Genomic DNA, 133,481 nt, shown 5'->3' with positions numbered 1-133,481 from the left:
TACACAGAGAACATAAAACAATGGGTGTTACCATACAGACTGTAACAAGAGTGGTCAGATAAGGTGAGCTATTACCAGCAGGAGAGCGGAGGCGTGGGGGAACCTTATGTAGTGGTAATCAAGGTCGGCCATTTCCAGCAGTTAACAAGAACGTGTGAGTAACAGTGGGGGGGTGAAGGGTGGGAATAAACAAGGGGAAATAGTTTTACTTTGTGTAATGACACATCCACTCCCAGTCTCTATTCAAGCCTAAGTTAATTGTATCCAGTTTGCAAATTAATTCCAGTTCAGCAGTCTCTCGTTGGAGTCTGTTTTTGAAGTTTTTTTGTTGAAGAATTGCCACTTTTAGGTCTGTAATCGAGTGACCAGAGAGATTGAAGTGTTCACCGACTGGTTTTTAATGTTATAATTCTTGACGTCTGATTTGGGTCCATTTATTCTTTTACGTAGAGACTGTCCAGTTTGGCCAATGTACATGGCAGAGGGGCATTGCTGGCACATGATGGCATCTATCACATTGGTAGATGTGCAGGTGAACGAGCCTCTGATAGTGTGGCCGATGTGATTAGGCCCCATGATGGTGTCCCCTGAATAGATATGTGGACACAGTTGGCAACGGGCTTTGCTGCAAGGACAGGTTCCTGGGTTCGTGTTTTTGTTGCGTGGTTGCTGGTGACTATTTGCTTCAGGTTGGGGGGCTGTCTGTAAGCAAGGACTGGCCTATCTCCCAAGATCTGTGAGAGTGATGGGTCATCCTTCAGGATAGGTTGTAGATCCTTGATGATGCTTTGGAGAGGTTTTAGTTGAAGGTGATGGAGAGTGGCATTCTGTTATTTTCTTTGTTGGTCCTGTCCTGTAGTAGGTAACTTCTGGGTACTCTTCTGGCTCTCTCGATCTGTTTTTTCACTTCAGGAGGTGGGTATTGTAGTTGTAAGAATGCTTGATAGAGATCTTGTAGGTGTTTGTCTGTGTCTGAGGGGTTGGAGCAAATGCGGTTGTATTGTAGAGCTTGGCTGTAGACAGTGAATCGTGTGGTGTGGTCTGGATGAAAGCTGGAGGCATGCAGGTAAGCATAGCGGTCAGTAGGTTTCCGGTATAGGGTGGTGTTTATGTGACCATCGCTTATTAGCACCGTAGTGTCCAGGAATTGGATCTCTTGTATGGACTGGCCCAGGCTGAGGTTATCAATACAGCGCAAGTAGAGTTAGCGGTATTAGGGGACGAGAGCTGAGGAAGCGTTGTTCTAAGTCAGCCATAAAAATGTTGGCATACTGTGGGGCCATGCGGGTACCCATAGCAGTGCCGCTGATTTGAAGGTATACATTGTCCTCAAATGTGAAATAGTTATGGGTGAGGACAAAGTCCCAAAGTTCAGCCACCAGGTTTGCTGTGACGTTATTGGGGATACTGTTCCTGACGGCCTGTAGTCCATCTTTGTGTGGAATGTTGGTGTAGAGGGCTTCTACATCCATAGTGGCCAGGATGGTGTTTTCAGGAAGATCACCGATGGATTGTAGTTTCCTCAGGAAGTCAGTGGTGTCTCGAAGATAGCTGGGAGTGCTGGTAGCATAGGGCCTGAGGAGGGAGTCTACATAGCCAGACAATCCTGCTGTCAGGGTGCCAATGCCTAAGATGATGGGGCATCCAGGATTTCCAGGTTTATGGATCTTGGGTAGCAGATAGAATACCCCTGGTCGGAGTTCTCGGGGTGTGTCTGTGCGGATTTGTTTTTGTGCTTTTTCAGGGAGTTTCTTGAGTAGATGGTGTAGTTTGTGGCTATGCGCACTTCCGTCTGGGGCTAGTTACGTCTGAGCCGCGTAGGGAGCAGTTCGTACTCTTTCCCGGAGCGGGCACTGGTGCACATACACGCTAGCCGGTTCATTACAATGTGTTTGACAACCACACACTAGTGTGCATTGTGGAGTTGTGAATTTCAAGTATTCTACACGTTTTTCATTTTGGATAGGTAATTACAATGGTGATGCAAAGGATGACAACCTAAAGCCGAATGGCAGCATTGCAGGAGATTCCACGGAGCTTGGAGAGAGCTGGCTGGTGGCAGAGAATAACACCATGTACGTACAGAAGGACGCTAATCAGGGGGTCTGTGCTACAAAAGCTCTAGGAAAGCGTGCTGCCTACTCAGCCACAGGGCGCCCATCCAGGGCTCCACCACCTCGGCTCCTCCTGGGGCTGAGCACAACCATCCTCTCCCGTACACCCAAGAACCCCCTCCCCAGCTGAGCATAAGCAGGCGGTGAGTGGCTGGCCTGCTACCATCTGCCTTCGGAGGTCTGCTGTCCCCCAGTCCAGGAAGACCTGCTGGTGGGTGGGAGGTCACCTGCTGTCCCAGTCTGGAGCCGGACCGATCCACTGGTTCCCGCAGCAGCGTGTTCCACCCCTAATTCAACTCCGTCTGAGTGGTGGACCACCCCAAGGTGCCCAGTGCGGGAATGGGAGCCCCCTCCTGTGGTGGGGGAGGTGGGGGCAGAACGCAGCCTTTCAGGGAGCCTGGATTCCGCTCTGTGGCTGGAATCAAGTCATGCCTGCTGGGCAGACGTGGCATCGTCCTGTCCAGATCTGGCCCGGGGAGATAAAGAAACGTTCATCAGAAGCTTTTCTCTCTCTTGCCAGATGCTCCCCTGACCAAGTGCTGGTCTGTGACCCCCAGCTGGAGAGTGAAGCGAGGGAGGACACAGCCTGCGGCATGATCACCGACCCGACAGGTACGATGCCCGTGGCTGAGTCCTAGGCGAGCTGATTGAAATCACTCCCAATGACAGCCTGCCCTTGCCTCCGTCCCGACCTCGCTCCCTGGGGCCACGGCCCCGAGTCCCCAGTGATATGTGTATGGCCCCCAGTGCCAAAAGCTGAACTAGAAGCCCCAGGAGTTGCCCTGAGTTACCTGCTCAGACTGGATCGTGCACTGAGATGGCACCAGGATGTGAGGATTATTTGGGCATTGCACTTCGAGGGCCTCGTTCTGCCGCTCCTGCCCGCACAGAGCTCCCATTAACTTGCACTCTGCTGCAGCAGAGACATAGTGCGGTGGTCCCCACTGCCCGCTTTTTAACAGGGGTATCTGAAGTGCTTTAGGCCTTTCCTCCTCCAGAAACAGTAACTACCAGGGCGTTGCTAGCTCTCTATCAAGAACAAATGTGTCCGCTTTGAGTGACGTTGTACTTACCCTGCAAATGGTAGAGACAGGCCTAAGCCAAACTGAGCCAACTCTCATCAGTGTTTGGGTGTATTCATCTCCAGGTTTGGTCTGGCTGAGTCTAGCGAGCTGGTCAGCCTACACTGGCCAGGGAGCACTGACTCCTTGCCATGACAGGGGATGGTTAGTGGCACCGCTAGGCTTCTTCCATCTTCCCTTCGGTGATTCTGTTTCTTTCCTGACTTAACGTAGGTATCTTCAAGGACTGTCACACCAAAGTGGCTCCAGAGATTTTCTTGGAAAACTGTGTTTACGACATGTGTCACACTAAGGAGCCGACAGTGTCCTTATGCAATGGGCTGCAGGCTTATGCAGAGTCGTGCACAAATGCTGGGATCTGCAGAGAATGGAGAAATAATACTTTGTGCCGTGAGTGTTGTAATTGATCTCTATTAAGTTCTGGAATTCAACTTTCATCATGCAAGAAGCTCTTAAAATTAGAGCTTCCTGTATTCCCTGATGGCATGCACTTTCCTCTTCTCTCATGCTTTGAGGGTGGTCTCTCCGTTCTCTTGCCCTGAGTCTGGTCCAGTTCTACACTGGATCCTGCCAGGTTAGGTACAATATTCAGACTGAATCTGTCCTAGCCTCACAAAGCATCTAAGTATTAATTTGTCCGAATTTAGCGCTGGTAAAATAAGAGCGCCTGAGAGGTTGAAATGCTCTGTTTATCCAAAGAGCGTCTCCAGTCTGGGGAGCTGCCGTGCAAGCAACGGTAGCCGCGACTCGAGTGAAACTCCCCACAGTCCCTTCTATTTGTAATTGTTAGGAAGGAATGTTAGGTCCTTGTGAAAGGTACTAGTCTGGCAGTTTTAGAGGAAGAGGGTCTGTGTCTTTGCTCACGTCCACTGGTGCGAATCAGCAGTATCCACTGAAGTCCATGGAGGTACTCCAGTGTAAAGCTGGAGTCAGCCAGAGGAGAATCAGGGCCACCATTGCTCCATTAGCCCATAGAACAGCTGCTGCCCAGGAAGCAGCAGGGCGACCTTCCCCCACCTTGTGTGCACGGGGTGCATGAGCTCTGTTCTGGAGAGGTTCTATCGAAGCAATAAGCGGTCCCCATTGGAAGGGCCTTCTTGGAACCGAGCCACGTGCCAGCAAACTCAGGATCCTGTCTCTGACGGCCCCCATCACCAGCTGCTTCAGAGGAAGGTGCAAAAAACCCTGCAGTAGGAAGACTTGGGGCATTGTGCCCCCACTAAAGTCTCCTCCTTATCCCTAAATTGTTCGTATGATTTCTTCTGTATATTCGAGCAGCACCTACGGACCCCAGCTGAGATGGGGGCCCATTGCTCGGGGTACTGTCTAAACAACAGAGGACAGCCCCTGCTCCGAAGCCCCATTCCACTCTGTCTAGGCAAGACAGGCGCAGGCTGTGGGAGGGAGTAAGACACAAGCAGAGTGAGCAGGGGTCTGGATTGTAAATGACCTGGGCCTGCCGGGATTGGGTTGGTTGGTTTGGTTTGTCGGGAGGGATTAGCTGCAAAGGGAGGAGGACGGGAGAGGGGACAGTGAAGGGAGGAGGTAGGGGCAGAGGGGAAGGCCAGGTGTGCGGAGGGCTGGGGAAGTGAGGAGACTGGGAGGGAGTGAACGGCCAACCAGCAGAAGGACAGGACTCTCCAGAGTCAGAGCGTGGAAAGCCACTGGACACCGGTGACCCATCTCGGCTGCTTTCCACGGGCCACCAGCCAGCTGTGCGCTGCGAGAGACAAGCCACCGGAGGCGCGTTTCAGCCGACGTCCACGTCAATAGGTGAAAGGCTGGACTTGTATCCTGTTGCCTATTTCCGATCCCTGGATACAACCGGTCCCCGACCAGGCATCATTAGTCTGTCTGTCTGTCTGTCCTTCCCTGCACAAAGGGTTTCCACTCTGTGCCTGGAGAAAAACCTCAGCACAGAGCAGTCACCATATGCAGAGCATTCTAACCACCCTTTGCTGTCCTGGAACAAAGAGGGGAAGTTTCAAGAGAATTGCTTTGGGATCTTTTCCTTTCAGTGATGTGGGTTTTTCTTCTCACTTGCAGCAATCTCCTGTCCGGGAGGAAGCCAGTACAAGAGCTGCGGGAGCAGGTGTCCTTCCACCTGCGTGACTCCCTCTGCGTTTAGCCCTTGCAGCTCCTTACCAGTGGAAGGCTGTTTCTGTAACGAAGGCTACGTTCTGAGTGGAGACACCTGTGTGCTGGAGAGCCGCTGCGGTTGTGTGGATGGAAACAACCACTATCATCAGGCAAGTTACCCTGCGCACCTAGACACAGATACAGCAACCCCCAGATTCTTTCACTGTGACTGTAACTGATCATAATTAATGAAGAGAGACTAACTTCCTCTGGGCTCAGGTCAGTGGGTTGTGTGGATCTAATTGTTCATGTAAATAATAACCATTCCTAGCCTTGTCAAGAGCAGATCTCAAAGCACTTTACCAAGGAGGTCGGTATCATTCTCTCCAGTTTACGGAAGGGGAAACTGAGGCACCGAGCGGTCAAATGGCTTGCGTAAGCGCATCCAGCAGGCCAGTGCTGAGACTAGCACGCAGGTCTCAAGTGTCCCAGTCCCGGACACCTCCTCCTGGGCCACAGTGTCTCACTAGGGAGGGAGCTCGTAGCATGGAAAGTATCAAAGGCATTGAACTGTTCCCAACTCCTTTGATTATCCAGTAGGGCAGGAGTTTTGAAACTTTTGTTTTGGTGAGCCAGTTGAAGAAAATTGTTGATACCAGTGATGCAGCGGAGCTGGGCCTGAGGGGTTTGGGGTGTGGGAGGGTCTTAGGGCTTGAGCAGGGGATTCGGGTGTGGGGCTGAGGGCTGCGGAGTGGGGCCGGGAATGAGGGGTTCAGGGTGCGGGATGGGCCTCTGGCTGGGGCAGGGGGTTGGGGTGCGGAAGAGGTCACGTCTCTGAGCTGGGGGTGCAGGCTCTGGGCTGGGGCTGGGGGCTGTGGGGTGCAACAGAGGGCTCCGGATTTGGGGGTGGCTCAGGATTGGGGCAGGGGGTTGGGGTGTGGCAGGGACTCAGGGCTCTCGGCTGGGGGTGCAGGCTCTGAGTTGGGGCCGGGGATAGAGGGTTTGGGATGCAGGGTATGGGGGGGGGGGGCGCTCAGGGCTGGGGCAGGGGATTGGGGCACGGGGTTCGGACAGGGGCTTACCTCCGGAAGGTCCTGGTGAGCCGCGGAGCTGGGGTGCAGAGGAAGGCTTCCCGCCTGTCCTGGCACCGCAGACCACACTGGGCCCCAGAAACATCCAGAAGCATGTCTGGCTCCTCGGAGGAGGCGCGCCAGCGGCTCTGCGTGGCGCTCGCCCGCAGGCATCGCCCCCCACCCCCACACTCAGTTTGTGGGGGCGCTGCGCAGTGGGGGAATGGGTAGGGACTAGCCGGCCTGAGCCGAAAACACCGCCGACGGCACTTCAACAGCCCGGTGGGGGGCTGGCCAGAGGTGCCACGACCCAGCGCCTTCCATTCCGTGACCCAGGACTGGGTCACGACCCAGAGTTTGCAAAGCACCGCACGTGGGTGACGCTAGTCGATAGACTTGATACGATTATCTAGTCAAGTGCTTCTCCTTTCTCTCACAGCTGGGTGAGAGCTGGTTCACCCACCACGCCTGCACTGAGCGCTGCACCTGCAACAGCAATAACAACATCACCTGCACAGGCTGGGCGTGTGGACCGCTGGAGATCTGCGGTGTTCAGGACGGGGAGCTGGGTTGTTACCCCCTTGGTGAGTTCTCCCTGAAAAAGGTTCCACGTGTGAGTTCAGTAATCAGACGCTTCTGGTCCAGAAGGACTTTTTCCAGATACTTTATCCCTTATGCGATGGCACAGGAAGGAGCTGACGGCTGATTCTTGCCAGTGCAAAGAGACATTCAAAGACAAATCCCCTATCTTGCAATCACGGAGCTCCCTCCCCTGCAGTGGGAGTGGAGCTGGCATAGACCTTTGCAGGACCACTGGAGTTTGGCCTGAGTAGGGAATGCAGAATCAAGCCCCAAATCACCCAATGCCACAAATGCAAACATTGAACTCAAAGGGGTTGATTTAGGAAAATACCAATGGGCTGTGAGGGGGGGAGGCAAATTAAAAACTACCAGGAGTCTAAATTGCTCTCGCAAAGTACTCGCGTGCAGGGGTAGACACAGGTCATCTGCACGGTGCAGAGAGCCCCCAGGAGCAGGAACACGTCTCCGTTTTCTGGCACAGCTACCAGGTCGCAGGCGTTTTGCATAACAGGCGTCTCTGAGGATGACGTGTCTCTGGATGCTGGTTGCTGGTTGGGTACATGTCATGTGCTCTGTGTTTCTAGAATCACATTTCTCACACATGGTCATCTGCAGTCTAATAAAGAGCTTCCGAGGGTTATCCTATGGCACTTTTCATAGAACAGCATGACCAGCCTCTCAACGTCAATGTCTTTGTATCTTTTTCCAGTAGGCGCCTCGACGACTTCAAGTCCAACCACAGTAGGCCCCAGTCCATCAGGTAAGGTGGATCTCTCAGTGCGTCCTCAATCTCCTGGACATTTCTTGGTGGGCTGTGAACTCGGTGGCTGGGTGCAGATGAGGTTTCAAAGAACGTAACATCTGGAAGGCAGAACGGTTCATTTTGGAGAAGGGTCCCCAGTTCCCACCGTGTATGTTACTGAACCTCACGCTGGGTTCCTGGTTCTCACCAACCAATGCTGTGATCATCTCTTGTTAGAGTCTACAACAGTGCAAGGAACAAGCCCTGCTTCGGAGACCACTCCGCCCCGCCCAATTAGCACCACAGGTAAATCTGCTAGGAGACTGTGGCTGAGAATAAATCCTTCTCTCTACTCACAGAGGAGGGCTCGGGTTGAGGGGGTAAAGACACGTTCCATCTCTTTATCGTGAAGCGTTATTAGAGCTATTGCGTTTTGAGATATGCCATGCGCTCAGTGTTTCTCGAATCACATTTCTCCTCATCACATGATCATTTCCAGTCTAAGAGGAAACTGTACAAGAGTCGTCCTAGTCTACTCTTCACAGAACAGAGTGACCAACCCCTTCATGTTATTTCCTTTGTATATTTTGCCAGGAAAATCCCCGACCACAGCAACTCCAATGACAGCAGAGCCCTCTCAGACAGGTAACGTGGGTTCCTCCCTGTTGAACAAATCTCCTCCCCATTCACAAGTGGGGTGAGAAATTGGTGCCTGACTGCAGATTACATTTCCACCATAATAGCTGTTTGAAAACTCCACATTTATGTTTTTGGAAGGCAAGTCCAACGGTAATGCTGACCAGTCCCCCAGGTAGAGTTATTCCATCGGTGCGACCCAAAACCTTTTCACCTTACAAATGGTAAAGCAGCTGGTAGCTCTAGCCAAGTGTGGAACTAGTGCAGGTTTGTCTAAGCCTTTGAGTCTTGCTGGAGGACAACCTGGGGCTAGCCCTAGTGCTCGGGGTCAGACCGGACAGAGCAAACTCTTGCAAACTCTTCTCAGAGGCACTTAACCACATCTTATATGCTTCTGCTTACTACAACTTAGAACGAAAGCCTTAGTGTTATAGCTGAGATTCAATGTATACCAAGAGTGCTCTTGGGTCCCCAGTTCCCACCGTGTATGTTACTGAACCTCACGCTGGGTTCCTGGTTCTCACCAACCAATGCTGTGATCATCTCTTGTTAGAGTCTACAACAGTGCAAGGAACAAGCCCTGCTTCGGAGACCACTCCGCCCCGCCCAATAAGCACCACAGGTAAATCTGCTAGGAGACTGTGGCTGAGAATAAATCCTTCTCTCTACTCACAGAGGAGGACTGGGGGTGGAGGTGTGGGGGAGGTGGTAAAGACACGTTCCGTCTGTTTATCGTGAGGCGTTATTAGAGCTATTGCGTTTTGAGATATGCCATGCGCTCAGTGTTTCTCGAATCACATTTCTCCTCATCACATGATCATTTCCAGTCTAAGAGGAAACTGTACAAGAGTCGTCCTAGTCTACTCTTCACAGAACAGAGTGACCAACCCCTTCATGTTATTTCCTTTGTATATTTTGCCAGGAAAATCCCCGACCACAGCAACTCCAATGACAGCAGAGCCCTCTCAGACAGGTAACGTGGGTTCCTCCCTGTTGAACAAATCTCCTCCCCATTCATATGTGGGGTGAGAAATTGGTGCCTGACTGCAGATTACATTTCCACCATAATAGCTGTTTGAAAACTCCACATTTATGTTTTCGGAAGGCAAGTCCAACGGTAATGCTGACCAGTCCCCCAGGTAGAGTTATTCCATCGGTGCGACCCAAAACCTTTTCACCTTACAAATGGTAAAGCAGCTGGTAGCTCTAGCCAAGTGTGGAACTAGTGCAGGTTTGTCTAAGCCTTTGAGACTTGCTGGAGGACAACCTGGGGCTAGCCCTAGTGCTCGGGGTCAGACCGGACAGAGCAAACTCTTGCAAACTCTTCTCAGAGGCACTTAACCACATCTTATATGCTTCCGTTTACTACAACTTAGAACGAAAGCCTTAGTGTTATAGCTGAGATTCAATGTATACCAAGAGTGCTCTTGGGTCCCCAGTTCCCACCGTGTATGTTACTGAACCTCACGCTGGGTTCCTGGTTCTCACCAACCAATGCTGTGATCATCTCTTGTTAGAGTCTACAACAGTGCAAGGAACAAGCCCTGCTTCGGAGACCACTCCGCCCCGCCCAATAAGCACCACAGGTAAATCTGCTAGGAGACTGTGGCTGAGAATAAATCCTTCTCTCTACTCACAGAGGAGGACTGGGGGTGGAGGTGTGGGGGAGGTGGTAAAGACACGTTCCGTCTGTTTATCGTGAGGCGTTATTAGAGCTATTGCGTTTTGAGATATGCCATGCGCTCAGTGTTTCTCGAATCACATTTCTCCTCATCACATGATCATTTCCAGTCTAAGAGGAAACTGTACAAGAGTCGTCCTAGTCTACTCTTCACAGAACAGAGTGACCAACCTCTTCATGTTATTTCCTTTGTATATTTTGCCAGGAAAGTCCCCGACCACAGCAATTCCAACGACAGCAGAGCCCTGTCAGACAGGTAACGTGGGTTCCTCCCTGTTGGACAAATCTCCTCCCCATTCACATGTGGGGTGAGAAATTGGTGCCTGACTGCAGATTACGTTTCCACCATAATAGCTGTTTGAAAACTCCACATTTATGTTTTTGGAAGGCAAGTCCAACGGTAATGCTGACCAGTCCCCCAGTTAGAGTTATTCCATCGGTGAGACCCAAAACCTTTTCACCTTACAAATGGTAAAGCAGCTGGTAGCTCTAGCCAAGTGTGGAACTAGTGCAGGTTTGTCTAAGCCTTTGAGTCTTGCTGGAGGACAACCTGGGGCTAGCCCTAGTGCTCGGGGTCAGACCGGACAGAGCAAACTCTTGCAAACTCTTCTCAGAGGCACTTAACCACATCTTATATGCTTCCGTTTACTACGTCTCTTCTGGGTTTGGCTCCAACTTAGAACCAAAGCCTTAGTGTTAGAGCTGAGATTCAGTGTATACTAAAAGCGCTCTTTTTTAACAATGAATTTTTGGTTCTGTGTCCTCCATTTCTAGGTAATAGAGTTTGAAAAATCCATGAGATCTTTCCAGTGGGTTTCTTGCAACCACAATGCGATTGTCAGTTTCCTAGGTGTTCAGAAATCACATTGCTGGGTATAGCCGAGGAACATGAACACTGTATTGGTTGTAAAAGGAAGTGGTCACTTCTGGCGACAGCAGGATACAGGGAGTCACGTCATCTTGTTCTTATTCCGTGGGATGCCACTGACTTGTAGTGGAGCCTTGTGCTCGTCACTTAGCTTCTCAAGTGGCGAAATGGGTTGCTATACATGGGAGCTTCCTCTCTCGAGATCTGCACTTACAGAAATTAATATGACCTGACGGTGACCACTCCAGCTTCTTCCCGAGGCCCACTCCCCCTGTGAGAGCAGGGTTCAGATCTTGTCCCCGATCAGAAGGGAAAATGAGTTTGGAAGGTCTCAGCCTAGTTTCCGCATCACCAGATCAAGACCCACATCAGGGAGGACGACTTCCCTGAGTTTCCAGGGAACCTCGCAGATGTCTTCCAGTTACAGCACAATGGCATTTAGGGATGGGGCAGCTTGCCTGGCTCCTCCCCACTCTGTTCCCGGTCGATGCTGTTTCTGTGAGCCCTCAAGTGGCGTGCGCAGGAAGTGCGCACCAACATGAAGTGCTCGGTGGAGCGCAAGTGACAGGGGTGCAGTTACGTGGGAGGGATTTGCAGGGGATAAATCCACGTTTCTTCCTTTTCAGGCCGTGCCACCTGCAGTGCCTCAGGGGACCCGCATTACTACACGTTTGATGGCAGAGTTCACCATTTCATGGGAAACTGCACTTACACCCTCTCCAAAGTGTGCAACGGCTCCAGGGGGCTCCCACCCTTTGACGTGTCCACCACCAATGAGCACAGGGGCTCCAATACCAAAGTTTCCTATGTAAAGTCCGTGCACGTGGATGTCTATGGAACTCAGATTTCCTTGCTGAAGAACAGGAAAGTGACTGTAAGTGAAATGTTATTTAAAAGGAGTATTTTAATCATCTGACATGCTTAAACTGAGACCTGCAAAAATCGAGACATTTGATTGGACGTAAAGGTCCCATGGTGGGTTTCTGTTTTCTCATTGGTTGGGTGTGCTTCTTAGAATGAGGCTTCCACGGAGAATACTCAGGCTTGGCAGTTGAAAATGGCTTTCTGTGAACTTTCTGTCAGATTTCCTCCAAATTCCCAGTGTGAATGAGAACATTCCTGCCAGTGAACTCGTTGGCTAGACTATTCATGGGCGATTCACTGGGAATTATGGGGGTACCTAGTCGTGACCAGACTTTCCCAACGTGTTGTTCAGGTGAATGGCACCAGAAGGAACCTGCCCGTGGTGATTGAAAACAAGATCAAGGTCCAGATCAGCGGGCGCTACGTGCTTTTGGAAACTGATTTTGGACTCTGGGTCAGATTTGACGGCAATCACTATGTGGAGGTCTCAGTGTCCGGTTGTTACAAGGGCCAGCTCTGTGGCCTGTGTGGTGAGTATCCCTGTTCTTGAGTACCGTCAAGTCATACGATCAGGAGCTTTTCAATGAATCATGCAGTTTGGGGATTGGTTGGGTTTTTTTGTCCCGTCTTATGTTTATCCCAGAGTAATCTAGTCTGTCTTGTATGGACTGCGATGTCGGGCACTGGATTGAAGGAACCATCATTGTCCGGGTACCTGGCAAACGTAAATTACAAGAAATCTGGTTACCCAGGCGTTAACTGGGGTGTCAGAAATGACAACTGCAGATGTCATTTTTAACAGGAGAGGAATCTCACATTCAACACATTCATAAACTGCAGTCTAAATATTATCGCAGTCCTACCCTGGATGCCTCTGGTCCAGGTCCCCTCGTATCTTTTTTCTCTTATTTGCATCGCAGCGTGTCTGTCCCTCTTTGATTGGGACTATCCGGCCTAATCTATGCTTTTCATTTCTTTCAACTTGGAAACGAGAATAAAACTTTCAGGCCCTTCTTGTGGGTCAGGACAGATTTCCAAATCCCTGCTTAGGAGCCATCCTGAGCTTTTCTGCTCTGCTGTCTTGTTCCTTGCACTCGCAGATGCATACTGTCTCCGCACTGTCGTAGTCACAGTCCGAGCACAGGCAAAGGCTTCTCTGATCACTGAGCCTTCTTTTTAGAGCTGCTTTTTGTTGTCCAGCTGCAGTAGAAGGTGGGTCTGCTGCAAGACGAAGCATTAGAAAATGGTCCCCTGGGGACCAATGCTGAAGTAGCCGAGGAGATGGAGTAGATAACCCAGTGTATGTCCTTTTCATGTTTAATCTCCACAATTATTTGGTATTCTTTGTCAAGCGCAACCAAATGTTGGGTGCTGTGCAGGACACAAATCGCAGCGAGCCCTTGAGAGTCCATCAAGACGGAATAGAGCAGATGCCAGAGAGAGGTCAGAGACATGTATTTCATGCATGTAAGAGACCCAGTTCTGATGTAGTGACACAGCAAAGGAGACTCCAGGTTAACACACGTGGGTGATGAGTGAGAAACTCCGCTCTGAAGCAAGCAGAGACCAGTTAGATTGTCAGGAGACAAGCCGGGCAATACTTGAACCTCAGCAGGTTCAACAGGGATGTATCAGGGCTGCTTCCCTCCTGAGCACCCCATTGTGGCTTTGAGAAAAGGGGGACTTGTGGCACCTTAGAGACTAACAAATTTATTTGAGCACAAGCTTTCGTGAGCTGCAGCTCACTTCATCGGATGCATACAGTGGAAAATACAGTGGGGAGATTTTATATACACAGAGAACATAAAACAATGGGTGTTACCATACAGACTGTAACAAGAGTGGTCAGATAAGGTGAGCTATTACCAGCAGGAGAGCGGAGGCGTGGGGGAACCTTATGTAGTGGTAATCAAGGTCGGCCATTTCCAGCAGTTAACAAGAACGTGTGAGTAACAGTGGGGGGGTGAAGGGTGGGAATAAACAAGGGGAAATAGTTTTACTTTGTGTAATGACACATCCACTCCCAGTCTCTATTCAAGCCTAAGTTAATTGTATCCAGTTTGCAAATTAATTCCAGTTCAGCAGTCTCTCGTTGGAGTCTGTTTTTGAAGTTTTTTTGTTGAAGAATTGCCACTTTTAGGTCTGTAATCGAGTGACCAGAGAGATTGAAGTGTTCACCGACTGGTTTTTAATGTTATAATTCTTGACGTCTGATTTGGGTCCATTTATTCTTTTACGTAGAGACTGTCCAGTTTGGCCAATGTACATGGCAGAGGGGCATTGCTGGCACATGATGGCATCTATCACATTGGTAGATGTGCAGGTGAACGAGCCTCTGATAGTGTGGCCGATGTGATTAGGCCCCATGATGGTGTCCCCTGAATAGATATGTGGACACAGTTGGCAACGGGCTTTGCTGCAAGGACAGGTTCCTGGGTTCGTGTTTTTGTTGCGTGGTTGCTGGTGACTATTTGCTTCAGGTTGGGGGGCTGTCTGTAAGCAAGGACTGGCCTATCTCCCAAGATCTGTGAGAGTGATGGGTCATCCTTCAGGATAGGTTGTAGATCCTTGATGATGCTTTGGAGAGGTTTTAGTTGAAGGTGATGGAGAGTGGCATTCTGTTATTTTCTTTGTTGGTCCTGTCCTGTAGTAGGTAACTTCTGGGTACTCTTCTGGCTCTCTCGATCTGTTTTTTCACTTCAGGAGGTGGGTATTGTAGTTGTAAGAATGCTTGATAGAGATCTTGTAGGTGTTTGTCTGTGTCTGAGGGGTTGGAGCAAATGCGGTTGTATTGTAGAGCTTGGCTGTAGACAGTGAATCGTGTGGTGTGGTCTGGATGAAAGCTGGAGGCATGCAGGTAAGCATAGCGGTCAGTAGGTTTCCGGTATAGGGTGGTGTTTATGTGACCATCGCTTATTAGCACCGTAGTGTCCAGGAATTGGATCTCTTGTATGGACTGGCCCAGGCTGAGGTTATCAATACAGCGCAAGTAGAGTTAGCGGTATTAGGGGACGAGAGCTGAGGAAGCGTTGTTCTAAGTCAGCCATAAAAATGTTGGCATACTGTGGGGCCATGCGGGTACCCATAGCAGTGCCGCTGATTTGAAGGTATACATTGTCCTCAAATGTGAAATAGTTATGGGTGAGGACAAAGTCCCAAAGTTCAGCCACCAGGTTTGCTGTGACGTTATTGGGGATACTGTTCCTGACGGCCTGTAGTCCATCTTTGTGTGGAATGTTGGTGTAGAGGGCTTCTACATCCATAGTGGCCAGGATGGTGTTTTCAGGAAGATCACCGATGGATTGTAGTTTCCTCAGGAAGTCAGTGGTGTCTCGAAGATAGCTGGGAGTGCTGGTAGCATAGGGCCTGAGGAGGGAGTCTACATAGCCAGACAATCCTGCTGTCAGGGTGCCAATGCCTAAGATGATGGGGCATCCAGGATTTCCAGGTTTATGGATCTTGGGTAGCAGATAGAATACCCCTGGTCGGAGTTCTCGGGGTGTGTCTGTGCGGATTTGTTTTTGTGCTTTTTCAGGGAGTTTCTTGAGTAGATGGTGTAGTTTGTGGCTATGCGCACTTCCGTCTGGGGCTAGTTACGTCTGAGCCGCGTAGGGAGCAGTTCGTACTCTTTCCCGGAGCGGGCACTGGTGCACATACACGCTAGCCGGTTCATTACAATGTGTTTGACAACCACACACTAGTGTGCATTGTGGAGTTGTGAATTTCAAGTATTCTACACGTTTTTCATTTTGGATAGGTAATTACAATGGTGATGCAAAGGATGACAACCTAAAGCCGAATGGCAGCATTGCAGGAGATTCCACGGAGCTTGGAGAGAGCTGGCTGGTGGCAGAGAATAACACCATGTACGTACAGAAGGACGCTAATCAGGGGGTCTGTGCTACAAAAGCTCTAGGAAAGCGTGCTGCCTACTCAGCCACAGGGCGCCCATCCAGGGCTCCACCACCTCGGCTCCTCCTGGGGCTGAGCACAACCATCCTCTCCCGTACACCCAAGAACCCCCTCCCCAGCTGAGCATAAGCAGGCGGTGAGTGGCTGGCCTGCTACCATCTGCCTTCGGAGGTCTGCTGTCCCCCAGTCCAGGAAGACCTGCTGGTGGGTGGGAGGTCACCTGCTGTCCCAGTCTGGAGCCGGACCGATCCACTGGTTCCCGCAGCAGCGTGTTCCACCCCTAATTCAACTCCGTCTGAGTGGTGGACCACCCCAAGGTGCCCAGTGCGGGAATGGGAGCCCCCTCCTGTGGTGGGGGAGGTGGGGGCAGAACGCAGCCTTTCAGGGAGCCTGGATTCCGCTCTGTGGCTGGAATCAAGTCATGCCTGCTGGGCAGACGTGGCATCGTCCTGTCCAGATCTGGCCCGGGGAGATAAAGAAACGTTCATCAGAAGCTTTTCTCTCTCTTGCCAGATGCTCCCCTGACCAAGTGCTGGTCTGTGACCCCCAGCTGGAGAGTGAAGCGAGGGAGGACACAGCCTGCGGCATGATCACCGACCCGACAGGTACGATGCCCGTGGCTGAGTCCTAGGCGAGCTGATTGAAATCACTCCCAATGACAGCCTGCCCTTGCCTCCGTCCCGACCTCGCTCCCTGGGGCCACGGCCCCGAGTCCCCAGTGATATGTGTATGGCCCCCAGTGCCAAAAGCTGAACTAGAAGCCCCAGGAGTTGCCCTGAGTTACCTGCTCAGACTGGATCGTGCACTGAGATGGCACCAGGATGTGAGGATTATTTGGGCATTGCACTTCGAGGGCCTCGTTCTGCCGCTCCTGCCCGCACAGAGCTCCCATTAACTTGCACTCTGCTGCAGCAGAGACATAGTGCGGTGGTCCCCACTGCCCGCTTTTTAACAGGGGTATCTGAAGTGCTTTAGGCCTTTCCTCCTCCAGAAACAGTAACTACCAGGGCGTTGCTAGCTCTCTATCAAGAACAAATGTGTCCGCTTTGAGTGACGTTGTACTTACCCTGCAAATGGTAGAGACAGGCCTAAGCCAAACTGAGCCAACTCTCATCAGTGTTTGGGTGTATTCATCTCCAGGTTTGGTCTGGCTGAGTCTAGCGAGCTGGTCAGCCTACACTGGCCAGGGAGCACTGACTCCTTGCCATGACAGGGGATGGTTAGTGGCACCGCTAGGCTTCTTCCATCTTCCCTTCGGTGATTCTGTTTCTTTCCTGACTTAACGTAGGTATCTTCAAGGACTGTCACACCAAAGTGGCTCCAGAGATTTTCTTGGAAAACTGTGTTTACGACATGTGTCACACTAAGGAGCCGACAGTGTCCTTATGCAATGGGCTGCAGGCTTATGCAGAGTCGTGCACAAATGCTGGGATCTGCAGAGAATGGAGAAATAATACTTTGTGCCGTGAGTGTTGTAATTGATCTCTATTAAGTTCTGGAATTCAACTTTCATCATGCAAGAAGCTCTTAAAATTAGAGCTTCCTGTATTCCCTGATGGCATGCACTTTCCTCTTCTCTCATGCTTTGAGGGTGGTCTCTCCGTTCTCTTGCCCTGAGTCTGGTCCAGTTCTACACTGGATCCTGCCAGGTTAGGTACAATATTCAGACTGAATCTGTCCTAGCCTCACAAAGCATCTAAGTATTAATTTGTCCGAATTTAGCGCTGGTAAAATAAGAGCGCCTGAGAGGTTGAAATGCTCTGTTTATCCAAAGAGCGTCTCCAGTCTGGGGAGCTGCCGTGCAAGCAACGGTAGCCGCGACTCGAGTGAAACTCCCCACAGTCCCTTCTATTTGTAATTGTTAGGAAGGAATGTTAGGTCCTTGTGAAAGGTACTAGTCTGGCAGTTTTAGAGGAAGAGGGTCTGTGTCTTTGCTCACGTCCACTGGTGCGAATCAGCAGTATCCACTGAAGTCCATGGAGGTACTCCAGTGTAAAGCTGGAGTCAGCCAGAGGAGAATCAGGGCCACCATTGCTCCATTAGCCCATAGAACAGCTGCTGCCCAGGAAGCAGCAGGGCGACCTTCCCCCACCTTGTGTGCACGGGGTGCATGAGCTCTGTTCTGGAGAGGTTCTATCGAAGCAATAAGCGGTCCCCATTGGAAGGGCCTTCTTGGAACCGAGCCACGTGCCAGCAAACTCAGGATCCTGTCTCTGACGGCCCCCATCACCAGCTGCTTCAGAGGAAGGTGCAAAAAACCCTGCAGTAGGAAGACTTGGGGCATTGTGCCCCCACTAAAGTCTCCTCCTTATCCCTAAATTGTTCGTATGATTTCTTCTGTATATTCGAGCAGCACCTACGGACCCCAGCTGAGATGGGGGCCCATTGCTCGGGGTACTGTCTAAACAACAGAGGACAGCCCCTGCTCCGAAGCCCCATTCCACTCTGTCTAGGCAAGACAGGCGCAGGCTGTGGGAGGGAGTAAGACACAAGCAGAGTGAGCAGGGGTCTGGATTGTAAATGACCTGGGCCTGCCGGGATTGGGTTGGTTGGTTTGGTTTGTCGGGAGGGATTAGCTGCAAAGGGAGGAGGACGGGAGAGGGGACAGTGAAGGGAGGAGGTAGGGGCAGAGGGGAAGGCCAGGTGTGCGGAGGGCTGGGGAAGTGAGGAGACTGGGAGGGAGTGAACGGCCAACCAGCAGAAGGACAGGACTCTCCAGAGTCAGAGCGTGGAAAGCCACTGGACACCGGTGACCCATCTCGGCTGCTTTCCACGGGCCACCAGCCAGCTGTGCGCTGCGAGAGACAAGCCACCGGAGGCGCGTTTCAGCCGACGTCCACGTCAATAGGTGAAAGGCTGGACTTGTATCCTGTTGCCTATTTCCGATCCCTGGATACAACCGGTCCCCGACCAGGCATCATTAGTCTGTCTGTCTGTCTGTCCTTCCCTGCACAAAGGGTTTCCACTCTGTGCCTGGAGAAAAACCTCAGCACAGAGCAGTCACCATATGCAGAGCATTCTAACCACCCTTTGCTGTCCTGGAACAAAGAGGGGAAGTTTCAAGAGAATTGCTTTGGGATCTTTTCCTTTCAGTGATGTGGGTTTTTCTTCTCACTTGCAGCAATCTCCTGTCCGGGAGGAAGCCAGTACAAGAGCTGCGGGAGCAGGTGTCCTTCCACCTGCGTGACTCCCTCTGCGTTTAGCCCTTGCAGCTCCTTACCAGTGGAAGGCTGTTTCTGTAACGAAGGCTACGTTCTGAGTGGAGACACCTGTGTGCTGGAGAGCCGCTGCGGTTGTGTGGATGGAAACAACCACTATCATCAGGCAAGTTACCCTGCGCACCTAGACACAGATACAGCAACCCCCAGATTCTTTCACTGTGACTGTAACTGATCATAATTAATGAAGAGAGACTAACTTCCTCTGGGCTCAGGTCAGTGGGTTGTGTGGATCTAATTGTTCATGTAAATAATAACCATTCCTAGCCTTGTCAAGAGCAGATCTCAAAGCACTTTACCAAGGAGGTCGGTATCATTCTCTCCAGTTTACGGAAGGGGAAACTGAGGCACCGAGCGGTCAAATGGCTTGCGTAAGCGCATCCAGCAGGCCAGTGCTGAGACTAGCACGCAGGTCTCAAGTGTCCCAGTCCCGGACACCTCCTCCTGGGCCACAGTGTCTCACTAGGGAGGGAGCTCGTAGCATGGAAAGTATCAAAGGCATTGAACTGTTCCCAACTCCTTTGATTATCCAGTAGGGCAGGAGTTTTGAAACTTTTGTTTTGGTGAGCCAGTTGAAGAAAATTGTTGATACCAGTGATGCAGCGGAGCTGGGCCTGAGGGGTTTGGGGTGTGGGAGGGTCTTAGGGCTTGAGCAGGGGATTCGGGTGTGGGGCTGAGGGCTGCGGAGTGGGGCCGGGAATGAGGGGTTCAGGGTGCGGGATGGGCCTCTGGCTGGGGCAGGGGGTTGGGGTGCGGAAGAGGTCACGTCTCTGAGCTGGGGGTGCAGGCTCTGGGCTGGGGCTGGGGGCTGTGGGGTGCAACAGAGGGCTCCGGATTTGGGGGTGGCTCAGGATTGGGGCAGGGGGTTGGGGTGTGGCAGGGACTCAGGGCTCTCGGCTGGGGGTGCAGGCTCTGAGTTGGGGCCGGGGATAGAGGGTTTGGGATGCAGGGTATGGGGGGGGGGGCGCTCAGGGCTGGGGCAGGGGATTGGGGCACGGGGTTCGGACAGGGGCTTACCTCCGGAAGGTCCTGGTGAGCCGCGGAGCTGGGGTGCAGAGGAAGGCTTCCCGCCTGTCCTGGCACCGCAGACCACACTGGGCCCCAGAAACATCCAGAAGCATGTCTGGCTCCTCGGAGGAGGCGCGCCAGCGGCTCTGCGTGGCGCTCGCCCGCAGGCATCGCCCCCCACCCCCACACTCAGTTTGTGGGGGCGCTGCGCAGTGGGGGAATGGGTAGGGACTAGCCGGCCTGAGCCGAAAACACCGCCGACGGCACTTCAACAGCCCGGTGGGGGGCTGGCCAGAGGTGCCACGACCCAGCGCCTTCCATTCCGTGACCCAGGACTGGGTCACGACCCAGAGTTTGCAAAGCACCGCACGTGGGTGACGCTAGTCGATAGACTTGATACGATTATCTAGTCAAGTGCTTCTCCTTTCTCTCACAGCTGGGTGAGAGCTGGTTCACCCACCACGCCTGCACTGAGCGCTGCACCTGCAACAGCAATAACAACATCACCTGCACAGGCTGGGCGTGTGGACCGCTGGAGATCTGCGGTGTTCAGGACGGGGAGCTGGGTTGTTACCCCCTTGGTGAGTTCTCCCTGAAAAAGGTTCCACGTGTGAGTTCAGTAATCAGACGCTTCTGGTCCAGAAGGACTTTTTCCAGATACTTTATCCCTTATGCGATGGCACAGGAAGGAGCTGACGGCTGATTCTTGCCAGTGCAAAGAGACATTCAAAGACAAATCCCCTATCTTGCAATCACGGAGCTCCCTCCCCTGCAGTGGGAGTGGAGCTGGCATAGACCTTTGCAGGACCACTGGAGTTTGGCCTGAGTAGGGAATGCAGAATCAAGCCCCAAATCACCCAATGCCACAAATGCAAACATTGAACTCAAAGGGGTTGATTTAGGAAAATACCAATGGGCTGTGAGGGGGGGAGGCAAATTAAAAACTACCAGGAGTCTAAATTGCTCTCGCAAAGTACTCGCGTGCAGGGGTAGACACAGGTCATCTGCACGGTGCAGAGAGCCCCCAGGAGCAGGAACACGTCTCCGTTTTCTGGCACAGCTACCAGGTCGCAGGCGTTTTGCATAACAGGCGTCTCTGAGGATGACGTGTCTCTGGATGCTGGTTGCTGGTTGGGTACATGTCATGTGCTCTGTGTTTCTAGAATCACATTTCTCACACATGGTCATCTGCAGTCTAATAAAGAGCTTCCGAGGGTTATCCTATGGCACTTTTCATAGAACAGCATGACCAGCCTCTCAACGTCAATGTCTTTGTATCTTTTTCCAGTAGGCGCCTCGACGACTTCAAGTCCAACCACAGTAGGCCCCAGTCCATCAGGTAAGGTGGATCTCTCAGTGCGTCCTCAATCTCCTGGACATTTCTTGGTGGGCTGTGAACTCGGTGGCTGGGTGCAGATGAGGTTTCAAAGAACGTAACATCTGGAAGGCAGAACGGTTCATTTTGGAGAAGGGTCCCCAGTTCCCACCGTGTATGTTACTGAACCTCACGCTGGGTTCCTGGTTCTCACCAACCAATGCTGTGATCATCTCTTGTTAGAGTCTACAACAGTGCAAGGAACAAGCCCTGCTTCGGAGACCACTCCGCCCCGCCCAATTAGCACCACAGGTAAATCTGCTAGGAGACTGTGGCTGAGAATAAATCCTTCTCTCTACTCACAGAGGAGGGCTCGGGTTGAGGGGGTAAAGACACGTTCCATCTCTTTATCGTGAAGCGTTATTAGAGCTATTGCGTTTTGAGATATGCCATGCGCTCAGTGTTTCTCGAATCACATTTCTCCTCATCACATGATCATTTCCAGTCTAAGAGGAAACTGTACAAGAGTCGTCCTAGTCTACTCTTCACAGAACAGAGTGACCAACCCCTTCATGTTATTTCCTTTGTATATTTTGCCAGGAAAATCCCCGACCACAGCAACTCCAATGACAGCAGAGCCCTCTCAGACAGGTAACGTGGGTTCCTCCCTGTTGAACAAATCTCCTCCCCATTCACAAGTGGGGTGAGAAATTGGTGCCTGACTGCAGATTACATTTCCACCATAATAGCTGTTTGAAAACTCCACATTTATGTTTTTGGAAGGCAAGTCCAACGGTAATGCTGACCAGTCCCCCAGGTAGAGTTATTCCATCGGTGCGACCCAAAACCTTTTCACCTTACAAATGGTAAAGCAGCTGGTAGCTCTAGCCAAGTGTGGAACTAGTGCAGGTTTGTCTAAGCCTTTGAGTCTTGCTGGAGGACAACCTGGGGCTAGCCCTAGTGCTCGGGGTCAGACCGGACAGAGCAAACTCTTGCAAACTCTTCTCAGAGGCACTTAACCACATCTTATATGCTTCTGCTTACTACAACTTAGAACGAAAGCCTTAGTGTTATAGCTGAGATTCAATGTATACCAAGAGTGCTCTTGGGTCCCCAGTTCCCACCGTGTATGTTACTGAACCTCACGCTGGGTTCCTGGTTCTCACCAACCAATGCTGTGATCATCTCTTGTTAGAGTCTACAACAGTGCAAGGAACAAGCCCTGCTTCGGAGACCACTCCGCCCCGCCCAATAAGCACCACAGGTAAATCTGCTAGGAGACTGTGGCTGAGAATAAATCCTTCTCTCTACTCACAGAGGAGGACTGGGGGTGGAGGTGTGGGGGAGGTGGTAAAGACACGTTCCGTCTGTTTATCGTGAGGCGTTATTAGAGCTATTGCGTTTTGAGATATGCCATGCGCTCAGTGTTTCTCGAATCACATTTCTCCTCATCACATGATCATTTCCAGTCTAAGAGGAAACTGTACAAGAGTCGTCCTAGTCTACTCTTCACAGAACAGAGTGACCAACCCCTTCATGTTATTTCCTTTGTATATTTTGCCAGGAAAATCCCCGACCACAGCAACTCCAATGACAGCAGAGCCCTCTCAGACAGGTAACGTGGGTTCCTCCCTGTTGAACAAATCTCCTCCCCATTCATATGTGGGGTGAGAAATTGGTGCCTGACTGCAGATTACATTTCCACCATAATAGCTGTTTGAAAACTCCACATTTATGTTTTCGGAAGGCAAGTCCAACGGTAATGCTGACCAGTCCCCCAGGTAGAGTTATTCCATCGGTGCGACCCAAAACCTTTTCACCTTACAAATGGTAAAGCAGCTGGTAGCTCTAGCCAAGTGTGGAACTAGTGCAGGTTTGTCTAAGCCTTTGAGACTTGCTGGAGGACAACCTGGGGCTAGCCCTAGTGCTCGGGGTCAGACCGGACAGAGCAAACTCTTGCAAACTCTTCTCAGAGGCACTTAACCACATCTTATATGCTTCCGTTTACTACAACTTAGAACGAAAGCCTTAGTGTTATAGCTGAGATTCAATGTATACCAAGAGTGCTCTTGGGTCCCCAGTTCCCACCGTGTATGTTACTGAACCTCACGCTGGGTTCCTGGTTCTCACCAACCAATGCTGTGATCATCTCTTGTTAGAGTCTACAACAGTGCAAGGAACAAGCCCTGCTTCGGAGACCACTCCGCCCCGCCCAATAAGCACCACAGGTAAATCTGCTAGGAGACTGTGGCTGAGAATAAATCCTTCTCTCTACTCACAGAGGAGGACTGGGGGTGGAGGTGTGGGGGAGGTGGTAAAGACACGTTCCGTCTGTTTATCGTGAGGCGTTATTAGAGCTATTGCGTTTTGAGATATGCCATGCGCTCAGTGTTTCTCGAATCACATTTCTCCTCATCACATGATCATTTCCAGTCTAAGAGGAAACTGTACAAGAGTCGTCCTAGTCTACTCTTCACAGAACAGAGTGACCAACCTCTTCATGTTATTTCCTTTGTATATTTTGCCAGGAAAGTCCCCGACCACAGCAATTCCAACGACAGCAGAGCCCTGTCAGACAGGTAACGTGGGTTCCTCCCTGTTGGACAAATCTCCTCCCCATTCACATGTGGGGTGAGAAATTGGTGCCTGACTGCAGATTACGTTTCCACCATAATAGCTGTTTGAAAACTCCACATTTATGTTTTTGGAAGGCAAGTCCAACGGTAATGCTGACCAGTCCCCCAGTTAGAGTTATTCCATCGGTGAGACCCAAAACCTTTTCACCTTACAAATGGTAAAGCAGCTGGTAGCTCTAGCCAAGTGTGGAACTAGTGCAGGTTTGTCTAAGCCTTTGAGTCTTGCTGGAGGACAACCTGGGGCTAGCCCTAGTGCTCGGGGTCAGACCGGACAGAGCAAACTCTTGCAAACTCTTCTCAGAGGCACTTAACCACATCTTATATGCTTCCGTTTACTACGTCTCTTCTGGGTTTGGCTCCAACTTAGAACCAAAGCCTTAGTGTTAGAGCTGAGATTCAGTGTATACTAAAAGCGCTCTTTTTTAACAATGAATTTTTGGTTCTGTGTCCTCCATTTCTAGGTAATAGAGTTTGAAAAATCCATGAGATCTTTCCAGTGGGTTTCTTGCAACCACAATGCGATTGTCAGTTTCCTAGGTGTTCAGAAATCACATTGCTGGGTATAGCCGAGGAACATGAACACTGTATTGGTTGTAAAAGGAAGTGGTCACTTCTGGCGACAGCAGGATACAGGGAGTCACGTCATCTTGTTCTTATTCCGTGGGATGCCACTGACTTGTAGTGGAGCCTTGTGCTCGTCACTTAGCTTCTCAAGTGGCGAAATGGGTTGCTATACATGGGAGCTTCCTCTCTCGAGATCTGCACTTACAGAAATTAATATGACCTGACGGTGACCACTCCAGCTTCTTCCCGAGGCCCACTCCCCCTGTGAGAGCAGGGTTCAGATCTTGTCCCCGATCAGAAGGGAAAATGAGTTTGGAAGGTCTCAGCCTAGTTTCCGCATCACCAGATCAAGACCCACATCAGGGAGGACGACTTCCCTGAGTTTCCAGGGAACCTCGCAGATGTCTTCCAGTTACAGCACAATGGCATTTAGGGATGGGGCAGCTTGCCTGGCTCCTCCCCACTCTGTTCCCGGTCGATGCTGTTTCTGTGAGCCCTCAAGTGGCGTGCGCAGGAAGTGCGCACCAACATGAAGTGCTCGGTGGAGCGCAAGTGACAGGGGTGCAGTTACGTGGGAGGGATTTGCAGGGGATAAATCCACGTTTCTTCCTTTTCAGGCCGTGCCACCTGCAGTGCCTCAGGGGACCCGCATTACTACACGTTTGATGGCAGAGTTCACCATTTCATGGGAAACTGCACTTACACCCTCTCCAAAGTGTGCAACGGCTCCAGGGGGCTCCCACCCTTTGACGTGTCCACCACCAATGAGCACAGGGGCTCCAATACCAAAGTTTCCTATGTAAAGTCCGTGCACGTGGATGTCTATGGAACTCAGATTTCCTTGCTGAAGAACAGGAAAGTGACTGTAAGTGAAATGTTATTTAAAAGGAGTATTTTAATCATCTGACATGCTTAAACTGAGACCTGCAAAAATCGAGACATTTGATTGGACGTAAAGGTCCCATGGTGGGTTTCTGTTTTCTCATTGGTTGGGTGTGCTTCTTAGAATGAGGCTTCCACGGAGAATACTCAGGCTTGGCAGTTGAAAATGGCTTTCTGTGAACTTTCTGTCAGATTTCCTCCAAATTCCCAGTGTGAATGAGAACATTCCTGCCAGTGAACTCGTTGGCTAGACTATTCATGGGCGATTCACTGGGAATTATGGGGGTACCTAGTCGTGACCAGACTTTCCCAACGTGTTGTTCAGGTGAATGGCACCAGAAGGAACCTGCCCGTGGTGATTGAAAACAAGATCAAGGTCCAGATCAGCGGGCGCTACGTGCTTTTGGAAACTGATTTTGGACTCTGGGTCAGATTTGACGGCAATCACTATGTGGAGGTCTCAGTGTCCGGTTGTTACAAGGGCCAGCTCTGTGGCCTGTGTGGTGAGTATCCCTGTTCTTGAGTACCGTCAAGTCATACGATCAGGAGCTTTTCAATGAATCATGCAGTTTGGGGATTGGTTGGGTTTTTTTGTCCCGTCTTATGTTTATCCCAGAGTAATCTAGTCTGTCTTGTATGGACTGCGATGTCGGGCACTGGATTGAAGGAACCATCATTGTCCGGGTACCTGGCAAACGTAAATTACAAGAAATCTGGTTACCCAGGCGTTAACTGGGGTGTCAGAAATGACAACTGCAGATGTCATTTTTAACAGGAGAGGAATCTCACATTCAACACATTCATAAACTGCAGTCTAAATATTATCGCAGTCCTACCCTGGATGCCTCTGGTCCAGGTCCCCTCGTATCTTTTTTCTCTTATTTGCATCGCAGCGTGTCTGTCCCTCTTTGATTGGGACTATCCGGCCTAATCTATGCTTTTCATTTCTTTCAACTTGGAAACGAGAATAAAACTTTCAGGCCCTTCTTGTGGGTCAGGACAGATTTCCAAATCCCTGCTTAGGAGCCATCCTGAGCTTTTCTGCTCTGCTGTCTTGTTCCTTGCACTCGCAGATGCATACTGTCTCCGCACTGTCGTAGTCACAGTCCGAGCACAGGCAAAGGCTTCTCTGATCACTGAGCCTTCTTTTTAGAGCTGCTTTTTGTTGTCCAGCTGCAGTAGAAGGTGGGTCTGCTGCAAGACGAAGCATTAGAAAATGGTCCCCTGGGGACCAATGCTGAAGTAGCCGAGGAGATGGAGTAGATAACCCAGTGTATGTCCTTTTCATGTTTAATCTCCACAATTATTTGGTATTCTTTGTCAAGCGCAACCAAATGTTGGGTGCTGTGCAGGACACAAATCGCAGCGAGCCCTTGAGAGTCCATCAAGACGGAATAGAGCAGATGCCAGAGAGAGGTCAGAGACATGTATTTCATGCATGTAAGAGACCCAGTTCTGATGTAGTGACACAGCAAAGGAGACTCCAGGTTAACACACGTGGGTGATGAGTGAGAAACTCCGCTCTGAAGCAAGCAGAGACCAGTTAGATTGTCAGGAGACAAGCCGGGCAATACTTGAACCTCAGCAGGTTCAACAGGGATGTATCAGGGCTGCTTCCCTCCTGAGCACCCCATTGTGGCTTTGAGAAAAGGGGGACTTGTGGCACCTTAGAGACTAACAAATTTATTTGAGCACAAGCTTTCGTGAGCTGCAGCTCACTTCATCGGATGCATACAGTGGAAAATACAGTGGGGAGATTTTATATACACAGAGAACATAAAACAATGGGTGTTACCATACAGACTGTAACAAGAGTGGTCAGATAAGGTGAGCTATTACCAGCAGGAGAGCGGAGGCGTGGGGGAACCTTATGTAGTGGTAATCAAGGTCGGCCATTTCCAGCAGTTAACAAGAACGTGTGAGTAACAGTGGGGGGGTGAAGGGTGGGAATAAACAAGGGGAAATAGTTTTACTTTGTGTAATGACACATCCACTCCCAGTCTCTATTCAAGCCTAAGTTAATTGTATCCAGTTTGCAAATTAATTCCAGTTCAGCAGTCTCTCGTTGGAGTCTGTTTTTGAAGTTTTTTTGTTGAAGTATTGCCACTTTTAGGTCTGTAATCGAGTGACCAGAGAGATTGAAGTGTTCTCCCACTGGTTTTTGAATGTTATAATTCTTGACCTCTGATTTGTGTCCATTTATTCTTTTACGTAGAGACTGTCCAGTTTGGCCAATGTACATGGCAGAGGGGCATTGCTGGCACATGTTGGCATCTATCACATTGGTAGATGTGCAGGTGAACGAGCCTCTGATAGTGTGGCTGATGTGATTAGGTCCTATGATGGTGTCCCCTGATTAGATAAGTGGACACAGTTGGCAACGGGCTTTGTTGCAAGGATAGGTTCCTGGGTTGTTGTCAGTCAGCCATAAATATGTTGGCATACTGTGGGGCCATAGCAGTGCCGCTGATTTGAAAGTATACATTGTCCCCAAATGTGAAATAGTTATGGGTGAGGACAAAGTCCCAAAGTTCAGCCACCAGGTTTGCTGTGACGTTATCGGGGATACTGTTCCTGACGGCCTGTAGTCCATCTTTGTGTGGAAAGTTGGTGTAGAGGGCTTCTACATCCAAAGTGGCCAGGATGGTGTTTTCAGGAAGATCACCGATGGATTGTAGTTTCCTCAGGAAGTCAGTGGTGTCTCGAAGATAGCTGGGAGTGCTGGTAGCATAGGGCCTGAGGAGGGAGTCTACATAGCCAGACAATCCTGCTGTCAGGGTGCCAATGCCTGAGATGATGGGTGTCCAGGATTTCCAGGTTTATGGATCTTGGGTCTCAGATAGAATACCCCTGGTCGGAGTTCTCGGGGTGTGTCTGTGCGGATTTGTTCTTGTGCTTTTTGAGGGACTTTCTTGAGCAGATGGTGTAGTTTGTGGCTATGCGCACTCCCGTCTGGGGTAGTTTTTAAAAAGAAACAGTGCAAATCTGAGGTCCCTTCCAACCCTGATATTCTGTGATTCTATGATTCTTCTTCCACACTCCTTCTGTGCCCGTCTGCTCCTGGGGAAGCTACCGTTCCCAGCCCTTCTCAGCTGGAGCTCAGCCTTCTTGCTTTGGCTTCCTTCTCCTGTCAGCCTGTCCCTGTTCTGAGGGAGAAGGCAGCATACGTATTGCCCTCCTAGGGAGAGCTCCTCCCACTTGGCTGGAAGAGAGAGGAGCCCTGTCCCGCTCTGCACTACAGGAATTCCCAGGCCCGGTCCCTTACAGGCGCAGCGTCCTGGGTTTTCCCATCCAACTACTCATTCCCTAGGACCGCTTCCTCGCTTCTGGCTTAGGCCATTTCCTTTGCCTTTGTTCCTTCCTGTATTCCTGGAACGGAGTCTTCTGGCTGCCTCTACGCTTAAAGGGCCAATGGACCCCAATACGTGAATAACCGTCCAGCAGCCCAGATGCTTATCGGAAGCTCATCCACATTTCTCTGGGATGAAAATGGAGCTATGAAAATTGGAGTGCTCGAGTTTAAGGCCAGCAGGGACCACACATCATCTACCCTCACCTCCTGTAGGTCAGGGGCCACCAACGCCACCGAGCCAACCTGCACAGAAAACCCAACACCTGGAATTAAATCGCGAGAGTAGGATGTGTTGTGAGTTTTCTGGTTCTCCCTGGATCTGGATGGACTGGAAATTCCCCGTGGGATGACGTCTCCTTGAGTGTTACCCCCAGGGCTTCTAAGCCTCAGAAATGATAGAATTTGAGTGTAAGGGTGAGGGTTAGTTCTCATTGTATTGTCACCCATTTACCCGAGTCACCGTGTGATCTGACACAATCGGAACGCCAAACCATTTGCTCCAAACACACAGACCCCTACCATTTAATCTCCCATGGAATCTTCCTCAGCTGTGAGCAGTGCGGCGTCTGAGCCGCGTAGGGAGCAGTTCGTACTCCTTCCCGGAGCGGGCACTGGTGCACATACACGCTAGCCGGTTCATTACAATGTGTTTGACAACCACACGCTAGTGTGCATTGTGGAGTTGTGAATTTCAAGTATTCTACATGTTTTTCATTTTGGATAGGTAATTACAATGGCGATGCAAAGGATGACAACCTAAAGCCGAATGGCAGCATTGCAGGAGATTCCACGGAGCTTGGAGAGAGCTGGCTGGTGGCAGAGAATAACACCATGTACGTACAGAAGGACGCTAATCAGGGGATCTGTGCTACAAAAGCTCTAGGAAAGCGTGCTGCCCACTGAGCCGCAGGGCGCCCATCCAGGGCTCCACCACCTCGGCTCCTCCTGGGGCTGAGCACAACCATCCTCTCCCGTACACCCAAGAGCCCCCTCCCCAGCTGAGCATAAGCAGGCGGTGAGTGGCTGGCCTGCTACTATCTGCCTTCGGAGGTTTGCTGTCCCCCAGTCCAGGAAGACCTGCTGGTGGGTGGGAGGTCACCTGCTGTCCCAGTCAGGAGCCGGACCGATCCACTGGTTCCCGCAGCAGCGTGTTCCACCCCTAATGCAACTCCGTCTGAGTGGCACCCCAAGGTGCCCAGTGCGGGAATGGGAGCCCCTCCTGTGGTGGGGGAGGTGGGGGCAGAACGCAGCCTTTCAGGCTCTGTGGCTGGAATCAAGTCATCCCTGCTGGGCAGACGTGGCATTGTCCTGTCCAGACCTGGCCTGGGGGGAATAAAGAAACATTCATCAGAAGCTTTTCTCTCTCTTGCCAGATGCTCCCCTGACCAAGTGCTGGTCTGTGACCCCCAGCTGGAGAGCGAAGCAAGGGAGGACACAGCCTGCGGCATGATCACCGACCCGACAGGTACGATGCCCGTGGCTGAGTCCTAGGCGAGCTGATTGAAATCACTCCCAATGACAGCCTGCCCTTGCCTCCGTCCCGACCTCACTCCCTGGGGCCACGGCCTCGAGTCCCCAGTGACATGTGTATGGCCCCCAGTGTGAAAAGCTGAACTAGAAGCCCCAGGAGTTTCCCTGAGTTACCTGCTCAGACTGGATTGTGCACTGAGATGGCACCAGGATGTGAGGATTATTTGGGCATTGCACTTCGAGGGCCTCGTTCTGCCGCTCCTGCCCGCACAGAGCTCCCATTAACTTGCACTCTGCTGCAGCAGAGACATAGTGCGGTGGTCCCCATTGCCTGCTTTCTTACAGGGGTATCTGAAGTGCTTTAGGCCTTCCCTCCTCCGGAAACAGTAACTACCAGGACGTTGCTAGCTCTCTATCAAGAACAAGTGTGTCCGCTTTGAGTGACGTTGTACTTACCCTGCAAAAGTTAGAGACAAGCCGAAGCCAAACTGAGCCAAATCTCATCAGTGTTTGGGTGTATTCATCTCCAGGTTTGGTCTGGCTGAGTCTAGCGAGCTGGTCAGCCTACACTGGCCAGGGAGCACTGACTCCTTGCCATGACAGGGGATGGTAAGTGGCACCGCTTGGCTTCTTCCATCTTCCCTTCTGTGATTCTGTTTCTTTCCTGACTTAACGTAGGTATCTTCAAGGACTGTCACGCCAAAGTGGCTCCAGAGAATTTCTTGGAAAACTGTGTTTACGACATGTGTCACACTAAAGAGCAGACAGTGTCCTTATGCAATGGGCTGCAGGCTTATGCAGAGTCGTGCACAAATGCTGGGATCTGCAGAGAATGGAGAAATAATACTTTGTGCCGTGAGTGTTGTAATTGATCTCTATTAAGTTCTGGAATTCAACTTTCATCATGCAAGAAGCTCTTAAGAATAGAGCTTCCTGTATTCTCTGACGGCATAGACTTTCCTCTTCTGTAATGCTTTGAGGATGGTCTCTCCGTTCTCTTGCCCTGAGTCTGGTCCAGTTCTACACTGGATCCTGTCAGGTTAGGTACAATATTCAGACTGAATCTGTCCTAGCCTCACAAAGCATCTAAGTATTAATTTGTCCGAATTTAGCGCTGGTAAAATAAGAGGTTGAAATGCTCTGTTTATCCAAAGAGCGTCTCCAGTCTGGGGAGCTGCCGTGCAAGCAACAGTAGCCGCGACTCGAGTGAAACTCCCCACAGTCCCTTCTATTTGTAATTGTTAGGAAGGAATGTTAGGTCCTCGTGAAAGGTACTAGCCTGGTAGTTTTAGAGGAAGAGGGTCTGTGTCTTTGCTCACGTCCATTGGTGCGAATCAGCAGTATCCACTGAAGTCCATGGAGGTACTCCAGTGTGAAGCTGGAGTCAGCCAGAGGAGAATCAGGGCCACCATTGCTCCATTAGCCCATAGAACAGCTGCTGCCCAGGAAGCAGCAGGGCGACCTTCCCCCACCTTGTGTGCATGGGGTGCATGAGCTCTGTTCCGGAGAGGTCCTATCGAGGCAATAAGCGGTCCCCATTGGAAGGGGAACCGAGCCCTGTGCCAGCAAACTCAGGATCCTGTCTCTGACGGCCCCCATCACCAGCTGCTTCAGAGGAAGGTGCAAAAAACCCTGCAGTAGGAAGACTTGGGGCATTGTGCCCCCACTAAAGTCTCCTCCTTATCCCTAAATTGTTCGTATGATTTCTTCTGTATATTAGAGCAGCACCTACGGACCCCAGCTGAGATGGGGGCCCATTGCTCGGGGTACTGTCTAAGCAACAGAGGACAGCCCCTGCTCCGAAGCCCCATTCCACTCTGTCTAGGCAAGACAGGCGCAGGCTGTGGGAGGGAGTAAGACACAAGCAGAGTGAGCAGGGGTCTGGATTGTAAATGACCTGGGCCTGCCAGGATTGGGTTGGTTGGTTTGGTTTGTCGGGAGGGGATTAGCTGCAAAGGGAGGAGGAAGGGAGAGGGGACAGTGAAGGGAGGCAGTAGGGGCAGAGGGGAAGGCCAGGTGTGCGGAGGGCAGGGGAAGTGAGAAGACTGGGAGGGAGTGAACGGCCAACCAGCAGAAGGACAGGACTCTCCAGAGTCAGAGCGTGGAAAGCCACTGGACACCGGTGACCCATCTCGGCTGCTTTCCACGGGCCACCAGCCAGCTGTGCGCTGCGGGAGACAAGCCACCGGAGGCGCGTTTCAGCCGACGTCCACGTCAATAGGTGAAAGGCTGGACTTGTATCCTGTTGCCTATTTCCGATCCCTGGATACAACCGGTCCCTGACCAGGCATCATTAGTCTGTCTGTCTGTCTGTCTGTCCTTCCCTGCACAAAGGGTTTCCACTCTGTCCCTGGAGAAAAACCTCAGCACAGAGCAGTCACCATATGCAGAGCATTCTAACCACCCTTTGCTGTCCTGGAACAAAGAGGGGAAGTTTCAAGAGAATTGCTTTGGGATCTTTTCCTTTCAGTGATGTGGGTTTTTCTTCTCACTTGCAGCAATCTCCTGTCCGGGAGGAAGCCAGTACAAGAGCTGCGGGAGCAGGTGTCCTTCCACCTGCGTGACTCCCTCTGCGTTTAGCCCTTGCAGCTCCTTACCAGTGGAAGGCTGTTTCTGTAACGAAGGCTACGTTCTGAGTGGAGACACCTGTGTGCCGGAGAGCCGCTGCGGTTGTGTGGATGGAAACAACCACTATCATCAGGCAGGTTATCCTGAGCATCTTGAAACTGATTGAAAGAATTTGGGGTTTGTTCTCTGTCACTGTAACTAGTAACAATTAATACAGATTCACTTCATCTGGTTTTAGATCAGTGGGTTCTGTGGATGTGTTTGTTCATGTAAATAATAACAATTCCTAGCTTTTACTGTATAAAGCACTTTTCAAGATCAGGTCTCAAAGCACTTTTCAAAGGAGGTCAATTTTGTGTAACAGATGGGGAAACTGAGGCACAGAGTGATCAAGTGATTTGTTTAAGATCAACCAGCAACAGAGCCAAGACTGGAACCTATGTCTCAGGAGGCCTGGGCCTGGGTACCATCTCCTCGGCCACACTGTCTCTCTTTGGAGGCACTTAATGGCATGGAGAGTATCACAGGCATTTAACTAATCCAAACTCCTTTGATTATCCACTCGGGTGACACTAGTCGATAGACTTTATATGATTATCTAGTCAAGTGCTTCTCCTTTCTCTCACAGCTGGGTGAGAGCTGGTTCACCCACCACGCCTGCACTGAGCGCTGCACCTGCAACAGCAATAACAACATCACCTGCACAGCCTGGGCATGTGGAGAGCTGGAGAAATGCAGTGTTCAGGACGGGGAGCTGGGCTGTTACTCCCCTGGTGAGTTCTCCCTGAAAATGATTCCAGATGTGAGTTGAGTAATTAGACCTTTCTGGGCCAGAAGGGCTTTCTCCAGATACCTTGTTTGTTATATGATGGCACAGGAAGGAGCTGACGGCTGATTCTTGCCAGTGCAAAGAGACATTCAAAGACAAATCCCCTATCTTGCAATCACAGAGCTCCCTCCCCTGCCGTGGGAGTGGAGCTGGCATGGACCTTTGCAGGATCACTGGAGTTTGGCCTGAGTAGGGAATGCAGAATCAAGCCCCAAATCACCCAATGCCACAAATGCAAACGTTGAACTCAAAGGGGTTGATTTAGGAAAATACCAATGGGCTGTGAGGAGGGGAGACAAATTAAAAACTACCAGGAGCCTAAATTGCTCTTGTCAAGTACTTGCGCACAGGGGTAGACACAGGTCATCTGCACTGTGCAGAAAGCCCGCAGGAGCAGGAACACGTCTCCGTTTTCTGGCACAGCTACCAGTGTGTACGTTTTTGTGCAGATCAGCTGAGATGTCTCACTCAAAAAATTGGCCCTGAATGTGACTGGCATTAACCTGGAATGTCTTCAGTGTGAATTTGCCTTAGTAAGGAGGGGCAAGATCAGGCCCTTGGAGCCCACTTCAGGCCCTTTCATAGTGATGACACCCGACACTAACACAGAAGTTGTTAATTAGCCGAGGTCACTATAAAATCCTCGAAAGTCACTGGACATTTATTTAACCTTCAGGGAGAGCATCCTGTCAGGTGGCAGGAGATCCCCACTACTTCACCTTTGACCAAGTGATGCACACCTTCCTGGGCACCTGCACCTACACCCTGGTCCAAGTCTGCAACAGCAGCAGTGTCGTTCCTGTGACTATCAGTGGCAAAAACGAAGACCGAGGACAAAGAGGGGCCACGTACCTCAAAGAGGTTTACATTGACATCTATGGCAACCGAATCACCCTTCAGAAGAATAAGGCAATCCTGGTACGTAGTGGGACTGTTGTATTTTGAGATCAGATAACTTAAAAGCAGCACAGAAAAACAGCCTTCGGAAAAGGGATCTTCACATTTTAGTAAGGGACAGGCATGCCTTTCGTTGATAGCCATGTGTATCACGGTCTGTGCGGTGCAGGTGTCGCTGTGTCGGTCCAGGGAAAGGTTTTGCCTCACCCATCGCGTGTATCCCAGGACGGTGACATTGAGATGTCACGTAATTTCTTGCAGCACCTATTTGCAGTATGCTGCAGCACCAATGTCCCTGCGTGAGTCATTGTCTGCAGGGCTTGATCCCCAAATCTCTGGATCCAATATCATAAATTTCCACTGCCTGAACTAGCTAAAGAACCAGGGTTCACAGTCAAAAGCTGTAGCGGACTCAAACATCTCTATATGGCTTAGACACTTGCGGTCACAGAGAGCCGCACCAGGTGAGACTGGATGACATTCTTTTGCATTAGCTAACCAGGAACCAGAAATTAAATGGAGATGTATACTCAGCCCGGCTGGTGGGGAGGGACCTGGGCCCCAACAGTGACCCTTCCAGCTGCCTGGCTAAGGCATGACATAGGAATTCTGTCCAATCCTTGGCCAGAAGTGTGGTCGCTGCAGCCCATGAGGCCCCAAAGGTTGGAATTGTGAAGGGGCTAAAGTTCTGTTGGGGAATCCTCCAGATCCCCTGGAGAAAATAAACTATGAGCAGAAAGAACGTTACTAGGTGACTATGTTCTATGCTGACAAATGGTCTGTTGTCACCAGCTCAATAAGGAGAGAGTCCACACTCCGGTAAAGAACCGATTACGAGGCGTGTCCATAGGAAATGTGGGCATTTACATGGTGGTGGAAGCTGACTTTGGACTGCTAGTGAAATACGATGGAAATCAGCACTTGGAAATCAGCCTCCCAGAATCTTACTTCTCCAAGGTGAGATTCAGTGTGTTAAGAAAATAAAAGGCATCACTTCAAAGCTTGGATTTTCCTCTTCTGCTTTGCGGTTTGATTAGAATTTATTTTCTTCTCTTGCTTTATTATTACTGCTTGCAGTAACGCTGCCTGCACACACCCGTTGTTTTCTTCTCTTTTCCTTTTTACAACCAGCTACGGGTGTTTCAAAGGGATAGTTACAGGAAATGACAGAACTGGGTGCATAGCTGGCAGTTAGTTACAGAGACTACCCCCCCGAGTCCCCCACAATTTGAGTGGTTTACAGAGTCCTTCCCCTCTTTGTGGCGCACAAGGGATTCTCCAGACAAAACAAACAAACAAAAAGGCCCCTGTCCCTCTCCCTCTGTGACTGAGGGAGTGAAAAAAGGTCCATCTCTCAGGCAGTCTGGCTTCTCTGCAGGCTCAGTGTCTTTCATCAGGGTTAGGGCTTGCCTCCAGCTCTGCCTTTGGGGTCACCCCTGCTTCATACCTGGTCCATGCAGTCTCAGGGGCTGTGAGGTCTGCGAGTGCCATCCTCTTTGCTGATCTGTCCCTGTAGCCAGCAATCTCTGGTCACTGCTCCTGTCGACGGCAGGCTCTCTCTTTTTAAGCTTTCTCCCTCCAGGCCACACAAGCCTTCCAGGTGTGGCCGGTTAGTGCTGACTCAGCCCAGAAGAGCTCGTTAGCCTCCTCTCTACTGGAGGGAGTGCGTGCCCCCTCCCAAGGCAAATGCCAGGAAGTCTTAGGGAGCCACAGATATGTTGCAATATCATTTCATTTTTCCATTGATGCATTAAGATTTTACAGTGACGGCTTGAACTGGGAAGCGCTGTGCAAGTTACTAACCGATTTCTCGCAATATTTGTCCATATCTTTCCTTGGTCAGCAGTGGGGATGGGATGAGAGCCCCTTGGTTATGACATTATTCTCTTCTGCTGTAGGTATGTGGCATGTGCGGTAACTATAATGGCCAGCCTGGGGATGAGCTGCTCATGCCCAATGGCATGCAGGCTAACAACGTCACACAGTTTGGAAACAGCTGGAAAGTGGAAGCCGACAGTGATGCGGGGTAAACGTGGCTCTTTTTCATTGCCCCGCTTGTGTTGATTCAGATCACATGCTCCCTTGCAGACATTTTAACCACATCCCTGCTCTAAAACATGCCAAGTAGAGGAAAATGCACTGGCCATGCTGCCTGGTGTATCTTCTGCACCTTCTTTGAGAAGCTGGCATTCTGTTGGGTCTCCAGCAAAGGCCACTGCCCCAGAAGGAAAGAGGTTCTTAAGTCTCGAAGGTCACAGAGGCATAGGGTGAAAGCTTTTTTCCCCTCTGTGATGAAAGTTAGTGAAATCTGTTATGTGTGTAGGGGTAGCTCAAGGATTTACCAATTAGCTACAGAACCGCTCACCAGCATTTTGTCAGGTCAAATCCAGTCCCATTCAATAACAATCTGAAGTCACTAATATGTCTGATAGTGTAAGTGAAGTGAACTAGTGGTATCGGTTATTCCCTAATGGACATCCCAGTTAGCTTGAACGGGCAGTCCCAGCAGAAATGCCAAGGATTGCATGAGCATTGCATCTGAACAACTTAGGGAGGTTGTCCCTCTGTGTCAGGGCTGAGACACGCTGATGGGGTGGTGAAAGCCGGCAGTGCTCCTGGCATATGGTGACTATAGAGAACACTGCAGCCTCCATCATTTGGCTCCTCTCACCAGCAGCCAACATTCCAGCCTGGGTGTCAGCCTGCACGGTCCTCTCCAAACTGAAACACGCCGTGTTGTGCTTTCTTGCAGCTGCTTGCCAGACACACAAGAAGAGCTGGGCCCACCTTGCACTGCAGAGGAGAAGCCAGGCATTGAAAACCAGTGCAATGTTTTAAAGTCGGACACCTTCAAACCATGTCACCATCTGATTGAGCCTGACCTCTTCATCCAGACCTGCATCTACGACATGTGTAAATATGATGGCATGCTGTCCACTCTCTGTGCCATCACACAGGCCTACGTGGACACCTGCAAGAAGCAGGGAGTCATCATTAAATGGAGGACCAGCACATTCTGCCGTAAGTAGACTCAGCGTAAACAGCCTGGCATTTCAATGGCTGACAGTGGCATCAGAATTAACAAGCGGTGTTAGCTGGGTGGTTAATTAACAAATCAAAGATGCCAGGAAGATACAGTGTCATTAGCTGCAGTTAGGACTCTGTTACAGCATGGGCCTGTGTTCATAGCTGGGCCAAATCCTGAACATTTGCATCTCCCACTGAAGTCAATGGGAGTTAAAAGTGATCAACAGCATTCACAACTAGGCCCACTTCTGAGAAGCAGCTCTGTGGTGGGTTGGTTTGAGCAGCCGAGAGGACGTTGGTAGACACGGTAACAAGGCTACAATGAAGAAGGGAGATAAGGAGACTAGAGAGCATGAGCCCTTTGAGCCTAGTGCTGCCGTCCTTACATGGCTCGGACTCATTCCAAACTCCTCTTGGCATCCATGGGGGTGTTGCCGGAGGAAGGACTAAGGGTCTGTTGCATATGAAGAGCCAGATTTGCTGGCACACTCTGGCTAGCTTGTACCACTCCCGCAATGCAAGAGACAGAAATACAAATGTTGCCAGTCAGTTAAACCATGATTCTGGCTGTTTTGGGTCACCGGAGCAATGCAAAGCCGCTGGAGCACACTGGTGGATCTGGCCGTCACACTTTTCTTGTGTTTATTTTTTGAATAGTGACCAAGACTAGATTGATACTGAACTAGACTGATGAAAAGCACATCTCAGAGCAGTGCCCAGAAACTCAGACGTGCTCATACTAGAATTGAATTGACAGCCTCTGAGGGGCTTACCTGTTTTCAACAATAAATGAATCCATAACTATGCCATCACCATTGCATCATAAAGAAGTAACCTTTAGTGCTCTGTTGCCATCCAAGTCCTTCCAGTCAGCACCAGGCATGTCTGCTCTGGAACATCGAATAGTTCTCTGGCATTTTGTAATAACGCTGTTTTTATTCTCTTCACACAGCATTGCCTTGTCCATCCAACAGCTATTACACTGAGTGTGCTTCTCCCTGCCCAGCCACATGTAATAATATTTATGCGTCCTCCCTCTGTGAAAAGCCAGCGGAATGCACGGAAGGTTGTGTTTGCAATGAGGGTTACGTGCTTAGCGATGACCAGTGTGTACTACTGAGTGCTTGTGGCTGCAGGGATGATGAAGATAACTACTACAGCGTAAGTAGTTTCTGTACCAGGTGATTATCGGCTTTAACAGCTGTAAATAGCTGCTGGAGCGTCTGCCTGCTGCCCTGGTGGGTCAAATAGAAATAAATCTGCAGTGACTAAAGGGAGACACCTTGGATTTGATTTGCAGAGCTTCTGAGCAGCTGCAGCTCCAGATGAAGCCAGTGGAAGCTGCAGGTGCTCAGTGCTTTGGCAAATCAGAACCAAGGGATCATGGAATCATAGCAACATAGGGCTGGGTGGGACCTCCAGTGGTCATCGCGTCCATCCCCCACACTGAGTATCTTAGGTGGGTCCTCCGAAACAGAGGCCCCAGAATCAGTGGCCCCTTTTGAAAATGTGGCTGCTGGTGATTTGCCAAAGGTCTCTCTGGATGTTTGGCCCTGTCCTGTTTTATGTCTAAATTAGCACACACCAGGCAATAAGACCAGCAGGTCTTCAGCTTTGTTGTCACTGTAGTGTAGCAGGGTAGAGAAAAGACAAGAGTCTGTTTCAGTGAATCCAAAGGTAACATTGTATATGTTTGTCAGGGCACAAGCGAAGCTCTCAAGATTTCTCTGTGGCCCTAACGCAGCCAACAGAGTCTGGTATCCCCACATGGGCTCTCCATGAGACTTGGCCTTGATTAGGCAGTCAAGGAATGGCCTGAACAGTCGATTACAGTTCACTTCCTTTGCTGCTGACCTTGTATTGCACACCTGAAGAAGAGCAGTGTCATGTATCATTAACACTGCATGCGTTCCCACAGGCTGGGGAGAGCTGGATAAAACCCCACTGCAGCCACAAATGCAAGTGTCAGAAGGACAACGCCATCCAGTGCCAGCTCTATGGCTGTGATGCTTGGGAGATCTGTATACTCAACAACAAGGGGAAATACCAGTGTAAACCGACAGGTATGTGCATCTAGGTCCTGGCAGGTGTGGGGGCGGGGGTGGGCACCAAGAGTCCATTCCACCCTCCAGTGTATCCAAGCCAGAGGCAGCCATTGTTTGTGTCACAAGGGAGGGCCATTTACCAGTGCAAGGGGACCTTAGAAGCAGAGGGAACAGTAACGTGTGCCCACCCTGAGGCCGCTCTACACTGCCACTGCGGTGCAAAGGGGTCCCAGTGTAAACAAGAATTGGCCCCCAGTGCTTCTGTAACAGAAAATTCACTTATCATTTTCCAAACATGACAGAACACAAGGGCTCTGACCCTCTGTGGCCTTGCTCCATGTGTTGTCCTTTTCACCTGCAGAAAGCTGGGGCAAAGTGGGCATAAAACGCTCACAGACATTCCACTGACTTTGCCCCTCTGGATGTGATGGTGCAAGGGGTAGAGCCGTGGTGAATCAGGCCTGCATTTGCATTTGCAATAAGTATAATTCCATTTCAGTCCTGACTGTCTGAGTGATAGTATGGTACTGATCGGAGAACATGGCAAGGTCTCCACTCTCTGAGTGATGTGTTCTCCTAACAGACACCGAATTTGTGGAGGAAAATGGAACAACAGATTGAGATGTATTTTTTTAAGTAGAAACTAACCTGATATTTGGTTGGTAACAAAGATAGAAAAGGCAACGAGTTCCTATGTTATCTCTGCCAAAGGTCAAATTCAGATTACAGCGGAGAATGAAGTTTAAAAAGAAGGAAAGACTAGTGCCTATGAATCCATTGGCAATTACTCCATTGTCCTCTAGTGCATGGCTAGCCTGAGAACAACAATGAAAGAAGAGGAAAAAAAATATCACCAGGGATCAGAGCTGGACAAATGTTACCAGTTGAATGTGGCTGTCAAGGGATTGGGTTGTTTCTCATCAAATAATTGATTTGATTAATCAGTTTCTCAGATGTCTGACCAGCTCTGCTAGAGATGCTCTTGTATTTCATTGCCAAGCAAATAATTTCCCAGCTGTGATTTGCAGAGCAGGGTGGCATATTTTCTGCAGTGTAGCTGGCCAGTGTGGAAGGATGATAAAACTCCAGCCTCTTGCCTTCCCCATTTGAGCTGTCCTAGCACTCCTGTGGCACCAGAAAGAAGCAGGGCCTGTGTTTAGGAGAGCACTGGGATTTGGATTGTGGCTGGCCCCTGCATGGGCGGATGGAAAAGGGGAGAAGCCTTCTTGCACCCCTGTCCTTCTCCTTTGTGCACTTTCATGGGGGTCAGCCACATCCTACCCCTTTATTGCTTTTATCCAACACATTAAAAGCTGGTTGCAAGGTCTCGCAAACAGCAATAAATACAAAGACCTGAGGTAGGTGAGAGGCAGGTCAGAGCCGGACAAAGTGTCATTTCAAACATAGACACAAGGTGTAAAGGCCCCAACATTGTGTTGCAACTTATTGAAATTCCGCTGTTGGGCAATGACCGAACTGGCACTTCTTCGAGCCCACTTTAAGCCCACTGCATTGTCATGGTGAGACTCACCCCTCTGCAGAGGAACCGTATGTGCCATGCACATCTCACAGGGCCTGTGAACCACTCAAACCTTGCTTCAGCCCAGAGGACTTCCACTGGCTCTCGGCACAGAGATGAGTTTCACCATCTGCCGGCCGGTCTGTGTGTCCGTACTGTGGTATCTGAGCACCTATCGTAGCTTTCATAGGAAAGCATGTCATAACTCACCAGCCCTTTATTAAAACTGAGCCACAGCACAGACTCGGCCCTGTTCGACTGGGCTCTGCATATACGCTGGAGGTTAATGTGACTGTTCTCTGTTAGGCTTTGGGAAGTGCCTCATCATTGGAGATCCACACTACCTGACGTTTGATGGCTTGATGCATCACTTCCAAGGCAAACATACATACATGCTGTCTCAGACTGTCTCCAGCATCCCCGACCGCCTGCCATCCTTCAGCATTGAGGGAAAGAACAAGCTTTTCCCTGGAGTGTCCCACATTTCTTTCCTCCAGGAGATACATGTCACCGTTTACAATCACACAGTGTGGTTCAGGCAGAAGAAGCAGCTTGTGGTAAGAAGTGCATTAAGCTGCACACTCCTAGTGCTGTAACATCAAAAAATGTGGAGTGACCAATAGGGATTCCTGACCATTTATAAGGTGTGCTGATTATGCCACTTAGGGTTTCTAGACTGCAGCAGAATGTCTCATGGTCTCTGAATGGGCCTATGAAGAACATAAATGCTGCTGTCTGGTTCCAAAATGGACTTTAAGCGTAACCACTGGAAACTCTGTCTCGTGTTTGCTCAGAGTGAAGTCTGATGCTGGCCTCAGGAACAATGCCTGAGTGCAGATGCGGGGCTGTATTTAAATAGGCATTTCACAGAATACGCACCACTATATTTGAGCCCTTTCTGCAAACTAACTAGCACACAATGCTTCTCAGTGTCTCAGCTTCTCATCATACTTTGCAAAGATTAAGCAAGTATCCCCCACAGCTGCCTTGTGAGGTAGGTAAATATGGATAATGGTCCCCACTTTATAGATGGGGAAACCGAGCCACTGAGAAGTCAAGGGACCTGCTGATGATATCAGCGTCAGAGCTGGGTTTAAAATCCCTGAGTTCCTGGCTCCCAGTCTCGCTCAGGCAGGTCAGTAAACAACACTGCACTCTGGACCCAACAAGTCAGCTATTCCCAACAATGGGTCACATTTCTGCCTGGCACAGCATGATGTGCTTTCCCAGCGTGGAATCACAAATGGGGCAGCTTGGGTTGGTCTTGGGAGGCACCCCCAGAGACAGGCAGCTGCTGCTGCTGCTAACACTTCTGGCAGTAAAACCTAGTCACTGTCTTTTCTAGCCAAACCCCAGAGGGCTCCCAGAGTGGTATGAAAATATTGAAATTCAGATCAATCCGGCTTCTTTCCACACAGCATTTAGCTACAGTGAGGAGATGAACATCAGTTGTTTATGGTTATCGCTGTCTGAAAATTTCATTACAAAACCTGAAAACAGGAAAGGTTAGCTGGGTGTTACACACCTCCGCTGGAAGCAGGTCTGAATTTGATCTGTCTGAATTCTGTCTCTGTTAGCTGGATGGAGTGAAAACCATCCCCCCTGCCCAGCCTCATGAAGGTCTTCGCATATACCAGAGACCAACAAGAATTTACATGGAGACAGATTTTGGCTTATCGCTCAGCTATGATGGTGCTGAAAACTTAGGTAAGAATGACCAAGAGAACTCACTGTAGAATGCATTGAATGCCATGTCCTATCGGAGATTCCAATCCCAAAGTAAATTGTGAACTTGCATTGTCTAACTGCATGATTCTTCTCTGTAATATGAAATCCCAGATAATCAGTGACAAATTATTTCCCGGGAATTAGAGAGACAGCAATACTGGCACCTTCTGTCTGGATCCCCCAGAACATCATTGGTTTGGGTAGAATGGGGCGTGGATCCAAGGTGTTTATACACCTAATCATAGTCCCAAAGCCTTAAAATCCCAGCTGTCTTGCAGGAAAGGAAGGTCTGTTTTCCAAGAACTCAATGATATTCAATAGAATTCACCTTGCAGGGTGGGATATCCCTTAGGTTACATCTGCACTGCAATAAAAAACCCAGGGCACTGAGCTCCAGAGCCTGAGTCAGCTGACTTGGGCTCGCGGGGCTTGGGCTGCAGGGCCAAAAATAGCTGTGTAGACATTCAGGCTCAGGCTGAAGCCCCGGCTCTGAGATCCTCCCTCCTCACAGGGCCTCAGATCCCAGGCTTCAGCCTGAGCCCGAACATCTGCTCTGCTATTTTTAACCTGGCAGCCCAAGCCCCGCAAGCCTGAGTCAGCTGGTCTGGGCAAGCCGCGGCTGTGCTGCAGGTCTTCCATTGCAGTGTAGATGTACCATTCCAGAGCAGATGGACTGTATCGGAGAGGTGAGTCGAGGGTATATGTCAGTCTGTAGGGTGTGTGGGGGAGAAAGTGAGATGTGCGCACAAGTATGTGGGCTGTGTAGGAGCCCTTGGGCAGAGGTGTCCTATAAATAAGGGTAATTATTATCAACGAGCAGCGATTCCCTTTATGTCGCCCATATAAGTGGGCCTAGCCCTGCAGGAGTTCTGAATGCAGGTCTGTCTCCCATGCACAGGGCACCTGCCACATTCTCAGCCTGTGGCATGGCTCATGCTGGGGGGCTGCCTAACTTTCCATTCTGTGTCCCCTGTGCACTTGTGGCTACGAGTTTCTTTCTATCCGCTTTTCCTTCTCGCCCCCATTAGATATAACCCTGGCCAACACCTACAAGAACAAAGTCGAAGGCTTGTGCGGCAACTTTGATGGGAAGTATAAAAACGACTTTACCAAGCCAGATGGCACTCGAGTGAAGGATGTGGATGTGTTTGGGGAAAGCTGGAAAGTCCCCGTCACAAGAACATTCTCCCGGCGCAGGTACTGGCCCTACATATATACAGACCAGACTTGGCTCCTGAAAGGTAGTTCATTAAACCCTAGTTAATGTTCCAGGAGGTAATGCACTGCGTAGTGCATCTCTGATCTTTCTTCTCCCTCTCTGGGTCCACTTATGTATTTGTCCTGCTCACTGCTAAGGTGAGGAAGTGACAGCGCCCTTGCGTGTGGAGAGCATGGGCCTGAGGCATCACTGCATTGGTCCAGTTTCATGCCAATGACTTCCAAGGAGTCAACCCCATAAACCCAGAGGGATAGAGAGGTGACTCAGACCCTGTGTCCAGCTGGGCTCTCAGGCCTTTCTGCAGGAAGGTGTCACTTACTCCTCCCTGCCTGTTGGGAGGGATGATCCAAGGGAGGGCAGACTCCACTGCCAGCATCTGCCCTCCCTCTGGGATCCTGTCAGGGACTGCCATGATCCCTGCCAAAGCAGGCTGCTGTGGCGATGGTGTCAATTCACTGCACCTCCCCGCTTCCCTACCTAGGCTCCCTTCCCAGCCACATGGACAGTGCTGACCCACCGTTAAGTCCCTGACCCAGAGGGTTTTTTCCCGATAGTCAAAGAGCAGATGGCATGAGTTAGAACACTGCTTGTTGCAGCAGGCTGTCCGGTAGAACGTAAGCAAACAACGTACAGGCCCGGGGCGACCCAAATGTGTCCCAGGAGTCAGATACACAGAGTCAGGTTGGCCTTCAGGCACCTGGCAATGGTCCATTAGCGCCCTTGGCATTGAAAAGTGATGGTACCTTCGAGATACAATTGTCCTAGTTCAGCTGTGTCATTGTGGCCACCCCTTGACAGGCATCTAGTGGGCTGGAGGCAGGAATTGCTGGGTGAAATCTCTGGCCTGTAGTATGCAGGACATCTAACTGGATGGTCATAACAGTCCCGTCTGACTTTAAAATCCAGGAACCGGTGAGATCCTGTGGAGGCGCTGTAATACTCCTCTGATGTTGTGTTCATCCATCTCCTTCAACGTAGGTGCCAGGATCCTAGGTCTATCTGCTTACATTTAGACCTGCCCATGGCTCTGCACTAGCTCACTGTACTACCAAGAGCATATTCAGGTGAATGCTGGACATACCGAGAAAACGGATGGTCAGTCAATCTTTTATTCATTGCAGGCGAGAAGTCCTTTCAGACGAGGAGCTTGACAATGTCGAGTTAAACACAGGGCTCACTGGAGGCTGCAATCCCAGTGAGCTGAGCCTTGTGAACGCCACTTCCAAGTGTGGGATTCTTACCGATCCAAAAGGTCCCTTTGTAAAGTGTCAGTCCAATGTCTCCGTCGAGTTCTTCCAGATGTGAGTACCTTAGAGACACACGCTGTTCTCCTGTTATTCTCTCCTGATCCTGGCAAGTGCTGCCAGTGTAGTCCTTGGAAATTGAGGGGGACTCAGGCCCAAGATTTGCATTAGCAAGTGATAAGATTCTGCTTGAGCATTTTTCAAGGGTATGTTTGTGTCTCTGTCTGATGAGGAATTCGCACTATCCCTAGCTCTGAAATGTAGCGTAGCAAAGCGAAGACTCGCCACTGGCGGCGCCTCCTGCTGGTCGTCTGGGAATTAGCTCTTTTCCAGCCTAGGAGTGCCCTCTGCTGGCCGATGGCTCCCCTGCCTCAGGCCCAGTGTCCCTCCCAGACCCCGGTGCCCCTTTACCTCGGGGTTCTGCCCCCAGAGTACCCCCACACTCTGGGTCTCCCCTCCCGGGGGAACCCCCAATCCTCTAAACCCACCTTGCCTCAATGACCAGGGCCGGCTCTACAGTTTTTGCCGCCCCAAGCAGTGAAAACAACTGCCACCGCCGCGGAAAAACAGCCCCCCCTTTCAAACTGCCGCCCCAAGCACCTGCTTGGAACGCTGGTGCCTGGTGCCGGCCCTATCAGTGGCTGCTGCCAGCCATCATCTAGCCCCCTGTCCCTGGGGCAGACTGCAGCCTGTAATGGCCACTCATCATTGGCAAGGAGGTTGGACCTGCTGCCTTTGCCCATCCCCGGGCTGCCCCTCTGCAGCCCCAGTACCTTCTTGGGCCTTTAACAAGGCCTCAGCCTGGGGGTTTACCAGGCTGGAGCTCCCCAGCTCCTCTTGCCCTTTTCCCCAGCACTGCTCTGCTTCAGATACCCTGCTCCCAGGCAACCAGCCCTTCCCACGCCAGGGCTAGAGAGAGACACTTCCAGCTCCTGGCCCCCAGCCCTCTTATCAGGGCCAGCAGGGCCCTGACTGAGCTGGCCACAGCTGTGGACAGCTACTCCCTCAGCTGCTCTCACTGCTTTTCCCAGCCGCAGCCCTCGCCAGGGCTGCCTTGAACCCCTGTTCTGCCGTAGCGGGCAGCTGCCCCACCACAGCCTTTTGTTGCACAGCCATGTTTGCGCTGGTAACCCTTACACTTGCAAGCTAGATTTCTGAGAGACAAGGTGGGGAACGGAATATTTTTTATTGGACCAACGTATTTTGGTGAGAGAGACAAGCTTCTGAGCCACATACTTCTTCTTCAGCTCTGTGTGGCTCAAGAGCTTGTCTTTCTCACTAACAGGGATTTGGCCAATAGAAGATAGTACCTCCCCCACCTTGTCTCTCTAGTATCCTGGGCCCGACACGGCCACAACTACACGGCATACAAGCTGGATTCTTCAAAGGAGCCTAAGGAATTTAGGAATCCAACACCCATTAAAATTCAGAGAGATTCGGGTGTCTAACTCCCATAGGCTCCTTTGGAAATTCCAGCTGTAATGTTTAGTGACTTGTAAAATGCAGCCTTTATGCTCCTGCCAAAAAGGCTGAAACTGTCAGTGCCACTTCTTGCCGGCACCACGCAGGCATCTCCCAAGGACCATAGTCATTTGCCCTGTTGGCTTCAATGAGAACTTCCTCGGTTATGTTTCGGGCCTCTGCTAGCATCCTGCAGTTTGCAGGTAACTCACTTGAAACCTCTGGGGATCCCATTGATTCATCCCATCACAGGCACGGACACAGGCCTGCCAAGGCTCCTGCACCTAGCAGGCTGCACCTGCAGTTGGGATCCTTCTGTCAGCGTGTAAATGTCATGGAACCCACATCTACCACAACACTGCATACACTGGATGTGCAAACACAGTTAACACCCACTGTATGGCCCCTTTATGCTGCCAGAGTGGTGTGAAGGGACTTTAGTTGAAAGGAGTCAGGCCCCCTATTCATTTGCCAACGAATAATGAAACTCCTCACTCGACACCTCAGAAGTTCCCTGGTCTTCTCATTAAGGGCCTGATTTTTAGAGGGGCTTAGCACCTGCCCCTCCCCCCCCCCCCACACACACACACTGAAGTCAGAGGAATGTTACAGGCATTAGACAACTCCAAAAATCCGGCCAATGTTCAAGATGATGAGGTCAGGTGACAGGGTCACAGTGGATCAATGTTAATGGTGAGTGTGCATATGGGACGGGTCTGGGGGGGTGGTATGAGGCCAGGTCTACACTATAAACAATACAATTACACACCCTGAGCAATGTCATTATACTCACCTAACCCCCTGTAGACAGCGCGATATTGACGGGAGAGTGTCTCAAGTTGACATAGCTACAGCCTGTCTGGGAGGTGGATTAACAGCGCTGAAGGGAGACGCTCTCCCATCCCGTTGGTATAGCAGCATCTTCAGTGAAGCCCTCCACTGCGCTGATGCAGCGTTTAGACCTGCCCGGAGTGTGTGTATGGGTGTGTGCTCTCAAACATAGCTGCACTAGGAAATCCTTCGCCTCCTAGCAAAATGCCGCCCCTTATCAATCTGAAACAGCTCTGTCACCAAACAGAGAGGCCGAAGGAATGGCCCTGCTCTGAAATACTCATGTCCCTGCTTCTTGCGTGGGCATATGTGCATATGCGGCATGTTAGCTGCAGCCACTGTAGAACAAATGGCCTCATCTTCCCAAGGACCCACAACTGTTTCCTCTCTCACGCTACTCAGTCAGCAAAGGGCCCCATGTGGAAGCAGGGGAAAAGCAGTAACTATTGTATTCGGCATGAATGCCTTCTCATGTTGCACACAGGGGCTGTGCCTTTGACCTGTGTGTGGAAGCCGAGAACAATGCTGTGCTGTGTCGGCACCTGGAGCAGTACGCGCTGGTCTGCCACGAGAACGGGATCACTTTGGAAAACTGGAGAGCGCAGACGCCTTGTGGTGAGAATAGAAGAGCCCTTTATAGGACCCAGAAATCAGGGTTTGCTGCTGGGAAGATCCCCCAGGATCTGAGGTCGGTTCTTTACCCGGAAGCTGCCAAGAGTCAGCTCTTTACTGGGCTTTAAAAATAACCCTAACCCCATCCTCCCCTCAGCTCTTGCGGTGTCTTTGCACGGATCCAGGGGCACAGGCCAGTTGGCATGCTGGCTCAACCAGCCCCCTCCTGCTCTCCCTCTTCTGAATTGTCTTACTGAGTCCTAGGCTGGCTTGTCTCGCCTAGGCCCTGTTTCAGCCAGCTACTCAACAGAGCTAGGAGAGAAACCGTTTTTCTGTCCTACGAACATTCTTTAAGAGACTGTGTAATTTTCCCATCCCAAATCTGGATGAAAAGCCAAATCCTGAAAATTTTCACCAACCAAAAATCTGAAAAGAAAAAAAACCAATCTGTTTGGTCAATTGAATCCCTGCCATTTGATAATTTGGAAATGCTTTGCTTCAGCCTTGGCCTTTTTTTAGTCCATATTTACTACCATTTTGGAACAGAAAGTCATTTTGCCTTGAAAAAACAAATCTTTTCACTTTGAAAATCCCATTTTAACTATTTTGAAACTTTTCCCCCAAACTTTTTGGGTCAGAAGATTCAACAGAACCACCTGGGCTTTGCAAACAGGGCTGGTTTCAATCAATCCACCTTTTTTGGTGAAAAACCTGATGACCAAAAAATTCCCGATCACCAGCTCTAGTACTTAAGCACACGGCTGACTTTAAGCATGTGAACAGTCGCACTGAGATCACTGATCCGCAGACCTGAGAGCAGGAAGCATGTGCAAGATTAATTCTGCCATTTCCTAACTCTCGAGTGCTTGAATTGCAACTTGAATGTTCTTCTAAAACATATATGGACCATTTCACCTACCCCTGAAATGCAGCCACCTCTGGGGTAGGAAGGGCAATATATAAATAACACCCAGCAGTGGTTCAGGACTGCGGAAGAAGGACGCCTTCTCCAGCTGAAAGCACAGTGGGGATTTTCACGAGGCTCAGCGTATGTCCCCATGTGTAGTAGCGCCCTGATACAATTTGGCTCTCCCAATTTTTCTTGCAGAGATGCAGTGTCCCCCAAACAGCAAGTACAGCAGCTGCATGACTGCGTGCCCAGATTCCTGCGGCAACCTGGCGGCCTCCTCCGAGTGCGAGTCGCCCTGTGTCGAAGGCTGCGAATGCCTCCCTGGATACGTTCTCAGTGGCTATGACTGCGTGCCCTACAAGGAGTGTGGCTGCAGCTTCCTCAACACATATTATAAGGTATGGTAGGAAGTGCCTGAGGAACGCCAGCCTGGCATACTCTGAGAGGTGATCAGCACCTGGTGTCGAGTATTACTCCCCCCATTAGTGATTTCCTTTCCTTCCCGTTCTCGTCAGCATGCTGCTCTCGGTTAGCAGCCAACAGCAGTTCATGCCCTGACATCCTGGGCCCTTGAGAGAGGGAAGGCAAAGGAAGGGAACAGCAAGCACCACCAGTGTATCTCTGACACGCTGTCTGCGGGAAGCATGCAGAGCACTGCAGTAAGAGCATGCTCTCTGGGATCCCATGTGCTTGCCCTGTGAAGTCCATGTTCATTCTGTCCCATCGTTGCTCTGAATAATTACACATGGGAATCCGAGAGTAAGATTATACCCTGGGGTTCCAAAGATGTAAAAATCCAGCTACAAAAGTCCGGATTAGTACCCTCGCTGTGGGCCTGATCCTATGAGGTGGCGCTAACATGGGATGTGCTCAAAATCTTGCAGAACTAGACCCTGCATGAAGATTTCTGCAAATAGGGCCTGACCCTGCGAACTGAGGCGCACCCTGAGGCAGGCTCAGACCTCATGGAAGCAGCTTCATGGCTTGAGGTTTAAATGCTATAGCTCTGATGTGCACCAGGACTAAACCTGAACAGATCACTATTCAAGACAGCTCTCTGTGAGAATCAGAGGAACATGCCGGGTGTTTGCCAGAGGTGTGGCACGTGGCACAGAGCTACGTGGCCATAAGCCCCCATAGGATGGAAGTGCAGCAGGCTGCAGCTGCTGCTATCTCTGGTCCCAAGCTCTAATTGGATGTTGCCTGGCTGCACAGGGCACTGAGCTGGGGTGAGGATCCATCACTCATTCTCAAACCCTTGGGTGACCTTTTTACTTGGGCTCTCCTTTAGTCCTTAGGAGCAGGCCTAGGGCTTCCCAGGCTACTGGGGTCCCTAGGCTGCTGGTTTGCTTTCTGTACGTACCTTACCCAACTGCAAAGGGCCCACTCCTGCTCCCACTGAAGTGAACAGGACATTTGGTATAGACTTAGTGGGAACAGGACTGGGTCCCTAGTGCATCCTTCATATTGTCCTGGCTGATTTGATTAGATGCCTTTACACCTTAGCTGTTCTCTTCCAGACTGGAGAAACGTTTGTGACCGATGACTGCTCTCAGGCTTGTGAGTGCACAGCTAGTTCCAGCGTTGCCTGTACCCGGGCAGCGTGTTCCAGCAGAAAGATCTGTGCCGTCGCTAACTTCACACGGGGATGCTACATACGTGAGTCAATTCCTAACCACGCTGCTTGGTCTCTGGGGCTGTGAAGTCTTTGCTGTGTGTTTGTCTACCAGCGAAATGCAGCACTGTGGAGGGTCTTGTAGCTGTGTTGGTCCCAGGATGTTAGAGAGACAAGGTGGGTGAGGTCATATACGGGAAGAAGACCTGAGGAAGAGCTCTGAGTGGCCCAGAGCTCATCTCCCTCACCAACAGAAGCTGGTCCAATAAAAGCTATCCCCTCCCACACCTTGTTGTGTTATGTGGGGACAGTGGCACCAGCCTTGTACGGAAAAACCATTGACTGGAGCACAGGACGAGCATCCTGAATTGAGCTGATATGGGATGGCAATCACCAAAGGGTAGTGCCCTAAAAATACAGGGCTGGTCCAGTATGACTGGTTACTGGAACCCACAGCAGAAAGCATCCCCGGGGTAGGCAATTCTGAGATGCTGACCTGTTTCTCTCTCATTTCTCTAGCTGGCCCATGTCTGCAGAATCTTTGTGAGAATGGTGGGACTTGTATTGAGGATACAAGTGAATCCAGCAACAGCTCTTCCAACTTCACTTGTGCGTGCCCTGACGGATACGAGGGGCCTCTCTGTGAGGCTGAAACAGCAGGTAAAAAAGCTATTTTGAATGTCATTCGAAAGTTAAGTGCTGCAGCAGCAAAAACGTTGTGCGCTGAGTATGGACAGTGTGGCCCAAAGGTCACAGAAAGGCCACGTGACCAGGACATACAGAACCTGATTCTGCTCTCGGTTACACTTGTGCAAATCAGGAGTTGCTCTGCTGAAGGCAGTGGAGTGAGGCCAATGAAAGAGCAGAATCAGGCCCATGCCACGTTTTAGGGCACTAGATTTAACCACACTGGTCTAAGGGTCCAATCCTGCAAACCCTTGATTGTGTGAGTAGTCCCACTGAAGCCCTTTAGAGTACTCCTGTGTGTAAGGGCCTGCAGGGCCAGCGTCGTGGTCCCCTTGAGGTCAATGGAAGGTCTCCCATTGCGTGGAGCAGGACGCATGCTCTGCAGTGCTGACGGAGGCGTTCCAGCCAAATGGCATATTCACATTAACAAACGGCTGCTTAGTAGAACGGCCTGTCGCCATTAGCGGGGTCGCAGCTCCACACCCTGCAGGAGTTAGGAGAGGCCTTGGCACACCTGTGTCTGGGTGGCATCACAGAGGCGGGGCTCGGACGCTCCCTGCCCGAGGAGCAGTTCACATCACGCCCAGGTACCTGTGCTTCCGCACTGGGTTATGCCGTAGGATAGCCTCCTGCAGCGCCCTGCCCTTGTGGCTGCAGAAGGGGTGTGCGCCAGATTACCGAGGCGCACATGGGGGTGCTGTGTTTGGAGGGAAGAAAGTTAGACCTCCAAATGGGGAACAGCTGTTAGCTCTGGTAGCTTGCTGGAGAGATGGTCCAGCCCAGTGCTGGGCAGCACTGGGGCCTGGATCTGTCCCAGGCTTGCATTCCAGAAGCCCATCTACACAATGTCAGTCAGTCAGTCAGACAGACACATTTGCTGTTTGGATCATGGAGCTAGCAGTTCCATAGTAAGTCTGAGATGGCATTTCCAGCACTGTTCCCTTGCACTCATCTCCTGTGGACTAAACCAGGCTCGTATTTCTCACTCAGTTGTCCCACCGAAACCTGTCAACTCTCTGGTCTACATCATTGTGGGAGTTTCAGCAGGAATCATCGTCCTCGCTGCGATCATCTCCCTGGTTGTGTGGCTATCCAGGTTAAGGTACGGCATTTTCCAACTGCTGCAGCTCAGCAGGGCCGAGGGGCATCTCCCCCAGTTCAGGGTTTGTCAGCTCTCAGAGCATTCACACTACGTACATAATGCCTCAAACCCAGAACAGCCAGGAGTGGGCCAGACTATTCAAGGCACCATTTTAAACAGTGTCTGATTTCTGTTGCACCGCCGGTAAGAAGAGGAGTGCAGCTTTTTATTTCTTGTTAACTTTTCTTTACAGAATTAACAAGAAAAAGTCACTGGAATTCCCCAGAAGGAGGAATTCGTCTTTGACCCAATCAAGAGATGCACTGGACCAGAACTCACGTGTGCCAGACTACATTTCCCTTACCAATGCTGCATTTGAGTAGGATGAAAATCAGTCACGTTTTACTTACTGGCATTTTTTTCTTCCATCTGTTTGTTTTTGGTTTTTTTTGCTGTTGTATTCTAACAAGTGTTTCTAACCCTTTCCTAAACAATAATAATGTCTAATAAACCACTGTACTTCTGAATGCTCTAATGTGCTCTGTTCTTCCTAATGTCTCCTGCAAACCCTTGTTGAAGCCACTTCGTCCTGACTCACACTAAAGATCTCATTGACTTCAGGTGCACTGCTCGTTTGAGTCGGGACTGGATGGAATTCACCCCGCACAAGGCCTAGCAACAATTACTTCCCACATGACCTAGACACCACTAACGCCCCACGTCAGCCCAGAGAGCCCAGTGCTGGCTCTGTACAATTATCCACTGACATCAGTGGGTTTCCTTGACTATGCCAGGAGGTTTGGATCAGGATCTCTTTGCTGGTCTTCCATTGAATTTCAGGTTTGCTGTCAATTATATAGGGGATGAGCAATAATTAAGTCTCTCCTTTGTTCCTGCTGGAATATTACTTACTATTACTCTAAAAACCATTACGCTGCCCCCTTATGTGTGTGCACACTCTCTTATGTGCTGATTCATTCACATCCCATCAGCAGGGCTGGATTTCCAATTAGGCACAGTGGGTACGTGCCTAGGGGCGCTGGCATTCTAGGGGCACCTTACCTCTCTGAAACGGTGTGCAACACTAAGGTCAGCTGTAGGCAGGGGGGGCACTAAAGATGCTGTGCCTAGGGGCACGTGAAGTGTAAATCCGGCCCTGCCCGTCAGCCAGGAGAGTATTTGGAAGCTACTTGAATGGTTGGGTGGATGAAAAGTGCATTGTTCTGCCAGCACATTCAAGAACATGGCCTTTGTCTGTACATTCAGAATGTGCAGCTATTGAGGAGAGAAGTGGATGTAAATGGGGGGGAAAGGCTTTATATTTCTTATCTAATGAAAATAAAACCAAACAGGGTTAGGGACCTGCTCTGGTAAACAAGCACTGTCGCCATCGGAATTTCGTGGCAATTATAAAAGCCTCGTTTTCACCTGCTCCAAACTAGCTGCCTGTTGACAATGATCAGACTCTTTCTCCTACATGCTAAAAGCCCAATTCTGCATAGTTCAGAGAGCTTTCGTCAGGCGCTGAGCACACTCAGTGCCTATTGCAGCCAGCAGGAGCTGAGGGAACTCAGGATCCTGCAGGATCCAACCACAGGCCTCCCTGAGCTGCCAGGCCCGTATTTGCACATTTAGAGCAGATTCCTGGGTTTCCATGGATTTGTACCTTTTCCCACTTGATTGCAGTGAGGATTCCCTCACTTCCCCACTGAAAACCTTGTCAACAATTCAGGCCTGAACCGATGCCAAACTAAGCGCACAGCAGCGTTCTGTGGCACGGAATGAACTAGTCCGTGTCAGCAGTGCCCCTTCAGAATGACACCGTGTAAAAAGTATGATTGTTCTCCCTCTCCTATGGGTCCCATGATCCTCTGACATGAGCTGCCAGAGGCTTCGTACTTGTGTCGCTCCGAACTGTTTTCTTTTAATCTCTGATCACACCAGAGCGAGCCGGATGCCGGGTGCAAAGCCAGCTTCCCCCATGCAGCTTCCTGCTGTGTCCACAGGGAACCTGTTCCCATGCCACTGTCCCAGGCCTCAGATGCCTGCTGGACACGATCAGCTGAGAGCATCAGACTCAGCTCACTAGTAGAACTTTACCTGACGTTACAAAAACCAAGCACTGAACATGTGGCTGCAGGGGAGGAGATTCTGTGCAGTTCCCCGGCCAGAACTCCCCCCAGATCGTTCCATCACGGGGTGAAGGGGAGGGTGGAACAGCAGCACCCATGGATCCCTGGAGAGCCCCCTGGAGAGCCCCCCCACCCTTTATCTCCCTGCGGCAGAGGTGGAAAGCACTGAACCAATGTCACCCTCGCCCTCCCAGGGCTCCTGAATCCCAATTCCTCAACAAGGAAAAGAGCTTTCCCCACCCCACCCGGCTGGGACAGCTGTCCCCACTCCCCACGCCTGAATCAGTGCCAGAGAGTCCGACACAGAGAGCGCACTGCAGGGGTGACTGTGTCCCACTGACTCCCTAAGGAGGGAGTGTTTGTCCAGCGTGACATGAGGAACAGCTGAGCTGTCCTGGAGTGAATGCACAGGATCACATGTGTGCACAGCATTGCGTCTCCTTTTAATCCCAGGGAGGCACTCGGGGGGCCATGTGGACAGGACCATGGTCCATGACCCCTGGTGCCATGTCACTGTTTCCAGTGGAGTCACTGGGCCTTGCGGTGGGATACTGCATGTAAAAGTATGACGTGTGCAGCAAAAAGCCTCATTAAATAACCCTGGGGGGAATCTCCTCCTGGCCATCCTTCTGCGGGCAGGAACCTCCAACCGGTACAGAACAGGGCAGCCCCCCTGCTCTGCCCCGCCAGCACATCACCCCCGCCCTCCGTGCCCTCCCCCGCCTCCCGGCCAGCAGACTCAAGGGCGAGGTCTGGGCCCTGATCCTGGTATCCGACAGATCCACGAAAGCTCCGGGACGGAGACATTGGGCCAGGCGTGAGGGCACCAGGGAAAGCACCAGCAATGGGGCAGTCCGTGAGGCCCTGCGGCAGCATTACTGGGGCGGGGGCGTGATGGGGGCTCGGTCTGGGATGGAGGCAGGGCTGGAGCAGGGACGGGCTGTGAAAGCAAGATCCCAGGTTTCCCTCCAGCCCCGAGCTTTGCCAAGGGGGCCACTCCCAGCTTCCTTCCCGCCAGGTGTGACCCACACGCCGTCGGGGAGAGCCGGTCTGTCCCCTCAAGTGGCACCGGGACCACTCGGAAAGAGATTAACCCGTTTGCTCCGGCCTCGGGGAACAGCCTGTCGGAGTCACCGGTGGGGGCTTGTCCCAGACCCAGCCGGGCATGGGCTGACAGCCGGGGCTGCGGGGCGGACTCTAAGGGGTCTGGGTGCCCCTAGACGGCGCAGGGCCCCACTCCCCGGCGGTGCGGGTCGCCCACCTGCGCCCTGTGCGAGGGCGAGCGGGGAAAGGTCCGAGCCAAGCCCCCGGCCCGGCTCCCCTGGCTCCCGGCCCCTGCACGGAGCGAGCCCGGATCTCCGCCTGCCTGGGGCCCGCGGGGCCGAGCCCGCTGCCCGCTGCCCGCTGCCCCCCGGGCCGGGCGCCGCAAGGCGAGCTTCGAACCCGCCCCCCCCGGCCGGCTCCCCCCGGGCCGGGCGCCGCAAGGCGAGCTTCGAACCCGCCCCCCCGGCTCGGCCCGGCCCGGCCCGGCCCGTGATGGGGGGTGCCCCCCCCGCCGGCTCCCCCCGGGCTCTGGGGCCGCTGCCGGGGGGGGCGCCTGGGGCGCGTGGCAGCTGCCGCCGGCAACAGGCCGGTTGTGTTGCAGAGAGAGTCAGTGTGAGTGTGTGTCTGTGTGTGAGTGTGTGTGTGATCGCGGCGTGTGTGTGAGTGTGAGGCAGCTGGCGGTGAGTGATGGCAGCGTGTGTCTGTGTCCGTGTGTGTGTGTGTTCGCGGTGGATGCGTGCTTTCCGTGTGTGTGTGAGTCCGTGTCCCTGTCCCTGTCCCTGTCGGCCGGGGCCGAACCGAGCCGGGCCGGGCCGGGCCGACTCGGGGGCTCTCCGGGTCACACTCGTGTCGGCTGGGACCGGAGCCCGGGGGCCGCTCGCGGGGCCGCCCCAGCTGCTCCCGGCGCCATTCCCGCAGCGCTCCCCCCGGGTAAGTGCCCCGGCCCGGGCCAAGGCGGGCGGCGTCTGTCTGGGGAAGGTCCTGCCCCGGCGTCGCGGGGAGCAGTCGCCCCCGCGCCCCGCTTTGCCTGGGGCCGAGAGGGGGGCGTGGTGACAGCCCCGGCCTGGGCCCTTGCTGCCCTGGCTGCTGCTGTGGATGATTCTCCGGCTGCCCCGGGGTAAGGCAGGACTGGGGGGTCAGGGTGCTGAGCACCATGGGCACTGCGTGGAGTGGGTGCTGAGCACTGGGTGCTGGGTGGCGTGGGTGCTGAGCACCATGGGCACTGCGTGGCGAGGGTGCTGAGCACTGGGTGCTGGGTGGCGTGGGTGCTGAGCACCATGGGCACTGCGTGGAATGGGTGCTGCATGGAGTGGGTGCTGAGCCCTGGGTGCTGGGTGGCGTGGGTGCAGAGCACCATGGGCACTGCGTGGCGTGGGTGCTGAGCACCGTGGGCACTGTGTGGAATGGGTGCTGGGTGGCGTGGGTGCTGAGCCCTGGGTGCTGGGTGGCGTGGGTGCTGAGCGCCCTGGGTGCTGTGTGGCGTGGGTGCTGAGCACCATGGGCACTGTGAGGCGTGGGCGCTGCATGGCGTGGGTGTTGCGTGGCACGGGCACTGAGCACCATGGGCAGTCGCTGCAGGCAAAGACAAGAGCAGCACTTGTGAGCCAAGGCGGGCAGGAGGGAGTGAAGAGTAAAGACCAAACGTGCTGAATGTGGGTCCTCTCCACCGGCGTTACTGTTTTATCCTAGTGGCCGTCACCGCAGTACCTAGGAAGCCCAGAGAGGATTACGCAGTTGCTGAGGGGGGCTTATTCAGCAGGCTGCTAAACAAGGTGGTAAACAGTCGTGGCAAAACATTAAGGAAGGGGAAATTAGGCTGATTAGCAAGACCACCCTTATTGCTCCTGTAATTGCCAGAGCCTGCTTCCGAACGCAGCCAGGAGGCACAGGGTTTCTGAAATGATTTGTGTCAAAACAGAGGAGAAGCCCCACAAAATGGATTTGAATAATTGTTCTGCAGAAACATCTGCAAAGCTGAGCCTGGAGAATTTGACCTCCTTGTTCCAGCGAGCAAAACAGATCCAATGGGCATCGCCATTTGGATATATGTGGAGACCGCACTGCTATTACTCCGGCTTGTTCTGGGTTCGAATTCCTCCTCTTGTAGCCTTAGTCCCACCGGTCCTGGCTGGCCTCTTTGAGTCCTTTGCTCCCCCATTCCAGTCTGCCTTGGAGCAATTCCTCGGGAACTCCGCGGCTAATCAGATCCTGGCCCATGACATCCATCCATCTAATGCTGTGTCTTCCAACCCTTCTCTGACCCTCCATTCCTAAATGTAACCCTGTTTTTGGCACTTGCCTAAAGCCACCTAAGCCTGGATTTCCTCAGCCTTTCTGTAGTTGGTGCCATCTTCCGACTTCCCCTGATTTGTTCATTCTGAACATGGTCCATCAGTGTAGCTCCAGGCATCCATCCAGCTCTTTCATTTCCACTTTCTTCAAGATCTGCCCCTGATTCTTCCCCAATGCCCAGCATTCGGAGCCAGGCACCAGTACAGGCCTAATTACCGCCCTGTAGAGCTTACGTTTCAGTTTGACACATTCTTCTACTGCTGCTCACTTCTCTCCATTTAGTCCATTGTAATTGAATCTTCCCAACTACAAATCCATCAGGCGGAAATCCTCACCTCTCGGTGCCTGAGTTTCTCCTGCTGTGAAATGGGGATAATGACATTGACCTGCTTTGTAAAGTGCTTTGAGATCCACAGATGAACTGTGCTAGGTAGGCGGTAGGTGTTGTTATTCTCTTCATCCTGCTCGCAATCTCACCAACCCCAAATGATAGCATGATGTGCCTGGTCCCACACTATCCTGAAATTGGCTTAAGAATCATGATAGGTTAAAAGTAAAATAATTTTAAGGTCTTTTTATTTGCCTTCTGAGTTTGGAGTGTTTCAGGGCCACATTTTCCAGCTTTTCTCTGCAATCATGAGGGCTAAAACTTACTTTTTCTCTTAAATAACACCGGAAATTCTCATGGAGGGACTCGAGCAGGTTTGCAGTTTTTCAACACAACTTTCTTTTGTTGGAAAAAGCGGATTTGTCAAAACTGAAACTTTTCATGGCAGTGTATTGGTTTCAAGGAGACGTTCCTCGGGAAGGTCTCTCAGGTCCAGGGTGAAATTGAGAGCGACCCCAGAGCAGCCAATAGCTCATTGTTCAGGGCAAGTGCCTAGGATGCGGGAGATGTGGGTTCAGGGCTGGGCCACACCCCTGCTGGTGCCCTAACTGCTTGGCTATAGTGTGCTGGGGTGGGCTCTTTCAGTGCCTCCTGATGAAGCCATTCCATTGTGGATACATTAAATACTGAGGGAGGGAAGGAATAACTCTCTAGCCTGGTGGTTGGGGGCCACTAGCAGCCACCTGTAACCTCACAGAGTTTCCCATGTGAGAGGAGGGAGAATCTGGCCTGCAGCCACTTAGGGATAGAAGCTACTCTTGGGGGAATTCTGCATCACTGCACATGTGCAGAATTCATGTCACCCGCAGATTTCTTTGCTTCCCTGTCAGAAGTCAGATGATTTAGTTGGGGATTGGTCCTGCTTTGAGCAGGGGGTGGGACTAGATGATCTCCTGAGCTCCCTTCCAACCCTGATATTCTATGATTCTATGAAGCCATTTTTCTGTGGGGACGCAAAGGGAAGCCCGCAAGAGTGGTCATGCACCTCTCCCTGGCAGTGCAGGCAGGTTGGTTCGGGCGCCTGGAGTAGCTGGTAGAGACATAAATCACTGCTGGGATGGGATGGGGTGTGGGTGGGGGGCTGTGCAGTCATGCGTGAGAGAGAAAGAGACGCTCTGTCCCTCTTGCTCGCTATCGCAACACGCTCGGCATGGAGAGGACGGCTTGGGGGTGTTTCTTAGGAGGTAGACGTGGGGCAGAGCAGAATGTAGCAGCCTGCCTGCTTAGTGAATTGTTCCCATTGTCTTTGTGAATTCCCCCAGGAATATGAAACAGGTGTAAAAGATTTAAGGCTCCTTTACACTGCCAGAGTGGTGTAAAGGACATCATGGCTTTAGAAATGCTTACAGTGTTTTAGAGATTAGAACTGGTCTAAATTTTTGGAGTGAAAAAAATTCCTATCAAAATGTGCTCCATGAACTGTTTGGTGCTGACCTTTTTGGAGATGGTCAATAGCCAATATAAATTCTCCATCCCTCACTTGCTCTTCAGTTGCCTATGATGTAACACTGAGCATATGGCTCCATATATTTGTTGCCTAATAACTGGAAATAAAGGGTCAAACCAAGCTACATTACTATTAGACAAAGGAAGTTTGGGGATTTCCTCCAATCCGCCCCACTCCAATTCTCCATCCATTGTATTGTAGTTTAAATAAATTACCAAAATAATTGAAACTGGCATGATTATATTGCATTATTTTGACAAATAAAATATGCAGAATTTTAAAATATTGTGCACAGAATTTTTAATTTTTTGGTGCAGAATTTTTATTATTTTGGTGCAGAATTCCCCCAGGAGTATAGAAGCTTGGGATGGAAAAGGCCCTGGATGGCATCTCTTCTAGCCCATCCCCTGCTGCAGTGACTTCTTCCCCCAGCAGGTCAATAGTGCCTTGTCCAATTCAAATTGTCCCAGTGGTGAGGGGAAGGATTGCCCTGGCAACAGCCCCGGCAGGGTTTGCGTCCCAGACCAAAGCACGAGCTCGTTGCCACCAGAGCCAAAGGAACAGTTGTATGAGCTGGTAGCAGTAGCAGGCTGTTACCCTCCAGCCACCGGAGGGAAGAAAGTCGCATGCTTTGTAAGTATGTTGCACCTTGTCAGGAATTTATGCTAACTCTCAGTCTAAATGTTCTGTTCCTCCACTGTCTCCTGGTACCTGCCTAAGTGGTTCCCTGTCCACACTCCAGACCCCTCCTGCATCGTGCGTGTTGAGCGGAACAGGGAGGGACACGTTCAGAGTTGGTGTCTCTGTCTGTCCCATTGCAGATGGCGGCTAATGACAGCTTCAGTCTGGCGTATCTGGGCAACCCCCAGCCCGGGGACCTGATCGAGATTTTCCGGCCGGCTTATCAGCACTGGGCTCTGTATCTGGGGGATGGGTACATCATCAATGTGGCGCCTGTCGGTAAGAGCTGCCCCACGTTGATTCATTGGGGGGAGGAGCGTTCCCGGCCAGCCAGAGCGGCTGCGCACATGCAGGGTGAATGCCGCGGCTCTCGGATAAAAGGGGCAGAGGGTGCGCGCTCTGGCAGTCCTGGCCTGGTCTGTCCCTCGGAAAGGGCTGTGAGTTGGGAATAGCGGGCGGCTTTGGGAGTCTTGTACAGGACTGTGATACAGATGGGACTGAGGGCAGGAAGTGGGGCTCAGTGGCCAGTGTAACGGATGTTCCTAGTTCTGCTACTGGCTGCTGGGTGACCTCAGGCACGTCACTTAACTTCACCTCTTTAAAACCGTAACGCTTCCTGGGGCGTGGGGACTCCGGTGACATTCACAATGGGGCCCTGAGATGCTGGGTGAATGGCCGTGCCCCAGGCTGTGAACGGGGTGTGGCTGCTCAGTTACCTGGGTCAGCGGGGTCTGGGCGGTGGGAGAGGCCGTCCTGGGACTCACTGCCCTACAGGCGCTGTCCCATGGTGGGGGTAGAGCGAGCTGCCCTGCGGGAGGTGCTGTCCCTCAGCATGCTCTCAGCAGCCGGGGCATGGCCGGGCTCCCAGTCCCCCTTGAGAGGGTCTCTCCAGCACCGCTGGCTGGTGCCAAGGGACCACGTGTCCAGGGCTTAATTTGTAATGAAAGAGGTACCGGGGCTCAAGCCGTTTTTTTATTCAGAACTCAGGGCTGCGAGTCTTTCACGGAGGTCCCCGATTCTGGGACTGTCTGGAACCTCTGTGATTTCTGCAGCAGCCGGCGTGGCAGCCCCGGGGCCAGCTGCACCTCCCGCTGCTTGGGCGGCCACCGGCAGCTGGTCCCGGACACTGCTCTGGAGCAGTGGAAGAGCCCCGGGCCACCCCCCACCCCCAGGGCAGCAGCGGTAGGGCCCTGGGTCACCTCCCACCCCCAAGCAGGGCCGGATTAACCCATAGGCTAATAAGGCGGTAGCCTTAGGCCCTCTATTTTTAGGCCCTACTGTAGCCCTCCTTTCCATATTGAAGTAACATCTGGTAGCGGGGCCCTCAGATATTTTTTGTCTCTTTAGATATTGCTTTGTACAAATGAATCTATCCAGATGGTGAATTCAATGGATGGTGGCTGTGATTTTGTCTTTGTGGGCTAAGGAAGTGTTTGTGGGCCCAAGCCAGACTGAACTTTGTACACAGTAGGCCTACACTGGCCAACAGAAACCATGCGGAGGAAAGGAGGACGGCAGAAATGGAAGGAGGCCGAAGAAAGACGGCAGAGACAAGACGCAGTGCTGGAAGGAACTCCTTCTCTCCTAATGTTTTTTCCTCCTACTAAGTCTGATGGCGGGGAAGTCCAAGCGAATACCAGCCCAAGTGAACCTGCCAGGCCTGCCCCTGATGAAAAGGAGCAGCTTGACTTCTGTGACTTCTCTGGCTGAAGTCTCCCCCCCCCCACCCCCCTGAAGACTTTCCCAGTGATCGTAATACAAACACTTCCTTCTCCAGCGATCCAGGCGAGTGGGACACCACTTCTCAAGAGCTCATGGCACACTGGACTGAGACGGGCCCACAGAAATGCCACAGTCTAGCTGCTGACTTTTCATTGACAACGCGAGAGTACACCAATCAGAATCATTATCTGACCAAACCAATGTTTGACTATGGGAAGCCTAACAAACAGACTGGCAAGCGAGAATGGCTCATCTATTCGCCTTCTCAGAAGAAAGTGAAGTGTTTTTATTGCCACTTGTTTTCTGATACCAAAAAGTGGGGAACGTTCTGCGAAGGCTTCAGGGATTGGAAGAACACTGCATACGTTACCAATCATGCAATGAGTGAGCAGCATACATTGTCCGTTAGCAGCTACCATGCCCCAAAGAAAGTTAGTGGCAGAATTGATACCTAAATGGAAAACCAGTTTTTGGAAGAACTTTCTCAGACACGTAGTTGAAACCATAGTTTTTCTTGCTGAACGTGGTCTGCCATTCCGAGGCTCAGATGAGACTGTTGGATCGAAACACAATGGCAATTACCTTGGTGTTCTAGAGCTAATCGCTAAGTTCCACCCTTTCTTAGCTCAGCACATCAATCAACATGCAGATTGTGGAAAAGGCCGTACATCATATCTATCAAAGACTATTTGTGATTAATTCATTGCACTGCTGGGAAAGACAACGCTCTCAGCCATTGTAGATGAGATCAAAGTTTGGTGGGGGGGAGGGATAGCTCAGAGGTTTGAGCATTGGCCTGCTAAACCCAGGGTTGTGAGTTCAATCCTTGAGGGGGCCATTTAGGGATCTGGGGCAAAAATTGAGGATTGGTCCTGCTTGGGGTCGCTCTCAATTTCACCCTGGACCTGAGAGACCTTCATAGAATCATAGAATAGAATCATTGAATATCAGGGTTGGAAGGGACCTCAGGAGGTCATCTAGTCCAACCCCCTGCTCAAAGCAGGACCTAATCCCCAACTAAATCATCTGACTTCTGACAGGGAAGCAAAGAAATCTGTGGGTGACATGAATTCTGCACATGTGCAGGGGTTTGGACTAGATGACCTCCGAGGTCCCTTCCAACCCTGATATTCTATGATTCTGTGTGGGATTTTTTTTCAATGTCCATCGACATGTGACAGGTTTGAGCCCTTTGTGGTGTCACCGGATGTGCTGGGATGCCACTGAGTCAGCCTCTTCTGCCGGCCTGGGTCCCCTTTACCCAGCCTTGCTGGGCTCAGCTCACAGGCCTCTTCCTGCCAAGCACACAGGCAGGGCTACACCCAGCTGCACAGAGAGACAGGGATCCGCTCTGGAATGATTCAGCCTTAGGGGCTTGCCCCAACACTCTGGTGCTCACTTCCTTTAAGGGATACAAACCCAAAGGTTTTAAGAAATTCACCCCCTCCCTCAACGTGGAGGGAGATACACACAACTTCTTTCCCCCCCAGTTAGAAATTACATAAACGGGGTTATATTAATAAAACAAAACAAATTTTATTAACTGCAAAAGGTGAATTTTAAGTGAATATAAGAGATGACAGACAGAACAAAGAAGATTACTGATCAAATAAAGCAAAATATTCAAGCCAAGCTCAATATACTTAAGATGCAAAATGTAAATTCTCACCCTAAATGTTACTTTAGGCAGGTTGCAAAGTTTCTGTGGTTCAGAGTTCCAGTTATATTCTTTTTCAGACTGGACCCTATCTCAGTCTGGACTCTCCCGTGCCTTCCCTTCAGGTGGCTTTTGCAGTCTTTCTTCTTGGGCAGACAGGCCATGGAGAGGAGGAGTCCTGTTTGCCTTCCTCCCCACCCTTATATAGGATTTACATAAGGCGGAAATCCTTTGTTTCCCAAACTTGACCCCCCTTCCCTTCCAGTGGGAAGTTACAAGAAGTCCCAGGTAATGTTTTAGTATCAGGTGACAAGACCACCTGACCCTGTAGTATCACAGTGTCCATGAGTCAGTGGCAGTATGGAGCGTCCACAGGAAGGCCAAGCTTTTCACAGCCCATTGTCCTTGCTGATGGGTCATCCACCCTGTCTGGCTTTTCTATTGTTGTACCTGAAGTGTTAGCAGTGGGCGTCGCCCAAAGTAGCATAGTTGAAATACAGATAATAGTCAATATTCCTAACTTCAGATGTAGAAATGATACAGGCACACAGATTGGATAATCACATTCAGTAAATTATAATCTTTCCAATGATCTTACAAGACTCATCTTGCATAAAGTACATCTCAGTTATGTCATATTCATATCATAAGCATATTTTCATAAAGAATATGGAGTGAAACATCACATGACTCAACAGACGGATGTGTCACATGTGTATCAGCTGACAGTCATCTTGCGTTATGTGCTACCTAGTGGAGCACTTGAGCGTTTCGAGACCTTCATAAACATCATCAGCCACAGAGGGGAGAAACTTGCCTCGTACCTACTCGATTTCCTCACCGAAAATGGGATTGACATCAGCCTTTGTCGTGACCAAAGCTATGACAATACAAGCAGTATGAGTGGCAAATATTCAGGGAGGCAGGCAAAGCTAAAAGAGCGCAATACTTTGGTTGGTTACATGCCAGGTGCTGCCCACTAGCTCACCCTTGCTGGCCAGTCTGCCGTGGATTGTTGTATTGAAGCAGTTTCGTTTTTTGGATTTGTCCAAGAATTTTACAATTTTTTCTCTGCATCAACCAGTCATTGGACAATTCTTAGAGATTCGCTACCAAAGGGATGCCCAGTGCCCAAATCATTCTCAGGGACATGGTGGAATGCCAGCACTGAAGCTGTGCCTGCAGCTGTTCTGGGATACCCCAACATCCTTGAAGCGCTAGAGAGCATCAGGGATGATGAATCTCAAAAATCAGCAACAAGAAAATATGCAAAGATCCTGAGTGATGCAATGCACACTTTGGAAACTGGTATTTTGTGTGAGGTCTGGAATGATACACTTCAGCCATTCAGCAGGTGCAGTCTAAGCTTGCAAAGTGCTCAGATTGACCTTTCCATTGGTGTAAATCTAATGAGGAGTCTTGGAACTGTTCTTCAACAATTGCGGGATAGTTTTGATGAGTATGAAATTCAGGGGGCTGCAACAACTGCTAACCATGAGTATAAGTCAGCCAAACGCCGGAAAAGACAGAAGACATGCAACGATATAACTGCCCACTCATTCAGTGACAAGGAGGCCTCCAGAGTTAATACCTTCATCACAATCATTGACAAACTGAAGAGTTCATTAGAATATTGGACCGAGGCTTATGAAAATATTGACAAAACCTTTAGTGTACGGACACATTTTTCGCCTAACATTTCAAGTTCTGAAGTCAGTGAAGGTATCAAATGTCTGTGTCAGAAGTTCCCAGACAATGTCCCAGTAGATTTTACTAAAGAGTTTCTCCAGTTTGTTGAATTCACATCACATCACTCTCAGAGAGAGAGAGAAAAGATGACGAAAGCAAATCTATTTGGATGCGCCGAGTTATCACTGAGCCCAATGTGATCAAATGGCTCCCGAATGTTGAAACTGCCTTACGGCTGTATTTGTCACTAATGATCACTAGCTGTAGTGGAGATTGTTCCATCTCTTCTCACAAGGGTCAGAAATGTCCTCGATCCACCATGACTCGAGAGCTCTCAGTGTTTTGTCCGTCTTGAGCACTGAGAATGAAATCGTCAGGTCTTTGGATTATGATGACATCATTCATGACTTTGCCACAGCTAAAGCTAGGGGGAAAAATTGTTTGTTTGAAGAATTGAGTGTAGTGAGAGTAGAATAAACTTGTTAATTTGTCGTAAATAAATAATATGTAAATATGTACGTAGATAAATGTTTGATGACTTCATAATTGTTTTTGCAATACGGTAATTCATACTTAGGCCCTTCCCTCCCATTAGCCTTAGACCCCTCATAACCCTAGTCCGGCCCTGCCCCCGAGCAGCAGCAGTGGGGCCCTGGGCAGCCCCCCGACCCGTGCCGCTCCCCCACCCCCCAGAGCACCTAGGATTTAGTCAGGGGTGTTTATAGTACAAGTCGTGGACAGGTCATGGGCCGTGAATTTTTGTTTATTGCCCGTGACCCGACCATGACTTCTACTAAAAATACTTGTGACTAAATCGTAGCCTTATCCATAACTGATGTGGTAAGCCCGGAGGTGCCAGGGCTCTGAGGTGCCGGGCCCAGAGGTGCCGGGGCTCAGCCCTGGCACAAATCAAGCCCTGCCTGTGTCCCTTTCTCTGGGTGGCTCATGCAGTCCTTGTGCTCAGGTGAGAGGAAGACTAGGACTGCCCTCCACAGTGCATGAGGGCCGAGAGAAGGATGGCCCCTTCTCCCACCCCTTCCCCCTAGGGGCAGCCCCTTTCTGTCATTCTCGTTCGACTCGGAGAAGGACTGACTACCAGTTGGTCGCGAGAGGCCAGATTCTGGTCTCATTTCCCCCCGCCCCGCAGGGCAGCCACCCCAGGGCAGGCTCTGGGTTCCCCCCCTTGGCCCCAGGGGAAGTACCCCTGAGTGAGCCGAGCGTGGCCAGCGGGACGGCTGGTGCTGTGGCTGTCCTGCACTCCGGCCAGCCGGCTCAGCCTTGTCTCTGCCTTTCCCAGAGGAAGGGGCCGCGTCGTCGCTGGCGAGTGCCAAGTCTGTGTTCAGTAGGAAGGCCCTGGTGAAGATGCAGCTCCTGAAGGACGTGGTGGGGAGCGACACGTACAGAATCAACAACAAGTACGACGACGCCTACACACCGCTGCCCGTGGAGGAGATCATCCGGCGCTCGGAGTTCCTCATCGGCCAGGAGGTGTCCTACGACCTCCTCGGCAACAACTGCGAGCACTTTGTGACGCTGCTGCGCTATGGGGAGGGGGTCTCCGAGCAGGTAGGGGTGCCATGGGCATGCAGCTGCATTGAGTGTGGGGCAGGCAGGCTGCCGTCTCCTGCACGGGGCGCGCTACTCCCCTCTCCTCCCGGGTGTCCCGCAGGATCTGCACCGTGTCCACATGGCACCAGCTTGACCAGCCCTGCAGCAAGCTCTGTGCAAAGAGGCCACCACCTAGGGCTTTTCTCGCTCAGTTTGCAGCAAGGTCCTCCCTCCGAGGGGAAGGGCTGGTGGGGTGGGATGCAGTGCACGCTGCAAACTCAGAGCCGCTGAGCCTTGCCTGGCTTTGGCCGGCTGCTCTGCCTTGATTGCAGGACTCGCCCGGCCGCACAGCTTGCTAAGGAGTCCCACTTCCTCTGGCTGAACCGCCCTGTTTGCAGCGAGTGAGGCTCTTCTCTGCTCAAAGCTGCATTATCCCAGGGGTAGCAGCTGCTCCCCAGCTGCGATCCCAGCATGCCCTTGTCCAGCAGCATATCTGGGGGCTGCGGGGGTGGCTTCCACAAGTTCCCAAAGCGAGGGGGGACGTTTTCTCAGTGTGGAGCTCACGCAGAATCTGGTCCTTTCTCCCTGATGCAGAGAAACCCACATGGACTTGGGCAAGTTTTGTTAACTGCAGGTTTTGTCAAGAACAAACCTGGTATATGGAAGTCCCAGCAATTTAAACCTGTTGTGGTGAATTCTGGGTGTGTTTTGTTGGGGGAGGTTTAAACCCCGTGGCCTCTACTGGCTTTGCATTGGGGACGCTGCTATCGAGCTGTGCAGAGAAACCCCTGCGCACTCAACTGAAAATGTGCTTCTTAAACCCGTCCTGCCTCTGGCCACAAGGGCGAGCGATATGCCGCCTGACCACGACCCCCACTGACTTCAGTGGGCTTTGGATCAGGCCCAGGACGAGAAGCTGAGGACCAGATTCTGATAACCATGAAGTCAATGGAATTCACTCCAGATTCACAGTGGCATAACTGAGAGCAGCGTTTGACCCCATGTACTGTCTGTGGACTGAGTGCAGAGCAGACATTGCTTTGCTCAAAGGTGAGTGACCTCCTGGCATGAGTCCTGGGCCTGATTCTGATCTTGCATAAATCAGTAGTTACTTGGAAGTCCCTGAATTCCACAGGCAGGAAGCCAGTGTACTGTGAGATCAGCATTCGGCCGGCTCTGCTCTGTCTCGTGCATGCATCTCTTGTATCCACTGTGTTCATCACGAGAGATTGTTCAAGTGTGAAAAACCCAGTGTTCGTGATGTCGTCAGGCAGCTTTGTGTTTCCTTTGCAGGCTAACAGAGCAATCAGTGCCATTGGGTTTGTAACAGCTGCTGCGGGTGCCGTCTCATTGTTGGGCTTTTTCCAGAACAAATCCAGGGAGCGGCATTATTAACCACATACCATGGTAAACTTACAGCATGTGATGGTTGGATTCCAGATTGGAATGGAACCAGCTCAGTCCACGGATAAAGCTACAATAGACGCTTGTTGCCAAGGACGTCACTGTTGCCAAGGTCACTAGCTGTATTTTTTGTCATAGCAACTTGTATTCAATTGCAGATAATGATTTTCTTGCTAGCCTCAGTTGACTCCCTGGCAAATTCTTCATCCTCATTGGTGCTGTTTTGCTGGTGATTGGGCCCGTGAGCCAACAAAAGAGCTTTATACACAATTGCTGCTGACAGTGTTTTTATAGATTTGACTTGCTGGGTTTTTTCAGTGAATAATTTATATTTTTTTACCTGTTTGGAGAAATGTTTTTATGTGTTTTTAAAAAGAATATTAATGAAACTTACAAATATTCTGAGGGGCCTTTTCCCCATCCCACGACTGGTGGGTTTTACAAGTGGAAAATCCCAACTGCTTAGATTTGTGGTGTGTGCTGTGTGGTGTGGTACTGTGCACCAGGGCGTATGCTGCACCTGCGATGCTGGAACCCACAGCTGCTCTCCAGGCCACAGGAGATGGGATGCAGGAGCAGGTCCCTTCTCCTGAAGAGGGAGAGAAGGGTCCCTTTTTATTTTTAAATGAGTGTTTTGTCTTGGATGTGATGCTCTTTCGCTTTAAGAAACAGACCTGTTTCCCACCTGTGAAATGATTCCTGCGTGCTGTTCCTCTGGACCGGTCTAGCTCACTCTCAGACCACCAAGGGGGGGCAGAACCAAGAACGCGACTGCAGCATTTTCTGGCTACTCTGCGCTCCTGCCCAGCCCCCACTATTTTTCTAGACTGCCCGTGCTCAGACGGGCTGCTATAGCGGGTACCTGCTAGCATTGAACCCTACCTCTCCTGGTTCCTTAGTGACCCCTGGGGCTTGGACCTTCCGTGAGCCAAGATTGGGAAAATAACTCTAAATCCTGCAAAACCAGTCCTTGGTCTGGAGCTGTTCACCCCCCAGAGCCTCAGCCAGAAACTGAGCTTGAGCCCGTGTTTAAATTCAGTTCTTGGGCGTTTCCTCCTGCTGGTTGGAGGGTAGATACAGCATTCCTGAAGTGGTGTGGGGAATGTGCCAAAGAAAGCAAGTTGCGTGTATTGCAGATTCTGTTAGCATCGGTTCACCTTCCAGTCCCATGTGGGTGACACCTGGGTTTTTTGTAATGACTCTGGTTTTGTGCTTGAGTGATTTAGCTGCGTTCTCACTGGCTAGCAGCTGGTGTAACTGGCCCACTGGTTTGGAACTGTTCTTTGAAGCCTGAAAACAAGATACTAACTCCAGTGCTGGCTGTCACGCTGTGCCACTCCATGGACTGCAGTCGTGCGCAGGCCAACCCCAGGTCCGGCTCAGGGTACTTACTGCAGAGTGTTGTCTGCTGTTGAACACGTCCCTACTTGAATCAGAGCTTTTTTATTGACACTTGTTTCCGTGTCTGGGGGACTGAGTCTGATGTCTGGGTGTATATTGTAGTGCACTGTTGTCTAGTGTTTCCCTTTCTTCTTAAACTAAACTGGATATTAAATACAGCAAAAAACAAACAAACACCTACTTCCTATTATAATAAATCCGAAAATAAATCTGAGCGTATGTTGTGTAGCCAAGGGCCATTTCTCGGCAGATGTTATTGGACGGGTAAACGCTTTCCGAGTAAAGGAGCTGCATTTAACCAAGCTCTGTAGGCGCTCAGCCTCTCATGCATGGATGATGTCTGAACCCTGAACTGCACTGTTTCAACTTTCACCATCAGCAAGGTGGGTGTGAAAACAAAGAGGACCAGACTTTGCACTAATTCCCCTCATTTAATCCCTTGAACTCAGTGGAGAGACATGATTGTTACATGAGGGCTGAATTTGGCGCAGTATGTATACGTGGTTCAGTCATATGAGTCTGAGCCAGGGAAAATCAGACTCTGGACAGCGAAGTAACAGGTGTTTTCTCTCTGGTTCTGCCTGCAAATTCCCATTGCAATGGATAGGTTTTTGCGGTTAGATTGAGAGATGACTAAAACTTGATCTTCCCTAGCCAGGCCTAAGCCTTATAAATCAAATTTACCCCACTCCACACTGAAGTCACTGGGGTTGCACTGTTGAAAAGTTGTGAGGGATGTGAATGGAGAATGTGTCTCATTCTCCTTAGTATAAATATAACTGTGCGTGACTATGCCCACCCCCAGCCCAGCCACTAGGGGAAAATTTTCAGTGTGTTAGGCCTTCATCCGCTGCATTACAGTAGGCTACTCCTCACTGGTCCCATTTCTGCAGCCAGTACCTGTGCAAGAACTGGAGGATGCAGCTCTGTATGGGGATGATGTGGGGGTCTGGGTGGGGATAACGTCAGGCTTTGTGGGGATTACGTACGTCACCTGTCGCATCTTTAGCTCCTTCAGGTAGGGAAGAAATTTTCTCTCTGAACAACACATCTTTGCCATTTGGTCTTTAGGTTTCCATATTGGGCAGGATTTTGCAAATTTACATACACGTCTTTCCCCATGCCCAGAAAAGTCATGCAGTCCCAATACACCACCCAAATTCATGAAGTGCTATGCAGGGATCAAAGAAACATGACCCCCAAACCTGCAGCTTGAAATTCTCCCAAAGAACTTCAAAAGCAAAACCCCAGGAAAAATCAACTCTATTTTTTTTTAATTGTAGTTTGGCAGCTTACACAAGAGTCTTAGTAGAGTACATTGACTAGCCTGGCAGCAACAGCGGAGAATCAGATGCTCATTGTTTTACAGGAAGTTTGCAAAACTCTAATCTTCTTCAGCATATTTGTAATTGGACAGAAAAAGTGCTCAAATGGTCAATAAAGCTTCACAGAAAATGGTAATTCGCCATAAAATAATTCCTGTCAAGGGTACAGCTGTAAGAGACACTGCCTGCATCTCTCCAATGACTTTGGGTTCGTGTGTTTACACAAACCCCCCTGAATCTTTTACCAATGAAACTGAAAATATTCTAGGTTCAATATAAAGTAGGACAAGTTGTCATCTTTGGCTTCTAGTTCTCTTTGTCGTGTTCATAGATTGGGTTGATGTAGATTTCATTCTTGCTGTTTTCTGCAAAGTCTTTTCTCTTCAAAGGAGGCCAGTTTGGATCCTTCTCCAGCTTCCTCTGCCACTTCCGATACTGGCTCTGAGACCGGAATCGAAAGCATTTCTTAATCAGCAGCCAGAGATGTCTGTTTTGCAGGATGACATCCTGTGAAGTGAAATAGAGCTGCTAATACTGGCTCCCCTTAAAGCTCTGAAGTGAGTGGAGGAGGCCTACACCTGCCATTCCCCCACTACTAAAGCAGCGTGGGTAAAATTCTGCCCTCACACACAGGAATATTGCCTAGCCAGGGCCTGATCCCGCACTCATGTGCACCCCAAACTCTTCCAGGCTTCCAGATAGGTAGGGTCAGGTCCTTATTCACTTGTTACATTGGAATGACAAAGCATGCAACTTTCCAGTGCTACATTAATCTCTCTTCCCAGTTTACAAGCAGCATCTCCTGTTACATGCATGCAATGTAGGGATTTCAGTTTGGTTTATCTGAAGGGTACAGGGCCTGATTTTCAACCTGACCGTAACCTTCCTTTTGTGAGGTTTCAGCTTGGCAGGGACAAATAACTGGAGGTGCAATGCTGTGCCAACAAACGTCACTTACAAGTTGAAGTACCTAATTTGTGAGCTCTCACTCCTACAATGACAAACCATGCCTTTAGCTGTTTGCATCTGCATATTGGGGGCACAAAGGGGGCAGTTTTTAAGAAGTTGGCCCCAAATGTCTGCCGCTGGTATGGAAACATGCCGTGGTACAAACTACTGTCTGCAAGCACTGTTCTCCAGCAGGTGATTTAGGACTCGCTCGTCTTCTCTGAATATGTTCAGTCTCATGCTTCCAAAGGGAATACAAAGAGAAGGAGCAGTGTAGTCCGCACACCAAGGTGTGCAGAAATGGGGTTTGGTTTATTTATCAGGTTACTTGCATTAGAAGTGTTTAGGGTACGTAGTTTAAAGGAAGATAATGTTGCAGCTGAAAGGGAAAGAAGAATCATAGAAAATGGGCTGGAAGGGACCTCAAGAGGTCATCGAGCCCAGCCCCCTGCACTGTGGCAGGACCAAGTAAACCTGGACCATCCCTGACAGGGGTTTGTCCAGCCGGTTCTTAAGCACCTCCCATGACGGGGATTCCACGACCTCCCTCGGAAGCCTGTCCCAGAGCTGAACTCCCCTGAGAGTTAGAAAGAGTTTCATAATACTTAACTTAAATCTCCCTGGCTACAGACTAAGCTGTTACTACTTGTCCTAACTTCAGTGGACATGGAGAGCGATTGATCGCCATTCTCTTTAGAACAGCCCTTCACATATTTGAAGACTGTCAGCAGGTCCCCCTCTCAGGGTGTTTTTCTCAGGAACAAACATGCCCAGTTTCTTGAACTTGTCCTCAGAGGCCATGTTTTCTAAACCTTTTATCATTTTGTTGCTGTGAGGCAAACCCGCAGCCAGACCTGGCTGCTCACTTAGCTACAATGACTCACCTAGCTCATTCAAGGAGCCGGGAGCACAGGTGTGTACCTGGTGCAGTTCACCCCGCTATCCAACACCTGACACTTCTGCGGCAAGAGGGAGACCCTGGCGCATATCTACCTCGAGTGTGCCAAGTTGCAGCCCCTTTTCCAGCTCCTCCAGAATCTCCTCAGGTTCTGGCGGCACTTCTGAAACCCCATCTATGGCCCCACGAAGTCACGAGACCTCCTCATCAACCTTCTCTTGCTGCTGGGCAAGGCAGCTGTCCCCCATACCAGGAGGAGGAAGCTGGACAGGGAGGTGTTCTGTGACTGTGGGGCCTATTTCTGATCCTCCCTTAGGTCACGTCTCTGGGCAGAGTTCCTCTGGGCATGTCCAATGGCTCCCTGGACGCCTTTGAGGAGCAGTGGACGGTGTTCAGGGGTCTCTGCTCAGTGTCCCCCTCTGGATCCCTGCTTTTGACTCTGTGACCCTGACTCCCGTCTCGGGGGACATATGTTGTCCCTGGAATTATTTGAGCTCTGGGTCCAGTAGCTCCTCCCCTTTGGCTGGGGGGGTCGTTTAGATGTGGGCAGGCTTCTGCCCACCCATTCCCCACCCCAGATGCTCAGTAGTATAATGACTCACCCCTCCAGCAGAACCTGCAGTGTCTCATCTCTCAGGTGTGCTGCAGCAGTCTATCCTGGGGCAGGGCCTGGATCAGATAACCCCGGGCACACGTATTTCACTCTCACCACCAGAGCCACAAGTTAGTCTGTGCAACAGCAGCATTACTCGGCTACGAACTCTCCTGCTGCCTCGGAGTGTTACAGAACCCTGTGCTTATAGCCCGCCCTAGATCCTGCCCCTGTTCCTGCCCCACCCTTGCCCGAGCCTTGTTCCAGCCCTCTTCAGTCTTGTCTGTGCCCTATTCTGACCTTGCTCCAGCCCTGTTCCTGACCAGTTCCTGACACCCAGGCCCTTGGACTGACTCCAACCCAGCTCTGACCTTCGGTCTGCTTCCAGGTTGTGACTACAATCCTGATTTGGCTTGTCTATGGACTCTGAGCCTAGTTCTGACCCACGGCGCATCCCCAGGTACCAGCATCCCAGGTACTGCTGCTCTCAGCCTCTCTTGACTCTCAGTCCAGCTTTGGCCCTTACTGCTGTTCTAAACTGCCACTCCAGCCGCCAGGCCTGACCGCCTAGAATTCAGAGCCTGACAGTTGCTCTTCTCTGGACTCACTCCAGTTTGTCCACGTCTTTTGTAAGGTGTGGTGCCCAGAACTGCACACAGGACTCCAGCTGCGGCCTCACCAGTGCTGAGCAGAGCAGGATAATTGCCTTCTGTGTCATACATACACCGCTCCTCTTCAGAGGTGCCGACTTTCTTCTTTCGGGGTGGGTGCTCCACCCCCAAGGCCCCACCCTCGCTCCGCCTCTTCCCTCCCCTGAAGCCCTGCCCCTGCTCTGCCCCCTCTCCTGAGTGCACTCCACTCTCATTCCACCTCTTTCTGCCCCCTTGCCCCAGCGCCTCCCGCCTGCTGCCGAACAGCTGATTGGCCGGTGGCTGCCCAGCATCCACCATTATTTTTTCCCCGTGGGTGCTCCAGCCCCAGAGCACCCACGGAGTCGGCGCCTGTGCTCCTATTTCTACACCCCAGAGTGATATTAGCCCTTTTTGCAGCTGCATCGCATTGTCGGCACACGTTCATTCTGTGTTCCACTGGACCCCCCGGATCCTCTTCAGCAGTACCTCCACCACGCCAGCTATCCCCCCTGTCGTATTTGAACAGGGAGAACTCAGCACTTCCGCTAGACTTCATGGTCCTGAGGAAAATGGGTAAACTAAAACACTCACCTCCACAAAGACCGATACACAAAATGTGACAAACAGCATGATTAAGATGTAAACCCTCCAGATCGTTGGAGTGCAGAGAAGCTGTTGGAAAAGAAATGCAAGTCATTTGATTTTGAATATGGTTTTAAGATTCTCATGGATTTCTAACAGTCTGTAAGACCAGCTAGTTTTATTTTTACATGGATCAGCACTAAAGTTAAAGAAATCTTAGTGCCATCTTATCTTCTCAGAGATCCCTGAACGGATTAAGTCATGTTAAAACACGGATCCTGTTCTTTTGCTTTCCTAGGGTGCAAATGACCTAAATGTATCTGAAGCAGCTGCTTGAAATGGGTTTAGTGACAGACAAGGCAGTTATTGCTTCAGCACTGAACATTAATGAAACCCTATTTAAGATCATGGGGTGGGGTGGGGTGGGGGGGAAAGGAAGGATGAAGTGCCCACTAACTGTGTAAAGAAGGCTCCGTTCTCCTCCTTGTCTGTGCTTGGAAAGGAGTTGTCAGGACCAGTGGCATACGCAGTACTCCCTCCCGCTATGGCATGCCTTTCCAATGAGATTGGGGGAAGTTCCTCCCCAATGTTCAGGCTGTCCTTGTTTGGGGAGAAGGCAGAAAGCAGCTCTCTGCACCATGCACCTGTATTCTAAGGATGAGTGCATTAAACACGGATACCTTTCCACAGAAGTTTCTGCTATATCGACACTGAGGAAAGTTAGCCAATGGTAGCATCACACCTGAAGGATGGGTGCTGGCAGGGGAGTAGTTAGGACTCCCTGCCCAGGAATATCCCATGTAGAATACAGGCCTGGTGGTTTCTATCATTTTGCTACCTGGTTGTGAGTACCCCAATCGGAGCCCTGCCCTGCAGTCACTCCATGGACAAAATGTCCATTTAACAATGTGGAGTTTTTCTGTTAGAGCAGGAGCATGGCCAAATCTGTCAATAAATCTGTAATACCATCAGATTCATGGATCACATTCTGCATTGCTTGTGCAAAGGTGGGTGCACAACTGGCTGAAGGATTCTGCTCCAAGAGTAGTTATCACTGGTTTGCTGTCACACTGGGAGGGTGTATGTAGTGGAGTCCTGCCAGGGTCAATTCTGGGTCTGGAACTATTCAATATTTTCATTAATGACTTGAACAGTGGAGTGAGAGAGTGCTTATAAAATGTGTAGAAGGAGGGGTCGCAAGTACTTTGGAGGACAGGATTAGAATTCAAGATGACCTTCACAAATTGGAGAATTGGTCTGAATTCAACAAGATGAAATTCAATAAAGTCAAGTGCAAAGTACTGTGCTCAGGAAGGAAAAATAAAATACAAAACTACAGCATGGGGAGTAACGGGCTAAGGGACAGTACTGCTGAAAAGGTTCTGGATGTTCTGGGGGGAATATGAGCCGACCAGGTAATGCAGTTGCAAAAAGGCTAATATTCGGGGGGTGTTAATAGGAGTATCATATGTAATACACGGGAGGCAATTGTCCCGCTCCAGTAGTCGCTGGCGAGGCCTCAGCTGGAGTATTGTGTCCAGTTCTGGACACGGCACTTTAGGTAAGATGTGGATAAATTGGAGAGAGTCCAGAAGAGAGCAAGAAAAATGATAAAAAGTTTTAGAAAACCAGATCTATGAGGAAAGATTAAAAAATGGGGCATGGTTAGTCTTGAGAAAAGCAGACTGGGAGGGGGACCTGATGAGTCTTCAGATATCTTAGGGGCTGTTATAAAGGACGGTGATCAATTGTTCTCCATGTCCACTGAAGGTGGGAGAAGAAACAATTGGCTTAATCTGCAGCAGGGGAGATTTAGGCTCAATATTGGGAAAAGCTTTCGAACATTAAGGGCAGTGAAACTCTGGACTAGGCTTCCAAGGGAGGTTGTGAATCCCCTTCACTGGAGGCTATTAACAACAGGTTGGGCAAACACCTGTCAGGCCTGGTCTAGATTTACATGGTCCTGCGTCAGAGAAGGGGTCCCGTCCAGCCCTACATTTCTATGATTCTATAATTGATCAAAATGCAGAGAGGGTGAAAAGGACACGCAACTTCTGTTCCACTTACCAGCATGCCCTTGTATACAGCACTGATGTCAGCAAAGAGGAGGAAAAGGCAAATTCCAAGCTGGATGAGCAGCAGGACTGAAAATATGTCTGGGGGAACAAGAGCGTTGTGGCACTGTGAAGTGTTTTGGTAACCAGAAAAACCCCTGCTACTGGACTGGGTTATTATTTATAAAGGGCTGGCAGCTCCTGTGACGTGTTGCAGAATTGCTATGAAGCACATCTCCTTGTTTAGCAAAACTTCCCAATTCTACCAGCAAACAAAGGGAGCTGCAGAACTGAAACAAGAATGAGACTCCACACCCATTCTGTCACTAAAAGTGCACATTGGTGTTACTGCCTGGGCGATTTGCCAAATGCAGGCTTTAACTAATTCAACCAGTGTAAACTAAAAGCCACCCTGTGGAGACACAAGCTTCTCACCAGGATAACATGGTCTCAAATGACAGGTGGTCTTATTCCCGATGTATGCTCTGATCCATATGCACAACCAGTGAGGAGAGGGTGAACTCCACACATGGACTATGGGAGCACATGATCTTCAGTGGTGTTGTGTTACCTGGGTGAAAGTATTCCCTGAAGTAAGGGCCGGATGGCTCAGGGACTTGCTAATCAGACACAGAGCCTTACGCTTCCAGGTTGCTGATATGTATCTTGCCCATACCCTCTATGCATGAAAGCTGTTGCCATTCTGCCTACTCAAGTGCAAGGAGCTGCTGGTTGCAGAGCAATTCCAAGTGGCCAGGTATCCACATCACAAAAAATGCTGCCACAGCTGACACCAAGAGGCAGCCTTGATCATTGCCTTGGTAAAGCAGCCGAGGATGAATGGGCCATGGCGAGCAAACTGCTCTGTGACACCCTCCAGAGCAGGGTGAAGCATGTAGGAGAGATGAGGAAGCTGGATGTCAGCAGCGCCTTGCAGGAGCACTGTAACATTTGCCAAATGGCAGCTCCCATTAAGAGCATTTGTGCCTGTTTGTCAGCATAGAAGAAGACTCTTCACCAGACTCGGCTTGGGAGCTTGAAATCTGGCAGCTACCCACCGACTGCTGCTGTACAGAACACCTTGGGGCCTACTGCAGTCTAAAGTACACACTGGAATTAACCCTCCTGTGGCTGAGCAAAGCTTTCCTCTTGCTTCTCTAAGCACACAGCTGCAGGCAGAAAGGAGCTATCTGTTAATCAAGAGCTACTAGGGGGTCGTTCAATCACTCAGCAGAACTCAAATGAAAGTGATCCAATTTTGTGCCTTTATCACAGACTTTTCTGCTCCTGTCCCACAGAACGTATGCCGGACAGAGCTGGGTACCTCAAAGATCGCAAGGAGATCTTGCTTATGGAATTTCAGCAAATAAATCTCCCCCTTTTTGTTATCTGTCTTCAAATTTTAACAAACAGTTCTGGCATTAATTGCTGTGTCGCTCTCTAAACGCCCACTTCCCAAATAGGGCCAGTTCGCCTCTCTCGGGTCATGCTGGTATAAAAATTAACCTTGGTGAAAAAGCCTACACTTGGGGCTTTGGCTGAGTCTGGCCTCCAGCTGGTGAAATGGGAGCTGTCTTCCATCAATAACAGCTTGCTATGCTGGTCATGGGTTCAAGTCCAGATAAATCACAAAAGGTGGAGGTAAATCAAAGCATTACTCTTAGCAAACTATTTGTCCGTGTTGAGTAAATATCTGGAAAGCACATATTAATGCAGTTATACTTACAGTTAGTATAGATGGGTTTCCTGAATGGCTTTCCCTTGGAAAAGACAAATGCTAGAATTATGCAGTTGATTGTAGTTAGTGGCCATAGAGTGGTGTCTTCATAGCTTAGAACGCTGCTGGGGACATCTCTGGCATTTGCAGTTCCATTCCTATTTAGAATGGTGCTGACAGAAGACAGGGAGTGGTTTGCTGGAGGGCACTCTCTGCAAAAGAATCACCAGTATTTATGAGGACAAGTTTGAGAGAGGTAGCCATGTTAGTCTGTATCAGCAAAAACAACAAGGAGTCCTTGTTTGTTATAAAAATAAATTTGTTAGGCTCTAAGGTGCCACAAGGACTCCTCAGTATTTATGAGGCACTTGCTAAGCTGTGGCTGGCTAGAATAAAGCAGCTTTCTCTATCATAACTTGTCCACTCTGTGTTTCTACTGCGCCCATCACTGTAATGTCCAGGTGTCACACACCAGAATAAAAGCTATGTTTAATTCTGTTTCAAAAAGGCCTAACCTCTCTGCTCCACCTGGTTAACGCCTGTGTTCTGGGGGCAGCGATGGTAACTGGCATCCTAGCAGCCTCCACATTCATTGGCAAGTGTTCAACCATTAAAGTACAGAACATCATCAGCAATAAAGGGGCCCAGTCATAGCCCTGTTAATCCGGGAAAGTTCCCACTGCAAACCCTTGCCATATTTTCTGCCCTGAATGTGCATTTCTCTATGATGACAGGATATAAAGGGCTCCTGGATTTGGAGAGAGATTTTAAACTAAATAACACACAGAGAAGGAGCCTGATTCCCCACTCCGTTACAACAGTCTCCCCCCTAAAGTTAATCAAATTACACTAATGAAAGAGAAGGGAGAATCAAACCCAAGGTCGTCTTATGCTCCCAGGAGAAGCCATCTCACAACAGGATACCAGGAGAGGGCAGCATGGAGGGAAGCAGAGAGCAAGAAGTGGATTTGTTTGTTGACAACATGAAACTGAGGTTTGGGTCCGTTTATCTTTTTTTCTTGCATTAGCACCAGCTTGCTTCACAGTCCTGGCTATTCACTGTTGACTACATGCATAAGGCTAATAGCAATATTCTCACTTTGGGCTAGACGCTCCATTCTGCTGCATGCTGCAGAAAGGAACAAGTTCATAGAAGAAAGGAGATGAATAGATGAGAGGAAGAAAGTGGCTTCTGGACCTGTTCCCCATGCCAGGCCGCAGGCAGCCACTCCACAGCCGACTCTACAGTGTGCATGGGATGTGGAGTGTGGCTAGCTGAAGGATGGAGAAGTCCTGGTGAGTGCCCAGTGCCCCCAAATGGTGCAGTACTGTCTCGTATTCCAGCATGATGTCTCGGCTGGCAGCAGGATTTTGCGAGACTGGGATTAGAAATGGGAAGCAGAGGAGTTACCTGTGGTTGGCCATCTCTGAGTACCAAGGCTGCTGCTTCACAAAAAGGAAGCCACAGACCAGCATGACTGCAGTAATGCCCGTATGGAGAATGACTGAGAGCAGCAAAGGAGGAGAGATGAGCTGCCCTGGAGGTCTGTAAGGGGCCAGCTTTGGGTAGGCCTGGGTCAAACTCACTGAAAAAGAGAACACACATTTCCTCTCAGAGACAATGCAGCCCTGGCTACTCCACTGCTGGGCTGGGTGCATGACCAGTCCCAGCCTGAGGCGAAAGCCCTTCTGCATGTACAGCACACTGACTTGCCCACGTGTGAAGACTGCAAGGTTTGTCCAGTATAAATGGGAAAGCTGTGGCCTTATTCGCCCTGCCATGACTGCTTCTGTGGCTACATCCTGCCCTCCAGCCCTTCAACAGATAAACTGCACCACACTGAACAGCAAAGCAATGCATCTTACTCCACCACCACCTGCTCACTCCCATGTCCTGGCCCTTTGACACTGCTGCTTAAGTACCTGCTGGGAGCCAGTGGGTTTAGTCCTATTGGCCCTTGGCCCATTGTCATTCAAAATCAGCACCGGAGTCTGAACATTGCCACAGAAAACATCACACCTCAGTGCTACGGGTTGTTGCCCTCTCAAAGGGTCTCTATAGGTCCTGCACTGTGTTTCCACGGGCCTGGTCTGACAGCCTCCACCTGTATGATTATGAATTACTTGTTTTCCCATAGCGCCCAGTGCCCTCAGCCAAGACCAGGCCCTGCAGTGCTACGTGATGGATACACAATAAGAGCCAGCCCCTGCACAAAGAGCTTATGATCTAATAGGCAAGGTATGCAAACAGTGGGCGAAATGGCGCATTATTGTTTCCACTAACAGATAGGGCACTGAGGTACAGAGTGATTTACTCAAGGTCACACAGGGAGGCTATGGCAGAGCTAGGACTTGACCCCAGCTCATCAGAGTTCCAGCCTAGTGTCTTAATCATCAGCCCACCCTTCCTCTTCCAGCTGCCATAGGTGTCTGAATGCTGAATACTCTGAACAGGAGAACTGTGGTTGTGGGTTCTGGGCCAAAAGGTTCTGGGCAAAACCCGGCTCTCAGTTCCACCCAGGTAGCCCCACTGAAGTCAGTGGTTATGGTGTAAGTATCAGCAGAATGTGGCTCGCTTTTTAGATTTCTAAAAGAAAGCGAAGTCGATGGTTTACACACACAAAGACTTAAGCACACCCTTTGCTGAGCTGCTTACTTGTTAAGCAAACCAGAAGGGTGATGACAATATCTTGCACAAGGTACTGGTAGTTCCCAAAGATCTGTAGTTGCTGAAAGAAAGAAAGAAAAAAAGCTCATCCAAGGTTCCCATGATAGCAGGTTTGTTAAGGTTATTCCATTATGATACACATTTCCATGGTACCCAGCAGTTGAGTATCAGCCCAGACCAGTTTATCTTTGTCCTGTCTCTATGAAAGCATAATATTTAATATGACTTCAGAGCTACATAATGCCACTCCCAGTACTCTCAAGTCAAAAGGCACAGCCCAGTAAGTCTGATGGACCAGATCCACAGCATAGCCCCACTGAAGTCAGTGCCAGTGTACACCAGCTAAGGAGCTGACCCTGTACAGGGTTCCATTAACTGACACAAATGACGGGGCCAATTTCAGCCCTGCCCAAAGCACATACAATTGGCGGTAACTTCAGTGGGAGTGGCCGCGCTGCCAGGCCTGCCATTGTCCAATGTGAGGGGAACACAGACGAAGCTGTTAAACCAAAGTTGGTGGCCGTGCATATAGGGTTAAGACTTAGTAACTGGTTTCAGCTATTCTGATATGAAAACAGATGAGTTATTTTATTTAATCAGTAAGTCCTGCAGAGCTGATTTTTTAAAATAGCAATACACTAGCTATGCGCAGATTTAACTGCTACAATAGCAATCTCCTGCGGTGTCTGTGCTTGCACATGAAGGATCTTTGCCGGCTGTGCTTGTCTGCTCTATCTGTGACATTACCAGCGTCTGACGTTACTGTGTTTACTAAGGCACCAGCTCTGCAAACATTCATGTGCTTCACTTTACATACGTGAGGGGCCCCACTGAGCTCCTTGACACTATGGTACCTGTGCAAAAGGAAGCACATGCATAATTCAGCAGGAGTAGAACTTGCACAAGGATTTCAGTATTTCTCCTACATAATAATAATAATAGTCTTGTGCTCAAGCAATGACACACAGAAGAAACCCCTTCCTCCTACAGCATCTTCCTTATCTTCTCTCACATAAGAGCTTTCCCCAGCATTCCTTTGTGGGGACTGGCCCTTTAAATTTGGAAAGTGAGGCAGCTGTACCCCTAAAGGAGCCATTTTGTTACCAGTCCTGCTTGCTGTGTCTCCTTCTCTTCCAGCTGGTGAGTACTCCTAACTACTCTGGTGTTTTCCCTTTCTTCTGGGGGAACCGGCCCATTTTCACAGGACTCATTCTGTTGCCCCCTAACAGTAAATGTGACTGAGTTCCACTATTTGTTACCCAGCTCGTAACACCTTGACAATACTTTGGAGCAATGCAGAATTTTTCTTCCTAGCTATGGGCTGTTAATAAGGATTACAATCTGGAGAAAGACACAGCTCATTGATGAGAGATTGGTTTTAGACACATACCCAGTAAAGCAGAGCAGTGCCGATACACTGAGTCAGGCCGTACAGGGTCAGGTACTTAAACACAGCAAAAGAAGCAACCAAAGCAGCACGGCCTTCCCTGTTAGGAAAAAAATTCTATGGTGACTATAGAACAAGAATTTTAAGCGCTATAGGGGCTTTGCCTAAGCAAGGCAGCTCAGTTTGTTTGAATTTTAGTTCACGGTGTTACGAGGAAATTTACTGTGTTTTTTCAGGACCCATTTTGGATATTTATATGTGAGTGTACTCCTGATTTTGCACGAAAGGTTTCAGGGTAGGTGGTGACTGTTGTGTGACTACAGGAAACAGAAGTTGCATAGGGAACAGTCCTGACGCAGTGCTTTGAAATAGCAGTGTGTAAATAACGTACTAGAGCAGAAAGCCCACGGTGAGATTGCTTTACCTGATCAGCTCGGGCACACACTCTACGTTGGGGATTTGCGAGGTGAAAGGCGAAGCCACCGACGCCTCCTGCTCTGACAGTGATATCCCTGCGTGGGCCATTTTCAAAGCCTGAAATACACCAGTGTATGAGCAGGACAAGGCATTACTACAGAGTCCATCACCCTGCCCATGTGAACTTGCTCCTCACAGTATGTCCTGTATGTTTTCTGGTGTTTTGTCCAGTCTTGTTTCAAATGTCCTGACCAACTGATCTGCCTCTATTCCAAAGTCTAATGTAACCTCATTGTCAGGAGGTTTTTCCTTTCCTTCTTTCTTTTCATCCCATGATTCCTATTTGTATCCGTTTGAACCCTAATTCCTTGCCTGCTTTGTTTACACCCTTCCAAAATCTGTAGGCTGTTACCTCCCTTCTTAGGGCTTGTCTTCACATACAGTGCTGGAGTGGCACAGCTGCACGGGTGAAGCCACTACTGTGCTACGCTACACCTGTCAGGGATGATCTCGATAATACTTAGTCCTGCCTTGAGTGCAGGGGACTGGACTAGACAACCTCTCGAGGCCCCTTCCAGTTCTATGATTCTATGCCAACAGGAGAGCTGCTTCTGTTGGCATAGTTACTCCACCTCCCTGAGAGGCGGTAGCTCTCCCGTTGACATAGCCCCGTCTGTTCGGGGGGTTAGGTCAATATAACTACGTCACTCAGGGGTGTGGATTTTTCACACCTCTGAGCGACATAGTTATAGTGACACAGATCTGTAGTGTAGACCTGGCTTAAGTAGCCTCTTGGCCAAGGTGTTATATCTAATCTTTTCTCTTAGATCAACCCCTCCCGTCCCCTACTCATTTTTTATAACTGTCTGTGAACTCCCTTGAATTTATTAATACCTTCAAACTTCCTGTTCAGTACCCTTAGAATATGTGAGTGATTTGTGAGCCAAGCTGTGTAAAGCCAGTTAACATATTTTATAGTTAGAGCCCTACCAAATTCACGGCTGTGAAACACACGTCCTGGACTGTGGAATCTGGTCTCCCCTGTGAAATCTGGCTAATGCAAGGGAGATCAGATTTCACAGAGTTGGGTGACTGGAGAATAGCCGCTGCTGGCCGGGAGCCCAGCTCTGAAGGCAGCACCCCGCCAGCAGCAGCGCAGAAGTGAGGGTGGCCTAGTTTGTGGGGGGTCGTCACTTTGGACTGGGGCAGGGCTGGCCTTACAGGTGGGTGAGCGGGTGACCATCCAGGGCCCCATGGTCAGGGTGGCGCTGTGGTCACACGCACCCCATACACACACAGCCAGCCCACGGCCCCTTTAACTCCCAAGCGCTGGGCCTGGAGCTGGGGAGGGTCAGGGCTGGGGGCGCCCCAGCCAGGGGCTCCTACTGCGTGCTGGGCTATAGCTGCTAGTCCCGGACGGGCTGCAGAGGGCCAGGACTTCCCTTTCCTCCGCAGGGGCCGCTCCCGATGCCATTCCAGGAACCTCCCCCAGCTGCAGGAAGCCCTGAAGCTATCCGCTGGAAGTCCAGCTCTGAAGGCAGTGCGGCTGCCGGCAGCAGCGCAGAAATGCGGGTGGCATGGTACGGTATTGCCACCCTTACCTCTGCGCTGCTGCTGGTGGGGTGCGGCCTTCAGAGCTGGGTGCCTGGCCAGCAGCCGCCCTCCGGCTGCCAAGCTCTGAAGACAGCAGCACAGAAGTAAGGATGGCAACACTGTGATCCCCCTACAAGAGCCTTGCGATCCCCCCCAGGACCCCGTTTTGGGTCGGGATTCCCACCGTTACAATACTGTGACATTTCATATTTATCTGAAACCATGAAATTTACAATTTTTAAAATTCTATGATCGTGAAATTGACCAAAATGGACCATGAATTTGATAGGGCCCTATTTATAGTTAATGATTAGGCTATTCCACCATGCATCCCAGAAGATTACACTGTAAAAATATAAGAAAGGAACATTCCTATCCAATGTTTTTCATCATACTGAATAACTCTAGTTGGATTTACATTTACATGAAGAATTCCATAAAAGAATGTTTCTAAAAGGGACACATTGAAGGATATATTGTATGTTCTGACAACCTCATTTGGACAGTGCTGTTAGAATGTTTCATGGCAGTAGATTAAGCTACTCTTTTCATGGCACTTGGCAGAAAGACAAAAGGAAGGAAACCATTTCAGGAGAATGAGGGATTTTTGTTTCTACATACCCCGCAATCATTGGCTCCATCTCCGCACATACCCACATAGTAACTGAGAGGAACAAAGAAAAAAATTAATAGGTGAACTTTGTTTTATCATTTAACATACTCTCTCATACACTCATTTAGGATCTTCAAATATGTCACATCAGAACGAAGAGGTGACTGACTACACTTCACCTACTGCCCTACTGCAGGAGAGTGTGTTGGTCGGGTTAGAGGTGGCTGTTTTCATATGGTACTTACTCCAATTTTGTGTTTGTTTTTAACTTGCCTACATTTTAACTTTCCCAGATCGTTTATGCATATGTCAAACAGCACAGATCTCAGTACAGCTCCTTGGGGGACCCTGCTATTTGCCTATCTCCAAACTGACCATTTGTTCCGACCCTTTGGTTCCTATGTTTTAGCTGGTTACTGCTCCATGAGAGGACCTTCCCTCTTATCCCATGACTGCTTAGTTTGCTTAAGAGCCTTTGCTGAGGGACTTTGTCAAAGGCTTTCTGAAAGTCCAATTACACTATACCATAGTTTTATCATTGAGTGCGGCTGGAAAGAGGCAGACCCATCACCATGTGACCAGCCAATTCTTCACAGACAGGTTTGGGAACCTCTGCACTAATATCTATACAACATGCTAGAAAGTGGTTTTGAGAGTTCAGTCGTGTGACCCATTACTGAGTAACAAAGGAGACTGCAGTGTTCAGCATGGGGAAACCTACGCTGTCTTTGTCCCTGCTCTGCACTACCTCAACAGTGTATGAGCAGGGTTTTCAATCTCCAGAGTGGTCATTGCATGAGAAGCAATCATTTTACTTTAAAAAAGTTACAAAAAGTATTTCTCTTGCTTCTGCATTGCAGACAGTGTTTACAAACAGTGTGACATCTGGCCATGGGAAACATTAATTTCAACATTAATGCCTGAATGAGCCAGTTTCAGTCCAGTATCATGTGCCAGATTCTGATCTGCTTTTCGCAGCCTGGGGTAACTCCACTCAGCTCAGTTGGAGCTACGCTGTGGTAACTGAAATTAGAATCTGACCCATGGACTTTTATTTCATCCTGCCACTCGTGCTTAATGGTGCCTTTTATATATTATAATGTAGAGTGTAATGGCTAACATTGGTCTAAGGCTAAAGTCACTACAGTTGTGTATAGGTAGATTAGGTGTGAATTTGGGTGGAAGGGGACCATACACTGCGAGCTCAGAGGGTACATAGAGGTTTTAAGCCTGGAGAAAGGGAGGGGGAGAAAGCTGAGTTCTGTAATCAAACATAAAGATACGCTGTGCTTTACTTCTCTGTGTGGCAGTATCTGTTGTAATTATGGTTACAAAACATTCTACTGAGCCTACTTCAGTTTTTGAAATTCTTCAACGAGGCTGGATTTCTGCCCAGGAGACATTCTAGCAAAAACAGTCCCATTCACTAGTATCTGTAGAGAGAAGAACGTTGAGGTACTAGATTGAAAAAAAAAAACCCCAAATATTTTTAGCGCTGTTAGGAATCCAGTGTCCCTTGTATGATATTTAGCAGCATAAGGGAGAATTCAGCCCTGCTTCATTACTGAATCAGCTGCAATAGCATCTTATTGCTTTTTATAAAACCGTTCACTTTTCTTCTTTGATCTACAGACGGCATTGGACCAAACCCCCCACTCTGAACCTCCCCCCACATGTTGGAGTTTTTGGAATCTGAACCTGATTCTTCTCATAGAAAGCTGTACCGAAACCCAGGGTCACAAGACCCACAAACTTCGAAGTGTTAAAAATCCAGTTCCAAAATAAAGGCATGACACCAAGTCCACTGAGGTCAATGGGAGTCTTTCCACTGACTTTAATAGACTTTGGATCAGCCTGTAGGAGTTTGCAATGTGATCCCATCTCTGTGTGATCATTTTCCTGCTCCATGAACAGTATCCCTTTAAATTTAGCTCAACTCTTCAGGATCAAGTAGGATCGCCAGTCTATGTGATCCTTTTATCATTCACCAATAGCGCTAGTGAACAGTTTTATTAGTTACTACCACAGCTCTAGAAATGCTGATTCATGCCTGAGTGTTTCCCTAATTAGACTGTTACAATTAAATGAATTCTGTGCTTCCTCTTATCTCCTTGTGAGACAGATGAACGTTCAAAATGCCCTAAATGGGCCATTTTTATATACTGCTCATGTGAAACCATGATGTTATAGTAGGATTTTCGAACTGCACAACAGACAGTGACAAATTCTCAGCTGGTGTAAATTGGTGTGTCGCTTCGTTAAAGTCAATGACACTACAATGAATTCCAACAGCTGAAAATCTGGCTCAGAGATTTTAAAAGAGCACCTCTGTGGTCACTGCATGTATCATGGGGTGGGCAGCAGGAGGTGAAGATTTTTGCTTTTAAGTTCAAATTTTCACAGTTCAAATGCAGCCCAGGTTGATAGTGGCCACTAGTCAATGGCTGTGTTGGTGGCCGACAAGAAATGAGTTGATGTTCTTAATTAAATTCTAAAGGAAAGTGGTAATTCCATTATATAGCTCACCCCACAATTGTCACTCTTATTTGAATCCTCAGCAGAATGAACACTGAGACCAGCTAAGAGAAGAACATTCAGGATAAAGTTGGGGAACACGGGGGCCATTGCATGGTCATGGTCTCTTTGTTGAGAATGAGCTGAGTGACTCTCACACCTGTTTATCAGTATAGCACCTTTGAAATTCAAAGTTTTTGTAAGAAACAGCTCTTTGTTTCCTTGCAAACTTACTTTTGGCAGCAAACTCTTGAAATGCTTCACTATAACCTGATAGGATTTTCCATTCAAGGCAAAATGGTAATTGTTGCTTTCCCTTTCAGGAATTGTCCTTTCCTCAATATTAACACATGTGTCCTAGAAATCAGACAAGAGTTACTCTTAGACTGGGATCATAATGTCTTAACATGTGATTAATGAAGGGGACAAATGTAATTGCTCAAACCACGACTGTATTGCGGTCTTAGTGGCTAGAGAAATGGAATCTAGAAACCTGGGTTCCACTGTCCACCTTGTCATAGACCTTGGAAAAGACATTTAACCACCTTGTGCCTCAGTTTTCCATCAGTAAAATGGGGAAAATATTTACCTCACCTACCACCCCTTTGTAAAACTTTGTGGCTCTGTCTCCATGTGACTACTTAGTTGTGATCTAACACTTGTTAATTACTACGTTAACCAACGTGATTGTCAGTTATGCTATAGAAATTACACTGAAGTTTTTTCCAGACACAACATATGTTTCTAGTTGTATTTAACCATAGAGCCCTACTGGGTGAATGAGACATGCTTATATATCTGCAGAGTACTATTATTATTTACTATTATATTTTATGAGTTGTTCTGAGCTGATGGCTATATCAAATATCACTCCCCTAGCTGATGGAAGATTTAAAAAAAAATCCTTCATGTTTCCTCAGTCCCTTCATGTCACAGCCACTTCAAGCCTATTGGGCAAAGCAGTAAGAAAACCACTTTTCACATGTTAAAAGCCTCAAGGCTTCATTAAATCCCATCAGCATTTGAAAAGTGACCAACACCCCCAGTTGTGCTTACAGTGATTCCAGATGCATTTTGTTTGCTATCTTCCACTAGTTGCCAGGTAATGGATGCTGGGGTGGGTCCTTCTGGTTCACTTGCTTCAATGAGAATCACTTTGCTGGTCTTGGAAATCATTTCAGAACTTTTGGCCACAGTAACAGCTGTCTGAAGGTTGTCACCTGGAAAACAAACAAGTGAGGCAGACTGTGGCAACAAATCTGCTCTTCCGTCTACTGTAACTTTACTGTGCTACACACTCTGCCCACCCCCACTTTTCTCTCCCCAGTTTTTTCTAGAGACCAGAGGGCTGATTCTCCACTGTTACACCACGGGTATGCTGCTGTAACTGTTTAATTCAGTGGCGTTGCACTAATCTAGAGCTAATGTAACAGGGGCAGCAAGTCTGTGGACCAGATCCTGCGAGCCATCGGCTCATGGAACTCCTACTGTCCAATGTGGGAGTTCTGTACCTGGAGGGCTACAAGGATCAGGCCCAGAGACGATACCTGTGACCATAACGCTCCTGATGCGGGCAGCGCTGAGTTCTTCCAGGACAGGCTTGGTCTCTGCCTTCAGCCGATTTTCCATTATCAGAAGGCCAAGGAACGTGAGGTCAGACTCCACCTCCTCCCTGAGAATGAAGATAAAAACACCCAGTGAGATTGTTTTGATAGTGTTTGGGTCGGGAGGAGAGTCTCAGTGCAGCATTTGTTTTATATAGAATCCACACGGGGATGGAAATGCACCTTTCTTTCCAGTGAAACGTAACTCATACTGAATTCGAAGCAAAGCTGATTCATTTACATTTCTACAGCTTTCCACAGACTGCCATGCCTCCACAACATGGTCATGTGGACTAAGCAGGAAGTGTAGCCAGGACACACACACAGACGCCACATATCTTCAGGATCAGAAATCTGCTGTACCCCCTGGAAGACAGCGTACATGGGGAGGAGACATGCCTCCTTTCTGCTCCCATCCCCAGCTGCTTGTCATGCTGGGCTGGCAGCACGCCAACACAGAGCTAATGCAAAGATGAAGGTCATGGGGGCTGAGTTTAACCCATTAGCTTACTTGGCAATTAGCAGTGTAGGGATCATGCTAAATGGCTTAGCTATTCCCGGATCCCTCTCCACTGGCAGGTCGTGCAGAGTTGGTGTGGAGAGGTATGCAGTAGTGATAACAGGACATTAGCAAAGCTTACCTCTCTAAGTTGTCCAGTTCCACATCCTTTCCCATGTTTAGTGCTTTATGTGCCAGTGCAATCACTCTGAAACCTTGGTTCGTGTAAACCTTAAGCTCCTTTACAAAATCAGCTGGGACTGTTTAGAGGAGAAAAGAACATGTGTGCAAGTCTTATGGTTTTAGTGACTTAAAGAACATCCAGTCTTTGGTTCTTGTCTTCTATGGCTTAGTCTCTGGGGTGACAAGTTGTGTGCATATTATTTTTTAAAGAAATAATGGACTTAATATAACTTGTATTGTCCAGGAGAGGACTGGACAGTACAGAACATACATTTCTAGGGAAAATCTGGGACTGGGGGCATGTTGGGATCACCCTGCAGTATAACCCAGGCTGGTGAGAGCCTGAATGTAGTCACTCAGGGTGTAGCATGCATATTGTTTGTGAGCAGCCAGGGGAGAGCTACTTCAACAAGGCATTGTAAGGCACCTAAGGCTGCAGGAGTGTCACAGCCCACCCACTCCCCCCGGGTAAGGATTGTATTCTGGTATGCCACAGTAAAACCCACCTATGATCTTGCTTCCAATTAGCAGCCTCTTCATAAAATATCTCCCTTGTTTCCTGGGCCTGTCTGGCCTAATTCAGTCTTGTCAGGGCCAGTGTGGGGAGGCCACAGCATCACATAGCCCATCCTGGCAAACCCAGGCCAGCAGAGGGTGCCCATAGAAAGGGGATAACGTAAGGCCTAGCAGGTCTTGAACCTGGGCATGCAGAGCTGCCAGGCATGCAACACTTCCAGTGGCAGCTGTAATTAGCTTGCGCTCCACTATTCACAACTGCTCTGGCCACAGCCCACAAAAAGTCCCACCTCAAAGAGTCTGACAAGCAGCAGCCTCATGGCTCCTGGTTGGCACCCAACCCTATATAAACCCACAGGACATTCTGGGAAGTGTTCAGGCAACAGTGTGGATCTTCTATGCCACCATGACCATGTCTGCCCTTGAATGCCTGGCTTTGACCTCACCTTGATGTGGATCTCGTCTCCTTATCTGGACCCTGACTTGGACTCTGGTCCTTGGTATTGACCCCAGCCTGGAACTTGGCTATGAACTTCTCCACTACTCTCAACCTCAGGTTTGACCCTGCTCTGCCCCTTTCTAGTCTGAGTTCTTCCACTTAAATGCTGTATAACTTTTTGGGTGAATCACCTAATATTTCTATGCCTCAGTGGGAGCTTTCTTTGATGGCAAGCAGCTGGCTTTGTGAATGGGCTGGGCTGGGCCCAGGCCAGGACAGAGACGTGAGAGGCTTCTGTTACTGCTATAATTTACGCTGGTGGGGGGGAAGGCCCAGGACCAAGAGAGGCACAAAAGTGAATTAAAGCTACTTTTGCCTCTTGTCCCTCCCTCAATTGTGCACAGTGTGAGCTGGAAGTAGCTAAGGCTCAAGCCTGCAATCTACAGTTGGATCTGATAATTCCATACAGAGATTTTAAAGGCAAATGTAACTTTAGGATGGTCTACTTATTTAACCTGGGGAAAAAAGCAGTGTTTCATAGTGCAGCTGCATTGTATAGTGCCTAATTATTTTTTATACTGTGAATCAACATCTAAACTAAAATGGCTGGATAAGAGGAGAAGTTCAGAAACTTGAAAAACCAGAACAGGAATCAGTTTAAGATGCTTTTCTTGTTTGGACTGATAGAACTGAGTGAAACTCATTTCAGAGATTTATGTAATTAGGCTTGTGGTGGCCAAGCTGCACCCTCCCATCATTCCCCAAAATCTCCCAGAGTGTCTCAGCAAATCCATTTTCACCTGGTTTCCGTTCAGCGCCATTCAAAAGCACAAAGCCATACATTGGTTCCATCCCATGTTTGCTCAGAATCTTCATGAAACTTGGAAAATGTTTCAGTGAATCTGATCTGAGTTTCAAGTTGTTAGTGGTGTTTTCACAATAAAAAAAGAGCTTATGTTTGCTAGCAGAATGAGAATGGAAGCCCTGGTTCAAATCTCAAAAATGAAAAAAGAAAGCTGGCAGTTTTCTACAGCAGTTATTGTTAACAATAATTTACATTCACGTAGCTCCTCTTCCACCACTCAGATTGAAAGCTTCTGTGAGACAGGTCAGTCTTACAGTACTGAATGTACATCTGGAAACCGTACTTGTGCTCTTACCTCTTTTGTTAATCAAAGATATGCATGCCACTGCCCGTGCAATTACCATGACTGCATATCTAAATCAGGTATTTGGACATGCTAACATCCAGTTATGGGCCCAATCCTCCACTATGTACGTCAATGAAACTCAGATAGAGTAAATCATCATAGCATCTTACTGTACATCAAATCAGCTACTGGACCATGCAAGAAGGCCATGGTAACTGTGTCAATGAGATTTACAGGTGCACAGTAACTCTCAAGGGCAATTCCCTTTTGGACTGAGCAAAAATAAAGATATATATATATATTTACACACATATATACGTTTCCATACCAGTTTCTGGTCTGCAAAAGCTGGTCACCATTTCTGGTGCTCCTTTCATATACAGATCATACGGGTCCTTCCCAATCTGCTGGGTAATGACAGACATCCTCTGCAGCCCGGAGGAAAATGGGAACTGATGTAGGATTGCTATCCCATCCACTGGAGTCTGAGGAAAGGTCAGGAAGGTAAGATGTTAATTAGATGCTCAATTCATTTTGCAAACAGAAAATCTATCCTTTGGCTAGACTGGTATTTGTTTCCTATTGTGAATTCTCTCTGGAGTTGAGTTAATTAGTCTGAGGGCATTTCATTTGCTACCTTTAGCACATGGGCTCACAGGGACCAGACACAAATTGCACAACATCTAATCTATTTCCATACACTTTCCCCTAGAAAATTCAGGGCTGTTCCCTATAGCACATTCTTCAGTGCTCAGTCCCGGCTAGCTTTTAAATTGTCTCTGAAGATGGGGCTTCCTACCACTGCTTCCTGTGGCAAACTATTCCACAGCTTATAGACCTCCATGGGTTTTTTCCTCCCTGATAGTCAGCCTATGCTTTCCATCCTGTTTTGTGCTTTGTTCTAGTCTGCCTTTCATTAGCCATTTTGCATTTATTTGTGTGAAACCCTTTGAGAGCTAAGGGAGAAACGCTTGGAGTAAAGTAATACCTGTAGTGTTCTGTTTATTTTTTTTTCAGTGTGTTACAATGCATATGCCTCTTCCTATAGATTAGTTCAGTCTGGTAACCAGGGTATCTGATCCCGTTCAGGTGATTTGTTAATATCCAGTTGTGTCAGCTGTTCCCTGCACAGGTTTCACTTTGAATAGCCTAGAAAAGCACGTTTGCTTTGTCGTAATGTTAGAGTCCTCCTCTCGAGGCGTCTGTCCTTACCTCTTAGAATGTCTGTCTATTTTTCATCTCTAAGACTCTTCCCAAGTGTGTGAAAGAAACATGCAGGAAAACTTTGCTGCTACCAGTATAGCAGATAGTTTTTGCCTCAGCCACTCAGGGAGCAGCCAGTGAGGGTCCAGCAGGGGCATATAAAAGGAGCTGCAGGGAGCGTGAGTGCACTCTGCTTGCAGGGACTGGGGAAGCAGGAGATGCCCCTGTCTGGTTGCAAGGGTTAAGGCACGTAGTTGCTGGCAGGGACTGGGGAAGTGAGGGAATAGCTTTTGGCTAGCTGCCAGGACTCACTTAAGACAGGCCATGGGGAAGGGACTATGTATGGAACTGTTACCTCCCAGAAGGGGGCTGACTAGACTGACCCAGCTGGAGAGCTGGGGTCAGAGGACTAAAGGCCAGGCAAAGAGTCCGCAGGGAGGAAGCCCTGGGAATGCTGCTCCACTCCAGAGCAGGAACTTCACATGTAAGCTGGCCAACTCAGGTATTGAGATAGGCCCTGTTGGTCAGACTGAGGACCGGGGCGGGCTACAGAGGTGTTGGTGCTCAGGGAGGGCTACAGATCATTACTGAGGACTTTGAGATAGGCCCGGTTGGACGGTGTATTCTGGAAGTGGGGGACAGTGTACGCAACTCGGCCAGAGGACTGAATCACTGAAGACCTGCCGAGAGATCCATCAGTTGGAGGGGGGCGTTCGCGAGAGGTGGGTGCTGCCCTGCTGAAAAGAACTGAAAGATTGCAGGCACTGTCGGTCAGAGAAGGGGGCACTCGTGAGAGGCAGGTGCTGACCCCATTACAGGGACACCTTTCATAAGATGCAAAAATAGCATAAAAGAACAGTTAAGGCAATTTAAAGCTGCCAGCCAATTCTCAACATCGGAGAGGTAAATGAATGTTACTTCTGCTAGAAGGTACTTACACGCCATAATCTTTCTGTTAAAAACAGAGAACTCACATTTCTAGCATTCGGTCCTGGTTTAACGATTACACTTGTATCTGGTACTCCAACCTTACTATGAGCTTTGGAATCTTCCATTTCCTTTGGGGGGGGAGGAAATTACACCAATAATAAAATTAGGACATTGACCAGGAAGCATTTAAATATTCAACCTACACCTATGGCCACAGGTATACTTAGGGATGTGCAAAAGTTCCAGTCTTTGAGGGGTTAAACTTTGTGCTCAAGTTTTCACCATTTCATATTGGTTTCTTTGCACTTCTGAAATGTGGCTTTGCAATATTTCACAAACGAGGTTGGTTTGGTTTTTTTTCTGTGAGAATGCAAAAAAACAAAAGCCAACCAACCAGAAAACATACCTTTCACTCAAAATGTCACGCTCACAAAACTGCCAGCAGAAGCTGGATATCTCAGCTCTCCTGGGCTGATCCCATGGGTGCTCATACATGACATCCATGCTTTCATATGTCTGTCACCAGTGTAAACACAAAGGGTGATGGAATACAGGTAAATTTAACATTCATGGGTTTTACAAGATGTTGAAGCTAGACTCATTTAGACAATGAACCAATTGGTTATGTCATAATCCCTTGTTTAAAACAGGTTAGGTGAGTCTCTGGAAAGAGTAGTACTGGACCCTTCCTGCTTTGGTCAGAGCATTTGGCTAGACACACTGGGAGGTGCCTGCCAACCACAATCTGGGGTGTCTATGGTTATGAGAGATCACATTTTTCATCGGCTCATGCTGTGAACACCTATTCTCTGTTAGTAAGTCCCAGAGTGTAATGCCCACTTCTCCTGAGTGCTAAACAACAAAGTAACACGCTTCTATAAAAAGCACAGGTGCATCTGGAAGGCAGTGTTTAGAAAAGGGCCTTTAATGTGTCCTCACCCATGTTAGGTCAAAATTCTCCTCTCCATTATGCTCAGTGTCTCCATCATATACTGCACAGCCACAGGTCAGCCATGCTGCTATTGCTTGGGGGAGGAGGGGGAGAAAGGACCATGAAGGAAGAGTCATGGGGCTCTGTGGGATTGAGGGTTGTCATCGTTCTGAGGTAAGTACATCTGACCCTTTCATGGCCTATTTGAGGGCACCCTAATTGGGTTTCAGGCCTGTACCCACCACCCCTCTCTGGGCAGAAACCTGCCTCCCCCTCCCTCCAGACCAGAGATTTAGGCTGCCATTTTCTCCTACAACTCACTGGTCACCTGAACAAGTCTGAGTTTTGTTCAGCATCTGCCAACCTTCTCTCTCCTGGCCACTATGGCAGGGCTAACCAATGACCAGCCAGCCGTCATACCGTGGAGTATCTATTTAGAACCAAAGCATTAGAGAGAAAACATAACTTAAAAACTATACCCAGGTGATGTGAATGCCCGTCTGAGCAGGAGTCGCCCATCTTCCACATGGAGACCCCAGTAGGTTTGAATGTCCCGCGAACCCTTTCTGTAGTCTGTCCCTCTTATCAGTTCTTGGAGCGAGTGAGAATGACTCTTCACCCATAGCAGGCTGCCCACTTTATACAATTCTCAGTTCTTTGTCTGCTAGTCAAAACCACTGTATGCAATTTCCCCAGGGGGTGGTACTCCTATAGCCTTGTTTACCTGTCTAAGGATTTGCATTAATTACCCCCTAATGATTTTTAGTTCCTGATATCAGAAGCATGAATAGACTAAGCATCCCCACAGACATTGCATTGCTTGTTCTGTTCCAAAAAAGAAATTAACACTTTCACACCCGGCAGGTAACAAGATGAGATGGGAAACTGAGTCACAGTCTTTCATAAAAACAAATCAGATGTTTCCCAGGTCTCCATCTCTCCTTATTTTAAAAGCGGACACAGCAAGGATACTAGACCAGTATCCTAGGGAAGGCCATAGGCTTGTGACCTGGAAGACACATCTGCAAGTTATCTCTTATTTCAAATGTCTTTATTCATATAAAACATTTTCCTAACAAGCTGGCATACTCTATTCATTAAACAGTACAGAGCTGTTTGATAACCATCCCATATTTTTTTCTTAGTACCTACTGGAGGGATATGCAGTGGGAGAGCTCTCACGTGCCCCCTTAGCCATGGGTGGCAGGTATCATAGGCTGGGGGAGGCTGTGCCTCCCTAAACAGCCTGGCGTGGTTCCACCCACACTCTGCCCCCAGACCTCCCCTGCAGTTCCCAACACTCTGCCCTGGCCCATGTGGTGCTCCGGGGCTTCAGGTGCTGGGGGCACTGCAGCCATGCCACCCAGCCATGGTGGGGGTGCTCTGGGCTTCTGGGGGGGAACAAAAAGGGAGAGGGAGGGGGGACAGGACTTGGGCAGGAGGGGAGGGGCCAGGGGCTAGCCTCCCATAATGGCTGGGTCACCAGCCGTCCATGCCTGAGCCCTGCCTCCCCAAAACCTTTGGGAGTGAACCTGAGACTTGGGCTTTCCACTCCTGCCTCCCATCCAGCCTCTGGAGAGTGAGGCTGGTGACCCTCTGCTTCTCAAAGTGTCAGCCACTCAGCAGGATCTTGGGGGTCCCCACCCATTGGGTATTATAGGAAGTAACTCTTTGGGCATGTGGGGGGAGCAAGGTAAGGCTGGCTTTCTGCAAAGCTGCTCTTAACTGTGCAGTGATTTTAATAGCTGAGGGATCCAAACCCTCTGCCGAGGAAGCATCTTCCCCACTGCTAATTCCTGTCTCTGCCCCACCTCCTGGTAGTCAGGGCTTGGGGACCACTGTGGCATCACTCCAAGCTCTCTGGGGGAGGAGGTAGTATACTGACATCCCCACCCCACTGAGTTTCCCATGTGTTCCCCACCCTGCTCAGGGTCATTCACAATTCACGGATCATCAGGCAGTCAGAGTGGGGGAAGAAGTCCCTCCCCTTCTTCCTGGCTGTGGTTACCTCTGCTATCTCCTAAGCAGCTACTGTATACTTGGGCACTTCCAGCCTTTGGGTGGATACCATAGATTTGGCAATGCTCCTTAGCTGCCTCAGTTTCCCCACTTTCAGCCTGAATCTCAGCCACAACCATGCTCTGTTCCACTCAGACCTCGTTCTCAGTGTGGGAAACTCACATCTCTCTGCAGATTTAATCCAACACAATGAATAGGTTTACACTCAAACTTATTTTCACAGCCAGCACAGCTCATCCACCTTCCTTTCTTGCATCCACCATTTGGGGGAGATTTTTAAATGTCCTGTTGAAACACACTGCCAAAGCCTTCACTGCAAGCAGGGGGAGGTCGGGTTCTGCTCTGTTACACTATAGTAACTCATCTTAAATCAGCTTTGTTGCGCAAGATTCACATCAGTGTAACTGAGAACAGGATTTGGCCCAGTGACTTTAAAAAGTGCCTTGATTTTCTTTTCTTCTGATCTGGTTTTTTGTTCCAAAGATTTTGGGAAAACAAAGGTCTTTCATCAAAAGGACTGAGAACTGAGACTTGGTGGGTGTGAACAATCCACACACCTGAGCACTGTAGCTATGTCGACTTAACCCCTTGTGTGGAAACAGGTAGGTCAGTGGAAGAATACTTCTGTTGACCTAGCTACTGTCACTTGGGGAGCTGGCATTCCTACAGCAATTGAAAAACCCCTTCTGTCACTGTAGCCTGCGTTTACACTATGGGGTTATGACAGCACTGCGTAGACATGGCATTGGAATTTCATTAGTTATTACATATTTCTTCCACCAGGCTATGTAGTTGCTTGCCTGATGATTAAGGGAATGCTCTCAAGGATTTGCATACTATGTACATGCAGTTAGAATAATTGTCACGTTACCCAGCAAGTGCCCTCAAACATTTTCTTGTCCAGTGGGTCTCCCTGTATCTTCTCATCCAGAACTACGAGTGAATGACAGCTCGCCATGGCTCCACACAGCAGTCCCCAAGGCAAAGGAGTACCAGAGGCAAAGCTGTGGACGTTCTGGAAACTGATTTAAAACATAGGGTTAGTGTCCAATTTCTTTACAAATAGAAATGTTTAGATTCACGGGGACAAATCCTCAACTGGTGTAAACAGGTTCCTCTTGGCTGACTTCAGTGGAGCTATGTCTATTTACAGCAGCTGAGGATCCAGGCCCCAGTCCATTTGATATACAGGCCTAATCTGCTCAATGAGCCAAAGGTATCTTAAACATAATTAGCATGGAGCTTTACATTTGAGCTTCATACTTTGTTATTACTGGAAAGAGAATCTCTGAGGGAATCGGGTATGAATATTACAGTTAACACAGGAGCTTTAGAGCCCTGCTTGACAACTCCTGATATTATTTATTAAAAGAGATATCTTGGAAACTTAAGACACAACAGAAAAGAGTGATGACGCTTCCTGTAGTCTGCTACATCTCACTGAGCGAGACAAGGTAGGGGAGGTTATATCTTTTACTGGACCAATGAAAGATAGATATTCCCTCCCCTTCCTTGTCTCGTTCATATCCTGGGACCAACACAGCTACTACACTACAAACATCCCACCGAACAGTTTCCTGTTGGGAGCCCAACAGAGTGTTGGTGAAGTGTCAAAGTGACATGCTTGACTTCACTGGGCCTGATTCTCCACGGCCCTGCACTATGAGTTATTATTTACCTCGGTGTCAACACCTGTGAAGGGCCACTGCTGGTGTAAGTGGAGAATTCTGACTTGTTAACATTTTACATCCACCCAGCACAAGTGTAAATGATGACACAAGGTGCAGTGCAGAGAATTATGTCCAACCCCTTCATTTATATAAGTGGCCTTAATATCTAAGGACCTGAGACACCTCGCACTTACACCTGTTTTAAAACCTGTATTACTCCACTGATTTACACTGGGGTAAGTCAGAAGAGACTCAGGCCCTGAACATTGCAGTGTAATGCAACATTCCCTGAATATGCTCTCTCCTCCTGCCTGAGGCAGAAACGGAGCATAAATCAGTTTGGGCTGAGTGAAGTCTTTGCAATTTCATCCTGGATTATTTCTCCCCCACTATAATCTTGATTCTTCTCTCTTTCCTATGGCTCTAGGACATGTACCTACTACACAGCCTAGCACTGTCTGTTTTCTTAGAATGTATCTGCTACATGGCATATTGAACTAACAGGAGGCCCATTAAGTTTGAGGTGAGCATGGTAAAAAGAAGCTATAATTTATTTATCCTCCTTTACTACTAAATCAGACGTGGTGAAATGCAACCCATGTGGAGTTCAACAATGTTGAATATGGCAATATGAGATCAAAAGCAGCATTGCATTGTGGATCCCGTAGTCTCTGTGAGCCACCAAAATCTGTTCCATTTCAGGCAACTTAGATAAGCCCTTGGACTCCTACTGTAATTTGGCAAATTAATTAACTAATGCTTATAAAGCATTTTAAAGCAGTTAAATGCTGTGTAAGCTTTCTTGCTGTTCTTTTATCTTGTTTAAAAGTACAAAAGGACATTTCACATGCTGAGTGAAATTCCTTTACTGAAACTGCATAGGTTACAGAGGGGTAGCCATGTTAGTCTGTATCAGCAAAAACAACAAGGAGTCCTTGTGGCACCTTAGAGACTAACAAATTTATTTGGGCATAAGCTTTCGTGGACTACAGCCCACTTCATCAGATGCATGGACTGAAAAATACAGTGAGCAGTGTAAATATTACAGCACATGAAAGATGGGAGTTGTCTTACCAAGTGTGGGGTCAGTGCTAACGAGGCCAATGCGATAAAGATGGAAGTGGCCTATTCTCAACAGTTGACAAGAAGTGCTGAATATTAAGAGACGGAAAATTACGTTTTATAGTGACCCATCCACTTCCAGTCTTTATTCAGGCCTAATTTGATGGTGTCCAGTTTGCAAATTAATTCCAGGTCTGCAGTTTTTCATTTAAGTCTATTTTTGAAGTTTTTTTGTCGAAGAATTGCCACTTTTAAATCTGTTATTGAGTATCCAGGGAGACTGAAGTGCTCTCCTACTGGTTTTTGAATGTTACAGTTCTTGATGTTTGATTTGTGTCCATTTATTCTTTTACGTAGAGACTGTCCAGTCTGGCCAATGTACATGGCAGAGGGGCATTGCTGGCACATGATGGCATCTATCACATTGGTGGATGTGCAGGTGAACGAGCCCCTGATGGTGTGGCTGATGTGGTTAGGTCCTATGGGGGTGTCCCTTGAATAGATATGTGGACAGAGTCAGCAATGGGGTTTGTTGCAGGGATTGGTTATTGGGTTATTGTTTTTGTCGTGTGGTTTGTAGTTGCTGATGAGTATTTGCTTCAGGTTGGGGAGCTGTCTGTAAGCAAGGACTGGCCTGTCTCCCAAGATCTGTGAGAGTGATGGGTCATCCTTCAGGATAGGTTGTAGATCCTTGATGGTGCGTTGGAGAGGTTTTAGCTGGGGGCTGCAGGTGACGGCTAGTGGCGTTTTGTTACTTTCTTTGTTGGGCCTGTCTTGTAGCAGGTGACTTCTGGGTCAGCTGATACTCACATCTTCTTGTCAACTGTTGGAAATGTGTGATGTCCACCTTGATTTCAAAATCTGAAATGATGCCCCTGTTGACACCTTATAGAATTTTCTAGTACATCAATGTCAATTTTATTTGCAGATAATATCTTTTACTGGATGTGACAAAGTTCCTCCTCTACCTTGGTGGGTCTTGCGCTTATTGGTGGATTTGCTTGCCTCAGAAATTCACGGCAGCCCTCAGTTTCGTGGTTTTTGTGAACCCACAGTCCAGGTCAACTTCTCCTGTGTCTGACCAGGAGTTGGGAGGTTTGGGGGGAACCCGGGCCCGCCCTCTACTCCGGGTTCCAGCCCAGGGCCCTGTGGAATGCAGCTGTCTAGAGTGCCTCCTGGAACAGCTGTGCGACAGCTACAATCCCTGGGCTACTCCTCCCAACACCTTCTTTATCCTCACCACAGGACCTTCCTCCTGATGTCTGATAATGCTTGTACTCCTCAGTCCTCCAACAGTACGCCTTCTCACTCTCAGCTCCTAGTGCCTCTTGCTCCCAGCTCCTCACACGCCCACCACAAACTGAAGTGAGCTCCTTTTTAAACCAAAGTACCCTGATTAGCCTGACTTAATTGATTCTAGCAGCTTCTTGATTGGCTGCAGGTGTTCTAATAAGCCTGTCTGTCTTAATTGTTTCCAGAAGGTTCCTGATTGTTCTGGAACCTTCCCTGTTACCTTACCCAGGGAAAAGGAACCTACTTAACCTGGGGCTAATATATCTGCCTTCTATCACTCTCCTGTAGCCATCTGGCCCGACCCTGTCACATGAACCAATCTCTATTGGTGAAAGAGACACCCGGTGGCCAGAACCTGAAGAAAAGCGCTGTGTAAGCTTAAAAGCTTGTGTCTCTCACCAACAGAAGTTGCTCCAATAAAAGACATTACTTCATCCACCTTGTCTCTCTCATATCCTGGGACCAACACAGACACAGCAACACTGACTACACTGAACTGCACAGTTAACTCAAGTGAAATAATCATGACATTATTCAGGGCTATTTTCCTTTTTGTGGTTTCTGAGCTTTCTGCCAAAGAAAATGTTCTGTCTCTGCCCTGTGGGAGACTCTTGGGGCTTGTCTACACTGGCACTTTACAGCACTGCAACTTTCTGGCTCACTTTATCACTCATCATGATACAATTATCTCCTCTGTGCTGAAGTACGCGATATGTTGGCAACCACTGCTAAAGTCTGGGATGTTGATATAATGCATATGCTGATCCCCTGCGAAAGATGATGGGCAGCTAATCTTTCCTCAAATGTATTTGAGCCAAATGGAATATGCGCAGTGCAATGTGGGTTTAAAATTAATTTTATAGCCATGGTATGAACAATAAACAGCTGATTTTTGGCTGTAATAAACAAGTTGTGAAATTACACACCACTTGTCACCTCCGGCTATCAAAAAATTTTGGAAGGGGAATTGAAATGGAATTTGTTGCAGAGGGGTGGAGTCTGAACGTTTAAGTCTGATGAGCTTGGCTGGTACGGTATGTCTGTTGAGGGTGGTCTGGATGTTAACAGTGGCCTAAGTAGTTATTTAATTTATTTTTAAAGTTGTTTGGGGGACAGATGGTTGGCTAGTCAGGACAGAACAACGAGGGAAGTGAAAGAGGCAAAGCAACTTGTCCAACAGGCCAGGGAATGAGCTGTGAGGAGAACCCAGTTCTCTTGACTCCCACGCCACTGTCCTAGTCATTAGACCGCATTGCCCCTCTCTTTACTATAGCTGGGCATATGAGGAAGCTCCCTCATGGGTAAGGTTTGGATGAGCTCTTGGCTGTTTAGACAATATAGCTGAGATCTGCCAATCACTAAACACAATCCCAAAATACAAAATCCATTTGTGGACAAAGATCTTTACCAGCTTCCTTCTGAAGGGATCAGCCCCCAGAGGTCCAGTCCATCTTCTGTTAGGGTGCCAGTCTAGGTTCAAACAAACATCTGATTATTTTATTAGAAGTTCAGGCCCTGATTCTCTGACTAAAGCTAGTGTAAATCAAACTGCACTGAAATCAGTCATGCCAGTGTAAAACTGCTGTAGTTGAGAGGAGAACCAGGAATACAAACAATACATTTACAACAAACTGCAGGAGGCTGGATACTCAGTTGTGAAAATCATCCTAGCTCTGCTGAAATGAATGGAGCTGAACTGGTTCATCCCAGCCCAGGAGCTGGCCTTGTATAGCTGAAAACATGAAAATTAAATGGTATGTTCTGGGCAGAGAGAGTCAAGACATCTCAGGAATTTAGAAAGGGGTGTTAGATCACAAGCGTGAACATTGGGGATAAAAGGAAATTATGGACCAAATTCCCAGCTTACCTAAACTGGCACAATTACACACAGTGCAGTGGGATTGCGCTGGTTCGTACTTGCTGTAAATCTGTCCCATTGTTTTCAGGACAGTTTCAGTGTCTGGAGTTATATTATTCACCACGTGTTAAAAGACAACAGAATTAATGTAAAAACCAAAGAAAGATCCAGAGATGAATCTGGAGGCAGTGTCTGGGGGGAACCAGGGTTTGGTCCCAGTCTGGAGGCAGTGTCCGCCTGGGGGTGGGGACCACGATTTGATCCAGTTACAGCCCTACACAGAGCCCCAGCATTGGTTGTTCCTGCCTGAGGTGGAGTGATGTGTGTGAACTCTGTGAGGTTGGGGGACTCCACAGCAGTTGAACCCAGCCTCTTCCTGCAAACATGCACAGGAAAGAGATTCTCAGAGACCACAGGGACACTTGAGAAACTGGGCTTTCAGGAGCTAATCTATATTGGGGCTGGGGACAGGTGTGAAATAGCAGCCACTCCATGACCTTTGTTGTATGTGATGGTTCCTAGGCAAGCACAGATCCCAGGGTCCCTCTGCACCATGCCCCAGAGCTGGCACAGAGCATGCCTCGCTGGCAAGCAGGCTGTGTGGTGGCACTCATGCCTGTGTGGCTACTACCCCCACCCCTTCAGCTCCCTGAAGAGGGTTCTGCCTGGAAAGCTTTGTGCTGGTCCTGGGTCCAACATACCCAGAGCAGGCAGCTTGAATTTGACTTCTTGGCTGTGAACGAGTAAGAACAAAAGTGCCAAGAACATTTATGGCATTAATAGAATCCCAAACCTGCAAAAAGCATTAAAATCTATTGTAGCAATCTTGCTTTAAAAGCCATAATACGTTTCTTACTTTGTCAAAGCAAACCAGGTTTATTTCCCCGCATATATTGATCCTCTGGGGGCTGATGCAGAAAATTTTCTTATTCTTCAGCCTCTTTTGGGCATAAACAATCCCTGTTGTCAAAGCAGCTGGTATTGCAGGAGGGATAGAAGAAGTGAAGAGGAGTAGCGCCATTACCACTGTTTCAGTTACTGGTTTCTGGAAAAGAAACAAACACAACAAACCTGTTGATGATATTTTTACTCTTTGAAGGTTCAAAAGCGTGGACTATCTGAACAGAAGCTGTATGTGCAGTGTGATGTTCCAAACACCTGCCTTACTCAGGGTTCAGAAGAAAGGAATTTCAGTGGGGAAGGAATTCCATTATCACATTACTAATACTTACCTTGTGCTGTACATACACACACACTGTATAGATCAGTCCAAGCACACCAATTAATGTAAGGATTATGATGAATTTTAGGGCATCTCTGTAGAGTTTGAAATTCATGGGCTTGGGGTAGAGGATGGACCTCACCAGATCGCCTTTGGCTGTGTTGAACCCTATATTAAGACAATAACCACAAATTGTATATGTTATCTAATGGCATGATAGGTTGAACACAATTGAATTAGGAGATGGATAGTATTATAAAGACTTTCTGAAGGCAATACAAAATATCTGGCCAGCTCATGTAGGGTGAAATTCACCAACAGTCAAAGACCCTCCATGTCATAACACCCCACTTTACACCTTCACATGGGTGGTGGTAGCCGATCCCTCAGTGCACTCTGTGCCTCTGGGAGGTGGATTTCACCCCTGCTCTGAATGCACAGGCATGGATGGGAGAGACCTGGGGAAGAATATTGTACCTATGCTTATAGGAACCCCTATACTGGGAGCACAGAGGGGAAGCAGGAGACACTATTCTGTAGTAGGGCTGGAATAGCAGCCACAAAGGACCTTGTCTGTGGGTTTGGGCTTTAGTCCGTAGGCTCCGTCTACACTGCATATGGGAGCAAGCTCCCAGCCTGGGCCCACAGACTTGTGCTAGCAGAGTGCGTGCTATAAACAGCGGTGTAGATGTTGCTTTCACATTGTGGCTCGGGCTGGAGCTCAGGCACTAAAGTCTAGAGGGATGGGGCGGGCGTGTGAGTGCAAGCTCCAGCCTCAGCTGCAATGTAAATCACCGTCTAAACAATTATTTTTAGTGTACTAGTGTGAACCCTGCTTGCACAAGTCTGTGGGATGGGAAGCTCTCTCCCAGATGCAGCAGAGACACACCCCTAGTGCCGTGCAGTAAGATAGCTTACTCAGCCTTTGCGAGTGTGATGGAGGGAGGGGGTGAATGTCATCTGTGATTAAATAAAACTCAGACTGCAGTGGACTAAACATTCTTTATTTACCAAAATAGATCAGCTCACTCACATTAAATGGGAATAGTGAGATTTCTTTCTAAAAAGCTGTCAGCAGTGGTGAAAGGTGCCAGGTTGACAGCCATGGAGATCGAGGTCCACTAGTCAGTGCGAAAGGAAGAGATACAGAACCGAGCAGTGGCCGTTCACGCTTCCTGTGCTATCCTGGCAGCGTACCTGGGTCTGGTCTGCACGCAGTTACTGTGCTGCCATAACTATTTTGGGTGACTGCAATAGTTATACCTCTACAAACCCTAGTGCGAATGCAGTAACACCGGTATAAAGATATATACATCTTATTTCCCTTCCCATATGGGAATAGCTATACTGCTATAAAGCACCTTTCTACTGATAAAAGAAGAGGAGTACTTGTGGCACCTTAGAGACTAACCAATTTATTTGAGCATAAGCTTTCGTGAGCTACAGCTCACTTCATCGGATGCTCACGAAAGCTTATGCTCAAATAAATTGGTTAGTCTCTAAGGTGCCACAAGTCCTCCTTTTCTTTTTGCGAATACAGACTAACACGGCTGTTGCTCTGAAACCTTTCTACTGATATAACTGCAGGTTGCACCACTTTATAATGGTCTGGTTAAAGCTTTTGTCTGTAGACAAGCCCCCAGAGGGTTTTGTGAGTAGACAAACCCAGGCCCATCTACTGAGACTGCCGTCGAGGGAGCCCAGTAACACTGGTCGTCTGGAATGTGGGCCCCTGTCCACTAGGAACTAGACTGAGACCCACCAAAACACAACCATCAGATGGGAATAAATAACTTCCAGTCTCTGACATGGGCTGGATTTGAACCAGAGATGTAGCTTTACTATATGTCCCCTGGGCCATCTGGTCCCCACCACCCTGACCAGTAAAATCAAAAATAAATACCAGTTTGCAGCACAACAGCTCTCACTGGTCCTTTGCCTGTGGGCTTGGTCTGGATGACCTCTGTTCCACAGAAGAGGACATGTCTTCGGTAATCCTCTGCACTATGTGTTTTCCAGGACCTGGTGTTCTCAGTATGGGGCAAAGCGGTTTTAGTGACTGGAATACTTTCACCTAAAGATCATGTTGTACAGTTCCAGTTAGGATGTATTTAAATTCCATCAGACTCTGAATATATATTAATTGCACATTCCCTATTAGCAAGAATTTTTAATAAATAAATAAATAAATTCACTGAATGATGGCTATGATTTTTAAAATCCGAGCACTTCAGACACCTCCCTAGTTTTCAATCTAAAGACGTGGGTCAAACTTTGCCCTCAGATAGACACAGTTTTATAGTGGCTAAGTGTATATGTGTGACACTGCATTCTGCTGCTGAAGTGTGTGCAGAGCGCATTACAACATCCGAGCATTTAAAAACAATTTTTTTGTGTTTGTTGTATTTCCTGTTCCTGACAATACATTACATAGATCTGGTTTCATTTTTAGTAAGAAATTGAGTTATGCTGAGCAATTTAGAACTAATCAGAAGCCCTTCCCAAGGAGACTGCAAATTATTCAGAACACTGTCTTTCCTTATTTTGCAACAACTCATTCTGACATAGGATAAACAATTTGTAATCAGAATTGATAAAAACATATCTCCAGAGAGAGAGCAAAGAACTGCATGGAGACAAAAGACAAATCAAAATCCAAGTTTATACCTGTGAGCATGCCTTCATCTACAATACAGCCTCCATCGATCAGGATAGCATCACATGGCAAAGAATGCTTCTTTCCTTCTAAAACAAGGATGTCTCCTGGGACCAAATAACGAGACTCCAGCTTTTTGCAACCTATAGTAAAATATAAAATGAAGTGAGTGTTCACTTAGACACAGGTTATGATCCACAGGAACATATTAAGGCCTGCACTACACAACCAACCTGCCTTCCTCCATTGTTTGGTTTCGGAGGAACCACACTTATGGATCTTCATCGGAAGCTTATGCTCAAATAAATTGGGTAGTCTCTAAGGTGCCACAAGTACTCCTTTTGTTTTTGCGAATACAGACTGGCACGGCTGTTACTCTGAAACTGAGGTGAGGAACCCTGTAGTAGAGCAGGGAATTGAGCCCTTGTCTCACATGTCAATGGCTAACATCCTAATCACAGTACTATAGAATTACTTTACCCAATTTGTTCTTGATACTGAAATACACCTGCAAGCAGATAAGCCTAAGTATGTCTGTGTACTTCCAAATGCAGAGTTTGACCTTCTATTGAATTAGAAGGGGTAGGGGGAAGAAGGCCAACTGGACATCACTTACCTTCGTCCTTTGTGCAGGCTGTAACCTGGACTTTGTTGTGTTCCTCAACAAGGTCATGCAGCTTGACAGATTGCTGTTGATTGGTAGCAAATTAAGTCTTGAAATACTAATACAGAACTTGTGCCAAGCAAAACATTATACTTTAGTGATCAAGAGTAAGCTTCATAATAGTGAAACTGAACTTAATTGGATTATAAGTGGTAAGATTCATACTCCCTATGTTTTCCTTACTAATCAGGAAATGTGTTCAAAAGGTTTTCCCCTAGTTAGACAACAGAACAAGCTGTACAGTGTACTGAGGCCTGATTTTCCACTCATTCAAATTTCACATCAGTAAAGTTACTCCTGCTTTGCAACACTAAGAAATGAATCAGGCTGTTTTCAATGACTTCCAATCTCCAAGTAGTGAATTTCCACATGTTGGTCCATTTTTTTCCCTGCTAGAAAGGGGCTCAATAGAACAACTGAGTGTAAAGATACAGTTATTACAGAGGTTACTACTGCAAAAAAACAGAAACAGAATCTATACTTTTGGTCATTTTAGCTAGGCATCTCTACATGGCAGGTGGCTGGTTGTAATCCAATCTGGCAATTTGCATATCCAGAGTTCTAACCTGATGAGGTGAAGTATCACAGGTTTGGGCTGTGTACAGTATTGTAGCAGGGATATGTCACCTTAATTTAAAAGTTACTTATAAAATCTAGTCATAGGTGTGGGCTTCTTAATCAGTGTTCTTCTTATGAAAACTTCATACCAGTTGGAAGAAGACCCTGAGGCTCAAAAAGCTGTCACTCTTCATGCTAAAAGCTTGGACTTTGACCTTGCCCAAGAACACCGCCTAGCCCATTGTTTGTGTTCTGGGTGCACTGGAATGCTGGATGTGCACAACAATTGAAATGCCACGCTGGGGCTGCTTCGCCCGTATGCTTGCTTGGACCTGTGTGAGGTTTGTGCTGTGCATTTGAGCTAGGACAGTAACAAACTAGAAGTAACTCAGTGCCATAATCTACTCCAACAAGGACAGTAGCTCATCTGTCTCCGGGGTGGTGGTGAACAGGGCAGAGCCCACTATCACTTGCTCTAGGATTCAATTCTTGTAAGTACGTGACTTAGTAATTCAGTGGAGGTCATATGTAAAAGATGTAGGGCCATTTTTCATCGGTGACTCACACTGTAGCTTGTTACACATGGTTTACAACCCATGTTTAAGTGATAAAGCAGTGTCCCTTGCACCAAGATGACAGTCAGTCGGAAGTCTGAAAGCTGACTTTCCCACTGCCTCCCCCTTCCACTGCCACCTCAGCAATGCATTTATGTCACTCAGTTTGCAAACCATGGAATGCCAAACTGCTGAAATTAAACTACTTTACCACCCAGCCGAACCTTGTCTCAAATGCCTGAATTGCCTGTTCCTTGAGCTTTGAAAATAGGGTTATTTTTCTTTGTATAGTTTTTCGCAGTCGGAGTTCGCTGCCTGGCCAAGATGGCTGGCAGCTCTGAATACCAGGAGAGGCTATTCTCTGTACTTTTAGCCTGACTTAAAGGCAGGAAGTGCCAGAAATGTTAGGAGTATTTGTCCTCACAAACAGCCTGGTCCTGCAAAGTGCTGAGGTCCCAGAGCAGTGAGCAAGTACCTCAGCAGGTTGAACTAATAAATTCTAAGCCTGGTATGCAGACTAAATGAAGCAATTCAGGTACATCTTGGATAAGCATGTTAGCTTTGGGTGCATAGGCCAACTCGGAACATTTTTGTGGCTTCATCTGAAAAATACAATATCTTTTTCCTCAGAGAATGACTGAGGTAAAGTGAAGTTACTGGAAGATGTGTCTAAAAGGCAGAGATGTATTAACTCATCTGAGAATTTAAAACTACTTCCACATATTTTTTTTTTATGTTAAGGCCTGTTATTTGCAGGCTCTGAACCCCCTTGCACTTTGGGAAAATCCAAGCTGGATCCAAAATTCATGGATGGCCCAACTCTAATCTTCAGTGAATTTGTGGAATCTGCAATAATACCAGCTAACCAAAAGCACTGAGTGCAGAAATTGCTTCTTATTCTGTGTCTGAGAGAAATGAAAGTATTACGGCTGGCTGAACTGGGAAACTGATGACACGAATAGCAGCCTTACCTGTCTGAGATCATACACTGTTAAGCCAATAGAAATGATTGACAAGATTATGATAGCCATGGAATACTCGATGTAACCTTGGCTCAGCCACAGAGTCAGAGTGAAGGCTTGGAACACATAAAAGGGATTTAAAATCTGCAAACACAAATGTATCACACCGTCAGGAGAAATTCACAGGTTGTTCAGCGGCCGCTTACATGTGGGACAAGATGAAAAGGTTTCACCAGAGATTTCAAGGAATCTTTTCAGTGTAATTTAAAACAAAATTGTGGTGCTCGTCACAAGCCAATGCTCTCCCATGGTGGTTCAGGGGACTGATCGCTTTCACCTCCACTTTGTCGATTTGATCTGGCTCAGAACTAGTTGCCATCTGGTGGCTGTGCAGTGATTTCTCCAAAATGAATTGGTGGTCTCAAGCTGTCTCGATACGAGCCCTCTCTTCAGTCATTAAACTAAAGGCTCCATTCTGGAGAAGTCAGCATACCCACTGAAGGCAATGGGATCTTTGCCTGCATAAGGCTAGCACTGAGTAAATAATTTACTGAAAAATTTAACTCCTGAATGAAAATTATGGGAACACACTTTCACAGATATTCACCCAGGTGTAAGGAATGAAGGGTCAGGAGCAAAACAAAGATGTACGCTCAGCCAATACAGTAGTAGCCCAGCCAATATTACCACCAGGGCACCCCTTCTCGGACACTTCCTTGTGCAAAGCACCACAGCTTTCAGAGACCTGCCTAGAGGCACAGTCCTAAAAACCGTCACGCATGAGGCTGCACACTTTCATGCCCATGTAAAGTTCAAATTAACTAGCCTGTTTTAAAGTGCTCTCTTGGAGTTCTCTTGGGCATTACAATTCCTGCACTCAATACTGAGTGCAGTCACTTCTGCAGAGAAACAGCAGCTGTTTAGCAGGGTACAGCACTATGAACGAATAGCTTAGGATACAAAGTCAAAAATACTTTCTGTATTTCAATTGACAAGGAGAATTTAAGGAGACAGAATGTAGGACACTCGGCTAACCTCTATCCTTGCAAAACGTGCTATTGGATTATTAATGATCAAACCTGAAATTGTACACCTCGTCTTAAAGATGGTGACTCCTCACACCAGGATGGGTATCAATCTAGTACTGACCCCGAGGGAACAAGTACTCAGTCACCAACACCACTTGCTGTGAAACCTATATTTTTATTGGGGGCTGGTCACCCATTAAGGTACCGCTCATGTCTGGCTCATCGTATGAGATACAATGAGTTCCTAATCGGAAGTAGTGTGGCTACACCCTATATGGATGTGCTCATATGCAGAATAGTCCTGACTTCTCTCTTACAGAAGCTTTACACTAATGTAACTCAGTGGAGTTACTCTTGATTTATACCACAGTGACAACGAGACCAGAACAAGACCCAGCAATCACATTTTTCTTTTTTAATGCGCCATCTATTTTTTTTTAAACTGTACATAAAGGGTCAAATTGTCCTCTGTGTTATACCAGTATAACTCCATTGTAGTTAAAGGAATGGAACTGGCATAACTGAAGGGATGACTGTACCATGTATCACTGAGTTTTTTCTACACTGCTTTGTTTTAGTAAGGATCTAGGCCATCAATTGTTGAATTCCAGGGTAGAAAAATGAAATATTACTCTCAAAACGTTTCTGAGCTATCTCTTCAAGTTGCAGTGGGGGAGGTCTAGGTTGGATATTAGGAAACACTATTTCACTAGGAGGGTGGTGAAGCACTGGAATGGGTTACCTAGGGAGGTGGTGGAATCTCCTTCCTTAGAAGTTTTTAAGGTCAGGCTTGACAAAGCCCTGGCTGGGATGATTTAGTTGGGGATTGGTCCTGCTTTGAGCAGGGGGTTGGACTAGATGACCTCCTGAGGTCTCTTCCAACCCTACTCTTCTATGATTCTACGATTCAAATAACAAGACTTAAAAGTAGAGATGCAGCTTACCTCTTTAAAAAGTAACTTCCAAATAGGACGAATTTCAACTTCAATGGCATTGGGTCCACACACTAACCTCCTGTATGAGATCATGAATTGGTTAATATCAGAGAAACAAAGTTCCCTGGCATACTCCCTTATAGAAGGTTCCTAGCTCTTTCAGTTCAGACCTCTGATGTGACTAAGAATTCACATACACAAAAAATGACATTATAAAATAATGGTAAAACTATATCTTAAAAGTAATATCAAGAACACAGATGGTTGATTGGGACAGAAGTCTATCAAGAAGCTATTGAATCCGAGGTGGAATTACGCTGAGACCAATGTTCACTTGTCTCATGCAATTCCTGCAAGTTTTATAAAAGGCCGAAAAGAGTCTTTGATCTACCACTGACTCTTGCTGTGAGCCTGGCTTGGTAGACTGGTGAAACATGGGAGCACCTCCTCCCTTCATCTCCCATTCTTAGGGCCAATTGTAACCTCATTGAGTCAATGGCATTTCTCCAGATTTACATTACTGTAACTGAGGACATTCATGATTATGCTCCTCAGAGTGAAAGTTGCATTCATTTTTGTCCACCCTCTCAATGTCATCAGTGCACTTTACATTACTACTGAAGTAAATGGCAATAAACTGATGTGAAATGTGAGTACGGAAGAAAAGAATTGGGCCCGTATGCCTATTTAAATCTGAAATACCGAATAGACTAGAAATGCTGTGGACTGTACCTGATATTCTGTTCTTCGCACGTCAGACCAGTTCCAAACTTGTGATGTATATCGTAACATGAGTTGCTGTCATCTAGCGATCTAGGATAACCATGAGAAAGCTCAAACAATGATGTCCTGAAAGGAGCTTTTGCTTCTTCAAAGAACTTTGTAACGAGTGGTTAAACTCACCCAACTTTCTGGAACTGCTTCACAGAGAGATCCCAAATATACCGGATTTTCTGTACCTGAATGCTTCTGACCTGCAAAACCAAATAGCACAAATGCCATTTAGAACACCCAGATTCACTGTATTACAGGGCCAGTTCCCTTCCTTGATGTGTGGATATAATTCCAGTCAAAGTTAATGGGAGCCACAGGAGGAAATTGAGATAAGAGCTTTCATCCGCCTCTTCACCTAACACCACGTATTGTATACATCCATCCATGACTTACTTTTAATTCTGGCTTCATTATGGCTCTGTTTATGACAGAATCTTTGTCAGCAACAAAGAGACTATCTGATGTATCTCTAACTGATAGATTCATTGTGGACAAGTCGATCCAGGTCACCTTCTTTCTGGTGTATTTTTGAAATTCATCCTGGAGGAATAAAGAAAAGTTCAGTGTGCTTTGAAGGAATGACACATTCTTAGTGTAGGTCTCTGTGTAAAGCCATGGCAGAGACTGGCAGTACATAATTACAGAACTTTTGGTTAGGAGCCAAGAACAGAGAGCTTCATTACGGTCTGCTTCGCCTAATGAACTCTGTCTAGGTCTAAAACATCACCCATTTTAATCATGCTTCCTGACCCTGGAAAACATGTGTTTCCCAAAATGAGGGCTGCAATATTACTAAGGCCTTGCTATAGTAGAAAATGAGAACCAGTGTAACTAAATTTGATCTAATTACACAAGTGCAAATGCCAAATACAAATGCACTTAAACCAATTTAAATTGTGCTTTAATCAATATAGCTTGGTGTGGTCAGTTATTAATCACTATTACAACAATGCAGTAAGTTATGAATTGTTTTAAGTGCATCTATATTCGGGATGTAGTGCATATATTGGGGATCAAATGCATATTAGGTGTTTGCACTGATATAATTAGTGGAAGTCTAACATAACTCAGGCCTAAGATACAGCTCTCTAAAATTCAATCCTATAGAGTTTGTCTCATGATATTAGCCACATGCATTACACAAAAGACAGGCTCAAGCTTATTTGTTAGGATTGACCCCTCTGTTGTGTCCTGTCTTCTGCATTCTTGGGGGTTGGTAGGGTAAGCAAATACAGAAGAAGTTAGCATTCTGCAGTGTTATGCAGTAATCACATTGGAATGAGACCTACTCTAATGCTAGTGGTTAAGCAATGGGGATATGCAGTGTAAACGAGGCATCTAATGCTCAGTGGTAAAGTATCTGAATTCTAGTTAGTGTAACTCTAACCTCTGCACAATAGTTTTGAATCACTTTCCCTGAAAATGTCTGTATGGAAATGATTTGGAGTTAGTGGGCTCCTCAAATGCCTGACTTCTCCCTGCCAGTCCACATCTGAACTCGAGTATTTACACTGGAAAATACTAGAAAATTGCTGTTACACACTGAGAGAGTAGGACAGGCTGCTTAAGTGTGTGTGTGTGTGTGAAATGAATATGAATTATATTATATTTATATGAATTAATTAATTAATTAATAAGATGTCCAGTTAAAAGTACATTTTATAGTGTGCACTTACTGTTGTTCTAAGCAATATGACATCTGCTTCTTGCAAGTTACATGGGATGCAGTTTGCCCACACATCCCATGCTGGCTTCCAGTAAAACAGAAGGAGAAGAGCCCCACAGGAGAAGATATATCCAGCAATGCACATGGCTTTCCGGCAGCCTTGAGTTTTGTAGCCAAATATCTCCTGTGGGACAAAGAAAAGACATTATTTTGAAACGGTTTGACATTGAGACTTGTTTTAAAGGGCAGAGCTGCAAAGACTTTCTAGCTAATACACCCCCTTTAAGCAACCCCGTTTTCAGTTTGGGAGATGAAACTGTGTATCAGCTAAACATGTCATTAAAATTAAGGCAAAATATACACCAAACCCACCAAAACCAGGCAGTATCACATATTTAATATGGAAGGAAAGGCCCATTCTCAACCTTCCATCCATGTAGCTTTGAAGAATTAGCTTGATCCTATAGTTTTCCCTGCCATAATCCAGCTGGTCTGTCACAGTAATACTTCTACCTATCTAATTCATATATAGTCTCAGAGCCTTAAAACCCCAGCTACCCTGCAGCAGTGGAGTGTATTTGTACAGGAACTTTGTGTTACTGCAGGGAATCTACCCTGCAGGACAGAAACCCCCTTGAAGTTAGGAAGACTTTTCGTGGTTCTGAATAGTATATCTCTGAGTTTCTAATGTGCTATCAATGTAGTATCTGGGTGCCATATACATAATTAAGGATGCAATTTTTTTTTCCTGCCTGATGTCCCATAATGTGGTTCTTAATCATACACAGAACCCTGAGCACCTTTCTATGATCCTTCATTATCTTCCCTGTTTGTCCTTCCACTTTCATAACCTGGCATGCTGTTGTAGTCATAACATTCTATTGTTAAAAAATTATTACTGCATTTTCTAATCCCCATGTTTCTCCTCCAACTGCACCTTGGATTTTCATGTACATTAGTCTGCTTTATGTTTGGTCCACACTTCTGACAATCACCTATTATGTGTGCTGTAGCTCGTAATGCTTTTATTATGGTCCATCCCTTGCACTCAGGACCCTGGGTAGGTGTCTGTGCAATAACTCCACAACTCAACACCTACAAATCTGTCTAAAGTGAACAAACGTATAGTGAAATCCTGGCCTAACTGAAGCCCAGCAGGAGTTTTGTTGTTGGCTTTAATAGGGGCCAGGATTTTCACCCCCTGAGTCTGCTCCTTCCCCACTCTACAGTAGCTCCCAGGCTGGTGTTTTGCAAACCAACTACTGGGAAGATCTGCTGATTCACAAAGTGCCCACTTGGATTTCCACAGCCAATACTTCACTGACACTGAAAGGCCGTTTCCAAAGTGAGTACAATGAGATCCTTTCTGCATAGTGCCAGAGGGTTCAGCCCTTCTTAGCATAGGGCCAGAAGGGCTCAACCCTTCTGCATAGGGCCAGAAGGCCCAACCCTTCTCAGCACAGCACTGTACGGCAGGCACAGCAGTTCCAATGAAAGTGCATGCAGCAACCTCTGTCTGTGTCGCTCCTCAAACGCCATTTTCCCCAGATGTGAGCAAGTGAATAACTATTTTTTGCTGCCTGCCTCCACCTATCTTCACCTTCATTGTTCTCGCTCCTCCTTTCCCCTCACTGTTCGAATGTTTCCCCAGTCTGCTTTGTATCTCTCCTTATTTCTTAGCCCACTTCCTGGTTCTCTCACCCCCCTTACTGAGGCTCACTGGACTCTTCCCCATCACACAAACCACGAAGGCACGTTATTCCATTGTCCCATCCCACTGCCCTTCCCCGCAGATTACTCCCCTCCCTGCATCCGTCTCTACTCCCAACACTCCTGGTTCCTTTCTTCCCTACGACTCCTGTCTGTCCTCTACACACGCCGTCTGGGCACTCCCACAATGTCCTGTGCCCAGCCCCTGTCTCTATCACCCCACTGCCAGCATAGGGCCTGATTCTCTACCCAACACATGCATCATTCTCCTCTTGCCCCTGCAAGTCCTGTTTCCCTTCCCCCCGCCTCAAAAATCCCACCCAGGCCCTGTCTCTCCACCCTACACACAGTTCCCAACCAGGGTCCTGTCTGTGTCCCCACCCTCCTAGCCCCCTCCCCAATCCCACCCAGGCCCCGTCTCTCCACCCCACACACAGTTCCCTTCCCCAAACCAGGGGCTTGTCCGTGTCCCCACCCTCCTCCCCTCCCTCACATTCTGCCCCTCCAGGGACCTGTCCCCCCCGCACCAGGTGTGTCTCTCCCACTCCCACACATGGTGTCCCATCTGCCCCGCCCTCCTCCGCCCGCCCCGTCTCCAGGGTCCATCTCCCCCCGGCCGTACATGCTCGGCCCAGGGCTTGCGGCCGGGGTTGGAGGGGGCGGTGCTGGTGCTGCTGCACCTGGCGACCAGGAGGCAGGTGTGGGACTGTGAGGCCGCCAGGGCCGCCCGTCCAGCCTGCGGCCTGCCACGCTTCGCCAGGCCGGGGAGCCACCAGCCCCAGGCCGGCCTGCGCCGCGGGGGCCTGTCCGCAGCGCGGGGCCCTGTGGGGCTGGGAGGAGGAACTTCCCCCAGGCCGCAGGCCCTCCGCCCTCGGGAGAGGCCGGCCTGAGGCACCGCGGGGCAGGCACCGCAAACCAGGGAGCGCGCCCAGGCTGGCACCCGCGCTGGCACCCGCCCTGGCTCTCGGTGCAGAACGGCCGCCCAGCCAGCCGACACCGCCAGCCGCCCTGCTCTGCGCCCCTCCCGCGCTCCCCCTGCCTTCCTCCAGCACCCAGCCGGAGGCCGGGCTGCCACCTCTAAGGCACAAAAACCCGCCACCTCCTGCCGGAGCCGGAGCCCACACCGCTGCCGATGTGCCCCTGGCGCCTTTCCCGGGACCGCCACCTCCCAGAGACCATCCGCGGGACACCTGGGGAGATGGCACCCAGGCAGAAATCTACCTGCCTCTCTGTAAGAGCGGAGGGCATTTGAGTCACCCTGTGACATCCAGCGCACCCCTCACTAGCGGGGGGTGTTGGCCATAGCTTGGTCGGTCGCTCCCATGTTCATACTCAGCAGTGTAGGGCAGGAGACACCTAAATCTTGTCACTTGGGACAGGGGAGGCGAGGACTGGACGTGAGGGCCTCTCGAGATCCCTTCTGTCCTGTGATTCTATGGCTCACGCAGGTGCAAACTATAGACACACGCAGGTTTTAAGGTGACTGGACTCCGAGGAAGCTTAGACCCCAAACAGTCACCAAATCCTTATGGGAAAGTCCTATGGAATTTAATAGTAGTTAAAACAACAGCATTCTCCAAAAGCTTAATCGGATTACCGAGAAAAAAAATCTGCTGACTTAAATGGTGAGTGAAATCCTTTCTTTTTCTTTCTTTTTTTATATATAGTCCCATAGCAAGAATATAATTTTCTATTAAATTCTCTTGGTTGGTTAAAAAAAAATCTGTAGAGAGCTATCATTCTCTATCAATCTCTATCAGGTTTGTGTAAAAGGGAAGGGTCAGCATATTCTTCCATCTGTTCATTTGAAATACAAGCATGAAACAGACATCACAAACTTCTCAGGTCCTGCAAGGTGAATGGGAACTATATGTTCACTTCAGAACTTTGCTCTGATTAATATTGCCTGTTTGTAGAGTTCAGTGATATGTCTGAATCTGTAACGGGCTGGATTTTGATTAACCAGCTTACAACGGAAAGGTTACAGAATTGGTATTATTCACTTTCGGGAATAATGGACTTAACATATTTTGTACTGTCCAGGAGAGGGCTGGGCAGTACAGGACATAGATTTCTCCCCAGAAATGTAAGACTGGGGGTGTATTGGGGTCACCCTGCAGTATAACCAAGGCTGGTGAGAGCCAGGGTATAACCCGTGTGTGGCTGGCAGGCTGCAGTTACACACAGATACTCTGGGTGTGGCATGCATTCTGGAAGGCTGTTTGTGAGCGGCCCAGATGGGAGCTAATTCAGCAAGGCATTGTAAGGCACCCCAGGTTGCAGGGCAGGGGCGACACAGTCCCCCACTGCTCTGGATTGTATCCTGGTATGTCACACATCCATCCTATTTAAATTTTTAACTAGTGAAAGGCCCAAGACATTTGATTCCATTTTGGTTTCAAACACTCTGAATTTCTGCAGTGTGGTTCAATCTCTGTTGAGACAAGGACCAACTGCACAATTTGTATCTTGAGCCAGATTCCGAAACATCAGACAGACATATGCACATTTTGATGCTTGGATTCATGCCCATCTTTACTCTTCATCCCTCTCCCAGCTATACACAAACTACTTACATTTCCTCTGGCATGAGCAACTGTATCTATAGACTCAAATCTTGTATAACTCTATTGTCTGTAAAGAACAAACCACCCCTAGCAGTGGAGGAGGACTTTAAAACTGGATGGGTCATTTCCATTGCTTGTCATTATGACTTAGGGTTGTTTTTTTTCTTCTGCTGCACCTTTACAGATCCTTCTCTTTTGCCAATATGCATTTTCCAGACTGCAAGGGTCTATTCCTCTCTCTCTCTCCCTGGGAAAATCCTCAGAGAATTACCTGGACCCACTTTAGGATTGAGTCAGCTAAGACAAGGGAGACCCCATGTTCAGAAATGACTGGAGGAAATTCACATGGGTTCAACACAGTGTGCTGCACATGACTATAAATCCTCTTAATTCCTCTTCCCACCTTCATAATCCCTGAGAGTAATGCCTCGCTCAGGAGAGCAAATGTTGCCAGCCACCCACATTTAAAAGGCTTTGCAAGTAATAATCAGGTTCTGAGAATCAAATTATGCCGCAATATTGTGTCATCCACGCAAGCTAAATAAAACATAGGTGACTACTTAAACCACTCACAGGGCATTGTAGGTCCCCACTTGTTTGGAGGTATGTGAATCCCCAGACCCAGCCTCTGTTAATAAGTACATTTAAAAAAGAAAATTTCTATTTTATTTCATCCCGAAGGATTCTCAAACTGCTTAACAGCACTTGTAAACTTAATATACTCACTATAGTAGGGATCACATACTCCAGCACTGAAATACAACCACCTCTGTATGGGGTAGGGGAGGGAGTCTGAACTGCTTAATCTTCTACAGGATAGAAACCAAAGAAGATCATATCTGGTGGAAACCACAGGGAGTTTAGGAAAACAGAATGTAATTCCACATGTTGGAACTTGGCTAGGGAAGCCAAACTCTTAGCAAGTAGGTTTCACCAGTTTAATCTAAGGTGGGATTTTAAAATTATTTAGTTAGACATAAAGAACCTGTGTAGACACTCTTAGTTCAGTTTGAGAGTGGTTTATTTGATTTAGCTTAAACCTGTTCCTAATCAATTTAAATTAAAGCCTGGTTAAACTGAAATAAGAATATCCAATGGGAGCTGCTGGAAGCGGCGCAGGCCGAGGGACGTACTGACCACCGCTTCCAGCAGCTCCCATTGGCCTGGAGCAGCGAACTGCAGCCAGTGGGAGCCGCGATCGGCCGAACCTGCGGACGCGGCAGGTAAACAAACCAGCCCGGCCCGCCAGGGGCTTTCCCTGTGCAAGCAGCGGAACGAGTTTGGGAACCACTGCTCCAGTGGAACTAGTTCGCTCATCACTAGCTAATTAGACCAAATGATGCTGAGCAATGCGAGGATGAGAAGTGAAAGGACTGGCTGTCATAAAAAAACATGGCAGCATGTCCAGCTATGTGGCCTCTCTAATTCTGTGTCCCCTGAAGCCTGATTGAACTATATTGAACAAGTTGGACTGCAAAGGAGGAGTTCACAATTGATAGTAGATCATGCTTTTGCATTCTTAAAGTCAATGTATTATGTGCCCATCGTCGTGGCTTCTGATCTCTGAGGCACACTCAAAGACTGAATGCTGTGCAGGACAGCCCACATCCTGCCAGAGGAATGCTACTCCATCGATCAAACAGTAGTTTAGGTGGAAAGAGGAGCCATGGGCCATTCCCCATCTGAACCAGACTAGCAGGCTATCAGAGCGTGTGTGTTCTCTCCACTGAAACAGCCTGCCTCCCCTTCTTCCGAATAAATGGACTATGAACAACCCAATGGCTTCCGCTGACCTTGTCCTTTGTGATGGTGCATAAAGAGGTGGGCACTCGTAAAGGAGGTCCCAAATCCAATGGGTCTTTATAGATTAAAATTAACACCTTTTGCTGAACCTGGAAGCTGACGAGACACTAGTGTTCATCTATGCTGGTGAACTCTATGTTCTGTACTAACTGATGTAACTTCTTGGGGTTATCCCCTCGAAGTGCCCAACCAGGACTTTAGAACAACCAAAGAACAGACTGCCCCCAGAGATCCCATCCCAGGTTTTACACTGAACCTAGCATAGGAGTGAGGGTATATGCCCATGCACTGCACACACAGTTGGGAAAGCTCACAATAAAGTACCTCACTGTCAAGTCTCCGTGCTTTGATTTAAGCAGCTTCCCAGTCACCTGGGACCTGACCGATGAAGCTGCTGAGTGCTCATTAAGTTGAGCCCTGAGTGGAGCCTTTGAAAGAAAACATGCGCTAAAAACCTGAAGAAAATTGGGCAGATCTTCAGCTGATGAAGGTTCCTGATGCAGGGCATGTTAAAGGCTGTTGAAATGGGATGGAACAGGTCCAGATTCTCCTGACTTAGTGTAGCCATAGCAGGTAAACACTTGCTCAGCAGCCAAAGTGGGGTTTGGTTGTACACCACGTTGTTGACCCTATGCCCTGCATCCCATCGACAGGATCATCCAACACAGATCCAGTACAAGAGGAGCCAGCTGTGATAATGTATGGACAGACAGCTCTGGAAGCCGAATGCTTAACGTTCAGGCGATAAAACGTATAGAAGAGAGGAACTGAGGGAAAAGACAGGACATTGATGATCATTTCTGCTGAGCCTAGGAACCTGTTTGTGGCATTAAAGATGTTGCAGGATGATGCCACCTAAAGGCAACATAATACTTGGGAATCAGGCAGCCATGGCTTTGGCAAGCAGAGCTGTGACACATTCCCATGGCAACTCAGCCCCATTCCAGCAGCGCTTTGTCTCTTGGTCTGATGAACTGGCACAGAATGTGCTGAGCTGGAGCCTTCAACCTCCTAAGCACACGCTCTTCCCTGCCACAGACGAGTGCAACCAAAGGGCCACACTGTGCAAGGTAGAGAGAGAGTGTGTGAGAGAGAGAGAGAGACATCCTTTAACCCCCCACTGGGGCCAGACACAGTGTAGCTGGGGAGTACAGGCCCCGTGTGAGGCTAGGACTTGTAACGATAACCTCTCAAAGAGGTAATGAGCAAGAGGAGGATTCCTCCTGCTCCCTCTGGCACTCATGAGCAGACTGGCTGCCCCGTCTACAAGGGAGGGGAAAGGTGCAGGGAAGCCTTTCATCTGTGCACCACCCAGGAAACAGCCCATAACTTTGTAACAGCATTGGGACGCCCCATAGGCCACTGTTGCAGGTGGTCTCGGCATGTCTGTTTTTCTGACTGTACAGGAATTAGAACTTTGAGAAATGCTTTTTGTTGGTTGTGGTGCAGTTATTTTCAGCTGCTGGCCATGTCACCAGCAAAGTCTGCTGACAGCCTTGATTTGGCTAAGAATCATTCTTCAGTGTAGCTGGATGATGTGCCCGGGCTAGCCAACAAGACATTAAAACATTCCACCCCCGCCGTCTTGCCCTGTATGTGATATAGGAGCCCCTGCCATTCACCAGGGACTGGATTGAGACCCTCAGCTCTCTTCAGGGATGCTGCTTAACGCCAAAAGGCGCTGCTAAAATACTGTAATTTACAAAGCTCAGCTATAAGATTTATATTTCTTAGGAAGTTGGGGTTGGGTAAAAAGCTACAGTTGCATCAGGGGGAAACCTGAGAAGCAGCTCCTGTGGGCATTATGCCAGCAGAGGACAGAGGCTCAAAGGTCCTCGGGGGGCTGGGTGAGGAGAGAGTGGAAACTGCTCTACTGTCAATGGGTGTAGCACATGCCCCTCCCAGCAGCTGTCTGCAGTGGATGCAGAAGGGTTAGGGTCACGGCAACTCTCCTTTCCTAGTCCCTCAGGAGCATCTGGCACTGCGAATGCTGCTAGCATCAGAGCATGAGCACCCGGATTCTAGCTACCCCTTGCACAAGTGCCTGGGAGGAGAAAGCCCCCTTCTCTCGCTCTCCCCACCACCACTCCTTTGTGCACACTGCATGAGCTGCTAAAATGTGGAAGTAATTGTACTTCCAAAGCACTTCCCCCTGCTCCACCTTTCCCACTTCCCCCAAATGCTGCAGTCACACAAGAACGCTCACCACAAAAAAGAGATAGGGCTGATTCTATGAACATTAACAAAAGCATCCTGAAGACAGGGGTTAGATTGGCAAGCACATCTGGAGAGCAATGGGATGCCACCCTGGGGGCTGCAATGGCAAAGCTTAGTCACCCCCAGACTTACAGCATGGAGGGTAGGACCCCAGAAATCCTCATGCAAGATTGCAGCAGGGTGTGCCTCAGCAAGAGTGACTCAGTCCCATCTTGGAAGAACTATGCAGGGTTGACTTCAACCAAGGAAAAAGAAAAATGTGGCCAGTTTATAAGCATCTTCCCTGTGATCTGTTCACCTGCAAGGTGGTGTCCCACATGAAGGGGTGGAAGCCCCATTGCTAAGGATGTTACGATTAGACTGGAGAAAGCCTGAGGAAAAGTACTGGTCAGAACAGTCCTTCACTGGCAGGGGCACTAGGTCTTTTTCCTTTCTCATTTCTGTGGGTTGAATCTTGATGTTCTTACTCAGGCAAAAAACCCCAACTGACATCAGTGAATAAATGACCTCAGGGTTTGACCCTCTGATTCAGCCTTCAACCAGAACCTATGCTGAAAACACCAAGCCCACTTTGAATGCTGAATTTAGCTGTAGAAAATACAGAGATCCATTGGAAATGGCACAGGCTGAGAGTGCTCAGTGAGGTGTAAAAGAAAACCAGAAATCACCCCCCTCCTTCCTTTACCAGCTCGTTTTCCTCTTTGGGGTTGAGCAATGCATGGTGATCCTTCCAGGACTTTTCTTCCATCAGTCTGGGTTAGTTTCACTCCAGGGAGTTGTCTCTTGGCTGGGAAGAGAGGTCTCGGATGCTGCTACTGACTTGAACTCAGGACATCAGTTAGTTCTCACCATGGTCCTATCCACTGCCTCTAAAAATCCCCGAGCATGCACCTTTGTTGTTGAACTGGCAACACAGGAAGGAAATCCATTCTCGCCTGTAAAGCTCTCAGGTATTTACTTATGCAACTCCTGCACGCCTCTCCCATCTAGTGTTATTTTGCTCAGTCATGTGAAAATTACCATTTAAAGTGACACCACCAAAGGCAAAATGAGGGAGGGAGCAAGTGAGTCATGCCTCCTGCTGGGCCCGCCTAGAGTTCTGGGCACCTCAGAACCAAACAGGAGCTGACGAATTGAAGGGAAATCAGAGCAGATCAGTAACGACAAGGCATTGGAGGGGATTAGCGTCCATAGAGAGACACAGATTTGGATCCCGAAGTTGGGAGATGTTGGGCTACTGAAGTCGGGTTCATTTCATTGGAGAGAACTCTCCATTTGTGGTTCAAAAGAAGAGTTCCCCCAAAGTTTGAGTCTGGGATTTGGTGTGGCCCAGGCAAGGAAGCCGGGATGTGGTTATGATCCAAATTTCCCATGGTTCAGAGCACTGTACAGAACTATGGTTTTGGTACAGCTGGATGTGTTATGTGCGGTCAAGCAAACAGCCGATGACCCTCAGACCTGCAAGTGGCATTCAGTGGGAAACGTTGCAAAGCAGGGACCTGGAGGGGGGTTACCCTCCACGAGTTCTGCTGGCAAGAGAGGAGCAGCAGGGCGGCTCTGCATGTATCATTACAGTAACACCTCACTTAACATCATCCCGGTTAATGTTGTTTCGTTGTTACGTTGCTGATCAATTAGAGAACACGCTTGTTTAAAGTCGCGCAATGCTCCCTTGTAACGTTGTTTAGCAGCCACCTGCTTTGTCCACTGCTTGCCGGAAGAGCAGCCCCTTGGAGCGAGCTGGTGGGGCTTGGAGCCAGGGTGGGCCAGCAGCCCCCACATCAGCTCCCCTAAGATCGCTGTGTGGCAGCCACCTAGCAGGCGGTCAATTGCCGGGCAGTTCAGCTGTCCCTCCCCCACTGCCATGTGCCGCTCCTGCCCTCTGCCCTGGAGCTGCTCCCGGGAGCCTCCTGCTTGCTGTGCAAGGGAGGGGTGTCTCCCTGCCCCCCACTCCTGTACCCCTTCTCCACAGAGCTGTGGGGGGTGGAAGACACGACAGGGCTCAGGACAGAGGGAGCTTGCGGGCAGCAGCTGCTGTCTCAACTTGCTGATCTACTTAAAAAGGCAATTTACTTAGAGTGGGGTCAGCTTACTTAAAGGGGCAATGCGTGTCTCTCACACACGCTGTGTGTCTCTGTCTCTCTCTGTCATGCTGCCTCCCCTCCCTCCATTCCTGCTGCCTTGTAGAGTGTGAGGCTACATTAACAACAATGTGTTAACCCTTGAGGGCTCAGCCGAATGCTAGTTCACCATTTAGCAGTAAGGCATTCCCTGGGAAATATCCCACCCTCTGACTTCACCACCTCAGCCAAGCTTCACAGTCACCATTGCTGTTAAATTGTTAAATTTTACAGTGTTAAATTGTCTATTTAAAACTTATACTGTGTATATGTGTGTGTATATATATATAAAATATAGTCTTTTGTCTGGCGAAAAAATTTTCCCTGGAACCTCACCTCCCTTATTTACATTAATTCTTATGGGGAAATTGGATTCGCTTAACATCATTTCGCTTCAAGTAGAATTTTTCAGGAACATAACTACAATGTTAAGTGAGGAGTTACTGTATTTTAAACAGTCTTGTCCCATTCCTACTCACCAGCCCCGTGTTTTGCAGAGCTGGTTATTAGGTATTAGCTTGAGGCAGGAATATAAATATTATATTACTTTGTGTTCCCTGTCCATTCTCTTTCTGACACAAGGTTTGATACATGGTTGAAAACAGTCTTTTATCAAGGCAAAAATCAGAGGTCTTGGGGTTTAAAAATTTGCCAGCTTTTGTCTTGTTTCATTGTTACAAAGTACAACTTTGCATTCATTCATTAGGTGGGCCTAATCCTCCCTTGCCTGGCATGCTGGGAAATCCTTCACACTTGACTTTAGAAAGGCTTTTGATACTGTCTCGCATGACCTTCTCATAAACAAACTAGGGAAATACAACCTAAATGGAGATACTATAAGGTGGGTGCATAACTGGTTGGAAAATTGTTCCCAGAGAGTAGTTATCAGTGGTTCACAGTCATGCGGGAAGGGCATAACGAGTGGGGTCCCGCAGTGATCAGTTCTGGGTCCGGTTCTGTGCAATATCTTCATCAAAGTTTGCAGACGATACCAAGCTGCAAGTGCTTTGGAGGGTAGGATTATAATTCAAAATGATCCGGTGAAACTGGAGAAATGGTCTGAAGTAAATAGGATGAAATTCAATAAGGACAAATGCAAAGTACTCCATTTAGGAAGGAACAATCAATTGCACACATACAAAATGGGAAATGACTGCCTAGGAAGGAGAACTGTGGAAAGGGATCTGGGGATCCTAGTGGATCACAAGCTAAATATGAGTCAACAGTGTAATGCTGTTGCAAAAAAAGCGAACATCTTTCTGGGAGGTATTAGCAGAAGTGTTGTAAGCAAGACACAAGAAGTAATTCTTCCGCTCTACTCTCTGCTGATTAGGCCTCAGCTGGAGTATTGTGTCCATTTCTGGGTGACACATTTCAGGAAATACGTGGACAAATTGGGAAATATTCCAGAGAAGCGCACCAAAAATTGATTAAAGGTCTAGAAAGCATGACCTCTGAGGGAAGATTGAAAAAACTGGGTTTGTTTAGTCTGGAGAAGAGAAGACTGAGAGGGGACATAATAACAGTTTTCAAGTGCATAAAAGGTTGTTACAAGGAGGAGGGAGAAAATTTTTTCTTCTTAACCTCTGAGGATAGGACAAGAAGCAATGGGCTTAAATTGCAACAAGGGAGGTTTAGGTTGGACATTAGGAAAAACTTTCTAACTGCCAGAGTGGTTAAGCACTGGAATAAATTGCCAGTGGAGGTTGTGGAATCTCCATCATTGGAGATTTTTAAGAGCAGGTTAGACAGACACCTGTCAGGGATGGTCTAGATAATACTTAGTCCTGCCTTGAGTGCAGGGGACTGGCCTAGATAACCTCTAGAGGTCCCTTCCAGTCCTATGCTTCTATGCCAGGTGAGTGCAATTTGCTGCCACTGATGGGAATGGAGAGTTCTGACTTGCTAGAGATTTACATGCACTTTGCATGGATGTCTGTGACAACATAAGGTACCAGGCAGGGGATAATCGGGTCCAGACACTATAGTGCTTCACATCCAGAGGCCTCTGTGCTTCCCAAGGGATTCATCCTAGAACATACACAGTCAACAGGCCGACACAATATCAGTGAATGACCTGTTAGAGAAGTGAAACCCATGGCCAGGTGCATCTTTCTTCTTTTTAAAACAGACCAGCCTGGGGTCGGATTAGCTCCAGCTGGCCCAGAGGCCACTGCCGGATCTCACTGCACCAGTGTTCTGGAAAGATGCACCCCAGTGCAGGCTCAGGGTGCTCCAGTTACTGTCCGCCCTGGAGGGCTCGTGCCAGGGAGGCGGTGTCCACTGGAATGCTGCACTGCAGCAGGGATGGGCGAATTGCTAGGGCTGCTTGACAAATTGGAATTTTTTTTTCTGTTTTAAAAAAACAATGACATATTTTTCTTTGATAATTTTCAATGGGGAATTTTAAAGTAAATGAAAATATTGAACTGAAATTTTAATTTAGTTTCAGTTTGGGGATTTGCCCCCCACCCCCATTTTCTCTCCCTTTTCTACTTTCCTTCCCATTTTGCCACCAGAAAAGGTGGAAAGTAGAAACAGGTGAGGAAAGGGGAACCTCCTCCCCCTCACCCCATCCTCTCTAAATATCTGAGAACCAAAACCAAAAATGTTTTGGGGTTTGCAAACAGACGCAAACCACGGAGCTCAGTGCGGCACTAAATAGAAGATTTTGTTTTGTTGAGAAACTTCCCATGAAAAATTTAAACAAAACTCCATTTTTTGATGGGAAAATTTTTCAGCTGAAAAATTCTAACCCACTCTGGCGAAGGGGGTTTCTCCTGGCTTCTCACCCCACCCGCCTGGGGCAGTGTTGTGCTCTGTCAAAGCCCAGGGGTGCCGCTGCCGTTGCTGACTTGGGAATTAATTGGCTCCTTTGTACTGTAGCTCAGTGCTACTCAAAGTGGTGATCCGCGGACCGCTGCCGGTCCACGAGCCATCGGCTGCCAGTCTGCGCGCACACTGGAAAATAAAATAGCCGGCCCCCACATCAGATAGCTACAGCAGTGCTTCTCAAGCTAACAGCTCAGCTTCCCCAGTGATGGCAGCCAGGTGTGAGTCACTCAACAATAATCATGTTCACCAACAGGTGTTACCAGGAAGCTCTGGCTTGATGGATTCTGCTGCTGGCTTGCCTGTGTGCAACTCCCATTAGACCTTACACGACCTGACCCTCACAAGTTGTTCTCCTTTGTTGAACGTATAGACACCTGTTTCCAAAAGAGGCCGCAAGGTGGAGAGGCATCTTCTGTCCTTCCACCAAAACCAGTCGCCCCAGTGAGTGGTCCTATTCTGAGAGCCAAGGCTCATGAGCTAGGCAGAATTAAATCTACTTTAAGAGCAGGGAAGTTGCCTGTGACAAACTGAGGCCTATAGACTTTCCAAGGGATGAAAATGGAGTGTGCTGGAAGAATTCCGGAGGGTTTCGATGGATGCAAGGTGGAAGGAGAGGAGCTGGGTCTGACGTACATGTGACTCCAGAGGCAGCAGTTCGGTGTCATTCAAACTTAGACATTAACAAAGCCCCAGGCAGGAAGTCACCTGTATAGCTTGAAAAGAGACCCTGGGGTTAACAGGACTGAATTACTCCCCACACACTTTCAAGAAAGTGGGCAGGGGGACCAGTGATGCTGCAAAATTTGCAGCTGACATAAGATTATTCTGGTTACTGCAAGTGGCAGAAGGCTGAGGTGCACTTCCAGGGAGCCAGGTATTGGGAAGCAGGGGGCAGGTGAAATCCAGTGGTAGTAAATGCAAAATACTGCATACTGGGAGAGAGAGTTTGAACTACTCGACCCCATACATCTTATTGGGCTCTAAATTAATTGTAATACTCAAGAGAGGACGTGCACAGGTCAGTTGAACCTCTGCTCAGTGTGCAGGTGCAGTTAAAAAAGCAAACAGAATGTGAGTGTACATAAGGATGGGGATGGAGAATATCATCATGCCTTTATATAAATCAGTGGGGCAGCTTCATCTGGGTACTGCATGCAAGACTGGCCACCGCAGCTCAGTAACAGTAAAGCAGGAAGAGAAAGCATTCAGAGATAGGCTGCAAGAGTGATCAGGGGCCTGGAAAAAATACCATATGAAGAGAGGCTGTAAATCTTAGGACTGTGTAGAGTGTAGAGATGAATAGAGGGGGATGAAGTGGGGCATGCAAAATGATGACTGTCAGAGAAGGTGCTCCTATTTAGCCACTCCTGATACACCATGGGGCAGGGTCAATGAAACTGAAAGGCAACAGATTTCACTGGTAAAAGGAATTTTTTTTTCCATAGCATGTAATTAGCTTGTGGAACTCATTGCCACTAGATATCATTGAGGCCAAGAATTTAGCAGGATTCCAAGAGGGGCCAGATGTTTATGTGGCTAATGGGAACATGCTCAGTTACCTGAAACAGTGCAAAACAAAGTTTGTAGACAGGATCTAAACCTACAGGCTTCAGAGCATAAGGCAATTTCAAATTGTTGGGGGTTAGGAAGAAACTATGGTCAGGTTATTTCACAGCTGTCCACTAAGGGTGTCCTGCACTTTCTTCTGAAGCAGTTGGTGCTGGCCACTGTTGGAGAGAGAACATGGGCTAGATGTACGTCTGGTCTGATCTGGTAGGGCATTTCCCATGTTCCTGTCTGTTCTCTGGCCGAGTACCTCCCTCACCCATTCCCCCGCACTTCCGTGAGGTGTAAACTCCTGGCCTTCCCACAGTATTCTGGCCTCATGCAGGGCTTCCCCAGCCTCCAGCTCTGCTCTCACTCCTTCTCACCCCTTCATCCTGCTTCACCACTCCCTCCACCTCTGTCTTGTCTCTGTGCCTCCCGCTGCCTGGGCAGCTGCCCCTCAATCCTGGAACACTCTCCCTACCCCTGTGCCAAGCCCCTGCCCTCCACACCTCCAAATCCCTCTTTGAGTCACCCCATGAGTAACATAGCGCTGAACCCTCAAAACACACCGGGGACCAGCTCAGCCTGTCTGGTCTCCTCCCATGGCAAGCCCTTTGGGCAGGGACATGCTGTGGCCCTCAGTGACTAATCCAGAGTTGTAACCAAGAGCCAGGCGCTGAACGGCTCCCTCTGTTGTTGCTCAGACCCTCGGTTTGGGCCTGTCCCTGCAGCATCTGCACGCCTGTGACATGGGGAGCAAGTTGCTTGGGTTCTGTCAGGCTCCTTTGGTAGCTGGGGGAAGGCAGACTCACTGTCCTAACAGGACCTGCTGGCTTGGCAATCAGACTCCTTGGGGCTGAGACATGTTCCAAAGAAACATAATCAGGGGTGTAGCTGCGAAAGGAATGTGAGTATTTGGGAGTAATGAGCATTATGCAACACAGACTCAGAAACCCAGCACATCCCTCTCTGATGTGACTGGGCCGGATTATGATGGTGCTGTCCCAGGTGACAGCTTGGCCCGATAAAATGAGCCTCAGTTCAAAGGTAACAACTAACATCAGTGGCTGTAGAATTAACAGTCCCTTCCCCAAGGTTTATTAATCTGGCACGAGTAGCTCACAGATTCATAACCAATGAGTGAGGAGAATAGATTGTTCCTCACAAAAATTCAGGGCATGTTTCCCTGGAGAACGTCCCCAAATGAACCTGATAAATAAATGAATTCACCCTCACCCCATCACCTCCCTCTGCCAGCAATACCAGGGCACTGGAGTGGGCATTCGCCTCCAGGGAGATCACACTGGTCCCATTGCCGGGGCAGGCAGCTTTTGGTTCTGATGGGAGCCCTGCTGGGGTGGGGGACACAGCCCTGCAGGAACCTTGTAATGAGCTCAGTACCCTAGTCATCGGGGAGGCCAAGGGGCACTTGCCTCCTTAAGCCACAGAAGAGCTCCCACTGCTCCCCATAGGGCATTGCCACCAGTGCCATCCAGAACCCACTGGGCATGAGCTGGCCCCTAGATTTTAAATGTGTGGTGGCTCTAAGGCATGTCTCCATGGGGAGGTTATTGCAAAACAAGCTAGGGGTGAATTACAAGTGCACTAGCTATTCTGCAGTAACTCCCTAAGTGGGCACTGTTCTTCCGCACTGAGTGCCTTTGTGCTTAATCCACTTCCTCGTGCCCCTGGGGTGCTAGCGTGGACTAGCTAGTGTAGAATGGCTTTTCTGGGCTGCTTCCCCATACAGACACACCCTAGGTGAGCATAAGTGGGGGGCTGTCTTCCGTAAGGCTTCTGGACATTTTGCACCTGCTGCCTGTGACAGGCAAACAGACTGAGGTGTATTTCCTGGTGACCTGTTGCTTGTGCCCAGGATCCATGTGCTCCCGGCTGGGCAGTGAAGGAAGCAGCTGTCGGTCAGACCCCCACAGCCTCACTTCTTGTAGTAGTTGGAAGGTGCGTGGTGACTGGGGCAGGGGATTGCAGAAAGAGAAGGGATGGTCTCGTGGTTAAGGCAGTTGAATGCTGTGCTGGGGAAATGGATTCTCTCCCTGCCTCCGCCTCGGCCACAGAGTTCCTGTGTGGTGCTGCTAAAGTGTTGACCGAGTGAGGCTTTCCTGGTAACCGAAGGCCTCATTCACTGTCCCTGGAGCTGGAGAAGGTGTGTAGAATGAAGACCCAAACCCCTTCTGACAATGTTTCAGGTGGTGTTAGCAGGTCGTGCTGGGGTTGAAAAGGGAGGTTTGTTGCGAGGGGCAGGGCCTGTTGTTGTTACAGTCTGAGCCCATTGCCTTACAGAGAGGGGAAAGGAAAGAACAAAGACAGAAAATGCACTTCCTGGAGTTGGTGCTGAGTCCACCTGCAGCCTGGCTGCTGGAGAAACACAGGCCTGGCATGGCACATGGTCTGATCAGCTGCTCCAAGAGCTGGCAAACTGGTACCAGCCTCAGGCTGTCTCAGGCACTTTTTAGCTGCCGGACTGGTCACAGGCTCACAGCAGTATTGCAAAATACACAGTCTTGGCCAGCTAAGCCAGACTCTTATTAAACGAAAGGCAAAGGGAGGGAGAGAGGAGAGACGAAATAAGGTGGGAAAGGAAAAGGACACATGAGGGAGGTGGTGACAGCGGGAACCTGAGTCTCACATCCCAGGCAGTGTTCAGGATTTAGCTGGAGCCGGTGGTGATGGCTGGGGGATGTGGGGTTGGTGACTCCTTTTGGAACACGTGCCCAGCCTGGTGAGAGGGTGCTGTGCTAGCATAGGGACCATGGGTCAGATGGGACGTAACGCTGGTCCTAACCAACTGCCATCCTTAAACACCACCCTGCCTCGTTGCAGTGGCAATGACTGACCCGATGGCCTAGCTCAGTTCCAACCGGCTCAGCATTGCTGAACATCCTCACACCACTTTTATTTAGGTGCCCAACTTACTTTTCCTGCCACCCCCACTGCCATTTCAATCAGTTCTTCTTCACATCCCAGCCCCAGCCATTGCACGGTGTTCCCACCTTCACCTGCTCCAGGTACAGCTGCCCCATTTCACCACGGGTACAGCCGTGTGTTGGGGGCAGGTAAAGGGATCTCTTCCTTTAGCTGGCAGAGCTGTTGAAGCCCTTTCAGTTTCCTGGGGGTGACGGTTGCTGGATGAATGTCAGTTGTGACAAATTCAGGTGATATTGCCCAGCCTGTAGCGTTCCTGCAGCTACCTACTCACTTGACCGGGGCGGATACGTTTCTGTACATGAGTTCTTAGGATTTGTTCTTTTGCTTTCTCAGACATTATGGAGTGGCTCTGGCCTCCAGTGAAATGATCCTGGGGTATCTAGGGATGCGATTGGAGGAAAAAGCTACACTAGCCTGCCACCCTAGTGAAACCCAGAACTGTAGGAAATGCTCATAGCAAGATATGAAACCACACGACATTCGACTGGTGTCAGGGTTTGTCACTAACTAGAAACTCACCCCAGCTTTGTAGAAAGATTCATGAACCAATCTGACCCTAGTGTAGGTATATCCTATCCTGACAGAAGGGGTTTTTCCATCGGTGTAAGAACGTCACCTCTGTCAAGGCTCATTCCCCACTCTGGCACTTCGAGTGCAGAAGGTGGGGGCCTGCAAGGACTTTAAAAATTAAAACTGGCCACTCCAGGCTTGTATTAAACTCCCAAGGTTACAGCTTTTCTCTGACCTTGGATTGGTAGATGCTGCCACCACCCGAGTGCAAAACCCCTTTGAGAGAACAGGAAGGTGCCCTTGGGAATTCCTTCCTGTGGGGTACCCTCAAGCTCTTTCACGCCCGCCCTCCAGGGAAGAGCTGAGAAGGGGGGGGGGGGAGGAAATCAGCTGTTGCCACCAGCTAATTAAGTAACATGTGGACAAACCTCTTAAGACACAAAAATCCAATTCTGTTCTGAAAAAAGGTAAATTTTATAAATAAAAAAAGACATCTGGGAATTTTGCTAGATTTTAAAAAAACAACTACAAGGGTTAGGCATTAAGAATAACTCTCTTGAGGTCCAGCTTAAAGGTCACAAGCAAAACAAAAGCACCTGGGGTTAGCACAGAGGAATCCACAAGCCATAAAGAAATAAAAGGGATAAACCTAATCACATCTTCCTAGACATTTCCTGATCTGCTTACATAGCTGGGGTTTTAAATGAGTAGTTTCTAGGTATGATAATGATGATTTTTCATACCTGGCCCAAGCTTCTCACAGCATAACTGCTTCCTGTCTGCGTCTCCCTGAGAACAACAGCAAGACAAAAGGGAAGTCTTGTTTCAATTTTAAAAAGTTCTAGCCTTCCATTGACTCTTTTAGCCAGGTGCCCACTCACTTCCTTCTACCTATGCAGTGAGAATTTTTAACCCTTTACAGGTAGAGCAATTAGAGAACAGCTACTAAGAGGGATTTTATAGCTATTGGCTAGCTGGGTGTCCATAAAAGGAGCTACCCTCCGCCCCCTTCATTTATCACCCACCTCCCTGAAGGGTGGTAGCTACATTGACAGAAGTCCTCTTCTGTCGACGTAGCTGCATCTACATTGGGGGAGGTTGGCAGCATAACAGTGATAGTCAGGCAATTTTTCCCCACGCCCCTGACCAAGGCAC

The 133,481-nt window shown here is 48.9% G+C and overlaps 3 protein-coding genes and 2 long non-coding RNA genes across 7 annotated transcripts; 4 read left to right on the top strand and 1 right to left on the bottom strand.

Annotated features, from left to right (window-relative positions):
* Positions 1 to 6,816: 6,816 nt before the first annotated feature.
* Positions 6,817 to 7,982, top strand: LOC141993316 (uncharacterized). Its single transcript, XR_012640813.1, has 3 exons — positions 6,817 to 6,929; positions 7,637 to 7,687; positions 7,907 to 7,982. It is a non-coding gene; the product is annotated as an uncharacterized LOC141993316 (long non-coding RNA).
* Positions 7,983 to 20,324: 12,342 nt separating this feature from the next.
* Positions 20,325 to 21,490, top strand: LOC141993317 (uncharacterized). The gene is made up of 3 exons (XR_012640814.1): positions 20,325 to 20,437; positions 21,145 to 21,195; positions 21,415 to 21,490. It is a non-coding gene; the product is annotated as an uncharacterized LOC141993317 (long non-coding RNA).
* A 7,507-nt stretch (positions 21,491 to 28,997) lies between these two features.
* LOC141993665 (zonadhesin-like) lies at positions 28,998 to 57,798 on the top strand. Its single transcript, XM_074963206.1, has 25 exons — positions 28,998 to 29,019; positions 29,330 to 29,438; positions 29,979 to 30,070; positions 30,754 to 30,930; positions 32,574 to 32,776; positions 33,272 to 33,416; positions 34,149 to 34,390; positions 35,162 to 35,326; positions 36,268 to 36,395; positions 37,122 to 37,390; positions 38,349 to 38,557; positions 39,315 to 39,459; positions 41,267 to 41,517; positions 42,538 to 42,667; positions 43,717 to 43,885; positions 45,029 to 45,208; positions 47,928 to 48,058; positions 49,164 to 49,363; positions 50,486 to 50,624; positions 51,100 to 51,240; positions 52,258 to 52,369; positions 52,602 to 52,727; positions 55,499 to 55,616; positions 55,701 to 55,910; positions 57,688 to 57,798. Exons 1-25 carry the CDS (start codon positions 28,998 to 29,000, stop codon positions 57,796 to 57,798), a joined length of 3,924 nt encoding a protein of 1,307 aa, XP_074819307.1.
* Positions 56,188 to 70,124, top strand: PLAAT1 (phospholipase A and acyltransferase 1). 3 transcript variants are annotated; one of them, XM_074962854.1, is made up of 4 exons: positions 56,188 to 56,204; positions 60,473 to 60,611; positions 66,698 to 66,966; positions 68,242 to 70,124. In XM_074962854.1, exons 2-4 carry the CDS (start codon positions 60,473 to 60,475, stop codon positions 68,341 to 68,343), a joined length of 510 nt encoding a protein of 169 aa, XP_074818955.1. In that variant the 5' UTR covers positions 56,188 to 56,204; the 3' UTR covers positions 68,344 to 70,124. The 3 variants fall into 3 exon arrangements, with proteins under 3 accessions (XP_074818955.1, XP_074818956.1, XP_074818954.1); XM_074962855.1 differs by lacking the exon at positions 56,188 to 56,204 and adding an exon at positions 56,362 to 56,454; XM_074962853.1 differs by lacking the exon at positions 56,188 to 56,204 and adding an exon at positions 56,573 to 56,641.
* A 959-nt stretch (positions 70,125 to 71,083) lies between these two features.
* Positions 71,084 to 123,153, bottom strand: ATP13A5 (ATPase 13A5). The gene is made up of 30 exons (XM_074962852.1): positions 123,053 to 123,153; positions 114,081 to 114,254; positions 112,798 to 112,944; positions 112,534 to 112,604; positions 112,363 to 112,443; positions 111,640 to 111,709; positions 109,677 to 109,811; positions 107,546 to 107,618; positions 106,941 to 107,072; positions 106,177 to 106,347; positions 104,284 to 104,441; positions 103,908 to 104,096; positions 102,602 to 102,663; positions 98,040 to 98,190; positions 94,263 to 94,346; positions 92,414 to 92,570; positions 89,939 to 90,056; positions 89,241 to 89,365; positions 88,750 to 88,913; positions 87,928 to 88,050; positions 86,533 to 86,612; positions 85,188 to 85,230; positions 82,981 to 83,090; positions 82,560 to 82,656; positions 81,158 to 81,230; positions 79,913 to 80,087; positions 78,511 to 78,713; positions 76,798 to 76,886; positions 74,740 to 74,820; positions 71,084 to 71,585 (listed from the first exon to the last, which is right to left on the bottom strand). The coding sequence occupies exons 1-30, from the start codon at positions 123,113 to 123,115 to the stop codon at positions 71,385 to 71,387; spliced, it is 3,600 nt and encodes a 1,199-aa protein (XP_074818953.1). The 5' UTR covers positions 123,116 to 123,153; the 3' UTR covers positions 71,084 to 71,384.
* Positions 123,154 to 133,481: the final 10,328 nt, after the last annotated feature.

The sequence above is a fragment of the Natator depressus genome, chromosome 9 (assembly GCF_965152275.1).
Source record: "Natator depressus isolate rNatDep1 chromosome 9, rNatDep2.hap1, whole genome shotgun sequence".
NCBI lineage: Eukaryota > Metazoa > Chordata > Testudines > Cheloniidae > Natator > Natator depressus.
Note: the sequence above shows the minus strand (reverse complement) of the source record. Positions and strands in the feature narration are given on the sequence as shown.

Excerpts from the sequence above, each read along its gene's own strand:
- LOC141993665 (XM_074963206.1), top strand. The coding sequence starts at position 28,998 with ATGATAGAATTTGAGTGTAAGG. Across the intron at positions 33,417-34,148 it reads GCTGGGCTGTTACTCCCCTG|GGAGAGCATCCTGTCAGGTG; the intron begins GTGAGTTCTCCC and ends TTTAACCTTCAG. Across the intron at positions 37,391-38,348 it reads GAGGACCAGCACATTCTGCC|CATTGCCTTGTCCATCCAAC; the intron begins GTAAGTAGACTC and ends CTCTTCACACAG.
- PLAAT1 (XM_074962854.1), top strand. The coding sequence starts at position 60,473 with ATGGCGGCTAATGACAGCTTCAGTCTGGCGTATCTGGGCAACCCCCAG. Across the intron at positions 60,612-66,697 it reads CATCAATGTGGCGCCTGTCG|AGGAAGGGGCCGCGTCGTCG; the intron begins GTAAGAGCTGCC and ends TGCCTTTCCCAG. Across the intron at positions 66,967-68,241 it reads GGGAGGGGGTCTCCGAGCAG|GCTAACAGAGCAATCAGTGC; the intron begins GTAGGGGTGCCA and ends TTTCCTTTGCAG.
- ATP13A5 (XM_074962852.1), bottom strand. The coding sequence starts at position 123,115 with ATGGAAGAAAAGTCCTGGAAGGATCACCATGCATTGCTCAACCCCAAA. Across the intron at positions 102,664-103,907 it reads ACCTGGTTTGCTTTGACAAA|ACTGGCACCCTAACAGAAGA; the intron begins GTAAGAAACGTA and ends GTTTGAACCTAG. Across the intron at positions 80,088-81,157 it reads CCTTCTGGTTTGCTTAACAA|TGAGTTTGACCCAGGCCTAC; the intron begins GTAAGCAGCTCA and ends TCTCTTTTTCAG.